The sequence below is a fragment of the Leguminivora glycinivorella genome, chromosome 1 (genome assembly GCF_023078275.1).
Source record: "Leguminivora glycinivorella isolate SPB_JAAS2020 chromosome 1, LegGlyc_1.1, whole genome shotgun sequence".
NCBI lineage: Eukaryota > Metazoa > Arthropoda > Insecta > Lepidoptera > Tortricidae > Leguminivora > Leguminivora glycinivorella.
Genome location: NC_062971.1, coordinates 30276879 through 30401778, shown reverse-complemented (window position 1 = coordinate 30401778; position 124900 = coordinate 30276879). Strand labels below are relative to the sequence as shown.

At 37.9% G+C, this 124900-nt stretch overlaps 1 protein-coding gene across 4 annotated transcripts; it reads left to right on the top strand.

Moving 5' to 3' along the window:
- Positions 1–68451: 68451 nt before the first annotated feature.
- Positions 68452–123330, top strand: LOC125241053 (ATP-binding cassette sub-family G member 4). 4 transcript variants are annotated; one of them, XM_048149455.1, is made up of 10 exons: positions 85687–85746; positions 97318–97502; positions 113905–114210; positions 115404–115978; positions 117355–117513; positions 119328–119726; positions 119957–120057; positions 120352–120444; positions 120606–120720; positions 121452–123330. In XM_048149455.1, the coding sequence occupies exons 1-10, from the start codon at positions 85702–85704 to the stop codon at positions 121742–121744; spliced, it is 2271 nt and encodes a 756-aa protein (XP_048005412.1). In that variant the 5' UTR covers positions 85687–85701; the 3' UTR covers positions 121745–123330. The 4 variants fall into 4 exon arrangements, with proteins under 4 accessions (XP_048005486.1, XP_048005412.1, XP_048005338.1 ...); XM_048149529.1 differs by lacking the exons at positions 85687–85746; positions 120606–120720 and adding an exon at positions 68452–68742 and having other exon boundaries at positions 120352–120559; XM_048149381.1 differs by lacking the exon at positions 120606–120720 and having other exon boundaries at positions 120352–120559.
- Positions 123331–124900: the final 1570 nt, after the last annotated feature.

The following is a 124900-nucleotide window of genomic DNA, read 5'->3' as shown; positions in this document are numbered from 1 at the left end:
TAAAACTATCCAAATAAACTGTTCCCTGTCGTTCCCGGTGCAAAAGTGCCCAGGACGCTCGCAGCATTTCCGCGTTGACATGGAAAAAATGGACCAGTTACATTTGCTCCCCAGTCGAGAATTACCCCGGTATACCTTATATAATTAAGTATGTATTTATCTATTTAAGTATCTATATCGTCGCTTAGCACCTAAGTACAAGCTTTGCTTAGTTTGGGGCTAAGTTGATCTGTGTAAGATAAGATGTCCCCAATATTTATTTATTTATTTCTTCGGAGTTGCTAATTGTCATATGCTACCTACCAGTCCCCAGTTTTCGCAGGCCGACCTCCTGCCTATTATTAGCACGTCGCCGTAGCCTATAGACGTTTGCAACCCCAGATGTGTTTATATCTGCAATCTGCGTGTTGCTGACCCATAAAAATCCTACAATCCTACAACACAATCAATGATTCAAAATACTAGTGCAATTTGCAATACCCACCAAGCCCGAACGGCTAGGCCATGAAATAGTCGTTGCTCCATATTAGAACCTAACGTGAAAAAAAAAACATTGCGCGCCGCGCTAATGCTAAATAACAATACGACCAATTAAAATCCGAAATAATTTTATATTCAATATTTATTTGGCTATGAAACGTGAACTTAGGAATACCTATTGTGACTGTTTGCAAATTGAGTAAAATATTGCAGGTAGTGTTGTTCTACGTATACGATTTTTTCGTGTTATGTTTAAGAGCTCGTTAGAGTCACGCGAATACCTTTTCTTGGTAGATTAATTAAAAACTAGATGTGTAGTTATAATGATATTTTTGTAGACGCGTCGATAATCATTATTGAAGATTTTATTATATTACGTTGCGTCCTTAAATTTCGTCCTGTCCTGAGTGTCTTTAAACAACGTTCAAAGGAGAGGTTATGTGTTTTAGGCACAGGTCTGTGGTTTTAGGGTACAGTACAGCGGATGTCATTGAAATCTAAAGCAGAGCTTAACGATTGTCGGTGTGTAAGGTTGCCAGAGCTCAATAAAGGTGTGAAGCGTTCTGGTCGTCAAAGCAAAGCGTATCTCACGTCGGAAGTTTGCGGGTGTCCATATTAGGGCTACGGAGACTGCATAGTATGCAGTACCGAAGTATGTAGTGCATATCTATGGTCGGGAGCTCGGGAGGGATGTGTGCTTGTTTTTCCACCGACGTAGTAAGTTCTGCTAAAACCAAAAAACTAAACTAGGTACGTTGAAAACTTAAATGACTTGAAAGGGTTATTTTCAAGGAAATCATCGAACGTGTACATCTAATACAGTTTCAAAAATCTTTTGGATATCAATTTAAAGAAATCAATAACTAAACTTATCTGAATTTTAAGGCATCTATGACTCAAGCCCAGGCCTAAAACCAATTACATAACACTCGTTTCGCTAGAAATCTAGGCACCTACACCTACTTTAAAGACTTCTTTATACTTTATGACCAACAGATTGCAGGCTATAGAGTTATTACTTATACTTAATATGATGAGTGAAATTAAAAAATGCTTATAATGCATACATACATAATACTTTATACAATAAAAAGAGACACAAACGAAATACATAACATTAAGTAGTAACTAGTACCTATACCCATTTGACTTCGCCCATACTATGATCACAACTTTCCGAAGGACAGGAAATTATAATTGTTACTTTCTGGTATATCCGCTGCAATCATATTAAAATCCTGGTACCTATTGGTACCCTTTGTAAATTGTAATACTGTCATGCTTATAGCATAATAGAACAGGCAACTCCATGTTTTGGCGTTTGGTCCGCTGTAAAAAACTTATTAGCATTGTAATATGAAATGAATTGAAAAACTTGTAGGTAACAAAATGTTTGAGTATTTTTCACCAAACAACCGGCTTTTTTAATTTTTTCAAAAATAGATGAGAAAGTTGCATTTTAAGAGTGCAAAGTAATTTAATATAATTTTTAACTTGATGCCCAAAGCTGAATACATAGTAGAATTGACGAAATTTGAAAGATGATTTAGAATTTGGTTTAGGTAGTTTTATGTTTACAGTCAATATTTATTTCCTTCGTGTTGGTGTGGTGAAAAATGTTGTGTTTCACTAGGTGGTAGCATTTGTTTAACCTTTGTGCCCTGAAACCCTCGCAGCGCTCAAGATTTCATTGTTTGGACCACTGTTTCAATGTTGGAATCTTTCGCTTGCTCGGCTCGGGTATCAATATTGGCTCGTGCGGTTAAACATCAACTTTGCCCTTGTAAAACAAGATAACTATTTCTATGTCTATAGGTAAGTACCTAAGTCTTCTAAAACCATTTCGTAAAGCTAGATTTTCTGTTTCCAGTTTTGAATGCGCCTAGCCTAGTATAAAGTAGGGTAATCATCAAATAAATATTTCATTTTCATTTTTTTTTCATTTTTTACTAGCCAAGTAGTAGGTACTTATTTACAATGTTTGTAGTAACTGGGTCGGTGTCACCTTATGAGTAATGGCCTAGTTCGAATCTTAATGTTCGTCAAAAATCAGCTCTAGGTACGAGATCGGTTATATCAGGGTCACAAAGTGTCGTTTTTGTTTTATGGTAAATCATTTTTGACGTAAGTATAGTATAGAGCTCATTTTTGACATAAACTACAGGTACAGTCAGCTGCAGAGAAAAGGAGACCCCCTGCCATACAAATTTGTATGCAAAGGGGTCTACTTTTCTCTGCAGCTGACTGTACATATTTACTCTGCACTTTTAGGTATTTAAAAAACGTAAACAAATAATTTGCATATTTTCGGGTAGTTATAATATTTATCGTGTAACCAATCTAATACAAAACCAAGCGTGTCTGTCACTAAGCGATCTGTCTTTAACCTGCTTATTCGGTCGTGTAGGTAATGTTTTCATTTAGGTACCCTCAACGGGCACCATTTGAGGGTAGACTTTGTTTAAATTTATTTAAATAGGTACCTAAAGATACATAGGCACTATAAGGCAGCGTTCCCACTTAGGCGTCGCGTGTCTCGCGGCGCGCAACGGACGTCTCCGCCACGCCGCCTGGGGTGCGTCTTACGTCCTTCCTATACAAAATGTATTGTACCTACTCTGCCGTCCTATCACTAGAACCCCTCTAAGCTGCATATTACCAGTTTTCATTTGGATAAATATTCTTAAATAGGAAAGAATTCCCCATCGATTGGTCTTGGAATCATATTTTTATCATTTTTAGTTACCGAGATAGAGAGTCGACATACCTCGCTAAGTGCACTATTTTATAACCCTTTTCAATAGTATAAAACCGCAAACCCACATTTGTCTTCTATAACTTATATTAAAGCGCTTAGCAGTTGTTTATCTTCATAGTTTTATTACACGATACATAACTATAACAACGTTACTTGACATAAGCTTCATAAATTCCCATTAAAGCCGTTTAATTGCGTTATTACATTTTATAACATTTACTTTTTTAAATAAAATACTACGCTTAAACACGGCTAAAATCCTTTAACCGTGTATTTAAAGACTTTCATTGTAATTTCGGTTACAAATACATCACTAAAACCTAGTTACTGCGCTTTACGGTGAATTTATTACTAAAAAATATTCATAATGCCACACTGAAACAGGACAAACCAGCAAAGCTACGCTAAAACCCCGCTAGTTGTAAAAGTATACCTTCCAAAGTTATTGCGCCAGTCCGACAGTCCGCCGAGCGGCTCGCGCGCAGAAGGTTGTGCGAAGGCTGTAGTGACCGGTGAATGAACATTTTCTCCTTAAAATGTTAAGAAACCGAAGACCAGGTAAGTGTTAAATATCTTTTTTTTAAGGTTTTTTTCAAGCACAACTTGCGTTTTGCTAACGTATTATCACACGTTTGCCGCGACAAGTAAATACCTAACTCATAAGTTATTCGATCAAGAGCCCAGTTAAAACTATTGTGTACAAATAAAGCGTAAACAAAAAAGTCAAGAAATTACATTGTACCATCCTATTGCTATGTAGGCATTGCCATAGCCACATACATTTTGTAAGCATTTATTTACCTTACAATGTTTTAGTACCTATGTAGGTATGGATTACTTGCGCAACATTGTATTACCGTCAAGCTGATTTAATAATGCAGTCAAAAATCAAATTAATTAATGTTATTTCTTTTAGGCTTGTTACGAACTTCAGGATACAAACGATAACAGAGATCTGCGAATAAAATGAATACCGAAAAACCGACCACAAGTCATCACACCAGCAGTAAGTTTAATAAATGTAGAACAGAAGGGGATTGCTCAACTCGATCTTTACCAAGGAACATTCTATCGTTGTGTATTGTTTCAAGAATTTTTGAGATTGATACCTCAGAATTCTTTGCCTAACTTAGCCACGTCGAACGTTTCTGCTTTAATTTTCAATGCTGACGAAAATACATCAATTTTAAAACTCCCTTTTACTGGTCCAAGCTAAAACCGTTGCTGACGATCATCGAATTTGGGTTTATCCTTCGTTGTAACAAAATCGAACAACGTTTACTTCTTTAATCATTCGTAAAATGCTTCTCATCTTGATATAAGGAAAGAAGGTTTTTGACTATTCCGTCGCAGACGCATTGAAACTACAAGTGATGACTCGAAAGAAGAAGAACTCTATACCTAGCATGTAAAAATTGTAAAATGACAACATATGTATCATCCAAAATGAAGCTTTATCTTGATTTATCCGCTCCAATTCATACAAACAACAGAGAAACAGACTTAAATTTAACCTAGTTAATACAATTTTAAGCAATGATGCACTTGATTTTACCAGAAATTGATCTCTATATTGATTCTAGTTTAAAGAAAAAAAAAACATGTATGATATATAAGTATTCTGCTGTACCAATTCATTCAGACCCTTCAAATCCAGAAGTTTTACATACAGAAAAGGAGGACTGACCTACACATAAGTATATATAACCATTTATCGATGTAGAACCACCGTCGATATAGAGCACTACACTCGTAATATTAATATTAATAATACAACTGTCGAAAACCAAACGCACAAAAAAAGAAAAATACATTTTAAGAAGAATGGAATCAAGCGGAAAGAGAGAAAATTATTATGTCAAACAATCCTAAATGTATTTTGAATTTTTGAAGTATAAAATAAATAAAGATTGCTATTTTCACTTGCTTGGCGAATAATAAATGAAATCCGTGTTTCTTTTTGTAAGAACTGCCAATGTCAACCGTTTTTAACCTTATATAACATTATTTTAATAGTGTATTATAGTAATAATACGAATAACTTTGGATATCCAAGAGCGACACCTTTCGCCGTGTCGGTATAGCAAATTGATTTGTTGCAATGTAAAAAGCGAATTTTATTGTTTCATATTAATGTTATGTTAGTTTTCACTAATGTTAGAATATTATATTAAGTTTAAATATGTTGATTTGTAATATAACTTATAACGTGGTTTTTTATGCATGCAAATAAATGGTTACAATATCATACAGTTGTCTTTTATTCATTTAACAAATTGAATTGCTCTTGAAACTTAGTGCAGGTACTGCAGGTAAACGGGACATTGCTAAAATGATAAACTCCTTTTAAAAAGAATGACAATGCTAAAACCTAGTAATCGTCGCTGGTTTGTCATATAGCGGGCTTTTAGATTAGGAATGCATACAAATTATTTCGATGTTAGTAGTCATTGCATAGCTTAAAAACGGTTACAGCATTTTTTTAGAGCATATACGATAGTATAAAATTGTTTAGTGTCTTTGCGGTTATTAAGCTATGTTTTTAGATTATTATGCAATGCTCAGTTACGATTACTATAAACACGTAAAGTTACTTTGCCGTTATTAAGCCATGTTTTATGTATTATTCAATCCTAAAACACGGCTAAAGTATACTTAACCGTGTTTTAACAGTAAAATCATACATATTTTAGGAATTATTTGCATAACTTAAACACAAAATGGCGAATTTCTAATAAATTAAGCAATATTTAATTAAATTGATTTTAAATAATGTTAGCGTGAATTTCGTTTTAATTTAAGAATAAAAGAAATCTGGACTAAATCGACACATTTCCTAGAGATATGGGTTTTTATGTTTTTTGCCCATATCTCAAAACTATCATTTGTGGGTTAGATGGGTTTTAGTGATAGGACGGCAGTACTGAGGAGACGTTTTTTGAATTACATTCAAGCGGCGTGGCGGAGATGTCCGTTGCGCGCCGCGCCGCAAGACATGCGTCTTATGAGTGTGGATGGTCCCTAAGAACTTCGAATCAGGCTGCGTTACCGTAATTAACATCTGCGAAGAGAACGAATATTGCTGTAATTAACTATCATAGAAATCTATAGGTAATGGGTGGTAATGGGTAATTACTGGCGTGTATAATTACGTTATATAATTACGTAGGCAAGAGTATACATAACTTAATAATATATAATAACAAAAGATATTACGCTATGGTTTAATAATTACAAGCGGATATTCCATTATCTAAGTCAGCCATTCTCAAAGTGTGCTCCGCGGACCCCTAGGGCTCCGCAAAGCCTCTCTGGGGACTCCGTGTGAATTTTGGGTACCTGATATGCAACTTCAATTCTCTTCCATAAAACCAAATATTCACCAATTGTTAAAAAATAAAAAACAGTTCCATGTTCTCTAGAGAATCTATGAGAATCTAGTGATTAGATTTTACTATCATGATTGCTTATTAAAATAAAGATTGCAATAATAAAAAAATTAAGGGTTCCGTCAGATGTTTTACTTTCTAAAAGGGTTCCATGGGAAAATAAGTTTGAGAACCGCTGATCTAAGTGATTTGTAAACGTTTTTGGTAACGGAAGGTTTGGTGCAACCGACCCTTGATATGTAAAAGTTATTCCGTTTACTATGTATAATATGCCCAGTTTTCGGGCAATACCTACTTTTATGGCTGGAACACTGTAGGCTTACTTAATTACTTACCTATTCGATCAGTTCGCTTCAACTATGTCAAATTGAGTACAAAATGATTACCGTTCATTGGAACGAGGTCCTGATGCAGTTGACTCCAATACTAGCCACTACTGATTAATCATTGGATCAATTTACAATAGTAAGGTGGATGTACCACTGCTCGACAGGTTAAGGGAAAATATTTATGTGTTTCGTGATATTACGATAATTTACCCATCTATACAAAACATATCCATCTTTTTTGGGAGATGTGACCTTTAACTTTGTTAAATGCAATTAGTTTCATACAGTGATAATATAAAAAAATCTCAAAATTAAATAAAACGTAAGTCAATACGCTTGTCCGAATAACTGACAGGTGCTTTTGCTGGCAGTCCTAATAGATGACATCTAAGTATGATTCAGGAAAAACAGTAAAAACAAGTGTTTTGGGTTAAAATTTACTACAAAATTAAATAATTTAATAAAAAAAAAACGTATTCTGTTGATAACATTTACTTTTTACGTGTTACATTTATGTAATAAAATAGAATAAGTCGGCTCCGCATTTTGAGCAAAATAAATTATGTAATGAACTAAAATAGGGATTCCCCCAAAATAAAAATTGTATTCCACAGGTTCTGCAATACTTTGCCGGCTCCACTTCTTCGTCGTTTAAATCCACCTCTGTATCTGGAAGCATCACGAAGAATAGATCCGAAAAATGTTTTGTGAAAAATGACATGTCAAGCACTACCCAAAGAAATTATACAGATTTCACTACATTTAACGAGAAAACATATCAATAAAACCGTAAAAGATATACAAAAAACTGTCTATGTGCATGTAATTTGTTTTTTTCAGTAAAGTTAATGTGACTTACAGAAAAATATGCTGATAATATGAAACTGTAAACGATTCGTTTTGGCTACTTTAATCGTGATATCCTGAAAAAACGGCTCGACAAACATTGGGACTTGGAAAATAACGTAACAGTCCCAATAAATGCCAGCCGTGTCGAGTTTTAGACTTGCGACGGTTTTCAGTCCTAATAAATGACACGATTGTTTATCACAGTAACAATGAACGAAATCGACATTTAATTACTTAAATATCTTCCCGCACATGCTAGCACCAACACAGTTATAGAATATGTTCACAACTCACCGTGAAAGTATTTTAAATAAGTCAGCAAATACGAGCAAAGCTTAACCAAATCGCTAACAAAATTGAGAGATTGATTGCTCATGACAATGTCATCACATATATTATTCATTAATTGAAAAAAGTTTCTATATTTTATAATATGGCGTATGAAATGTGAAGGCTACAAACATTTCTCATCTAATAAATCTAATTGCGATGAATGTAACGGTAATCTTATCTTATTAATCGCTATTTAAACCATGGGTGACGAGTACTAGTACCGCGTCGAGCACTAGTACATCCACCTTAATCGGTGTCAATAGATTTGATGAACTACATAATGTATTGAAGCCTTTGACAATTACGGTGTGCCAATGATTGAAGCTACGTTTGAAATTACGTATTTGTCACAGAAAATATAAATACATATAATACGTCAGTGGTTTTACCAATAAGATATACCTCTAACAATGGGTTGGATTAAGTTGCCGATGATAGGCCCATTCTATCGAAATTTAAAATAACATTTGCATCAGCGAGGCTTTCAAAATAGCTGTATATGTATTTATATACTGATAAAGGCTGCCCTAATTATAGTCGTAACCAAGCGGTTATGACTAGGTATATGGCTGACGATTTAGCTGCGCGGGACCACACCGCTTTCAAAGTTAACCATAGACTACAGAAGTAACTTACTTTACTTTTCACATCTATGAACGAAACGCGTAAAATTGATTCATTCAAAGGCCTGTTTGTTGAATCACTGACAAAGAATATCACTGACCAGCCGTCTTAGCCGAGTGAAAATCGTTGACGCTATGTGACGGTCGAAACGCAGTCTGTCTCTGTCATGCCACTTCAGGCCCCATAGCCGAATGGCATTTCTGAGGCGTATCTGCGATGCGAAACGCCGCAGGAATGTAATCTGGCTCTGTCGCGCCAATACGCAAGAGCGATAGATAGCTACGAAAGAGATATTATCGTGTGGCTATGCCACTTCAAAAGAGCGATAGAGCTAGCTCTTCCTTCGAAGCGTAAGCGTTTGTAATGCTGGCTAGGTAACCAGCTGCGCTGCACCCGCATTCGGTGCGTGCGGACTGGCCGCGTTGCATCACAGTCTAACCTTTGCAAAGGTACCGGTAACCGGCTGTATCGGTCTTAACAAAGCTGACCTAAAGAAAAGCTTACAGCAGTACGGACAGCAGAAAAAAATAATTAATTAAATTAATAACCTAACCACAAAATTCGTTGTATTGTGGTTATTATTTATGTTATTATAACCTGTAAATTATACATATTTGTTCCGTTTGTATGTAATGGAAGGGTTGCCACGGAAGACCAGCGTCAAAGTTATATCCAAAAGGTACCTTGACACCAAGCTGAGTGGAAACCTTTTCAGTGACGTTTTATTTCAATTTTTGTGACATGTTTGTAATTTATATTGTTTTTCTACTCACGAACTGTTATTCGTCATTTACAGGGTCGTGTATAGATCTTTAAAACCCTACATAAAAGTCTATTCCCCAAAGCCAGCGTCCGCCGGCTTTCCGCGCATGCGCGCAGTATCGAAAAAACTGAAAACGCATTGTTTGGCTTTGTAACCATGGCAACGCCTTATAACGATACAGCGCGCGTGCGCGGGAAGGCTTTGGGCAGCTGAGCTGACAGTGCAAACCTTTGCGTCAAAATACAGGAAACAGTGTGAATTTCACGAAAGTTATTCAAGAAAACTATTAAAAACTAAGCGCATGGTCGTAGAAAAAGTATTATATGCAACGGTGTTTAACTGAGTCCTAACGGCCCAGCCACGACATTGGTCTAAGCGCGACAGCGGTGAGCGGCAGGCATACGTGCGAATGAAAAGTCCCATCGCTGTGTCTCGCTCTAATGTATGGCCGCCGCTCACCGCTGCCGCGCTTAGACCAATGTCGTGGCTGGGCCGTAAGAAAACTCCCGACTAACTCAGTTTTCAAACAATACATACCTATCTAAATCGGTTCATCCGTTCGGGAGCTACGATGCCACAGACAGACAGACACGTCAAACTTATAACACCCCGTCGTTTTTGCGTCGGGAGTTAAAAAAAGTTTTCTATTGGACGGTTTTATTTCAATTCGAAAGTGTAAAAAAAAATCAGTCCCCACTTTACATGTAGGGGGTACCCTAAGAAAACATTTTTTTTCCACTTTTTATTTTACCACTTTGTCGGCGTGATTGATATACATATTGGTACCAAATTTCATCTTTCTAGTGCTAACGGTCACTGAGATTATCCGCGGACGGACGGACGGACGGACGGACGGACGGACGGACAGACAGACATGGCGAAACTATAAGGGTTCCTAGTTGACTACGGAACCCTAAAAAGGGCGATCCATGGAACTATCATGGAACCTTTTCATAGTGTTAGTAACATTGACTAGTTTAAGTAGTTAAGTAGGATTATTTAGTTAAGGTTGACTTAAAATTATTTAAGGGCCACTTGCACCACCCGCTAAACTAAAGGTTAGTGGGCTGTCAACTGTCCAGTGAATTCCATATAAAATGGTGGGACACCTCCCTTTTCGGTGGTGCAAGTGACCCTAAATACAATATTTATTCTTATTATTATTTATTTATTCGTGAACAATAACAAATTGTGTCTGATTGTTGTTTTGTAACTAGGTAGTAGGTATGTATCTTGCTAATACTTATACCGAATTAGACTATCCTATTCTATGTAAATTATCCGCACGCAACCTACTATAGCTTTTGCCCGCGGCTTCGCTCGCGTTAGAAAGAGACAAAAAGTAGCCATGTCGCTCTCCATCCCTTGAACTATCGCAGTAAAAAATCACGTCAATTCGTCGTTCCGTTTTGCCGTGAAAGACGGACAAACAAACAGACACACACACTTTTCCATTTATAATTTTAGTATGGATGGATAAACTATAGTTGCTGACTATACCGCGCGCGAGTGCAATCGGTGCACGCGCACCGGCCGAGTCGCAATCAGGCTTTCAACCTTTGCAGGCTCTCAACCTCTGGCACAGTTAACATTCCTTTGTTGGTTGTGACTAGACAATCTACCTTATTGATAACATTTAATTAAATTTATTATTAAGGGTCATCTTTGCCTTTGGCTAGTCTGTGGTCAAGAGTAAGCCCATTTATAATAAAAAAAAAAAAAAAAAAAAAGGGTTAACATAAGTATGTAGTTGCATAAGTATGCAGAGAATAAGTTTGGCGATTCAGAGGGGGAATGTAGCCAGCATATTGGGGGGTTTCAAGAAGCAGGTATTTAGGGTTCTCAAAGGTCGGCAACGCATAAGTGGCTCCCCTGATGTTGCTTATGTCCATGGGCGGCGATGACTGCTTACCATCAGGCGACTCGTCTGCTCGTTTGCTGCCTATTTCATAATAAAAAGGGAGATGAATTGGGAGAAGTTTTTTATATATAGTTTTTAGTTGTAGTTTGTTTTGTGTGGTTTAAAATGTTTAGTTGTAAGTTAGGTAATTTTAAGATTTCGTTAGTCCGTCTTTACATAGAATAAGTTTTATTATTAAGTAAATTCTTCTGTGCAGTTGTTAGCATAATCAAATACGTAATTTAATTTTCCCCTCGTGAATAAAGTATCTAATTTGACCTTGAATACAGTCAATATATATTTTCTGCTTTAAAATTGATAAAAGTGGGTGAATCTAGTGATGATTTACCACCTGTGGAACTACTGGAATCAGTGATAAACGCGTTTTTTGCGGTGTCCTTTCCTCGCTATAGTGAGGGGAAAAAAGTTTTAATTTTACCCAAAGATTCAATTAACATAAATAACATGTTTTGTGCCCTGAAAGCAAACAGAAAATGTCGTAATATTTGAGGTTATTTGCAAGAAAATAGTTATGTTCTACTACTAGCTCGGACAAACTCGAGCCTCGATTCAACATAAGGTGGATCAAGTAACTTGTGTTATTGTTTACGGGTTAAGATATTCTCGTAGCATAGTAACTAAATTACGTAGAAAAGTCACCCACGAATATCGATAATATGTGTAGCGAACTGAGCGTGCTCTACCTATTCATTATGTTGAGAAACATGGTGAATACAACAATAATCATGTCACTATTAGCAATGATTTATATTTAACTTTATTTTCATTAGCACACTTGGTAATAACCGGCTTTGTCAAAGAGTTCTTTCCTTTCATATTGTTGTCCGGTAGTAGCCTACTTTTCAGTTACGGCCTTGTAGTCAGTGTTACGTACCAAAGCTTATTTGTTATTAAACCATAATTGTAATATTCTTACACAATGGTTAATAATATCATTGATGAATGTTGGATGATTGTAATTACAGCCATACAATTTGTCAATGAATAAAACACAACAGGAATGTAAAATGCTCTAAATAATTCAAATGAAATTATATTGAGTAAATAAATCACAATATGAAGTCCTCTGAGTTGTAATAGATAATAAAAACTGTATCTGCATAGTAGCCTGCACAATGTGCCAAGCGTACATTATCTACTTAACTGTCATTACAAAAACTTTAGAGCTGCATATAGAGCTCATATTTATAGGGTTTTAGCATATATTTCGGTTAAATTGTTATGATTTCATAATAAAAATACAATAATGATAAATAAGTTCTTATGAAATCCGGTTATTCAACGGGCCAATTTGGGCTAATGAAATTTTGCTTGCAATTGCTACCTCAAGAAGTCAAGATGCTAGTGTACAATTTTTCAAATCCTAAATAGTATTTGAGATGAAGGAATATAGCAAGACGATCCATTACAAACAGTAGCATAGCGGGAAAGTGGCTTACTCGTTGGTTATTGATTTGGTTTTGTTAATGGTGGCTTCACACAGTTTCAATTAAGTGATTCTGCCAAAAGCTTATGACATTATCATGTAATATATACGGATCAGTTTGACAGTCCAGCGAGGTAATGTAGCCAGCGCCTGCGACACCTTACCGCAGGGACTTTTAGTTTTAGTTTTTATTTATTTACTTATTTCTATATATAGGAATTTTTACATTTAACGTTTATATAGAACTAAAATAAAAGTGACTAGTTATACTTACGAATTATTCATCAGAATATTTTAGTGGATTAAACTGATCAAGTACCTACTTATTATACTAACTACATTCAATAACTAGTGCTTATTGGGTTTTATCATCCTCAACTCAAAACAATAACAAAAAAATAATATATTTTACATTCTGACATTAAGATTCTAATGAAACAAAGACAGAACAATTTCACTTATACATAATGTTTTCGTCCATCTTTATTAAATTGGATGTCCACATTCCTACGGTCCACGGGTCGACCCATATTGTTGGTATTACACATTATTAAATTCTCAAAACTGCATTAAAATATCATCATCATCATCATCACATCAGCCGAAAGACGTCCACTGCTGGACATAGGCCTCCCCCAAAGATTGCCACAATGACCTGTCCTGCGCCACCCGCATCCAGCGGACTCCTGCGACCTTCACCAGGTCATCAGTCCACCTTGTTAGGGGCCTACCCGCGGTTCGCCTTCCGGTACGCGGTCGCCACTCGAGAACCTTGTATATACTGCGATCGCCAACCCGCCTGCCAAGCGTGGCGATTATGGCATATACCCCATTAAAATATATATATATATATATAAATGTATAATGATAAACGAACTATTGCATGCGGTACCTAAGGGTTAAATTGATTTAACATCAAGTAGTTTAAAATAAATCTATACCCGTCAAATAAAATTTTAGTACAACCAAACAATCTGATACAAATTGTTAATCACACATATACGGGGTGGGTCATAATGCGTTTATACATGGTGACCCATATAGTTCCCATGACTATAATAAATAAGGTTTTTTTTGATCACACAAACAGGGTGGGCCATAATTCATTTATAAATGGTGACCCATATAGTTCCCATGACTATAATAAATAAGGTTTTTCTTTAATCATGTATATACAGGGTGGGCCATGATGCGTTTGCACGTGGTGACCCACTTAGTGCCATGTTTATACCTGATACGAATATTTTTTTATCGCACGTATACAGGGTGGGCCATAATGCGTTAATACATGGTGACCTACACAGTGCAAATGGTTATACTGAATACAATTCTTTTTATCGCACGTATACAGGGTGGGCCATAATAATACGTGAAAACAAGTAGAGATCGTTCAAGTTCGTCTGAGCGCTATAGTCGAAGGAGAAGTAATTCTCGAAAGCATTTATCTAGTAGTAGTGAGAGTAGTAGTGACTTTCATGATAAACGTCATAAATATCGACACCGTCATATAGTTCACAATGTGTTTTAATTTGAGGAAATTGATTGTTCTTTTTTATATTGTTATATTGTTTTGAATATTGAACTGCTTAAGTTTATGTGAAACTGTGAAGTTGTTATGTTTGTGTCTACTTATAATTGTTGAAATTTATCTCAGATAACACCACTACAGTTGTACTGGATGAGGCCGAAGCCCTTTTGTGGCAAGCGGTAGCCAGTCATTTCATCATAACGCTGGACGAGGCCGGAGCCCTTGTGTGGCAAACGGTAGCCAGACATTTCATCATAATGCTGGACGAGGCCGGAGCCCTTGTGTGGCAAACGGTAGCCAGACATTTCATCATAATGCTGGACGAGGCCGGAGCCCTTGTGTGGCAAACGGTAGCCAGACATGTCATCATAATGCTGGACGGGGCCGGAGCCCTTGTGTGGCAAACGGTAGCCAGACATTTCATCATAATGCTGGACGGGGCCGGAGCCCTTGTGTGGCAAACGGTAGCCAGACATTTCATCATAATGCTGGACGAGGCCGGAGCCCTTGTGTGGCAAACGGTAGCCAGACATTTCATCATAATGCTGGACGAGGCCGGAGCCCTTATGTGGCAAACGGTAGTCAGTCATTTCATCATAATACTGGACGAGGCCGAAGCACCTGGTGTGTGCAAGCGGTAGCCAGATTATTTAGCTTATACTGGACGAGGCCGAAGCACCTGGTGTGTGCAAGCGGTAGCCAGATTATTTAGCTTATACAGGACGAGGCCAAAGCACCTGGTGTGTGCAAGCGTTAGCCAGATCATTTAGATCATACTGGATGAGACCTAAGCATGCGCAAACGGTAGCCAGTCATCTCACCGTAACACAGGACTGAGGCCACAGCACCACCGGTTGTGTAAGTGGTAGTCTGACATTCTATCGTTAACGTTGAACGACACCTAAAGGTTTATACATGTGAGGTGATGGTAAACGGTAAGCAGACTAATCAGTATTATATTCAAGAATGAAATTTCAGAGTTCATATCGTCTTGAAATTCTTGAAGAATTGGTACAGGTAACTTGATGATGTTTCTTTTAATAATATAAATGTTCATTTTAGAACTTGATCTGAACCAAGTGACGTGTTCTCGCTTAATTAGGTATTCATCTTGTTTGATTTTTGGTCATTTTGACATTATACACCACGAATATGTTATTATTTTATTTAGTAGGTAATTCTATTTTGCAACATTTGTTATTCTATCCTAAAATGGGCACACAAGAGTACCTTACTTCAGAGAAATTTAACTAACGAAGAGGTTCGATAAATTCCCTTACATTCGTGTTTTAACTGGACGGAGACTGAAGTAGCTGGTTACAAGCGGTAGCCAGATTGTTATTTTTCTAGAAATAAGTTGGAACACTGCTTGCGCAAGAGCACTCGTGGTGTCCAGCCCTGAAAGTTGTTACTTACTAATGTTGATCATATCATGACGAGACGTTCGTTGCACAGAACATAATGTCTCTGATTTGTTATATGATTATTTTGTGTCTTTCTTCTTTCTTACAAGCCGGCAAGATATTTCCTTAAACAAGCGGATACGATGGGCTATTGTGTTTCTACCATTATTCATTTTGGATGGATCCTTGAGGTGGACAAGAATTCAGCGTTCAGTTGTATAAGTTGCTGGCTGAAGGGGGGTGAAGAAAAAAAAACATTGGTCGTAAACGCTGAGACTGCATGTTGGCTTAGCGCAGGACGTTTTCGTACTATTTTATGTATGATAATCTACAATTTTAATTTTGCGTCCATAACAAGCTTAAATTCTATGATATTGAAATATCAACTAATAATACAATATTTAGGAATATCGACTGAGTCGCAGTTTTAAGTCTTTCCCTTATAATTCGAATGCTGCATACTGTATGGTCATTTTTCACTGTAAGTTAGCATATGAAACAAACTATTTTCAGAATTATTTGGAGGTACACCTCCTAAAGTAAATTTAATTTTATGTCAAATTTAGATACTCAATTTGCTGTTTTTTTTGTCTTTTTATTAGGTTAATTTTAAATTGCGGTATTCGTATTTGGGATTTCCTTTAAAAACCTCGTATTACTAGTAAATTTAAAGAACAAAGATAAAACACTTTTACATAGTCATGAAGTAGTGACGAAATGATAATATTTTATATGAGATGCGAAATGCAAAAAAAAAAAAAATTTTTCAACGGAAATAAAGTTTTGGGCATTATAACGAGGCGAGTTAGATCTATATACTATCGGAGATCTGACTTTTGGTACTTAAATATAACTTTCAATTTACAGGACATTTGTTATTCGCAAAATTTTTATTATTTACGTACATTACAAAACCATTACTTAGAATAGCTTCTGTCTCCTTGTAATTAAGTGATTGAAAAGTATAGGTGAGCTTTTTGGGCTCATTTTGGGGATTTGCCTTTCAGATGACAATGCTTTAGCATTGCATTGTAGGCGTAATTCACTATAAGTAAGCATAAAACTGCTCTAGTATCAGCTAGCTTAGCTCGTATTTTTATACAAATTACCTATGATTAAGCGATAATGTGGTACCTTTTGTTTGAGAGTGGCACATTTGAACCACACTTGAAGAACCACATCTACGGGACATACTGGTATGGCCGCATTAACCTTACATAAATATATTAATACTAGTATTACCTGTGACCATTTTAATTAACTCCATAGTTATTATAATATACAGTGATTTTGCGTATCTGCACGTAATTATGGCACTAATGTAGTTTTAGTTTATTTATAGTGTATTCATAAAATATAAGTGACTTGAGTCATATATGACATCTTAAACAATTACTATTTTATGTTGATTATTGATACGATTCGGGCTGCCACGTGACAGGTTTAGCCAAGTGTGGAGCCGTACGATATTGATATCATGGTTTTTCAAAATATTTCCTATTAATAAATTATTCTTATCTTTACAATAACATTTCAAAAAAAAAACTTCCTAATTTACCCATATATAAAGATCTTGATCTAGAATCTATTTTGTATAAAGGGCTCTAAACTGTTTGAGAACACTCTGAGGTTCCCAGAATCGTAGATATTATCTGGTGGACGGTGCAATAATTTAGTTGCTGTATGATTTATTACCTGGAACTAATCAAAATTTAGCAGTTGATTCAGATGAGCTGTATCCTGTTATAGAATTATAATGTATTTATTTACTTACAATTATGATTTTGTTTACACTAGTGCTTAGTGTTTACTTGCATAGAGGTTGATAAAACTTACTATTTATTAAAAAAAAAAAGTGTATAAGCTACGTAGATTTTAATGAACAAACGGGTCTTAGGGTCAATTTATGTTGGATTTGTGCTACGAATGACTGTACTAGGTACGGTTCTAACTCGTGACAACCTCGTTGAAACAAATGGAATCTGTTTTAGCTATAGGTAAAAGCGTCGAGACTTCATTCCCATTATAGTCATTAAAAATTAGGAACAACATCTTATAGACTGATTCCGTATGTTGTAATATTCTAATTTTCAATAATAATATCTGGTAATCTACACAATTTTACATCCTACTATGATCACTGAATCGGAATGAAGACTTAGGCTATGATACTTGAGCTATGGCAGATATTAACGACCCATGCCTGTAATTATTCACTATGGATGTGAATACACGCAGCTTGTTCTGTATAAATAATACTTTAGCACGTTGGAAGATGTCAAGAAAGATACCGATTTTGATATGCTTATTGCACATGTGAAAACCATTTATGGAGCGGTAATCTCTATCGGCATCGCGGTACATTTGACGTACAACGATCGTACTTTTTCATCATTTTTATTCAAAGCTGAAGACAGACGCCTATCCGTTAGACTACTTCTCTTATTGTATTTTTTTTTGTAGTCGAGGTGACGAATGTAAATTGGATGCATATTTCACGAAATTGTAGTACGTTTATAAGACTAAAAGCACATATCTTTAACTGCAAAGCGCAAGATTAATTAGAAATTATATTAAATAAGCTATAATCAAACAAAAATAAGATCACATAATTAAATAAGTATGTGATAGATTTAAATGCACGGTTTTTAAATTTATTACAACTTATTTGAGTTATAAAACTTATTTTAGCTGTCAAAGTAACGGTCCGTGCAATACAACTCGTTTGTTTATTATGATTATTATATATGTTGTTGTGTGTTCTTTGTAAATTGAGACTATTTAGTTTTAGTAATAATTATAGGAGAGATATTGTTTTTGGCACAAAATTATATAGGAATGTAACGTCTGGGAATGAACAGTTGCGACTGGAATCTATTTTAAAGTTATAGGTTTATATTATATGCACAATGAGGAATTCCAATGAGTGATTAATTTAATATTATGCAATAACCTACTTTTAGATTGGGATATGTAAATCTGATGTTATATATGCAATATAAATATCTGTGTTTGTAAAACATGATGTAGACTATAAGAAATTCAAAATAATTTAGCTGTTACCATAACGGGCGTAAGAAGCTATGAGATTCATTTAGCAAGAAATTCCATCTTGTGTTTTTCTCTTATTTGTGTATCGTCAGAATAATTTCATATTCAATTTAATGTTGTTCCATTGTTTCAATGTATGTTTTTAAATGTAGTTCCAGCGTTCCAACTCTATTTAGCAAGAGAGAAAACGGGAAATAGTCGTGTATTAATTATCTGCTAAATTAGATGGAATACTGAGTGCTCTTTCTCGTTTTAGAATAAATTTACCTAATATGTCCCAAATAAGTTTGTAAAATGTGGATTCAGTGCAGCTCAGCAAAAGAAGGTCGTTATACTGCTATCGCGCAGGTATAATACGCTATAGGCTACAAAATGTCCAACGAATGAGGACATTCTAACAAAACAGGATGGCCGAGAGGGCCAGAGGTACTTACAGTTGAGTTGCACTGGATGTACAGATATATACTTCTTCTTCCTCCTACCCTTATCCCACGTTATGTGGGGTCGGTACAACATGTCTTTCTCTTCCATTCTCCCCTATCTTTCGTCATCTCAACACTCACATCTTTCTTTCTCATGTCCTCTTTCACACAATCCATCCATCGTTGTTTGGGTTTACCTCCTCTCCATCCATCAACATTCATCTCCAACATTCTTTTGCCTATATGACACTCATCCCTCCTCATTACATGACCGTACCACGCCAACCTGCCACTCCTCATCTTTTCCGTTATAGGCGCAACTTTCAAACTTCCCCTAATATACTCATTCCTGATCCGATCCATTCTGGTCACTCCACACATCCATCTCAACATTCTCATTTCCGCTACGTGCAATCTCCTTTCATCCTCCACCTTTGTCGCCCAGCATTCAGATCCATACAATACAACAGGCCTCACAATCGTCTTATAGATTTTCCCCTTAAGTTTAAGGGGCATCCGTCGATCGCATGTTGTCCCTGAGACCTGTCGCCATTTCATCCATCCCGCATTTATTCTATTTTTCACGTCACGGTCGATGCTTCCGTCATTTTGGAATAATGACCCAAGGTACCGGAAGTCGGAGCAGACTGGTAGGTATACACCATCTAAGAAGTCATTTGTTGGGCAATGCATTCATTTTTATAATAAGTTACCTGACACTGCTTTGAGATTACCCCTCCCAGCTCTTAAGAACTACTTAAAAAAAACATTGATGTTAAAGGCTTATTACAGAGTCGAGGACTATTTGACAGACAAACATGCATGGCCCGAACCAGAAACTACAAAAAACGAATAGCAATTAAAATAATTGTATTATGTATAGAGGACACAGTTCAGATAAGAAAGCACATCAAATATTTTATATTTTATGTTGTGTAGGTAAATTACATATTTAATGATATTGAGATTCATATTATCTTTTTCTTCTGTGACAATTTGATATGTTTTCTCTGAAGAAGAACGACGTATTATTAAGCAATAATATAATTTATTGAAATTAATTTCCATAGAGTACCTAGTCTGTTCATATTCTTTGATGAATACTTTTGCATGTTAAATTGTATCTTGTTATTTAATGCATGTTAATTATAAGATGTAATGTTTTGAAAAGAAGTTGCCCGACGAGTTTCTTGCCGGTCCCATAGTGGATACCCCCCACCCAACTGAGGGGGGACTGAAATCTTCTCGAGGCTGAGGCGTAGGGTTAGAGCCGGCGTAGCTTTATTTGACGTTCATATGCGCATTGTAATATGCCTACTTGAAAAATAAATATTTCATTTTCATTTTTCATTTTCATAAGGCAATAGGGGAAAAACTGGATAGACCACCGAAATCGCAGAACATCTGTTCAGTTTTGGTTCTGCTGATTTTCAGTCCCACACTTTCCAGTCTTTCTTGCCATTTTCCCAGTCTGCTCTGGACCTCAAGTGCATTTTCCCCAACAAGAACAATGTCATCGGCAAACAGCATACACCAGGGTGCTTCCTCCTGTATGTCCGATGTCAGAGCATCCATAACCAGGAGGAACAAATACGGATTTAAAGCCGACCCCTGGTGTAGACCTACCGCCACATTGAACTTGTCGGTGACTCCAGCTTCAGACCTGACGTGAGTACTAGCTCTATCATACATCGCCTGAACAAGCCGCACATACTTCTCTGGCACTCCCTTCTCTCTCATACACCACCACAGAACCTTACGCGGAACTCTATCGTATGCCTTTTCCAGATCCACGAACACCATGTGCAAGTTCTTTTTGGCTTTTCTGTATTTCTCGCATAGTTGGCGAAGTGCAAATATGGCGTCCGTGGTTCCCCGGCCCGGCATAAACCCAAATTGGTTCTGTGTTACCTCACTCTCTTCTCTTATTCGTCTCGCTACCACTATTGCCCATATCTTCATACTATGTGACATGAGCTTTATTCCCCGGTAGTTGTTGCAATCCTGTACATCACCCTTATTCTTAAAAATGGGCACCAATGTACTGCTGCACCATTCATCAGGGATCGCCTCTTCTTGCAACAACTTATTAAGAGGGCTTTCGTGTTAAAAATAGTGAAATCGCAACCGAGCGCTCGATCATACCGTGTGTGGTATCAAATTAAAGGGCTTTGCGAGTAGTTTATAAATATATATCATATTATAGGACTTTTTCTACTTGGTCTAACAAAATATGAGAAAATGTCCAAAAGTGGTAATAATTGTACCGGTGAAGGCTCGTTTTCAAAAAATTGGCAAAAATCAATAATAGCAATGTATAATCACTAAGGCATAACAGCAATTTAAGTAAACGTTGCAGATTAATTTAGTACAAAACTTACTTCGATGTGATGTAGATTTTCAAAGAAATTGTCACTTAATTTTAGGTAATTTCTGAAAAAAATTGAATTCGCCTTAGGCTAGTTTACTCTTTTTGAAAAACTTAAAATAAAAATCTAGTCTGAAATGATTGTGGTACAGGATATACGAATTATAAATTTACCCGTTTTAATATTCAAAATTGTCCAAATTTTACAAATAAGATCGACTGATTCAGCTCTATACGTGCGTTTTTCTAAACGTGCATTAGAGAAAAATTCATAATTTATTTAGTGAGTTAGTTTTCAAAAATCCAGTCTTATAAAAATCAAGATAATAAGATGCTCTAACTGGAACTTGAATTAAATAAATCTATTGGATAACGGAAAGTGTAGTATTTCACCGACTAAAACTATCAATTTTACATTATTTTGACGTTTTTTTTGAAAGCAGCCTTAAAGAATAAAGTCAGCCACTTCCAACCATCCGCTTTCAGAACCTTCCATACTTCCACTGGTATATCATCTGGCCCTACCGCTTTCCCATTCTTCATACCTTGCACTGCCATTTTTACTTCTTCTACAGTAATCTCTTTCACCATACCTATGTTACTTTTAGCATCATCTAGCACACCTGTCCAGTCATTCTCTTCATTCATAAGTTTATTAAAATAGTTCTTCCAGCGTTCTCTTATGCTCTTATCATCCGTCAAAATCTTTCCTGCTTCATCTTTCATACATTTCATGTGATTGATATCTCTTGCATTCCTCTCCCGCTCTCTTGCTATTCTATAAAGGTCTTTTTGGCCTTGTGGGCTTTCCAAATGGTTGTAGAGCTTATCTTGGACCTTGGCCCTCGCGATTGCAACTGCTTTCTTGGCCTTCTTTTTACTTATTAGATAAGCTGACCTCTTGTTTTCCTTTTCTCTATCATTACCCTCTTCCACACTTTTCCATTCTTTAAAAGCATTCTTCTTTTCTTTCAAAATCATTTGCACATCATCATTCCACCACCATGTATCTTTATCAATCTTTCCTTTCCCCCTTGTTTCACCAAGTACATTCTTCGCCACACTTCTTAAACTTACAGCCATTTCATTCCAGCATTCATTCATCTCTGCCATATCATTCATTTTTATCATCTTATCGACCATTCTTTTCTTAAATTCATCAGCCAACTCCCTGTCACTCAATTTGTACCACTTCGTTTTAGGTGGGGGCTTTAGGTTATTATGCTTACGTGTACAGATATATACATATATATATAAATATTTTTTCTCTTTCTATTCACTGTATTGAGTCATTTATGTAGTGGTTCGTCGCTACCTACTAACTTATCCTGATTGAATTACTAACCTGACATAATGGCTTGATTTGTGAATAGCTGATACTAGACCGATTGTAGAACATTTTAATCCAGCTGGGTTCGAGTGATCTCAACTAGTTTTTTTTATAGTTTTGTTCAAGGGTACGTTCATCCCAAGTTTTCGGGTAGATTACAACGTACAAGTTAAAAGTTAATTTTAAAAATAATTGTTAAAGCTTGTTTGATTCCTTTTATCCATGTGTTGTGCCTGGGACAGGCACTGGGTCAGGATGGTCGACTGTTAAGAATCTCATAACTTCACAAATTATTTATATAATATTTTTAAGACAATGTTAAATATCTCATAATTTTACCCAAAGATTGATATATTTTTTGTATGTTGGCAACCCCGGCGGCGCCAGCGCGGGCTGTCAGTTAGTTTTCTCGGCGTAAAGAAGTGAACTTTGTTTTCTGTGACGATTCGTAAAATAATAATAAATAGCACGAAGGACCCCTTTTGGAATCTTAATTACTATGTTGGTAAAAATGTGTTACACACGGGTGCAAATGTATTTTACTACTCGTGTGTTGAAAATCTCGCCAAGTTCCGGATTCTATTCTCGAACCACTCACTTCGCTTCGCTTGTGGTTCAACTAGAGAATCCTGACCTTTCACTTGCTCGTTTTTCAATTCCACACTCGGCGTTAAAATACAACTTTGCCCCTTTGTATAACAAATAACCATTCCAAACCGATTCGTACAACGAACAGTTTGAGTGGCAATATGAATTTTCCGGAAATTAAGTTGTTTGATTTTCTTACATTGGATCCTTCTAATGCTGTAGCAATAGCAACCTTTAGTATGTATTGGACTCAGCTTTTACCTTGAGTTTTTGAAGTTTTCTAATACTTTATTTACTCGCACATGACAAAATTACATTCGTTGTCATTTGATCAAATACTACTTACTAAAACTAAAAATAACATATATACTTAAATACAGATATAGTGCGAAAAGGGTTTTCTTCGTATTTTTCCGGAAACGTTCGTATTTGTCATGCTAGTTCAGTCAGTGCTAGGTTCATCTTAGCTTGTACTCCACCACCATACCATACCACCATACTCTTAGTTATTTCGGTCACATTTCACGTCGCCCGCCAGATAGCCTGGAGAAAATAATTATGACGGGCAAAGTTGAAGGCACGAGACCTCAGGCACCTCCCCCTACTAGATGGTGTGCTCAAATTACTGCACCCATGCGATTAAAACTGCACGAGGCCATGCGAGGCGAGGCGATCTACAGACGCCTATGGAGAGACCTAGTCTTCAACAGAATGACATGATGTCACGACTCACGATCCTCAGCATTGAGGGAACGACTAAAGAAGAAGCTTGTACTGAGACTGACTGAAATATTTAGCATGACGCGTTCGTATTATGTTTCCGTAACAATACGAAGGCAAATATTTTCGCACTACATCTGAACCAACATTTTCCGTGATATTTACATACATACATACATACATACAATCACGCCTATATCCCATAAAGGGGTAGGCAGAACACATGAAACTACTAGAGCTTCAGTGCCACTCTTGGCAAATAAGGGGTTGAAAGAAAACGAAACTGTGACATTGCAGTGACAGGTTGCCAGCCTCTCGCCTACGCCACAATTTAACCCATATCCCATAGTCGCCTTCTACGACACCCACGGAAAGAAAGGGGGTGGTGAAATTCTTAACCCGTCACCACACAGACCGTGATATTTATGAATTTAAATCTTAACTGCGTCCGCGGACTGCGTCCATGTTAGTTAATGACTAGAAAATAGAAAGTAGTTACTTAGTACCACTCAGTTATGCTAAGCGCAGTGAGAAAATTGATAAATAGGTATGTTGCTAATGTCGTCTGCGGGCGTAATTCTGCACAATTTATTAGCAATTACTCGTTGCTAGTGTGTGTTGCGCAACTGAAAATATATAGGCTCCTAAGATATAAATCTCTCCCCTGCAATAAAATATAGGTACCTTTAACACTAATAGTAAGGCAGCGGAATTGAAAAAAGTCGTCTAGTTTTGAAGTTGATGTGACTGGAGAGTATACTGCTGACAAGTGGTATCGTTGTGATCGGTAGACTTTACTGAGTACGAAATAATGACTTGTCGCATTCTCAGACTGTGGGGGGGTTAACTATGACGTCACAAAGATCGCGGTCCCGGGTTTCAGTTTTTTGCCAATTTGTCTAGAACCCCTTATCCAATTTTGAAAAATGAGGTGTCGATTGAAAGCGTATAACATGCTGATTAAGATTTATTATATGTGAAAAGTATAGTTTTGTTAGTTATTTTTTAATTAACAATAATACAAAAAATACATTTTTTTTACTCTCTTTTTTGATTTTTGTGACTCAAAAAGGCAATGAAAACGGCCACTTAGCTAAAAAATATGTTATATAAATCATTTAACTACATTATTAAGCTATCTGTTGCTTTTTAAATTTCTACGATCGGATAATAAATAAGCAAACTACAACCACATACCTGTAGGCGGGGAGTACCGCTTGACACGCGTTCTCATACATTCGGCGTCTACCAAATTACACCTCGCGCAAAATTCGTTTCAAGCAGATATACCTCTAATCTTATTCATCGTAACCTATCAATATTGGTATCATTTGAAAGTACAATTAAAGTACTTTAAGAAACAATGTCAATCATTTTCTTAAAATCAATAATCGCCAGTCTGCGGTGGTTACAAAGGAAAAAGTGGGTATGCAATTTGACTGGTTTCCTAGGTTTGATACCCTAGACGAGTTTAAAAGGGGAGGTAAAGGTGACATATGGGTTGTTCTCTGGCCTAAAAGCTACACAGAGGGTAAGGGGAGAAAAAACTAGGGTTTAAGTTTAGTTTTAAGTTATTTTTTCTTTTATTTGTTGATTTTATTGTGTTTAATTTTTTTGTAATTTTATCAAGGATACACGTTGGTTTCTTTTGCTGAAAATTCCCTTTTTTATGAGAAATGTTATGAATTTCATGGCATTTTCCGATAGAGACTAAAATTAACTTTCAAATAAGGCCACATAGTCATACTGATACTTATATAATATTACTGACACATGACTGACTGACTCTGACTATGTGGCCTTATTTGAAAGTTAATTTTAGTCTCTATCGGAAAATGCCATAAAATTCATAACATTTCTCATAAAAAAGGAAATTTTTAGCAAAAGAAACCAACGTGTATCCTTGATAAAATTACAAAAAAATTAAACACAATAAAATCAACAAATAAAAGAAAAAATAACTTAAAACTAAACTTAAACCCTAGTTTTTTCTCCCCTTAGCCTCTGTGTAGCTTTTAGGCCAGAGAACAACCCATATGTCACCTTTACCTCCCCTTTTAAACTCGTCTAGGGTATCAAACCTAGGAAACCAGTCAAATTGCATACCCACTTTTTTCCTTTGTAACCACCGCAGACTGGCGATTATTGATTTTAAGAAAATGATTGACATTGTTTCTTAAAGTACTTTAATTGTACTTTCAAATGATACCAATATTGATAGGTTACGATGAATAAGATTAGAGGTATATCTGCTTGAAACGAATTTTGCGCGAGGTGTAATTTGGTAGACGCCGAATGTATGAGAACGCGTGTCAAGCGGTACTCCCCGCCTACAGGTATGTGGTTGTAGTTTGCTTATTTATTATCCGATCGTAGAAATTTAAAAAGCAACAGATAGCTTAATAATGTAGTTAAATGATTTATATAACATATTTTTTAGCTAAGTGGCCGTTTTCATTGCCTTTTTGAGTCACAAAAATCAAAAAAGAGAGTAAAAAAAATGTATTTTTTGTATTATTGTTAATTAAAAAATAACTAACAAAACTATACTTTTCACATATAACAAATCTTAATCAGCATGTTATACGCTTTCAATCGAAACCTCATTTTTCAAAATTGGATAAAGGGTTCTAGACAAATTGGCAAAAAACTGAAACCCGGGACCGCGATCTTTGTGACGTCATAGTTAACCCCCCCACAGTCTGAGAATGCGACAAGTCATTATTTCGTACTCAGTAAAGTCTACCGATCACAACGATACCACTTGTCAGCAGTATACTCTCCAGTCACATCAACTTAGAAGTATCAGGTAAAAAGTATCAGGTACCAGGTCTGTTTCATAAGAGTATATTTACCCATCATTACCACACTGCCAATATCACTTGCTTGAATAGGTCATATGTATAGCCACAAAGTTACAAGTTAGTTGCAAATTACAATCGGAATCCCATTTACTATTTGTCAAATAAAATGAAATTTCCACATGTAATTTGTAACTTTTAGCTTTGTGAAAATAGCAGGGGTCACCAATTAATTTGTGGTACGGGTTTTAAAAATAAATAGTTATTTGTTATACAAGAGTGCAAAGTTGTATTTTAACGCCGAGTTTAAAATTGAAAAACGAGCATGTGAAAGGATTCTATAGTTGAACCACGAGAAAAACGAGTGGTTCGAAAATAGAATCCTGAACTTGGCGAGTTTTTCAACACAGAGAAGTAATAGTTATTTGTTATACAAGGGGGCAAAGTTATATTTTAACGCCGAGTGTGGAATTGAAAAACGAGCAAGTGAAAGGATTCCATAGTTGAACCACGAGCGAAGCGAGTGGTTTGAAAATAGAATCCTGAACTTGCGAGTTTTTTAACACACGAGAAGTAAAATACATTTGCACCCGAGTGTAACACAAAACTTTTCCCCTCACTATAGCGAGGAAACTACAACGCAAAAAATGCGTTTATCACTGCTTCCAGTAGTTCCACAGGTGGTAAATCATCTTTATTACTAGATTCACCTACTTTTATCAATTTAAAAGCAGTTAATTTGACTCTATTCAATGTCAAATTACTTTACCCACTAGTGGATAAAATGCGTTTTTACCCGCTGGTATTAAAGGACAAAACACGTGTTTCCGAACTAGTGAGGGGAAAAATACATTTGCACCCGTGTGTAACACAACACTTTTCCCCTCACTATAGCGAGGAAAGTACAACGCAAAAAACGCGCTTATCACTGCTTCCAGTAGTTCCACAGGTGGTAAAACATCTTCATCACTAGATTAACCCACTTTTATCAATTTTAAAGCAGAAAATTTTGCTATATTCAAGGTCAAATTACTTTATCCACTAGTGGATAAAATGCGTTTTTACCCGCTGGTATTAAAGGACAAAACACGTGTTTTCGAGCTGGTGAGGGGAAAATGTACATTATCGGGGTCCGTTCAGGATGGCAGTCCAACAAAGCGTGGTCCACATTACGAGTAAATAAAAGCTTAGAAGTTGTGCAAAAAGTAAGCAAATCATGTTTTAGTGCAGTGAAGGATAATCGACATTTTATCTCAGCAATTCGGAAATGTTGAGGTAAAATTTCTGTTATGAAATCTGTCTAGTATAAATGGAATATAACCTAACCACAAAATTAAAATTTTGAAAAAACCCCCGACTGCGACATAGTAGACCAATTTTCATGAAACATGGCTAAGAATACTCCCGACTAACTCAGCTTTCAGACAAAAAAAACTAAATCTAAATCGGTTCATACGTTCGGGAGCTACGATGCCACAGACAGACACACATACAGACAGACACGTAATAACACCCCGTCGTTTTTGCGTCGGGGGTTACAAATACTATACAATTTCATTACGTCCATTGTGGCGCTGGATTTAATATTGGCTGGCTCCATGGCATATTCTGCATTTAGTCTTAGAATGCCTCGGATTTCTATACAAGCACGCTCGGCAAACAACAATTTTGCGCACTGGCAAACAAACGACTGTTTTCTTTGACGCCCGCTACAAATTGCTGAGTGCTTTCTTGTGTGTATAACAAAGAAATTTCCTATAGGTATTTCCATTTCCGTACCAGCATAATGTCTTATGTTAGGAATCTATTGCAACGGAAGTGCATATTTTAATTATTTTTTCCCCTCACTAGCTCGGAAACACGTGTTTTATCGTTTAATACCAGCGGGTAAAAACGCACTTTATCCACTAGTGGATAAAGTAATTCGACCTTAAATATAGTCAAATTTTCTGTTTTAAAATTGATAAAAGTGGGTGAATCTAGTTATTAAGATGATTTACCACCTGTAGAACTACTGAAAACAGTGATAAACGCGTTTTTTGTGTTGTATTTTCCTCGCTATAGTGAGGGGAAAAATAAAATATCATCATTCAAGTTAAAATGAATGTTAATGGCGTCGTTCACCGTTGTATCAACATCGAATTACTTGGCAACCAATTGTTTGTAATAACCGTCTGTGATTGATCGATAACGCGACAGATAAAAAAAACGTGTTTCAGATGCAGAACAATTTGCCAGGTATCGCAAATTAGTAAAGAACTTGTATGAAGTTCTATTTTTGAAATTATTATAATTAACTAAAAGTAAACTGTAATGAAATATTATAGTTGACTAAATGTCAAAGACTATCTAACACTGAAAAGACAGCACTTATAGTTTAGTCTGTGGTGTCCTAATTGACAGATTAAAGTCGACGAGTAGAAAAACCATATTTATGTCATTTGACCATACCTAACAAAACAATATCGCAACCTATGAATCATTAGCTTACAAATATGTTTATGTTAAACTGTTTTATTATTCATCATGTCTGCTGATATGAATGACAGAGGTTTAGGCAAAGTTACAGGATGAAAGTAGATTTCCCGTTAGGGTTATGTTGAATCGTAGATTTTTTAGTTAAGTACCTACCTACAGTAACAATTTAACAAGTGATTATAATAATGATTATGTCATATAACTAGTCCGATTGTCTCACCCCATAGACCATTATCCAGTCCATCCAACTTGCACAACAATAGCCTATGACCTTAGTTCCCATCGCAGCACAAAAGTGCTGCACTGAAATAGTCTTTACTCCTGGCGGGGACCATCTCCGGATGTATCATATTGTGCGCTCGGGGATGGTATCTGCCAGGTGTATCCCTTGCCTTTAGATTAAAGTGTCTAAAAGGGCCTCTGTGCTGTTGGCTTCGGCCACACACATGCCTCCCAAAAGTCCGGGACCCCATGGTCCCGAGATATGGTAAAAGATATACAAATTATAATAATGTTTAGGGTACTTAAACTAATACAAGAGCCTAAAATTCGACGGTGATTTTTTAATTTCGGAATTTTGTTTATAATTTTTATGTAGGTAAGCAGGTATTACATTTGTCATGTCCTTTAATTTTGTAAAACATTGCAGATCGAATAGTCAGATCATTTTCATTGTCTAAGCACTCAGTATTTATTGCCAAATCCAATAAATATAACATATCTGAAAATTATAAGTTTCTAGAAACATTCATGTAAGAATTGAATTTGTTTCACCTCGCTTTTGCTCTATGACTAGTTAGTCAGTCTCGATAGCAATCTTGAATATTCATTAAAAGACAATGATACAAACTAACTAGGAGGAGTCATGGCCTACGAGAGTTCCAAGAACAGTGCTAGCACTGACATAGCAACGGGCACTACAGTTGACATTTTCTTGACATCGATTCATCAAGATAGATTCTATCATGGAAATATTTGTGACGTTTATTAAAGAGTCATCTATTTTAACTAAATAGGATGCAGTAGATAAGTAAGTACCTATTTCTAATTTGACCGATCTCTGCCGACTCCCTCCAACCGAAGCTGACCTAACATTTTTTGGTAGTGGTTCTAAGGTCCAGAAAAATGTTATTTTCCCCTCACTAGCTCGGAAACACGTGTTTTGTCCTTTAATACCAGCGGGTAAAAACGCATTTTATCCACTAGTGGGTAAAGTAATTTGACCTTGAATAAAGTCAAATTAACTGCTTTAAAATTGATAAAAGTAGGTGAATCTAGTAATTAAGATGATTTACCACCTGTGGAACCACTGGAAGCAGTGATAAACGCATTTTTTTGCGTTGTAGTTTCCTCGTTATAGTGAGGGGAAAAGTTTTGTGTTACACTCGGGTTCAGGATTCTATTCTCGAACCACTCGCTTCGCTCGTGGTTCAACTATAGAATCCTTTCACTTGCTCGTTTTTCAATTCCACACTCGGCGTTAAAATACAACTTTGCCCCCTTGTATAACAAATAACTATTGTTTAAAGGTTAGCTCGTGCTTTGAAAGTAATTGAAGTCTCTAAGGTTCCACTGTATTTTTATGTAGCACTCCTACTAAATTGACCATTTGATTTCCAGAAATGACACACTATTTTAATGCACAGATCGCCAATATAAATCAAGCCTTACACTTAATCGTACTTTATCTTCACAAATCACGAGGCTTGTATTAAAACTTGAACCCAACACGACACCGTTTACAATCATTGTTCATTCAAACAATACCAACTAATTTAGCTGGGCCTTGGGCAGTTAGAGTAATAAGTTATAAGCAGGTCAATGCGTGCTGGTCGGCGGTTTCCGTCGGCGGGCAAGGTCCGGCTGCCAGTGCACTCGGTGCATGCGCACCGGCATGGTGTCGTGGTGCGTCATTGGGGTCGCCACTGTCGCCAGTACTGGCATTTGCTGAGATTTGGGACTTGCTGATTTTTCAGACAAGGTACTGTGGGTATATAAACACTCAACCGATATAATTTCATCCTCCGGTCCGTACGACAAGCCAATTTATTAGTCACTATTAAAGCATATATCTTTGTAAGGACTGCTTCTGATAGCTTTCGAGCTACGAGTAAGTTATGAAGCAATCTTCGTATTATATTCGATTTATGCAATAACACACAATGCGTAATTCTCCTAATCCATTTTATTTGTAGGCGTATCTTACGTATTTGCAGGAATAGATTTATTAGGCCGAAGCACGTAACAGATTCTTTGAAATTATCTGAACAAATTCCTGAATGAAAAAATCATGCGATATTGGCGCCATAGCGCATAGTTCAGCAACTTCCTCATACGCGAGGCGCTAATGTTAACTTATCTTATGTATAATTCTTGAGTACTACATTGCAATTCTACTTCACCATAAATGGAGATTATTTTCCAGATTACAGTTGCCGAGAACTGGTAATTTAGCTATTTGCCCCGCACCATGTTTGCGCCGGCAAAAACTGCTCATACCTATAATGATGGAATGAATATGGAAGGTTCAAGATCGCCTTGCGTCGTGATTATGGAATACCTGTCCATTAGACCCTGCATTGTGTTTCATGGTTAGGTACTGCATGGCATGACCGAACGATATTTATTTACGTCCTTCTAGTACACCCTTACCACACCTCGGACACTGGCGATCAAAAATATGAAAGAGGCGCGTTCCTAGCACACATTCTAAGTTCGTGTAGGTGAACGCGTACCATGCTTGTATGAGTGACATATGACAGGTCGACTGTTCGCGTTTTTGACAGGCGGTAACTGTGAGGTAACCGAGAGGGGGTGGGTGGCACTTTCAGCGGGGAGCGGGAGTGGTCATACTGTACGATAGTACTCTTTATTATACTGTGCCCTTATATTGACAGTGTCCACTCTGAGCACCAACATATGTGCGATAACGTCTACGGAACTTGTGTTGTCACTGACATTATTTATTGACACAGGTCAGTTTATAGTAAGGGTGCCGTAGGACGAAGTCACGTCAAGATTAATGTCACCTAACTTTGACACGTTCGTACCATAAATTCTGAATTGTACCAATTGACATAGCAACGAACATTGAGTTCAATTGAAATAAATTCATCAGAGACTGAGTTAATTTTGAAAACATTTATGTCGGTCATCAAACAATCTGATGAGAGTGATGAGTACCCAATACTTGATTATATTATGGCGTAATATGACGTTGTAGCGTTGGGCGGACAGAGTGTCTGGGACATAAGCCACATCGCATGATGGAGCATGCATCGGGCCCAGAATAGAGCAGTATGTAGAGCACTGTCAAATAAGCATCCTCATTCGGCAAAGAATTTCTTCGCCTTAGATAATGGGGCCTATGCTCAAGTAAAGTTCACTTCAACATTCTACAGAATACAGATTCAGTTATCTTCGTAGTAGTATTAACTACTATATCTAGTGTGTTTTCTAGCGATCTGTGGCGGTGTCGTAATAGTTGTAATGGGGTGATGAGCGCGAGTCATGCAATATAATGTCGGTGCGTGCTTTGTGCCAGGATGTAGGTATTCGTGAAAACATAGATTACGTGTTACTCTCTAATGGGAGGTAGGTATACATTTCTTACTAGTTATAATTCCTTGAAGTGTATTAGGTTCGCCATACAAAGTTACATTTGGTATTATTTTGATACATTTATAACGTCAAATAAACGTCGGGAATTGTTCAGATAACGTCAATACCGTTGCTATCTATGTCACTACATTGAGAGATTAAAACTTCTTGACTTTAGGCTTAATGGCGATTGGAATACTAGGGTTACAATGTTTCTTAGATTTCACACACATGTAAACAAAACCGGCCAAGAGCGTGTCGGGCCACGCTCAGTGTAGGGTTCCGTAGTTTTCCGTATTTTTCTCAAAAACTACTGAACCTATCAAGTTCAAAACAATTTTCCTAGAAAGTCTTTATAAAGTCCTACTTTTGTGATTTTTTTCATATTTTTTAAACATATGGTTTAAAAGTTAGGGGGGGGGACGCACTTTTTTTTCCTTTAGGAGCGATTATTTCCGAAAATATTAATAATATCAAAAAACGATCTTAGTAAACCCTTATTTATTTTTAAATACCTATCCAACAATATATTAGACGTTGGGGTTGGAGGAAAAAAAATATCAGCCCCCACTTTACATGTAGGGGGGGGTACCCTAATAAAACATTTTTTTCCATTTTTTATTTTTGCACTTTGTTGGCGTGATTGATATACATATTGGTACCAAATTTCAGCTTTCTAGTGCTTACGGTTACTGAGATTATCCGCGGACGGACGGACGGACGGACGGACGGACGGACGGACGGACGGACGGACGGACGGACGGACGGACGGACGGACGGACAGACAGACATGGCGAAACTATAAGGGTTCCTAGTTGACTACGGAACCCTAACAAAAATGATCGATAGTAATGAAAATTATTGGCGGCATCATGAAGCTAAACTAAAATGTTGGTCGAGATCCTCATAAAAATATTAGCTTCAAAAGCTAAAACTAAAACCCATTCACCTTATATGTAGGTAATATCTTCTAGTAGTAAGAAGGTACCTATCTACTTACAACCTAATCTTTGCGAGCCTAATTTCATGTGAATAACTATACTCTAAAAACGCCAAAACTAATGACAGTAATGACCACCAAATGTAATTTAATTTAAAAATGAATAAGCTGAGATTATAATAAAACGTTCACAGTCCACAGTTACCCAGGTTGAGATCGATCGCTGATACCAACTTGAAGGGAGGTCAAGCCTATACTACTCATGTTCGATGAGGAGGCTTCAAAAATGAAGAAAGATGAAAATATCCGTTCCACAGACTGATAATATACTGTATCGGAAATATTATTTTCCCCTCACTAGCTCGGAAACACGTGTTTTGTCCTTTAATACCAGCGGGTAAAAACGCATTTTATCCACTAGTGGGTAAAGTAATTTGACCTTGAATAAAGTCAAATTAACTGCTTTAAAATTGCTAAAAGTAGGTGAATCTAGTAATAAAGATGATTTACCACCTGTGGAACTACTGGAAGCAGTGATAAATGCACTTTTTGCGTTGTAGTTTCCTCGCTGTAGTGAGGGGAAAAGTTTTGTGTTACACTCGGGTGCAAATGTATTTTACTTCTCGTGTGTTAAAAAACTCGCAAGTTAAGGATTCTATTCTCGAACCACTCGCTTCGCTCGTGGTTCAACTATAGAATCCTTTCACTTGCTCGTTTTTCAATTCCACACTCGGCGTTAAAATACAACTTTGCCCCCTTGTATAACAAATAACTATTTTTGTAATAGTACCTACTCTATTATAACTATACATACATACACAACATAACTTTGGGATAATGATACACACAAATTTAATTATGTTGTGTGCAAGCCGCATACACTTGAATCTTATAGGTTTGTACTCGGATATTTTAAATATATATAGTAGGTATTTAGCTTCCTTCGTAAATAATAATAAAAAAAAAGAAATTCCAACTACCTAAATCATTTAGCCAGAAATGATGATGAAACTAAACTATGAAAACGGACTATTACGTGTGTTATGAAATTATCTAAGTATAATATAACATCTCGAGGGTTTGAACTCTTAATACCGTTCGGTTATTTCATGCGTATTTATCATTCATTTCATAAGTAGGTAACTACCGTGTTAACCGAAGAAAACATTAAATAAAAAGTTCCCTAATTTGTTTATTTACTTCAGACTGCCTTGTCAAAAACGAGTCAAGCATACCTACCAAACATCCAACGCACTGAACGTACTCAATGTTGTGTTTGTTGATATTTTTACCTATTTATAAATTCAAGGCAACGTATGAAGCGTCTTACTCGAATTTGTTTATAATTTAATAATAAATGTTTAGGTACAACGCTTTAAAAAACTGTAAATTAGGTTATACAAACACTTTAAAAAACCAAACAACTACGCGGAGGTAAAAAAAGGTGACGTGTTTTCTATGGAAAACAATGAATTCGATTAAGTATGTACCTACGCATTACGTGGAAGCTTGCTGGAAGTCAGGATGTGGAAATTCGCAGGGTTATTATAAATATTATAATATGGGTTGTGAGTCAATCATCACATGTTGGAAACTTGGAATTCACGTGGCGTAGTAGACTGGTTTAGGCCTGTGGGCCTAACCACTTGCACCAACCACTTAACTCAGGGTTAACCCTCCATTTTCGTTGGTGCAAGTGACCCTTAGATTCGGGATTTTTTTTCTCACACTGAGCGTAAGCGATGGCCCATTTAGACGCTACGAGAACTTGCATACGAGTTTTATTACGTTGCGGTATTTGATAGCTCTGCAAAATCGTATGTACCTAATCTCAACAGCCCGCAATGTAACTAAAATCGCATGAGAGTTCGCACGCCGTCTAAATCAGGCCTTAGGCCCCCCACAGACGGGAGACAAAACTGTTTTGTCTCCGTCGCTCGGTCTATGGGCTAGTATGAAGGTGCGCACACGAGGCGACGCAACTTTTCATACAAATACGACGGAGACAAAACAGTTTTGTCTCCCGTGTGCGCGGAGCCTTACCGAGATGGTTGGGCGTATAATATGTTATGTACCTTGAGCACTAATGTATTTCATTAGGTAAGTACGTATGGTGTTGGACATTTACAGTTTGTTTTTGACAATTTTGTGTAGATTAATAATTGGGGTAAGTAATACGAGATATAAGAACGTATCGTATATTACTTATAACATATACGCTCACTTTGTATAAGCTTGTTCAGCATAACGTTCACTGGACATAATGCTCAGAATCGATAATAGCAAATCATCTAATTTCGAAGTGAATAATGTTTATTCTCTATAATATCAGTGTATATAAAGATTAATGTATATAACGTTCGGGATACCTAATATTTATATCATATATTAATCAATTATTCTAACATCAAAAGGTGTAATGTTGTTAATATCTAAGATCTATGTTTATAACGTTTAGGATATCTAATATTAATAACATATATTTTTCAATTATTCTAACATCAAAAGGCGTAATGTTCATTCTGTGTCTAAGATTTGAAATGCATAATAACCTTTTTTTTTTTTTTTTTTTTGCGTTGGAAAAATACTTTATGTATGCCCACACACCTGGGGGAGGTTGTGCGGGTTATGTGGGACTCGGCAAGAGGCGCCGCTACCCACTAAAAAACCAACGGTATGCCTGCGCGCCGCCAATGGAGCGTGGCCACGGGAACTCTTGAGTACGCAACCGTGACCACGCCGGCGCCGCCCGCCCCTACCACTTGCAGCGGGCCCTTCTCTGTAAGGGCTAGAGAGGAACCTCTACCCCTGCCTCCTCAAACGGCATGTGGGCTACACGCGCGCCTCCTCTGTGCGGCCTTTGTAATGGACAGTGACGCCCCCGCGCCACTGCCCAGACTTCACTAGGTGGGGGGGAGGAGGTGGGCATAAGCTCTTCTCCGGGCCCCTGTGCGCTTACGGCGGATAGGGTGCGAAGCTGGGTCTGCCTCCCTTTCCCTTTCCGCCGCCTCCTTCTGCGACATTACATCCTCGCAGAAGAAGAGGACCGCTTTCCACGACCTCTCGTTGGCGACCATAGCCTTAACCACGGCCGGCAGGGAGAGGTCGTCTCCCACCACTGCCACGAGGTCCCGGCGCTGCCCCGCCCAGGCAGGGCATTCCTCCAGAGTATGCTGCGCTGTGTCCTCGTCGCATCTGCACTGATGGCACTCGGCTGTCACCTCCCGTCTTGCGAACCGGTGCAGGTAGCTACCGAAGCAGCCATGACCCGTAAGCACCTGCACCAGCCGGAAGGTTAATGAGCCCCATTCTCTCTCCAGCCAGTCTTGTAAGACCGGCCGGATTGCCTCGACAGTCCTGTGTCCTTCCTCTCGTTCAGCCAGTTGTTCCTCCCATTGGAGGACTATGGACTGCTGGACGAGGAGCTTCTGTGCCTCTACTTCTCTGGGCGCAGGATGGTACTCCTGGAGCCGGAGGTCCCTACGCCACTCATACAGAGACGCTTGGGCCTCCGCCTTCAGGTTCCAAGGAGGCGTTCCCGCTAGTAAGCACGCCGCATCGTATGAGGTGGTGCGATACCCGCGTACGACGCTGATCGCCATCGCCCTCTGAGCCCTCTTCAGCAGGGCGACATTTCGGGCCGCCAGGTTCTCCGCCCAGATCGGTGCCCCGTACAAGGCCATCGATCGCACCACCCCCATATAAAGACGGCGGCTCGCAACCTCCGGCCCACCAATGTTGGGCATCAGTCGCTTCAGTGCAGCCGATGCTGCCATGAGTCGGGGGTCAGGCGGACAAAGTGCTCGCGGAAGTTCCAGCGGGAGTCAAGGACAAGTCCAAGATATTTCATGTTGGACTTGACCTCGATTCGAGTGCCACCAACAACGATGCTGGCTTCAGCAGGCGGCGCCTTCCGGGCTGTGTGGAAGCAGAGTGCCTCAGACTTGTGCAACGCCACCTCCAGACCCAGCATCGCTATGCGCCTCACCACCTGTGCTACCGTCACGGTGGCAAGGCGTGCTGCTTCCCGGTACGAGGTTCCCCGGGATGTGACCAGCGTGTCGTCTGCGTAGCAAGTCACATTTGATCCCGGTAGAAGCTCCCCCGCAGGACCCAGTCGTACCCGATGTTCCACAGAAGCGGCCCTAAGACCGAGCCCTGTGGAACACCGCACGATGTCTCCCACCTTGTCAGCCCGCCGCCCCGGACTGGGTACTCCACACACCGCTCCGAAAGGTAGGACCCGACTATTTGGCACAAATAGGGGGGCACTTTGTGGTGTTTCAGTGCTTCCCTAATGCACGACCACGGTAGAGTGTTAAAGGCATTGGCGATATCCAAGGACACCGCCAAGAGAACCCCACCGTGGCCGACCGCCTCATCTGAGAGTGCTTTGATTCGCGCGACCGCATCTACTGTCGACCTGCCCTCTCGGAATCCAAACTGGTGTTCGGACAAATCGGGACCCACTCCCCGGAGGTGCTCGACGAGGCGACAGCAGATGATACGCTCGAAGAGCTTGTCAGCCTCGTCGAGCAACACGATCGGACGGTAGGCTGATGGAGAATCCGCGGGTCGCCCGTCTTTTTCAGGAGGACGAGCCGGCCGGTTTTCCAGATGGTCGGAAATCGGCCGGACTGTAGACAGGCGTCCAGTAGTCCTCGAAATCTCTCCCCCAGGGCCCGCAGCGCCAGAGCCAGGACACGTCCTGGGATCCCATCTGGACCCGGTGCCGTGTTTTTGGCTTTCAGCTTAAACACGGCTGCGTCTAGTTCTGCCTCCGTTACCGGAGGAACCTCGACTTCCGCAACCTCATATCCAGCGCGCTGACGGGGAGGTGCCATTGCTGGGGGCTGGTGCTCCGGTCTGTTCGGGAACAGGCTAGCAACAACAACCTCCAGCAACCGAGGCTCGAGACTCTCCGTCAAGGGAGGGGCCCAGGGGCGTAGTTTGCCCCTGACCGCCTTGTAGGGCCTCCCCCATGGATCTCGGTTTAGAGTCTCGAGAAGCTCCGCTTTGGCGCTCGCCTTCGCTTCGCAAATGGAAATCTGCAGCGTCTTGACCGCCTCTCTGTATGCGCTGTATAGCCGCGACTCCTCGTCGACGTCTCGGGTCCTCCTTCGTCGGCGGGACCGAGTGTACTGACGTCTCGCCTTGTTGGCACGGCATCGAAGTTCTGCGATTTCTCGAGACCACCAATACACTTGCCGTTTCGGAGGTCGAGGCTTGGCTCGAGCCATGCCTGCATCACAGACTTGTGACATGGCTTCTCTGAACCAGGCTACCTCTTCCTCGACCTCCACAGGCCCGGTAGATGTTGTCCAGGCCTGGACGATAGACGCTATCTCTACCGCTTCACGATCTAGGCTGTTTAGGGCCCACCGAGTGGAAGAGGTCGCGGTACGGCGATTCGGGTGACGATCTGTGACTGTCGTACCCCCGGAGAACGTGGAGACATCAAACCGAATGTACAAATGGTCCGATAGTGTTTCCACCGTCTCTAGTACTCTCCAATCACGGACACGGGTCGCGAGTGCCGGGGTCGCGAACGTTACGTCCACGATGGACTCACCCTGCCAGCGCACGCATGTGCTTGCCGACCCTCGGTTCAGAATCGACATGCCGGTCATTGTCGCCCACTCCTCCAGAAGGTCTCCTCGAATATTTGTCGCGGGACAGCCCCAAGCCATGGACTTGGCATTTAAGTCACCCGCGACGACTACCTGGCGCGGTTGGGTCTGCCCCACGAGAGCCGCTAGGTGGCCGAGGAGAGCCTCGAACTCGGAGACTCTTTTGTTGGGGGAGAAGTATACCCCGATCAGGGTGATGTCACCCCAGATAACCGCCACATAACCCTGACCCCTCGACAAGAGCGTTATGCCCTCTGCCCCTGCCTTTGTTATAATGGCCACCAAGCCGTCCACATCCGCAGCCCAGTTGTGGTTGGGAGGGATATAGTACGGCTCGGCGACCACAGCGACATCTATCGACCACTGCGCCATGGACTGCAGGAGGAGATCTTGAGCCCCGGCGCAGTGGTTTATGTTCGCCTGGAGGATTCGATTAACTGCCTGATTCATTTTGGCGCATTGTTAATCGTGCCCTCTTGTGCAGCCGGAGGCGTAGACGCTCTAGGGGTGACTAGTTTGCTGGCCACCTTCCGAGACGCGCGTTTCGGGGCTTTAGCCCCCATCGAGCAGGAACTGCTACCAGCACTGTGATCTGCAGGTTTGTCGCCTGCTGCGCACAGAGTGCAGTGGGGCGCGGCGGTGCAGTCCCTGGCCCGGTGCCCGATTTTACCGCAGCGATAACATTGGTCGCTGCGGTCGATTTCTGAGGTGCACCCGTTCCTAACATGGCCAGGCATCAGGCAGCGGTAGCACCTCAGGGGTCGAGGCTCCAGCAGCTTCACATTAGCCGAAGCCCAGCCGACGAGGAGTCGCCCCTCAGCCACTTTCTTGGCGGCTGCTACAGGGCAACGAACCCATGCTGTGCCCAGGCCTGCCAGCGTGCGGGAAATCCGGCCGACATTAACCGCCTCGAGGGCACACCCCCCGCCTTTCGCCACGGCAGCGGCGAGCTCTGCTTCTGAGACCGAGTCATCCAAGCTTGAAATGCGCATCTCCACACATTTTACCGGCCTAGCGATACGGACGTCGGCCTCATTTAGCGTCTCCCTCAGTTTAGCAGCAAGAGAGTCTGCTTTGTCGCCACTGGTGGAGACCGGGCCCGGGATCTCAAGAATTGCCGCCCCTGTCACTGCCCTACGGAACCTCAGACCAGTGATACCGAGCCCGCTCAGGGAGATTTTTGATTTGGCCTCGGTGATTACCGTTCCGTAGGTGACGCCCCTCTCTTCTGCTCCCATCTGAAGGGTGAGGACCACGGCTGCTGACTGCGGAGTGCGCAGTTTCGCCTTGTCTTTTTTACGACCCTTCTTCCCCTCTTGTGCTTTCCGCGGGGCCGCCGGCTGTTGTGCCTTCGCAGTCGTTGCTGCTCCAGCGGGGTCTTATTTTTTCTTCTTCTTACCCCGCTTGCCCACAACCGTCCAATCCTCTTCAGAGGCAGGCACTGGTGTCTGCGGCTGCGGCTGCCGGACTTGGGAAGCAGGGTCAGGGACACTCGTACGATGCTTTTTGGGCCTCTCCTTCTTCTTTTTTTGCTTCGCGGCCCGCTTCGCACTCCCTGAGTTAGTAGGAGCCGGGGTGCGACCGGGTGGAGAGCTCCCTGCTTTGGACGGTGTGGGAGTAGTCAACTCCTGGACAGGTTGTTGTGGGAGCAGTCTCTCCTCCAAGGCGCTTAACCTTGCACCCATCATGGCACTCACTTTGTCCACAATGTTGCTCTCTAGGTCGCCTTGCTCTCGAGCCGGTGTTGTCACTATCTCTTGGCGCGTGTCTTCGAGGCGCTGCCCAAGGCTAGCTCGCAGCTCGCCCATTTCCTTACGGAGCTCGACCATATCCGCCTTTAAACGAGCGTTTTCGGCGGCGAGTTTCCTCGTCTCATCGGAGATAGTCCGGCCCCTCAGCTCACCAACTGCTTCCTGGATCGCATCCACCGCCTCCTTCAGGATACGTACGTACGTGCCCTTTAGGTTTTTAGACCCAGCGGCCACACCCTTGATAAGTCCCAGACTATCATTTACCTGCTCGTTTAGGGACAGAGCTGTGCTGTTGTATTCATCATCTGACCCACTTGTCGTCCCAAACGTTTCCCGTTGGCGAGCAAGCCGTCTTAGGGTCACTTTTTTGGCCACAGCACTCAGAGCCTCTTCAGACTGCAGCTCGAGCTCCTGTTTAGCAGCCTTCCCCTTGGTCAGCCCTGCGTTGCGTGCTGTGGTTAGTCGGCGGCCTCTTCCTCGCTTAAAAGGTCCCGAGGTAGACTTTACTCGTACCCCGAGATCGGATACCTCACCGCTCGGCGATGCTCCCGTGTCACTACCGCTGCTTCGCTGCCTCTTTCGTCCTTCGGGCGTTTGGGCAGTCAGCGATGCATCGGAGTCCCCATCGGTTGGCACCGGCGAGAAGAATACTCCTTCTCCAGGGAGGTCGCTTGCGTCTATTCTCCTAGGGGAGAAAAACTCCTCCCTGCCAAGAGAGGGGAGGGTATCCCGAAGTGACCGGAATCCATCTTTGGGGGCCTGGTAGAGGCTTCTGCCTGTGCCGGGCCACAATCGTCCCCATCCCCCCTCCGTGCAGTCTCAAGACCAAATTACTCGGCAAATCGGTGTCCATATAGTGTTTGCTAGCGTCGTCGTTTCGGTATCGCGAGTGGTTTGCCCCCCCAGAATACGGAAGGCGACATGTCGCCACAGCTCGGGCGCTTGCCCGTTCTGTGGCGACACGGAGGATTGGAACCTCCTGGGGTAGTTCTCCATTCTCGTTTCCACTCATTTTTTTTTGTTTGCTATTTTTAAGGAGGTATGCCCCTCCCTGACGCTTGTGACTGGACTCCCTCCAGCCACGCATCCCGTCGGCACGTCAGACACACCTTGGGATTGGGGTGATTTTTTTTTGTGGTTTTCTTCCACGTGCTTTCCCTCTCAGTATGGGAAATACCCGGCCCACTCAGTGTTGATTACGGGTCGCTCGACTATGTCCGGCAGACGGATCCGCCGCGCTAAGTGTCCAGAGCCACTTTCACTTCTCCTCACGCCAGAGTGAGGCAATTCCTAATGGGTCCCGTCATCCTCCCCACAGGGCCCTTTGGCTTACACTGTGCCCTCTGCTCCTCAGAGGGACTCGCGGAGCCAACCACTGTGTACCGCAGGCGTCTGGCGCTTCATTCTAGGCTGGCCGATAGGAGAAGCCCTATACGGAATAGCCCCAGGAATCACCAGCACAGCAGACTGCTACGCTACCACTCCTTAGGATACCAGTCAGAGAACTGCATCCCGGGCGAAAGGTCCAGAATATGTCCCCCCACAACCGCTATCGGAGGCCGAAAGCTTTCCAGACGCGCAACAGATACGTGCGACACCCGTTGCGTGAGCCTCCCAATCCGCTAACACCGCCGACCCGCCCAGAAAAATGGATCTGCAATTGGGTTTCACAGAAGCCCAATGCACAATCCTTCAAGACGACTAGGCTATGTCAGAGAACAGAGGGGCCTCAAATCCAGAAACCACACACATCCATGACGCGTCCGGGGGTGGGCCCCTCCAGCGCCTGTGGGGGGAGGGTCCCCGGCCGCCCGCGCGCAAAACAGTTCCCCGACTGTCATCTCACAGAACTCCATCCCCTGCTCTTCCACTGCGCCATCTGCTATTCAGAGGGACGCGTGGAGGGCCATTCTCGGGCAGAAAGCCCCCCCAATCCCCCCCGGTGTTTGGTTCGCGGGACTGCGTCCTACCCCGTCTCGAAAGCGCGACGGGGCATTCCCCTATCCACCACCTGGGGACGCGCCACGTCGGGGTTCACCTCCCCGCCCACTCGGACAACCGAGCAGGTCCGTGGAAATGCATAATAACCTAACCTAACCCACTTTCTTAGCAACAGTTTTGTGTGGGGGTCACAGTTCTAACCTAACCTAAACCTACTTTCTTAGCAACAATTTTGTGTGGGGGTCACAGTTCTAACCCAACCTAAACCTACTTTCTTAGCAACAGTTTTGTGTGGGGGTCGCAGTTCTAACCTAACCTAAACCTACTTTCTTAGAAACAGTTTTGTGTGGGGGTCGCAGTTCTAACCTAACCTAAACCTACTTTCTTAGCAACAGCTTTGTGTGGGGGTCGCAGTTCTAACCTAACCTAAACTTAACTTAACAACAGTTAAATGTTATATATGGAGAACGGTATGGTATATAAACTGATATTATTTATGGTGGACGGTATACTTAGTGTATGGTATATAAACTGAAATTAGCAAATGTAAACGTTATATTAAGAAACGTTATGCCTGGTGAACGGTATACGTAGTGTATGGTATATAAACTGAAATTAAGTAATGTAAACGTTATATTAAAAAACCGGCCAAGTGCGAGTCGGGCTCGCGCACAAAGGGTTCCGTAGCAGCAAATATAATAAACTTATTATGTCAATTTATACACCTGCCAAAATTACAGTTAAATCAACCTATCTCAAAAACTATAAGAGATACTTTGATCAAACCAAAAATCGTTGAAAGAGTTAATTAGCATGCATCACCTCTATTTTTTTTAGAATTTTATACCCCGTAGTTATAAAAATAGAGGGGGGGGGACATACTTTTTACGACTTTGAGAGCTGATATCTCAAAAACCGTTCACTTTAAGAAAAATGTTTTTTAGAAAACTTTATATCATTTTAAAAGACCTTTCATCTAACGTTCATTATTGCTGCTGAACGTTAGTAACATGAAATTATATATATTACTGTTATATCTCGTGGGACGCACCCTAATAATTGTTTTATAACATAGTAATTGTAAATTTTTTGAATGTAACTAGCTTTATTAATAGTGTGTGAACTTGCCTTAAAAATCTATATTATTTATGGTCATGGTTCGTTTATATTTCTTGTATGTGGGTAGCTTTTGCACATTGTATTTTTTTCTCAGTCACCCGTTGACCACGAATGCTGTAAAGTGTTCGAAACGTCGGGATGAATTGTAAATTAATATTATCAGTCACGCATGATATTGCTAATTTTGGAAGCGACGTTTATATTTTTAGTTTTTCTGTAGCTACACATTTTGAAAGTTCATCTTAGGCCTACATTCGTGACTTTCTCAAAAGCAAAGCTCAAATTTTCGAAACCTCTAATCCTGATCCTACACGTCACCCTAACAGACCTTTGCATAACTAGACAGAACATTGGTGAATTAAGCCGAACTCACGTGGATTGCTGACTACACACGTGAGTCCTCATCTTTCGATTCGTTTATATTGATCTGTTCTCGTTAGTCATGCTTTCTGACTGTGAAAGTAAACGTGAACAGCGTCGTATATTCGCATTCTTTTCCAAATAATGAGCGTTCCGTATTTAAAAAACTGCTTTATGAACCGTGGACAAATAACATTAGACTCTAAGAACAAATTAAATTATTTTCATAGATGGCAGAGGGCGCCACGAGCCTTCGGGAATACATACTTGGAAATTTCGACCCTTGCCTTCGAGCACCGATGGCCGAGTGGTTCAGGCATTCGCCCGGTAAGCGGAGTACGCTGGTTCGATTCCAGCTCGGAACACTGGAGGCATTGGTCACTTTTTCTTTGTATATGACATTTATTTAATGTTTATAACATTAGACTCTATATCTATACTTGTGCAGGTACTGCCGGTTGATTATGCATGGGACAACCCTACATGACAGAGCTTAACGAGGGTGGTGGATGTGACACGTCCATAGTTTACGGAGACTGCTAACCAATAGGCGGGGCCATATGAACAAGATCCACCCAAAAATATGAATACTTTCGCCCTAATGATATCGCCCATTAGGACTGAAGGATTTTAACTTTTTTGTAAGGTACAGCCTATGGGACTAGGACAAATTTTAACTTTTTTGTCTAGGGTTTTTGTAAGGGGGCAATTGTAACTAATATTTTTTTCCATTACACTATGATGTTGAGTGAGACGCCTACCATACATAACCGGTGGACACTCTATGTAATAATGCAAACATTGTAAAACATGGAAAAAATGGATCAGTTACATTCCCAGTCGGGGTCTGCCCCACTGTACCTTAAACAACTTATTAAAATGAAGGTCAGAATCAGAATATGTCTAGTCTATTTGCTTTCACGTTCGGAGGTCTGAGCCAAAGCTCTCCAATTAGGTACCAGCCCGCGCTTGGCATTCGTCCCTCTCGTGTTAATTGCGGACCTTGTTTACGTATTGTGCATGACAAATAGGTACCTACTACCCATTCATATGGGATGCGACTTTCGTCCTGATAAATTGTGTTCATGACGGGAATTTATCATTAAACAAATGAAGCACATAGTTATGGCATTATTTTGAATTAAAGCTAATTCACGTGACGTATAATGAGACGTCGTCTGTTAAAGGCTCGAAAAAACCTAGTCATTAAAAAAAACATCCTTGTTCGGTATAACACATAATTATTTTTACCTATGACAAAGTTTAAGGGCCAGTTGCATCAACCACATTTGACAGACACATCATCGTCACGCACACGCAGCAGACTTCTATGATGGAACTTCCTATACAATGAAATTTAACGAACGCTTTAATGGTGACAGACGGTTTTATGCAACCGGCCCTAAGTATGTCCTAAATATTGGCTCTGTACTGTGGACTAGTCTGGTATGTAAGAAAAATTTGAACTCATAAATGAGTCCTAAATTATGATTATAATGTCCGATAATTTTGACAAGCTTTTTCCGAGCTTTGCTCCTCTTGGCCTACTACCACTGTTCTGAGGAATCTACTTAGATCGCGAATTCCTAGATTAACTATTTCAATAAAGTTCTGATCTGCGTTGATCTATGGTATACTGAAGCATTCGTGCCTTTATCAATCGGCATAGACGCATCAATTGAACCAATTTGCGGCTGTTAACATACTTAACACCAATTGCCTAATGTCGACTCAATCGAAACGCGCACAGATGTTTGGCTACTGCACTCTGCCTTACATTCTGTAACCAAGCTTAATACGTGATTATAAAGTACAAAGTTTGTGGATGAGTTATATATCGTTTCATTTCATCACAGATATTTGTTCCTGAGTCATGGATGTTTTCTATGTATATAAGTATTTATATATTATTATATATCGTTGTCTGAGTACCCACAACACAAGCCTTCTTGCGCTTACCGTGGGCCTCAGTCAATCTGTGTAAGAATGTCCTATAATATTTATTTATTATTATTTATTATTTATCAAACACGTGGTTTGAAAATATACAAACTGGGAACTGAACGAGCTGTCTTTTTACAGGGACTTATACGAGTAGTGAGATCAACTAAAATTATTTGGTACTAATTTGAAGCACCTACTCGTCGTACTTGAATGCAGAGCGGTTTTCCATCAAGTGCAGTATAATTTTATCATAACAATTAATTATGTCACTTGCCAATAATTGCCCTTTGTTCTATTTGATGTATTTATAAATACACACGCACTAATGCGTAATTGTTTTCACATAGAGCAAAAACCAAATAGGGAAATGACTATCGTCACCACACAACTCACACGCTCAGTTACTAAGTCGCAATCGTACTTGATAAAGGGTTATTCTCAAACGCCCTCTTATGATTCCTTTATTTTAAAGAGTGACATCACTATCGGATTTTAGTAGACGCTATCAGAACATAGACATCAAAAATGCAAGGTGACAGGTTGGCTTGTCTTAGACAATTTTCGCAGTCATTCGGCGAAGCAGGAAGTTCTTTTCCCAGATGCGGGATACATGTAAACTTGTAACCCCTACGGACCTTGTAATCCCTACGGACGCATCATAGAAATAGCAACAGTGTAAAAATGTTTATTTCTCTCAGAATCGCCCATCTTTGATTGCAATATGCCGCTGAGTGTACCGGGATGGTACTGGGAGGGAACAAAGGAGGGACTTTGTACAGCACGTGGCGATGCGCAAGCGACTGTGTTTGTTTATTTTTATGTTTGTAAGGATCGGCGATATAAAAAAAAAGTAAAAAAAAAAAAAGTTGGCAAACATAGCTTTTAGAGTGAGTGCTCGAACTTGTCTAACTTAGCTACATCGGTGTCGCACGTGGTCGTACGTGTCGCACATTAGTTGCAGGTATTATAATTTTTTTTGAGCAAAATAAATCAATTAAAAAAAAAATCAGCAAATAGGCCACAGGGGCACTTTTACACGTCACATACAAAACATAATTTTTATATTTGAATTAAAATTACAATTGATGCAATACTAATTTTACCTAATGTATAACGCTACTACAATTAATTAGAGATGTATAAGGTCTCTTCAAGTCGAATAACAACTAAAACTACATATAATATAAGAAAGTACAAAGAGACATAAAAATCAAAGTCTAAAATTACTTTAGAGGTACAAATGACTCTAAGGACCAAGTTGTATCAACCACATTTGACAGACACATGATCGTCACGCAACAGAGGTCTATGGAACTTCCCATACAATAAAATTTGACGAATGCTTTAACGGTGACAGACGGTTTCGTGCAACCGGACCTAAATGTCACAACTAAAGATAACATGTATTGTATAGTATACTTAATCTATTTATCCTCAGAGGTGTATAGGTCTCTAAGAGTCAAAATCATATATATTAAAAAAAAAAAAAAATAAACAAACGAGAACCGAAGTAATTGTGAGGATTGGATTAAAGTTTTTTTTTGAGAGAGATGGGTACCTTTACACTTACAGTACCGATAGTGATCGCTTGTTATCACTCGCTACCACAACTTATCCTTATTGCCGTGTCATAATCTCAGATGCCAAGTTTGTACTGTACCTTAATTTAGGACGAGGCCCTGTGTGTAATGTCTATGGAGGCCCTAATCTTCGGGTCGAGCCACCGGGTGTATACTGAGGGGATGTAATTATGTTAAATGCCTACGTGTTATAGGGACTTTGAAAGGGCTTCAGCGTTGACAAGTTAAGGGACAAACCTGTCAACACACTGAACGACCCTAATATTGAAATGGGTTGATAAGGCGCGTTTGGGACCTCTAAACAATAATGCCTTCACAAGACACAGGAACCAGAGGTCGACTAAAACCTTATAATATACATGTGTCATGATTTATTTATAATTACACTTATGGTAACAGTAAAATACATTTGAAGTGTGGCAACATTATTACGTTACCCTAAAAATACACGGGTTATTGGTAAAATAATATTATACTACTGGCAACACGGCGGTAGGTTCAATAAGTGGTGGGGATGATGGCAAGACGGGAGAGAGACACGACCGGCTCGTTCACTTGGGTCGAGGTGGTCGAAGAGAGCACATCGTAAAAGATCTATCAAATAAGTGTATCTGTGAGTACCCCTTGTTGTGTAGATAATATTCAGAGTAGGATAATGGTGAAGCTCCACATTTCAGAAGTGTTAACGTACCACTTACCCACAATAGAAAATTGAGATTTATTTTGACATTAACAATAACGTACTTCATTCAATGAGTTTATGGTGAATAACAAGATGTAAGTTTTCTGGAGATTGTACTTACAAGCCATATTTGTAAGTACCTATTTAAAAATTAAGTGCGTGATGAACTTGCAGGTAGTTTTAAAACTCCAAAGTGAATAAAGTAGTTATTTACTAGTACGTCGTATTATTTTGTGTTTAAGATTTAATTTTATTGTAATGTGCAGTCCCTGTTGGTTTTAGTACCTAAGCGAATAATTGATTACCGGTTGTAAAATTCATTACAAATTTTTTTTTTTTTTTTGGTGAATTGTAGATCATGTAAACACATTTTGGATTATGAAAAATTTAAACTCGGATGACAGTGTAGCAAGAAGATAAAGTTTTAAATGATTATTCCAGTTAACGTTCTAGTGAGAATTTAAATTATTTTTCAGTGAATTTTGAAAACTTAAAGGGTTTTTGCAGTATTCATGTTGTGATTTCATTAAAAGTCGCGAGCGCACACAGGCTGCAGTGGTTGCCTAACATGTGACTGACGACGCGCGACAAACTTCTTGTGGGAAATTCGCCTGCGTTAATATTTAATTACGGTTGTATATCATGGGTTATTGTTACCATGAGCTAAAGATAATGGCTATTTTGATGAGATACATAAGAAATTTAAAATATTTTTATATACGGTCAACCCAATCCTGTCACAAAAAAAAGGTAAATTAAAAAAAAAATGCCGGGCTAACAACACTGGGTTTTAAATTGTTCGCGTTTGAGTTGTATCTTATTCGTGAACATATTTGTTTAAATTTACTAAGGAACTATAATAAATAATTTATAAATTTGACATTAATATTTTTTAGAAGAATTAATAGTAATTGCGAGTTTGATAGAAAATCTTGAAATGGTTATTGAAAAATAGACAAACGGTTGTAATTCTTTGTTAGTCAAGTTTGACTAAAAATGAATACCGTGGCATGCATATTAAAGTTGCAGCAATGTGTAAATTTGGGGTATAATTATTGCGTCTGCGGCTGTTTGACGTAATTGTTGCTTTTTGGTCGTTTCATAGGGATACCATACTTTAGTCATAATCCGGTTGACAGACTATAAGTGTACATGTTAAGTAAAAAAGGGTTTATTCTGTGTATTAGTCATGGAGCAGAGATGTGAGTTTCGTTGACATTCTCGTATTAGAAAATTGCACAATTTTATTATTATTTTTGGTAGGTACCACATATTTATGTATTTAGATATTGTTGAAAAATGTGAGTGCTGTGAATGATGCGAAAAAAAAAGCGTTGTTCGTTAAACTGAGGTTTATTTAACTTCATATATACATATTCTTGGATTGAATACAAGGGAATATAATATGTTTTTTTATCTTGGTAATGAAATGATTTGATTGAATTGAAAAAGGTAGAAATTAAAGTGTGATTCATGAAATAATAGAAAATGTGGAAACTAGCATCGACTGGTTTTGGGGATGACGATGTTTTTGTAGTTACATTTTTGTACGTATCTCAATTTGTCATACCCTACCGGGGTGCCATGTGACCTCTTTAGTATTGTAACATCTGCAAATGTACCATGGTTTGCAATAAACGATTGATTAATTGATGTTAAGGAAGTTGAGAATCAAGTGACATGGGCGTGCGTCTTAAACTTGATTATTGTTGACGTGAGCGTACGTCGTGGATGTTGAATATCATGTGAAGTGAGCGTACGTCTTAAACTTGATTATTGTTGACGTGAGCGTACGTCGTCGATTTTGAATATCAAGTGACGTGAGCGTACGTCTTAAACTTGACTTTTGTTGACGTGAGCGTACGTCGTGGATGTTGAATATCGAGTGACGTGAGCGTACGTCTTAAACTTGATTTTTGTTGACGTGAGCGTACGTCGTGGATGTTGAGAATCAAGTGACGTGAGCGGACGTCTTAAACTTGATTATTGTTGACGTGAGCGTACGTCATGGATGTTGAGAATCAAGTGACGTGAGCGTACGTCCTAAATTTGTTGTTGACGTGAGCGTACGTCATGGATGTTGAGAATCAAGTGACGTGAGCGGACGTCTTAAACTTGATTATTGTTGACGTGAGCGTACGTCATGGATGTTGAGAATCAAGTGACGTGAGCGGACGTCTTAAACTTGATTATTGTTGACGTGAGCGTACGTCATGGATGTTGAAAATCAAGTGACGTGAGCGTACGTCCTAAATTTGTTGTTGACGTGAGCGTACGTCATGGATGTTGAGAATCAAGTGACGTGAGCGGACGTCTTAAACTTGATTATTGTTGACGTGAGCGTACGTCATGGATGTTGAGAATCAAGTGACGTGAGCGTACGTCCTAAACTTGTTGTTGACGTGAGCGTACGTCATACATACATACATATAATCACGCTTGTATCCCATAAAGGGGTAGGCAGAGCATATGAACTACTAAGTTTCAGTGCCACTCTTGGCAATAAGGGGTTGAAAGAAATCCAAATTGTGACATTGCAGTGACAGGTTGCCAGCCTCTCGCCTACGCCACAATTTAACCCATATCCCACAGTCGCCTTCTACGACACCCACGGGAAGGAAGGGGTGGTGAAATTCTTAACTCGTCACCACACGGGTGACGTACGTCATGGATGTTGAAAAGCAAGTTACGTAAGCGTACGTCATGGACGTTAAGAATTAAGTGACGTAAGCAAACGTCCAGGAAATTGAAAACTAAATGACGTGAGTGTACGTCTGATTTTCTGATTTTGTTGACGTGAGCGTACGTCTTATTTGATCCTGTGAGAACGTTTATAATGTTACGAAAATTAAGTGACGAGTGCTTACATTTTTTATTTGATGATTTAATCGAACGTAAAAGTATATATAATTAAATATCGAAATTACGAGGGAGTAAAACGTCTCAAGTGATATTTTTATTGACTTGCACATGCATAAGGACGTTTTTCAAAGTGAAGTTATACGCCATTGATTAAAAGAGATATTCAGTACGAATATGCGAGTGATAAATAAAGTGAAGAATTTAGTAGTTACCAGAACTGTCAGGTGATAACAGACACCGGGAGTATTTATATATATATACACGAGTCGAGTTAGTTGATATTGAAAGTAATAGTTCACAACAATTAGTACGATGGCCAAAAGTGTTTGGTTTTCTGTGAACAATAATAATATTGTGTAGCTTAGCTATCAAAACTGGATTTATTTTAGATTCCAACGATGAGGATTAACTGAAATCACAAAGTATGAGCTTTGTATGTAACTATGTAAAGAATGAGAAAAAAGTAATTTTGTAGCGAACATTTGTTCTCTTGAAAAGGTGTTTTGCTGAAAATTATTTGAAAACGACAAATAATTTTACGGTCAAAAGTTGGATTTGAACGTATGTACCAAACTAAGGTTGAGAAGCATACGGGTTTACCCAGTATAGCGATAATACTGTCATGTATCGTATACATAGATGTCAATGTATTAATGGACAATTAAACTACTTAGTCCACCTAGTTTTCGATTTTTTCGATGCAGTTATGAGTTAACGAGAAGTAAGTTTAGTTACTCAGATTTTTGATGCCGCCGGAGTTCACGATCGTAGTAAAATGATGTGTATTTGTTGTGTATCACTGTTAGATACACGATTCTTTTTATAATACTTCGTTGGTATTTATGTATCCTATAGCTGTGTTGTTCAAAAAAAAAGTACTAGTACGCAACACGTAAGAATACATTCAAGTCACAAGTTAAATAGAAATTAATTTTGATCACTTCCGAATTCTATGAAAGCAAAGTTGGACAACAATTCTGGGTCATAGGACTCGTAGGTGCCTTGTTGCCTTTAATAAATGTAAAATTCTAATGAATGGTCAACTCAAGTATCTCACTGAAAGTATAGTGAAGTGATTAACAATGTGAGGTGTGCAATAAAGTGTATTGTATTGTATTTTACCTTTGTAGATGTAAGATGTGTGACAATGCGCACAAAGGGATATAGAATATTAATCGAATGGGGCAGAGTACGCCTACATCCAATATTTCCTAATCCGTAGGAATTTGCGATTGACAGAGGAGTTAAAATGATTTTTTTTTTTTTTTTTTTTAAGCAATGCCTTGTTACAATTCAAAACCTAAATTTTGAACTATTTCGGAAAAGCATAACGAACTACTTAGATTTTTGTTGGACCGAATAGCGATAATGTAACTAATATAAATGCGTTTCACAGTGAAACATGGATTAAGTGTGATATAATCATCCTGAAACGTTACCTAATGATAGTAATGATCCTTTAATAGGCACTTGCACTTGTCCAAAAGCAAATACATTAGCAACAAGCACATGATAAATTGTACCTAAAGTAGTACTGTAGGTAAAGGTACGCAATGTGACCAAACTTTAAAGCTGCATGGTATGATTCTACTTCTATATCTTTTTTTTTGAGTTAGTTAGCTATGTTTACGCAGATAAGTTAAATTGGGTATAAGTTTCTGAATGGAGTCAAATGTTCAGAGAGAAAGATTGTTAAGTCTTTTAATATGAGATCGTCGACTATAACGGAATTTTAATGATTTATTGTTATTAATTGAAAAAAATTAAACGGTAATTAGTACCTACATCAGAGCAGCTTAAAGTTGACATAAGTAACAAGTTTTAATTAAAATGGAAATACATGGTAGAAATATTTATTTAATATGCCAAGTGACAATATTACGTAGTAAGGTATCAGAAGTTATCCAGTATGGATATGCGATTAAATACAAAGTACTATTATTGTCATGCAAGTCAAAATTATATTTCATGGACCCGAGATATGGAAAGAATAATAATTGCTAACGGTACGAAGTACTTTTTAACGTTTTGATGTAATTTGTTAGGACCAATTATGTATGTTTCCCGGTTAGATTTCAAAGAAATTACGTAATTTCCTGGGAGTCAAAATAAAATTAAAATTATTTTGACTGAATACTTTGTTTTTGAAACATAATAGTATAGGAATCAAAAATGTGATTGAATTGAGACTGAACGTAAAACCCTTATATATCAGAATCTAGATTTAATAAATCAAAAAAAAATGTTGAGTAATTGCTATTTGGATGCACATTCTACACAAATCTTAGTTACTGAAAGTTGAATATAATATTTGTCTTCGTACAATATAGTTAATTTAAGACTGAGTAAGTCTTGAAGATACATGATCGAGAAACGTAGCATTACATGAATATGTGGCTCTAGTACACAGAGTGTAAATCCTGAAGTAATTTAAATACACTAATGAAAATGATAACAGTTGATTGGACGTCATATTTTAACTACATATTTAATGCAGATCTTTTGTGTAGCTGATGAAGCCGTCTGTAAAAAAAAAATACCCAGCCAATTGTTAGCTATGGTTTTTTCTTCATTGGAGTATAAATAAATTAGTTTGGCATTATTGAGAAAACAAGCTAATTAGGTATATATTCTGTGAAAACGATTTCCATATAATGTCATGATTCGTGTTAAATATAAATAAAATTACAGACATAGTTTTTTTTATTATGAATTTGAAAAGGTATATTGTTGAGCCAAAAAAAGAAGACACGTAGTGCAAAAACATTCAGTACATAGGTAAATTGGTACATATATTCGTTTGTGTAGAAACCATGAAGCTTAATGATTGATTGTATGAAGCATAACGAGTTGATGCGGGTACGAATCCCGCCGGAAGCATAATTTTTGCCTTTTTTTTTTCTCTCTTCCTTCAAAATAAAAACTTGAAGAGTCGTTAGTAAACTTTTCTGGTTTAAAAAAAAAAAATTACTAAGCCAGATGACATTTCTAGAAATATTATTTTCCATACCTGCGAATAAAACAAGTAACTAGAATGATAAATGTCATAAAATAGTAAAAGATATATTGAAGTACTTGGTGTTTGCTTAATTAATGATGGAAATGATGGAAAATGAACGTAAAATTGAAAGTTTTTGAAAGTTACCTGACTTGTGTGGTACTTTCCATAACATTCGTGGTAAAAATATAACACAAAAAGTGATCACCTGAGTTTATACGATAATTATGATACTGATCGCAATAATATAGTAGTAATCTATATTAGCGCATAAAAAAAGAAATACATAGATTAATAATGATTGTTAATAGAACTTAATTGAAAATCGTATGATACTTATTTAAAATAAGTAAGAAGTTATGTATGTCCGTAACTAACTGATGTATATTCAACGTGGTGTTCAATTTTAGAGAAATCAGAAATTATTTTATTGGCCGAGTCGCGCTGCTGAAGATAGATAATAATAAAGACAATACGATAATTCAGTTAAGCGTAAAATAACTGTTGGATGTAAATAATTACTCGTATTATAAAAGTGCTCAAGTTTAAGTATAGTTTTGAAATATCAATGTATTATTTCTAAACTAATTGAAATGCAGAAAAATAAAAATAAATTGCAAAACGTAACTTTTAATGATGCGAATCTTTTAATAATTGATGATGAATAGTGTCAAAAAGAAATAAAAACATCTTACCTCTGAAAATCAAGTTACCGAATTTAGCTCGTGTAGACGGCGATTGAGTCTTGACTAATGAGTTAATGGCGATGAACACATTGCATATCAGTTAAATAAGAGGTATGGGTCAATTTGTCAACCGCGGTCTTAAAAGTTTGAACCCTGTGTCAAGAGATGGCATTAAATGCATAATCTTGTCTTTAGCAACAAGCTTCCAGAATACTTTATTTTTATTTGATAGTTATACTATATAGATAGTAAGAGTATAATTAACAGCCGGTTGAGACAAGAAAGTTAATTAATTTACAACTTACATGAGGATCAACATAAGTTTCGTTTGTACTAACTTTGTAAACATATTAGATATAGATTTGACAGAACATGGTGTGAAGCCAGAGATGAGTCTCATTTTTTTTTTCTGTAAAGATTCATGAACATTGGTCGAATCCAATAATAGTAGTTGTTTTGTAATTAGTAAACTGGATCAATGAAAAATATGAAAAAAAAACCGTAATGATGAACATAATGATCCATTGTTAGACATACACCGAAAAAAAAAAAGTTTCCAAAATAGTAAATGTTGTCCTTAGTACATGTTTTGCCAAGTTATGTGATCAATTTCTATGACATTTGATAATAAAAACTGAGGTATAACTCAGACACCAAATGAAGCGATCGTCAACCGTTGAGAATGCGCGTAAAACATCCTAAATCTTAATTTTAAAGGGAATGTTTCATTAACAACCTACATGAGAATTTTTTGATGAAAATATCTAGTAAGGAGTATTTTGAAATTTTGAAAAAGTTGCAACAAAATTGAATAATAAATGTTAAAATCAATTTGCTAATATGTAGTTAAGTCCCAGTAGTAGACCTGACTTAAGTATCATGTTTAATTAAAAGTCTTTAACAAGCGACTTTTCGAATTTTCCTAATGTGGATTATGTTACTATAGCTATGCATATTTGGTAAATGTATTAATATTGAGTGAAACGTCATAGGTTCTAGAACTGATCGTTCCGGGAATGTTGAGTATAAATGATTGGATTAGAATCATTCTACTCAACATAATATAATTGATGAAGCAGAAAATAATTAAATGTTTAATATAGGTGTAATGTGAGAAAGACACGTAATGGTCGAAGGCAAGCGATTTTTGGCTGTGACATTAGCATTTAGCAATGACATTAGGTAATATGTAACGTACATTTAAGTGATGCTAAAACGAGTTTAACAAAAAAACAAACAAAAATTTACAACTATAAATTACATAAGAATATTATTTCCGCTTGATTTTAAACAGAATAAGATTTTTTTATTGACTAATTACTATAGGTTTTACGTAAGCATGCAACAAAATAAACGAATGTTGACAAGTAGGTGAAATATCTGAACTGAATTCATAACTAGATGAGAATGATGAAAATCGAACACGAGATAGAATAAATACCAAGTCATTATTATGAACAGAAATATACATGCAACAGACCGAATGTCATGATAGTCTTTTGAAGTAGAGATTATATCATCATTTTATTTAAGACGTTTTCCGGAAAATTTATGTAACAGTTGTATATTTTCTGTTACAACTTCCACAAAACGGTATTACGAAAAACAAGACTGTCAAAATAAATAAAACGGATCTAGCTTTTCTTGTTTAGGTTCGTGCGCCGGAGTCATGCACGAAGCTGGATGGCCGAATGTCATGATTTATTTATAATTACACTTATGGTAACAGTAAAATACATTTGAAGTGTGGCAACATTATTACGTTACCCTAAAAATACACGGGTTATTGGTAAAATAATATTATACTACTGGCAACACGGCGGTAGGTTCAATAAGTGGTGGGGATGATGGCAAGACGGGAGAGAGACACGACCGGCTCGTTCACTTGGGTCGAGGTGGTCGAAGAGAGCACATCGTAAAAGATCTATCAAATAAGTGTATCTGTGAGTACCCCTTGTTGTGTAGATAATATATGTACCTATTATATATATCAGATTATAATAGATTAGAATAAGGTACAGCGGGGTAAAAGTAACTAGTCCATTTTTTCCATGTTTTACAATGTTTGCATTATTAAATAGTGTCCACCGGTTATATATGGTAGGCGTGTTCAGTGAATACATGTAGAACTCAACATCATAGTGTAATAGTGGAAAAAATGGATTAGTTACAATTGCCCCCCAGTCGAGATTTGCCCCGCTGTACCTTACAGTCATCTTTTGGGAGAGCTCACTTCATCGTAGGCCACGCCCTTGCCTTTTTCTAGTCTGTGGACAAGACCTTGTTTATAAATTGAATACCAAAACAACGGCACACTAATGTCAATTATGATTTGTTATGATTATATTTCAATTCCATACAGCATCAAAACAATCATTATCATTTACGTCCTATTTACTATTTTCTGTGTTATTCGAGATAAGAGATTTGCGCAGGCTCCTTATCATTTCAAATATGTGGTTTGGATAAATGTTACGGACGGTCATTACTGCCATGAATAACGTAAGTATATGCCCCTCTAGCAGAACTTGCCTTGTCGCGCGCGAGTCCATACTTGAAGTCGCGCTTGATGTATGGACTCGCGCGCGATAAGGCAAGTTGTGCTAAAGGGTCTGGTGTTAGGTGTTTTTACTTGAGGTAGGTAGAGTTCAGTATAGTGATTATTAGGTTGACAATGGATACCTAGTACTTATACCTACCAGGTACCTGTGACAAACTTATTCAATCTACATTGAATAAAATGTGGGTCTTGTCGACACCTAATTTTTATTTTATTTTATTATAAAAGTACATCCACATCATATATATTGTAAATTACATAACAAACATTCAAACAGGTATTAAGGACTGATATACATGGCAATTAGTACAATTAAGCCACCAGTTTTAATAAACCGTCCAAATTAATGCACTTTTGTAACCTAAATAAATAATGGATTACCAAAAAATATGCATATAGGTATATTACAAAATATAATAACACCAAATTTAGTAGCTCCTCACGATAAACCCCCTGCACACCGCACCTCATGCACAGCGCTTTTGACCAGTCTCATGAGACAGCGAAGCGATCCATAAACAGACGGACTGCTACCAAAAAGTCGGTTAGGTTAGGTTAGAACTGCGACCCCCCACAAAGACAAACTGCTACCAAAAAGTGGGTTAGGTTAGATTAGAACTGCGACCCCTACACAGACGAACTGCTACGAAAAAGTGGGTTAGGTTAGATTAGAACTGCGATCCATACACAGACGAACTGCTACCAAAAAGTGGGTTAGGTTAGGTTAGAACTGTGACCCCTACACAGACGAACTGCTACCAAAAACTGGGTTAGGTTAGGTTAGAACTGCGACCCCTATACAGACGAACTGCTACCAAGAAGTGAGTAAGGTTAGGTCAGAACTGCGACCCCTACACAGACGAACTGCAACAAAAAGTGGGTTAGGTTAGGTTAGAACTGCGACCCGCACACAGACGAACTGCTACCAAAAAGTGGGTTAGGTTAGGTTAGAACTGCGACCCCTACACAGACGAACTGCTACTAAAAAGTGGGTTGGGTTAGGTTAGAACTGCGACCCCTACACAGACGAACTGCTACCAAAAAGTGTGTTAGGTTAGGTAAGAACTGCGACCCCTACTCAGACGAACTGCTACCAAAAACTGGGTTAGGTTAGGTTAGAACTGGGACCCCTACACAGACGAACTGCTACCAGTGGGTTAGGTTAGAACTGCGACCCCCACACAGACGAACTGCTACCAAAGTAGGTTAGGTTAGGTTTGAACTGCGACCCATACACAGACGAACTGCTACCAAAAATTGGGTTAGGTTAGTTTAGAACTGCGACCCGTATACAGACAAACTGCTACAATAAGTGGGATTGGTTAGGTTAGAACTGCGACCCCCCCACACAGACTACTTTTAGGCCAATAAGGTAACTGTACCATATTACGGGAACTTAAGACGCTTCCTACTTTGAGTGAGGATTGTAAAAAAAATGCGAAGTTTCTAGTCGTGTTAACTATTTTATTTTAAGGATAAGTCTTCTACGATAGATTTAAGACACTATTTTACATCGTAACTTCTAATTTATAGAAATTACCGTTGTTTTACTAAACCCTTAGTTTGCCCATTATTCCGGGATACAATTTGGGTATGGCTTTAATTCCGGGAGTCGTTGTACGTAATTACGGGATACCTTTAAAGTTCGCGTTGTTGAAGCATAATATAAAAAAACGAATTAAAATATTGTTTATATAAATATATAATGCACATATCGTTTGATAGATGCTTATACAGAGTGTATTTTTTATAATTGGCAATGTTTTGATGGGTTGGGGTGGGATGGGAAATTTGATATTTTACGGTATAACGATTGTATGTTATAATGACAGGGTGTTATAAGTTTTACTGTATGTCTGTCTAAGGCATCGCTTTCGAATGGATAAACCGATTTAGGATTAGTTTTTTTCGTTTGAAAGCCGCATTAGTCGAGAGTGTTCTTAGCCATGTTTGATGAAAATCGGTTTACAATGTCGGGGGTTTTTTCAAAATTTAATTTTAATCCAGAAGCTATTGCCGGTTATAAAAATTGCATGGTACTCGTGAAAATTTCAATTTTTTGATACTGGTGATCACTGAGCTGCACCGTAAACATATATGGTGGTGATACGTTATTCAAGATATATATATATATATATATATATATATATATATATATATATATATATATATATATATATATATATATATATATATATATATATATATATATATAATATTTATCTATTTTATATACTATTATATATATATATATATATATAAATAAATAGTACTCAATAAATAAATATTACAGGCCGTTCTTACACAGATTGACTGTCCGACGAATTTGTACTATTTTATATTTATATATGTCTATCCTATTATGTATTATCCTCATGTAAATTTTAGCTTTCTAGTACCAATAATGATTGAGCTAAATCGTAGGCGTCCGACTGACTGACGGACAAATCAATATGCGGTATAAAGATTTTTAGGTAACTAAGGAAGTTTAAAAACATGCCCGGGTCTCTATACCTTATTTTATGTTTTTATTTTATTTTAATCTATATAATATAAAGCTACAACCCGACTGACATTTTTCAAAAAATAGGCAGAGGGGGTTTTTGCGGGTGGCAGTGTTTGGTGTGGTCGTATAGAGTTTGGTCCTGCGACCCCGGATAGATCAGACCGTCGGTCTACCGGTTCCGGGTAAAAAAATGTTGGACGGCCTGGCCAAACGGCTGGAGTTAGCCGGGGAGTGTTCGACCAAATGTCATAGAGGACCCTGGGCAGTTTTTGACGCCGCCATTTTTTTTTCAAAATGGCCGACTTTTTTTTTGTCAATTTTTCAAATTTATCATAGAGAGCTCAAATTTTGGTCGTAGAATCTCCAAGCGGCCTTGATTCGAATGAAATAAAAAAAAATTGAAAAATGCTACAAATGTGAGAAACCTGGCCACTTTTATTTTGTATGGCAACTTTTAAACCGTAAGAGATAGCCGGGGGGTGCTCGACCAAATGTCATACAGGTATCCGAGTAGAAAAAAGTTGCATTAAAAAAAATTCAAAATGGCCGACTTTTTTTTTTGAAAAATTTCAAAATGGGCCTAGCGCGCTAAGATTTGGCACACGGGTGGAAGGTCGCCCCAAGATTTATATTCAAAAAGAAAATTTTGAAAAATTCAAAATGGCGGCCTTTGAGGGCCAATTGAAATTTGAATGGAGGTTTTTCTTTTAATTGCCATAGCTCCGTAACGGTACCAAGAAGTGAAAAGTGCTCAAACAAATGTTATACAGTCACCCGAGGTCCATCGAATGGCATTAAAAAAAAATCAAAATGGCCGACTTTTTTTTTTTTAAAATTTCAAAATGGTCCGAGCGCGCTGAAATTTTGCACACGGGTAGACAGCCACCCCAAGATTAGTATACAAAAAGAAAATTTTGAAAAATTCAAAATGGCGCCCTTTGAAGGCCAATTGAAATTTGTATGGAGGTCCTTTTTTTAAATCCCCATAGCTCCGTAACGGTAGGGAAAAGGTTAATAGTGCTTGAACTAATGTTGTACAGTTATCTAAGGTCCATCGAATGGCATTTACAAAATTTCAAAATGGCCGACTTTGAAATTTTTTTTTTTATTTTCGGTCCGAGCGCGTTCAAATTTGGCACGTGGTAAGAACGGGGGCCAAAAATAGAAATGAGAAAAAAAAAATTTGGAAAAGTCAAAAACGGTGGCGAGAGGGGACAAATTCAAATTTCCCTACCAGTTTGTATGGAGGTTTTTTTTTAAATCCCCATAGCTCCGTAACGGTAGGAAAAAGGTTAATAGTGCTTAAACTAATGTTGTACAGTTATCTGAGGTCCATCGAATGGCATTTACAAAATTTCAAAATGGCCGACTTTGAAATTTTTTTTTTTATTTTCGGTCCGAGTGCGTTCAAATTTGGCACGTGGTAAGAGCGGGGGCCACAAATAGATATGAGAAAAAAAATTTTTTGGAAAAGTCAAAAACGGCGGCGAGAGGGGACAAAGTCAAATTTCCCTACCAGCCGGAGGGAGCGTTCTACAGCCCGACGGTCATTGCTCCGGTCCAAGTTCCGAGCTGCGTACAGACAGTGCTCCCAAGCAAGAATATATAAGTAAAAGTGTCTAAAAAGCGACGCGGCGGGCCGGAGGCCGCAGGCCGGAGGTCCAACTTCCCTACAAATCCTACAATCCCCACAGTAACTACGCGGAGGGCCGAAGGCCCGGAGCGTGTCTGACAGGCTCCCAAGTACGCGAAGGCCGCAGGCCGAGCTGCGGGCAGAGTGCTCCCAAGCACGCGAAGGCCGCAGGCCGAGCTGCGTGCAGACTGTGCTCCCAAGAAAACAATAACAAAAAGTATCTAAATAAGCGAAGCGGCGGGCCAAAGGCCCGACGCGGAGCTTCGAAACCCAGCGAAGGCCGAAGGCCGAGCTCCGCGTAGGGCCGAAGGCCCGGAGCGTCCCTGATCGGCTCGCCGGCGGACCGGGAAGTTGGAGCTTAAACACGACCCAATAGTAAACGTGTCTTAGAGAAGCGAAACGACGGGCCGGAGGCCGCAGGCCGTAGGCCCGTCGTGAGCTTCTCAAGACACTTTTACTATTGGGTCGTGTTTAAGCTCCAACTTCCCTACAACCCTCACAGTAACTACGCGGAGGGCCGAAGGCCCGGAGCGTGCCTGAGAGGCTTCCAAGCACGCGAAGGCCGCAGGCCGAGCTGCGGGCAGAATGCTTCCAAGCACGCGAAGGCCGCAGGCCGAGCTGCGTACAGACTGTGCTCCCAAGCAAAACAATAACAAAAAGTATCTTAACAAGCGAAGCGGCGGGCCGAAGGCCCGACGCGGAGCTTCGAAACCCAGCGAAGGCCGAAGGCCGAGCTCCGCGTAGGGCCGAAGGCCCGGAGCGTCCCTGATCGGCTCGCCGGCGGACCGGGAAGTTGGAGCTTAAACACGACCCAATAGTAAAAGTGTCTTAGAGAAGCGAAACGACGGGCCGGAGGCCGCAGGCCGCAGGCCCGTCGTGAGCTTCTCAAGACACTTTTACTATTGGGTCGTGTTTAAGCTCCAACTTCCCTACAACCCCCACAGTAACTACGCGGAGGGCCGAAGGCCCGGAGCGTGTCTGACAGGCTCCCAAGCACGCGAGGCCGCAGGCCGAGCTGCGGGCAGAGAGTGCTCCCAAGCAATTAATCAAACAAGCAAAGCAAAAAAACAAAAAAGCATAGCTCAAAAACAAAAAGCATAAGCATAGCTCTAAAACAAAAAGCATAAGCATAGCTCAAAAACAAAAAGCAAAACAAAAAAAGAACACCGCGGGGCCCTCGGGCCCCGCGCACCTTTAAAAAACTAGTATACTTTATATAGGCATACCGGAATAAGATACACTCATATAAAGTCGTGTACTTAATTACGGCAGTCAAAACAAAGGCTATATTAAAAGACAAACAAGATTTTTTTAAATAGTACATTGGAAGATTATATAACAATTACACTCAAAACATCAAAATAAATAACTTTTGTGCCTTAATTTTACGAAATAACACAAATTTAATATCGATGCCACACTCCAATACTTCGCACGTATTACTCAACGAGTATACATTTCGTACTCGATAATGAGATTAAAATCTAAAAAATATATATACCGTAATTATGTCACTATAATCTGTAATATTTACTCAATATATTTACATCAAGTATATAAATATACTTCACCACAAATAGTAATAAAACATAAAAACATTACGGACTGTGTTTCCGTTATTCCGTGATACTCCCGCAATTATGTACACCGCGTCAAAATGGTGTACATAATTCCGGGAGCGGGTATTTTAATTAAAATATGCTTTATATTAATTTGAAACGATGATATAAATGTCTTTTAATAACTATAAGACAATTCTGATACAAATTTAATATAAATAAACTTACCCGCATCTCAGTAAACTCTTAAGAAGTTCCGCTGCCGCGTTAAGCTCACCGTCAAACACGCCTATAGAAACCACTGCGTGGTTGCGACTGACGCGTTTGGAGGTGCCTCACGGCTTCAAAAGATATGATACATATCCGAAAATCGACTTTTTCGGTTCTATTTGATCTATAGTTAATGAAATACTGCATTAAATTAAGATTTTACTGAAAATTTCCTTATTTTGCGGCAAAAACCAAAGTATCCCGGAATAATGTACGACATTTTACTATCCCGGAATAGTGTACAGTTACCTTAGTATTTGAGTATCATGTTGTAATAAAATGCGGTAACAACATTGGTGCTCATTAATTATTTTTGGGTTGACAACGATTATTTTGGGTGTTATGTACTTTAATAGCACGGCAAAATCTTACAAATAATGGGCTTACTCTTGACCACAGACCAGCCAAAGGCAAAGACGTGGCCTACGATGGAGTCATATAATGCAGCGAGCTCCAACTAATTTTAGTTACAAATCTCAGTAACTTCTCGATTACAAATCTAATCGGCAGGGCTTAAACTTTTACGAAGAGAAATCGGCAGCTTTAGAACATTAATGAAGAATTAAGATTATCTTCAACAAGATACGAATTATAAACGAAGAAAATGAAAGAACTTCAAGGAAATATATTTTAAGGCTTGTCTGGTAAAATATTGTAGCGGGTGATTTAGTAAGTTAGCAGGCAAATTAGATTTCACCCGACTAAAGTACGAGCTTACGACCCGGTCGACGACCTACCTGGCCGTATAATAAATAGTTGCCATTGTTTACTAAGTCGGTGGCTCAAGGAAGAGGTTTATTTTTAACATACTAGTAAAAGGGCCAATTTGGGGAAGTTTTCTTTATAATGTAAGGGCTGAAAACAGAAACTACAGACTAGATAATTTTCAGAAATAAGTGATCTATGTTTTCGATGCTTCAAGTAATTTAGTAAGACCCTTTGTGGCTTGCCAGGATGATAATATCTAATCGTAAATACGCTAATATGAAAATCGTCACTACTTTGAAAAAATCTCGTATCTCACACTGCTCCTCAAAGTTAAAACGCAGTAAGTCTATATGCATTGCATACATACTTATTACATTTTTCTTTTCATTGACAGAAGAAGATACAAGTTTTTTTCAAAGTAATGACGAAATGGTCACGCAGACCTCATAGTGTATTTTTAATTAAAAATCTGGACATTTCAGTATCGAATTTGTTTAGATAAGATGCGTTACGCTACATTTTCAAATGTTTACACTGTAAGTAGCATAAAACCAATAAATGTAGGTATTTTTCCATTGCAGATTTTTTTTCGATTTTTCCCTTCCGTTTCGCTCTTGAAGAACTTACTATTTTAGGGATTTGGATTATGACGGATAACATGCCCGATTCAGATTCGAGAACATGATACGCGTATAATTTTGTTTTGATACGACTATTAGATTCGTTCACTTGATTGGAAGCACGTGCGATTAATAGGTATGTTTTGTTCGAAATGGTGGTATCTAAACCTATTTGAAACCTAAAAAAATAATTAAGACGAGAAGCGATCTCCAGAGGACATATCTCGAACACCTGTGTTCCTAAATTGAGGGCATCTCCCTTTTGACGTTATAAGTCAGATTGTAAGAAATCTCTTATTGCTTGTCATTTTGACATGGTTATAAAGAAAGCCTAGGTTCCAATTGGTTGACCTACTATCTCGAACACCTGTGTTCCTAAATTGAGTACTGCCAAAACGATTTGAGTATAAAAGAAAAAAAAAAACTGTTTATTTATAAAGAAAAAAATAGGCTAGTTTCCTACTAGTAAAATCAGCTCCTTTTTATTAAGTATCTACTGCCAAAACGACTTGCAATATGGAATTACTATGAAATACTGAGGAGTAACGTCACGGTCAATTCATTTACTTTATATCTTACTCTTTGACTTATTAAATAGAAATTATGTTTAAACTGTCCATATATTTCTTTGTGGTGCTTTATTTCGTGTACTGCATAAAATATTTTATTTTAAGTATAGGAAACTAGCCTATTACAATGGGTATTTTGTTTTATACTTAACTACTAATCTTTACTAACTAAAATTTTCGAATTAAGGAGTCCTGTCTTTTAGCACTAAGCATAATATGCAATATTTTATCATAATATGCAATATTTTATTTTATCCACGTGGATAAAGCATCCGTCAAATAGTGAAATGTCTTATCCCTTCAGTTTGCGTAATTTCGTGGCCACAGGGATCAGCTGAGCTTTCGACTCGTCTATGCTTTTTGAGCTATTACAATAACACCTACCGGCCTAACGGAAATCTAGCCAAGGCCCTTACAATCTTAGGCATTGGGTTCAAAGTGGAATAAACTCTTAGTAACGGCTGTAAGATGCCTTTCTGGGCTGTCGAGAACTGTTAATAAATCATGAGTGTAATTCATAATACATTTTGACAGCTCATGACATGGCAAATATTGTAACAAACAGTTCTTGCGGTCTCCAACTATTTTATTACTAGAATAGGTTGTTTAGTTTATTTCACTTTTATGTGTAGGGAACCAAGGGGTAGAAATTTGGATGGAAGTCGCTTTCGTCAAATGAGTACCAGTGCCATGGATGTTGTTCTTGACTTAGGAGATCTTTGATATAAATCGCCAGATGAACCTAAATTAATGTATACTTCAATTAACTTTCATCCTGATACATTTTCATTCCTAGGTTCTATTGTTTTCCATTTTACATATTACATGTTTGCCACGCCCCTTGGACCGTGTTATATGGTTTGAGCCTTTGAGATTAGTTGGGTGGGTCCCAGTACATTGAACCATTGACTATCTTTCTTGTGTTGTCACGGCCTCGGCTCTTATAACACAATACTTTTTAATTTAGGTATAGGTTGTATTGACGGCCCGAGACTTTAGAAAAAAAATGAAAATTTTTATTGGGAGATTCCATATTTTTTCTTTGCCATTAAAAGTAGATAGATAGGTAGGTTTGTGTTTGTACCTGTTATGCAAATTCAGAACTTAAAACATTTTATGATGCCACGTGGTTAAGATAATTTCGTGTTATCAAAACCTTACCACGTTCCAAATAAAATTACAGAACTGAATGTTTTTTAGATGCATTTCTATGCGAGACACTTTACTGTCTGAAGAGCTGCGGATGCTGAAAGTATACCTCAGCAATTCCCGTCAACTTTGTACAAAAATTAAGGGAAAAGTTAAATTTGTTTTTATTAATTCCTATTTTGTTACCAAGATTTTGTTGATGAATTGAGATTTTATTAAGTTTTATTTCGTCATTAAGGTTCTCTAGTATCTATATTTTCTTAATTATAACAATTATCCTGTATGTATCTTACGAAAGTCGAATTATATTACTAAATGTTGGTAACAAAATAGGATCAATTAAAATTTGCTGACGTGGCATTGTACAAAGTTGACGGGAATTGCTGACCTATAAAGCCGACATGTAGAGTAGGCAGGAACAGTAGAGCTGTATAAGTTGAAAATAATGAAAACCTCTTCCTAGCGCAGTCTTTTTTGTCTGGGAGGAATTTCCTAAAGTTGTTAAATATAAAGTAGAAAATAATTATGTAGAGTATTATTATAATAATAATTAACCATATTCTGGCAAAATGGTTTCGTTATAATACAGTGATTGATGATTATAAATATTATAATTGGTACAGAACAAATAATGCTTGCGTGTGTTTTATGACTTTTAGGGCATTAGAGCATCTTTGAATACTTATTCATGATCAGACTTTTCCGGCTCGCCTAAAATTATTTAAAGAATGAAAGGAAACCCACCGTGAACTATTTCTATTCTGAACAAGTTTATTTTTACAGTCGTAAAGTTGTCGTATGCAGAAGTTAACCCCAAAATAGGACAGTTAATTTTCAAGCCGAAAGCACGCCTCCAATGTCCGCAGTGCAATAGGTGCGAGCGAAACAACATTGCGCGTGAAAGAGACTTTCCACAATGACCGAAATCGATGTAAGACCGCGAGAGCAATATTTCGCCTCTCACCCAACCGTCGGTACGCGTGCACCGAGAATGCACTCGCCGGCAGAGACTTGCACAACGACCGAAATCGATGTGAGACAGCGACAGGAATATCTCGCCTCTCACGTACCCACCGGTACGCGCGCACCGAGAGTGCACCAATGTTTATATATTATAAACTTATCGTATTGATTGTTATACAACTGTTTTATAATTGGGACCTATTTTTAATTATGTCAAAGATCAGCTTGGTTGATATTTTCGTAGTGTGGCGGGTCGCGGAGCATATAGGGTAGGCACTAGGCATGTTACATCACTGGCAATGTATTCGTCAATCGATGACAGCGTCTAGGGTTCACAAACATTGAACAGCTGTGGTCTTTGTTCGCGGCTCGGCAGCGACTGGCGGCCAAGAGAGCGGCAGCGGCAACACCACCAGTCAGTAGCACACCAGCCTGCGCGTCGGCTCCACGCTCGACCTTTCCGGAACACTAACCTACTGATCCTATCGAATTAGGATACATTATCTGTGCAGTGTCTGTGAATTTTTATTTGTGCATCGTGTGTGTTTCAGGTAATTTAATGTAGTTTTCATCTGCAGGAATTTGAATGCAAATGGAAAACAAAGAGTAAATTGTTTTGTGTTTAAACGGTGTCAAAAATAACAATGTGTTCAAATCCTTTCAGATATTACTGCTTTCTTTTTTCCATTTCATTAAATAATGACAGTGCCACCCACCAAAAAAACTACCTATGCAATATTTATAAGTGGCATTCTAGTGAATTAAAATAAATGAGATAAGAAAGTGTACATTCAAGCGTGACAACGATTTGGGAGATTTAATAGAACTGATGGGACAGTTTATATACTCTTTAAACCGAATTAATTACCTCACCTTTTAATTTGGCAATAAATTCTGCAAATTAATGCGAAAATATTTAGACCAACTAGACCATACCTCTCTAATATAAATAAACACAACTTGTTCTACACCTGTTTCAAATATACCTACTATTATTTATTGCGAAAAAAATCTACAAAACATTATAGTATTTCTAGTAATTTGAATACATTTTAAAAACATTATGTAAGGTCAATGTGAAGGAGACCGTCTAGAAAAGAAGACCAAAGACAAGTTCTTTCGTAACTCTTGTGTTCTTACACAAACCCTTTCCACTGACAGAAGGTCGGTAGAGCAGGAAGACTGTAGCTCCTCTTGACTGTCAGCGCAAATTTGAATTCATACTTTATGATGCTTAAATAGATAAGAATACCACAAGGATCGCATATGTCATTGAAGTTTCTTTAAACAAAAATGTCACTTTGACACTGACATATCCGATCCATATCGTATCCAGAGCTAATATTTGACATATCATACGATTGTCTTACTCGTAAAGGTAGAATCGGGCCGTTAGCTAGGTTAGTTTTACATATTCGCAAATATAAAAGTACTCGTATCTTGATCTTTCTATTATCATGGACTTAAAACACTTTATAATTTTTGTGGCTTCTTGGTTAAAACAACTGTATTTATAAAGTTTCAGCTGCTGCTATACCTGTAAATTTAGGTACATATATCCATTTTGTTGTAAACATCTTTCGACATTTGCTTTCATGGCTTCAACGCTGCGGTTGAAATGGTTCGTTATGTAAACCTAGATTTAACCTTTATTTTCTAGCAAAGGCTGCATGACGCATTTGAAACTAAAAATCATATAGTTATTAGGTTATTTTTATATAAAAAGTATAACTCCCACATACACATAATCACAAATAACAACGTATCTCTTGATAAATTGCCACAAATGTCTTCTATTAAGCGAGTAGTAATGACAGCCTCAGTTGAATTGAAGTTTTTGCCCCGACAGGCAATTTGGAGCGTGATTATTGCGGACGACCAGCCTTCTGCCATTATTGGGCCAAGATGACAATCGGTGATAGAAAAAGCCAATTGAATTTGAATACACTCCACAATACACTAAGTAACATTTTTGATCGAAAACAAGTCATTTTTGACCCTAATCGTATCTGGTCGTTTTTTAAATTCTATACCTAATTGATCAGTAAGTTCTCTAAATTGGTGACCCCGATGTGATAAGTTCTAGGACCGTTATTCTCAATCTTTTAGAATTCTATTGGCCGTCAAACTAAAAACGATTCATACTCAAAAGCACAGATGTTGTGCGATTAAGAAAATTCGACGCATACTCATTGCTCCGATTACTCCATTACAAGACTTTATGAGGTTACTGAGCCATGCTTGTAATCAGTCAGGGGTTGCGAGCTATGCGCAGAAATATCCACGCCGTATAGGCGGCATGACATAATAGTACCACTTATACGAGTACCTTACTAAGTTTCACACGCTAGCATGGCTTAACTCGAACCGTGGTCCATTATCGTTAAACCTATTGCTACCATTAATAAGGTTAGTTGCTATATTCGGCCTCAAATTGGGGCAATGCAACTTTATTTTAGGTAGGCACAAAGCTGCAGCGAAAAGTAAGCCAGCATGCCATCTTGTTTTAAGACGATACGGTAGGGGTCAATTCTCCATACAAACGCTCTCGACTATTTCCTCCCTGGTTTTTGAAGATAGAGCAATGATTTTTTCAACACAGATTGTTATTATTTTTATCTGTGTCGGACCGTTTTGATTTTTTTGATATTCTGCTTTTTAAAGACTCTAGAGCCAATCAAAAAAATCCAAAAACGGCCTTTTTCATTGTGGCGCAAAAAAAGGTGTGATACTCAAGATTGGTAACAATTAACCAAAAAAGCTAAACGGTCCGACATAGATTATTTCATTGTTATTCAGATTCTCAAATTTCGTTCCGATTGATTAAGTTTTGAAGGAGGAAAGAGTCGAGAGCGGAACCTCAATTTTAAAGATTTTTTTGAAATATCTTTTGACTGAGTTGTTCTTAATATTAAGATTACCGTTACCAGTAAAAAGAAAACGGATTTTGAATGTGGGAAAGTACCTATGTACTTGTAGAAGTAGCCAAATATCACGTTAACGAGTTTACTTAAACCTTGCCATAAAATAGACATGGTAATACGATATCTCTCTGACACGTCATAAATGTAGGATATCTGAAGTTTTATTTATTCAATTGAGCATATTGAATCATGCATGCATGCAGTCCAGTTGCATACTGGTAAAAGCTTTCAGAAAACAAGCCTGTATCAAGATTTTTTTCACCAAGATAAGTAAAATTCCAGACAGAACGGAAGCAATCTTTCGTACCCTGTCCTACATTAGGTATACCTATCGTAGTACCGAACAATAAACAACTGTATTTGCATAATCCGAATGTTTGTACACATCCGTACCGTCTCCTAATGTAATCTGTGTGTTATTTATTTCATCAACTCAATGCTACTCATATATTTAGCTGCAGTCTCGTCTTTCAACTTGCAAAGTTTTGCATGTAATGTAACTGCTTTATCTTAATTTTGATATTCCGAAGCAACTAACTTAATCTTGTCAACGTCCTCTTTACGGAAGTCGTCAGGCGGAAGTTTATTGCTAATTACAAACTTGTCAGCGTCTGTCTGCATCCTTAAGTTTGTGAATCTACTTAAAAAAATTAGTTCACTATACATCGTTTATATCTGGTAATTTACTTCACATGTGGTTCTGTAACAGTGCAAGAGAAACGTTGTATTTTCATGAAAGGTTGACTAAGAAATACTTAGATTTAAGTAGTTCAACGACCCAGTACGATAAAAGTAATAGCTAATTTATTTCAAGGCTTTCTGAACGGAAATCCTCTTTAGTATTTGCGGTTGAACTTACGTGCAGAATGAATGGCATCGTAGGTTTTCTTTGGCAAAAAACTCTGTCAAAAGAAATTGTTTTCACGCAAAATTTCGGTGTTTAAAGAATTAGAGAAGACCGTTTTTTATCTCAAAATGTTTTAATTAATTATATTTTTTTTATTAACTCTTCCTGAGTGCCTATCCTACCGTTACTTTTTTTTTAACAGAAAATTTAGGATCGTTATTGTCATGTAAAATAATCAAAGTCAAAATATACCTTAAAGACGTTGAACATAACCTACTTACAAAATAAAACTTTTGTTTTATTTATTTTTAATAAACTACCTAAAAATAAAAATAAAATGTTAATGTAGGTATAGTAATTATCACCCAATTACAGTAAATTCTACTTAAGTATCGTAGGTTAAAAAGGTTAGCTTTTAAAACTCAGGCGATAATATATTATTAGCAGACGAAACATCTTTAAAAAAGTTTTAAAATAATTACCTACTTAATTGGAATTAAGGTTTGCGATTTTTTGCAATGTCATCTATCTTCCAGCCCTATGTCAAATATTTGTCATTATAGACTTAAATAATCGTATAAATATAAAATGTTGTCACTATATTATAAAACATATTATCATTTTTAGTTGTATCTATTATCAGTCTTATGAAAATTAATATGACCTTAACCTAAAATAAAACCGGTCAAGTGCGAGTCGGACTCGCTCACCGAGGGTTCCGTACAAACTTTTAATAGTTGAATCATCAAAATGTTATTCATAGAACTACAAACATGACTAAATCCCTCAAGACTCAATTTCCCACATAACGAGAAATATTTTAATATACAATTTTATTGTTAGACAATGTCCAAATAAAATCAAGACTATTCGACTTCAATAATTTACGACATGTCGCAAGGACGCTCGGGTTATTTTTTTACATTTTCCTTCAAAAAACATTTTTTTTCCTAAACCAAAAAAATATAAAAAATTGTTTTGATATGTACAGTTTGAGCTCTTTCTAAAGATACCTTACTTGACCTAGTTACTTGAAATTTACAGTTTGCCCCCCTTTCATCTTGGCCATTTTCTTTAATAATATTAATAAATTTAAAAAAATAATACTTTCAATTTGTAGAGGTTAACGATGTTCATAAGTATTCCAAATTTCAAAGCGATAGCATAAGTAGTTCTCGAGATATTTAATAATGTGACAGACAGACAGACGGACAGAGCGGCGCCATAAGGGTTCCAGGTTCCTTTTGTACCTTTTTGGTACGGAACCCTAAAAAGGTTAAATTAGACAAACGGTAGGCTTGCTTACCCACTTGAGAGTTGAGACTTCCGCCGACGTAAACAGCGTCGTTTGTTAATTTATGACAACGATAACGTTGTTTTGTTGAATGAAAACAACTTGTTTTCGCCTACACGTATTAAACAAATTTCCAAGTTTGACTTTGATTTGAAAACGGATTTGTATTGAAAATATCATTTTGGAATTTCGTTCTCATTTGTCACGATGAAAGTGTCGATACTGTCATCCAATGACTAATTCTGAGTTAGGTAATTGGGTAAAGACCATACAAAAAATGTTCAAGAACATTTACGAAAAGTTGTCCAGAAACTTTTTAATGACCAGCTGGCCTAGTCAAAGCGACCATCGTTGACGCTATGTGGCGATCGGAACGCATTCTTGCTTCCAGCTCTATCGCGGGATAGCTATGACACCCTACGGCTACGGCTACGTTCCATTTTATATTTGTTATCAAGGATTTGAAAATTCCCAAACGGCCCGAGGGTGTCGGCCGCTAGATTAGGCCATTCGTCTCTTGCCTCATTCCTAATGTACTACTTTTCGGACTGACCAACAAACCGGCAGGAAGTCATTTGTGACTTTTGCGACCCGGTTCTATTGGATTGAAATTATAGGCCTGCATGAAATGTGTGAAACATGTTAACAAGCTCAATTCGTGAAACGGATTAAGGTAAAACCATGTCAACGTATGCGTGCGTTTCATAAAAAGAGGAAGCGAAACAATTAATCCTGAAAACTGTGTCAGAGGGCCTGCCGCTAACACCGGAATTTGCAATTCGTCAATATCTCTCTAACAGAAAGATGCCCGCAGTTTGCAATCTTCGGCATTTACAATGCGCCTTAATCTGACCCATCGGTCTCCTAAAATAGGAAAGATATGTTCGTCATACCGCAACGAAAACAAGGCCGTGAACAGAGGATATCAATATCACTTGACTACGAAACTGGCGCGCTTGTTACCAATGATATTTTGGAGTTGACGTTTATGAGTTTCTGAACTGAAACAGCGAAATATAAAAGAGATAAAGAGAGGTTTACAAGTGACAGTCGGTATTTGATATTGGATATACATAAACATCTTTTTACGAGATTATAAATAACGAACTGGTTATATAAATCGATGCAGACAAAGAAACGTTAACCCTTTGTGAATCACTATTGTCATCAGTTGCTATTTGAGTCATTGTTTCATCTGCGGGTATTGTACTTGAGTGACGATTAATTTCATCGATTCGAATAATTCAACCATTCAATATATGCGTTCGCATAGTTAAGTATTCGAGTCGTGAATAGTTCTTTGAGAGACTTAATTATACCTAAAACGTAATGTTTAAGAAAACAACTTGAATAACATTTCCTTGGTAAACGTATTGTATGGAAGGCGGGAGGCACGAAGAATGACAGTAACCCTTACGAGACGAGTTTGTATCTAACTTACTTATACCTATTTTACTTCTTTTTCGTTATGTTTTCCTAGTTCGATGTTTTATGTTTTTAAATAAGGAACTTTCATTCCATAACTGTAATAGGTACCTAGGTATACTACATTTATAACTTAATCAGTGTAATGGTGTTTCTGAATGCCGACATTACAGTATTGCCACAAACCACAAAGCCATAGCATAGCCATAGGTTTCAGCGGCTTTATGGAATCTCTTTCGTTTAGTTGATGATACATCAAGATTCTGTAGAATAGAAAATTGAGAACGATGAATCACCGCATTCACTGCTTAAGTTAATGACTGATAAGAGCATGTACTTAGAACTGTGTGAGATGTGGTAAAAATGTTATCGTAGGTAAGTACAGATGTAGTGCGAAAAGGGTTTCCTTCGTATTTTTCGGTAACGTTTGTATTTATCATGCTAGTTCATTCAATGTCAGTACACTCAGTACATCTTGTGCTGAGACTGACTGAAATAGCATGATATGTTCCTACGTTTCCGTAACAATACGAAGGGAAATCTTTCAGCACTACATAATATATGTACTGTTGCAACTTGATTTCATTGAGAGCAATTCTTTCAAAAACTTTAATAATTTTAAATAGAGCACTTTCTTATTTTCAATAAAACAAATACCTAGACAAAACTAAAGTTTCGTTGTACATTAAAAATGTGTGCTCTGTTGTGGCAACCGAAACAAAAGCCTGCAACCACACAAAAGATATCGTCTGTCCGTTTTTGAGGCATGAATATCTTGAATTACAAAAACAAAAATTTTGCTACAACATTTTAAATGTTGCTTTTTTAAATGAAGTTGTATATTAAAATATTAGGGTTTTTATGTTATAATTAATTTGAGATGTCTCGTTTATTAAGGACAGGGCCCATTTAGTATTTTCTTTATGACACAATAAAATAACCACTGCCTGAGATACTCGTAAGATATGTTAAAATTCGTCTCCCGTAAAAGTTACATTGTATAGAATGTCTATAAATGATGTTTTCATTGCTCTAGTGTGTATGTAGGTAGTGTGATTGTTACGCAAATAGCCAGTGTAGAAACGGAAGCAATGTTATGTCCATTGGAAAGTCCATTCACTTTAGTGCTATTTTCGGCCACTTCCTTATCGTGACACGAGCCTAGACGCTGAAAAAAGTAAGCGCAAGAACGAAAATGCCTAGGTATATTAACAAAATAAATGACAATATTACTTACATATTTAGCTATCTCTTTGAATTAAATGGTCGCGTGCACGTCGCGTGCGATCAAGAGATGTCAAGAGATGTTTAAGTTTGCATTTTATTATCATAGGCTTCTGTATAGTACAAAACATGTATGTACAGACTTGCATAGTCAGTGACAGACTGTTTTAACAATAACTGCCATGCCCGTAGCCTTATCAAGTAACATTGACATAGATATATGCTTAATAGTGTGTGTAACTTACTTAATTGTTATAGAGGTACATTTCGCTGGCACTATTGTAGGAGCGACATAGCTTTGCCCACTTATCAATGTTAGTCAAGAAACAAATTAGGTTTAAGTAAATAAGTAGTAATAGGGCTTACTTAACCCTAATAAGTAGTAATAGGGTTAAGTAGGCTTATCAAAAAGTATGTATAATTTAGTTTAGTTTTGCTTGCCATTTTCCGTTAAGCTTCACTTCACCCATTGAGCCTAAATCCTTTCGTATAAAAACCACATTAGGTCGTGTCAAAACAATGGAAGTGATTTTTATCTCTTTATCTATTACTAGCTTTTGCCCGCGGCTTCGCTTGCGTTAGAAAGAGACAAAAAGTAGCCTATGTCACTCTCCATCCCTTCAACTATCTCCACCTAAAAAATCACGACAATTCGTCGCTCCGTTTTGCCGTGAAAGACGGACAAACAAACAGACACACACACTTTCCCATTTATAATATTAGTACGGATTTAGTGTCCGAATTCGTTCTATTTTTTTTGTTTGCAGTTAAAAGTAAAAATATATTGTACTAAATACCTATTCGGCTACCTTGTTCCCTAAATAGAAATTCCTGCATCTGTATCGGTATAGGTTGAAGCGTTTTAATTTTTAGACATAATATATAATAATTGTATAAGAAAATGCATAACCAGTATTACTTATCTACGTCAGTCTTGATTTAGAACTATGTCCACTACTAGATTATGTAAATGATATAACGTTTATTTAAATTATCAGTTCTATACATATTCATGAACACTGATGTAAATGTAAAAACACGTGCCGAAAGGATTCAGATTCATTCTCATTTATATATAAAATAGTCGGTACCAGGCCTGTTCGTCGCCTTGCTAAACATTCAGTCGAAAAATATTTATTAAATTAAAAGTGAATTCTTATATACCGTGTTTTTTTTTGTTTTCTGTTAAATTCGACATATCGTTAGGTTCGTTATCAGGAACCAGAACCACCCTGTATAACACTTTTAGTTAAATTCGAAAAAAAAAATATCGGTTTCATACATAATAAACGAATTAATTAGTGTGAGAGACCCTTAAGAATAATATTCAAGTTAGTGTCAATGTCAAGTGATTGACGGCACACGCCAAAACAAATAACAATGCGAAGTGGTAAAGGCTGTCACACACGTGTTCAGTAATTATTTTTATTGTTTTAATAACTCGGTAACCGTAAGAGTTAAGACGCTAGTTTATTAGAGAAATGAATTGCTTTTGATCTAAAGAACCATCCCTTAAAGTTAACGGAATTCAATAAAAACAGGGTGTATTTTTTTCCAAACATAAAAATGTCAATGTAAATAACAAGGACGAATATTAACTACTTCTTTGTTTACATTATTTTCCATTCCTATACGTATTAAAAAAGTGAAACATGAGTGACAAAGTGACAGCCGACGCATGTCATGTTCGATAAAAACAATTGAGAAACATTAAGACGATACGGTAGGGCGGGTCAATTCTCCATACAAACGCTCTCGACTATTTCCTCCCTGGTTTTTGAAGATAGAGCAATGATTTTTTTAACACAGATTGTTATTATTTTTATCTGTGTCGGACCGTTTTGATTTTTTTGATATTCTGCTTTTTAAAGACTCTAGAGCCAATGAAAAATTTCCAAAAACGGCCTTTTTCATTGTGGCGCAAAGAAAGGTGTGATACTCAAGATTGGTAACAATGAACCAAAAATGCTAAACGGTCCGACATAGATTATTTCATTGTTATTCAGATTCTCAAATTTCGTTCCGATTGATTAAGTTTTGAAGGAGGAAAGAGTCGAGAGTGGAACCTCGATTTTAAAGATTTTTTAGAAATATCTTTTGACTGAGTTGTTCTTAATGGACAATTTTTTTTCGATAAATCTAGTTAATAACACTTGTATATTTAACTAAAATTCCCAAGTTGAAAGGGGGGCTCCTTTCCATTTTAGCATTTTCGCTACCGTATCCTCTTAAGCTAATACTTTATTCAAAAGAAATTCGCCACTTGAGATAAGATTATACTTGAATTGAGCCACTTCAGATTTTTAACGACGCCTGACACTCATACACCATACACCACGAATGTCCAATAATCGCTGTAATGTAATCGCTGATAAGACGAGTGCTGGACTGGACTTGATTATTCGGATGTCGGCACTTATCAGATAACTTGCAATTACAATAGATACAGATACATACTCGTATCGTATCTAAGTATCCATACATATATTTGTATTTTATTATTCAATATCTGGGCGATCGGTTCTATTTTATCATATCACGTCTTTATATAAAAAAAACTCTTATAAATACAAAAAAAAATAAAAACTTTATTTCTGGCCGGGATTCGAAACCCTCTGACACCTGCGATGTGCCTGCGAACATTAGACCAAACTCTTACAACCTCTGAGCTTACGCGGAGCCGATGCGCGGTCGACGAAATTAACGACCATATTTTACGTTTACTAACGCGAAAGAAAAACGCATGAAAACTCGAAAATTCGCGTTTTCCCGGATCTAAGGCTAAGCTAGATCGATTTTTCACCCCCGAAAACCCCCACATAACAAATTTCAGGGAAATCGTTGGAGCGGTTTCTGAGATCGTCGGTATAATTATATATAAATAAATATACAAGAATTGCTCGTTTAAAGGTATAAGATTTATATAGTATGTTATTTCTTCGGCTGTGGACAAATATTATAATTATTACATTAGTCTCAATAAATTATACTCTTAGTTTCATTATTCTCTATGAGTTTATTATATTTTTTTAAATGGCATAATAACGTCAGAAATTGTCCAAATAGAACTCTATAACGTTCTCTCTTCAACAACCAAATATCTTATTGTCCTATTCATATGAAGAGATATCCTTGATTTTTTGATACGACACGACTCGAACATAATCTTTTTCTTGGTGAGTGTGTGTAAAATTATATTTAAATGCTTCTTTGAAAATTATATACCTATATTAGGTAGTTTTATCCGAACAGCCTATTGTACTGTAAATATCCTATTACTACACAATAGGTTGTTCAAAAGTCATTCTTACCTACCTGGTTTCTAATATTGAATATGGTGACACCTGCGAAATCTATTTATAATAATATCAAATAAGGTGAATCATAAATATATATTATATATTTACACCACAATTAACATCATATCTTTATTTATGATAAGGATTTGGATCCTTAGGTTTCTCTGTAGGTATATTTATTTAAGTTCTCGCGCTTTGTACACATATTTAAAGTCACATACAGGTCGAACGCGATTAATTAACATTATTTTTACCTTTTTTCCCAACGTTTCGGCCAGGTTGCACTGGCCGTGGTCGCGGAAGACTGACGTCCCAGCAAAATGTCACCGGAGATGTAAACAACACAAAACTACCCGATATTAATTTATATAAATGTTCGGGGTAGACAAATAAATATAATCTACCCGCTTTTAGTTAATGCTTATTTCCCACCATGTTTATTTTAAAGGTAAAAATAATGTTAATTAATCGCGTTCGACCTGTATGTGACTTTAAATATATGTTTAATGATTTCTTATCAAGTGCTAAAATATAAAGTTTCATGGTTTTATCTTTTAAAATTAAGAAATACCATACAAATTTTCAACCTCTTTTTCAACCCCTTCATCCCTTTTTAACCCCCGACGCAAAAACGGAGGGGTGTTATAAGTTTGACGTGTCTGTCTGTCTGTCTGTCTGTCTAGTATAGTATGGATTATCTTGATTCATGCGAAAAATGTGTATGGTATTTTGTGGAATCCTTTTATGCATTTATTTAATAAAAAGCCTGTTAAATAATAAAAACTCTTCTATTTACACTTTGTTATTTACTATATTTATTTTGTAAATAATAAATAATAATAAGATTTATTTAAAACAGGCTAGATTCCCAATGCAAAAATGCAAATTTGACATTTTTATTAGACAAAGTGTCCTACGTTTCTATGGGTACAAATAGGAACAGGTGGGACTGTGGTGGAGACACAGTTAAAAAGAAAATCACGCAAGAACTCTATTTCCCTATTTGTTTCGACTTCTAGACTAAAAGGGCCTTAGTCATCGAATCAGTTCCAAAATGTGATCACTAATACTGTACACCTTGTCTGAAAGGTGTACTGCTTGCCTTTTCAATAAATGGAGCATTCCATATTCCATCCATAGGCGGTCCCCATCAACGCATTGTAGGTATTTCGTGTTGTAGATAGCCTTCAATCTATAGATTACAGGAAAACCTATTAAAAATCTACAGTCAAGCGTAAGTTGGACTTAACAGAAAAAAACTCAAATTAGGTACGAATTTTACTCACTGCCGCTGCAAGGAGTTACCTCTTGAAATTGTGTGAGCGCGTTAGAATATTACATTGTAACGTAGTACATTTTCTTGGTCGTAATTAATATTTTTAAATCCTGTCTTAGTGCAAAAATACTTGCATCCACGCATGTATGCACTTTTCTGCATAATCTGTGCACGGGTTGCCAGATAGCTAAAAATAACGCGCTGTATGAGATTTTTTAATTGTTACTCCAGTACATTTTTATAAATTAAATTAATATAATTATATAGAAATAATGCAGAAATTTATCTTAAATACATAACAAAATACTGTAATATTAATACTCTAAATAAGAGGCCTGTCTGGAGTGACAATCTTGCTATGTACATCATAGTAAATCTTTCATGACTCTGATGGAGTCTCAAATAAATATAATATATTAATTCGATATATTATGTCTTCCTGGGTTTGTCACCCTATGTCCTTGATTGCTCGATATGCAAATAGGTTAATGATCTTGGGTGGTCCATTTCCTTTTTTGACCCTTTTGGGTGCACACGCACTTTCTCCACAAGACCATACCGCATGGTGGTCAAAACGGTGGAAGCAGAAGGCCTGCAATAATCCTCGGATTGAGTAAGTATCTGAATTGTTCTGATCAACTCCATAATGGCGTGAAACGTTGTGGGTTGTTCCTAACCATGTGCTTGGTTATTCACAGGGATGATCTGTCTTCTGCTGTGGGATTGGGAGCGCTCCGCTAGGAAATTTCTTTGACCTTCAGCGGTGAGCTAATTTATTAGATTGTCTTCTATTTTGTCATGCTGGTCTTGAGAGCATTAGACTAATGTATTTTTATGTCGCTTTCAGGAGCCGGGATAAATATTTATAGATATATATATTATTAACTCTGGAAATCCTTGTGACCGGCGCAAGTTCTGGGTCCTGTTTCGCTGGAGGAAGGCCTGCCTCTGCCGCATTTGTCTCGGTGTCCACGTGGCACGCGTTCCGGGTGAAAAAGTCTCCGCAGTGCAGCCAACATTCCCCGGGAGGTCCCGTGCCACCTTCCACAGCTTTCCCGAAGGTTCACCATCTTAGAGGTCGGTCCAATTTATCCTTCTAATGGTCAGGGCAACTGCGTCAGCTGACATATAAATTTATTTCTGTTTCGTTTTTTTAGAAATTGTTCAAAATATCGATTATTCGTAAAAATTACTTAAGTGCCTTTAAAAAAGGAGGCGCTTAAGCCCTTCTTGTGGTTTACGGAACCCTCGCAATGCGAGTACAATTCGCATAAATTACCAAACAACATACTAGAATGAATGAGCCTGAATGAGGTGACATGGTAGATTTAAAAAAAAAGTCTATTTAAATTTTTGGCAAGGAAAGCCTACTATTCTATTAAAGAATTTCTCTCCGATTCTGAATTGTAGAATATCATTAAGATTAGGTTTAGTCTCAGGTCTTATTTGTTTAATATTTGCTGCATGCTCAATCGCCACAAAAAAATATTTGTATGCCTACAGGCAAAGCATAGCGACACTGACACAACTCCATGTAAGATCTATATGTACCTATGTTTACAAATAAAATATTTATGATTTATGATTTATGCACTTGTTCTGTACACAATTCTAAACAATGCCTTAAGAATCCTGAAATACTTACATCACATCAGCCAATTTTCAAAAAAGTCGCGTTTGTACGGGAAAACGGTAAACTATTGCATTGGATGCTCCAAAAGCGGCACTAAATCGAGTTCAGTATTTCGGTCACACGGGTTGTCCGATAGAGCTAACCTGATTCGACAGCTCTGTCTGGTCTCGGAACGGGATTTAGGAGGATTTAACAAACAATGCAGCTGTAAAACCACACTAGAGAATTCCATTTTGCACAAAGCTTGTCTGATAATCATTAAACGATACTTGGCGTCAATAAAAATGGGATTCGAAAGTTACAACAGTATCTACATTTGATCTACATCGACAAAATTATCTACGTGTGATGTTATCGTTAATTTGATTAATTTACACATAGTACATTTACGTATCCGCATAAAAGAATTACTTGTTTGGTGATTTTCGATTATGTTTCCATAAATAAGCCCTTTACTTAATCAAATGTACCTAATTTGATACTTTTTATTTTCAAGTTTTAAATCGTTCTTGTACTGGAACGTAATTTTATTGATTACTAACGGAACGACGGCGACGCCTATAGTTTGTCACAACCATAATGAGGAAGTTTTAAGCTGTGCCTGCAAAATAGACATAACTGCCTACATTTGGAACTTATCCAAAGCGCTCCGAATATGAGGGTTATGTACAAGTTACTGGCAGACGCAGCCAAGGAGGCCTACAGCGACATATTAACATTTTGCAGTACCTATACTCGTATTATCATAATATACCAACGGCTGAAAAAAATTAAAATATGTAATAAAAAAATAAACTTTTTTTTATTCAAAACAGTTATACTTATCTACTTACTTACTTGGCTGACGCGATAACCCAAAATGAGTTTTGGCCTCCAACCACAGAATATATAATAGTACAAGTACAGAAGGCTCACTGCTTTGATGTTTACGAAATGCCGCCTTTTTAAATACCTACAAAATTCTTACAAAGAAACGAGCCGCACGTGCGCGGCGTCCGGCGATAGGATTAAAACGAATTAATACTCACATAAAATGTTATACTATTATACGAGTATTCAAGTCTTGGGTACTTTCTAAGTATATATACTGTATTTATATATTTTTGTTCAAGTTCCAACATTACAAGCCTTATTGAACTTTTTCGTGGGACTTAATTAGTAGTAGATCTGTGTAAGAATGTCCTATGGTATTTATTTTATTCATGATGTCTATTTAACTAAGTATTATTAGCCATTCGACACGCGGACATCACATATTATGAACCTTAAAAAAACTCGCGACGTAAAGTAACAATAGAAAGTGCGAACGTGCATTCCGTGAGAACGCGCGCCACCCCTGAGTAGGCCGCGAACTCGCGGCCGCCAGGATGTACTTGTAGCGCGGCGATAGAATCGCGGAGTGAGCCGCCCCTGCTCCAACACAAGAGCACGCCACTTTGCTTATGTTTATTGCTATTTTAAAACTACATATTCAACAGTTTATAATTATTAGCAATCCTAAACACACTAACCGTCACATATGAGCTATGTGGATTCTACATAGGTATGTACGTCGAATATCGATCAGGAAGTTAGTTGCGGTACTATACCTACGTACTGCTTCACTCGCTACTATATACTTGAGGTTGGCTGAAAGCCCAACGGGCATATATCGCGGTATTGCCTACACAAACCGCGGATCAAACGCGACCCTTTGTGTGTGTGCATAATGCTTCATGGGACCAACACAATGCCTGATTGATTCCAAAAGATGATCACGATAATGATTCATTCGAATCGATTACAATCAGGTAAATTATAAAGTCGGAATATGATCGAACACAGAATTACTCTTTGTGCTGTTTAGACTCTTATTGTGTCTATGCAAGAAATAGACAGAACGTGGTCGTGTGTTTAGAAAAAAGAATCACTTTCTGTTGCCTGATATCGTAAACTTTAGCCTATAGATATGCCCGCGGAAATAATATCTATGTACATAAGTATGTATTTATCTCGTCTATCGACCTATATCTAGTATGTATATCGACGCCTAGCACCCATAGTACAAGCTTTGCTTAGTTTGGGGCTAGGTTGATCTGTGTAAGGTGTCTCCCAATATTTATTTATTTATTTAATATTAGTATGAAACTCAATCGAGCGGACTGAGAATTAAATCTTTAGATATTGGGTCTGGCAATTTATATCATCTTAATAAATCGCTCCGAAATCACTACAAAATGTATGATGTTTTCTTATTACTTCTGGTTCTTGATAGATGATTTAGTTGTGCAAAAAACACCAGACTGGCTTGTCCACTTCTTAGATTAGAACCAAACCATCAACATTTATCGTAAAATAATACGTCAGCCTATTGCCTTCAACCCGTCACCTTGCCAAATGTGCTTCGTCATTCGCAAAAAATATTGATAGCTTGGGATAGGTTACCTTAAACTTGAACTGAGTTTTCTGAGCAATCTATATGAATGTCGTGACTTTAGATTTGGTTTTAATGGTATGTTCCGTCGACGTTGGACGGATTAACATAATACTTACTTTTTAATTAAAGTGAATGATATACTTATGTATTAGCAAACGAACTGATATGCATTATTATAGTATGTGACGACTCGTATTGATAAAACGTTCACATTTTAAGTTTTCAAGTTACAGTAAAGCTTAATTTATAATTTTATACTGGAAATAGCGAAACATGAGGAAGAGAAAGCTACTAAAATTTTCATTATGAAAGTATTGGATGAAACTTCAGGGCGTTTAACAAAGAAACCCATTAGTGTACATCATTTTCATTATGAAAGAATGACTGAAACAATGTAATTTGAAGATAAGCGTTACTAATTTGATAGACGATTGTTGTCAAGTAATTTATTGCGATAAAGGAGATTTATTATGATTAAATAGTGACATGATTCGAGCAGGTGCGGTGAGCGGATACGATCGTGTCTAGTGCCTGTTTAAGTGTCACATGGATGAGTGATGGTGCTCACGAGTAAACTCTACATATAATTCGACTCTACATATAATTGGCCATATAATTCGACTGACTCTACCGCATATAATTCGACTCTACATATAATTCGACTCTACATATAATTCGACTCTACATATAATTCGAACCGACTCTACATATAATTCGACTCTACATATAATTCGCGCCGCCGCAGGTACTGTACTAATTCGACTCTACATATAATTCGACTCTACATAAAAGAACATCAACGATGTTTATCTCCAAGGAGATCCCGGTGTGTAAATATACATTTAGTGATGTCTATTAACCTCGCACTGATATTATTGGATGAAAAATGGTTTATCACTACTGAAAGTCAACTTAACAATCTTTTAAATGTATTAAATATGTAATTTCATCTTATAATTAGAAATGTTACAATAAATTAATGGGAATATATGTCTACAAAAGAATGACTGAAACAATGTAATTTGAAGATAAGCGTTACTAATTTGATAGACGATTGTTGTCAAGTAATTTATTGCGATAAAGGAGATTTATTATGATTAAATAGTGACATGATTCGAGCAGGTGCGGTGAGCGGATACGATCGTGTCTAGTGCCTGTTTAAGTGTTAAGTGATGGTGCTTCTGGCCACTGCCGCTGGAAACCGGGCGCCGCCGCAGGTACTGTACTGTGTGACATTTAGTGATTTAACCTCGCACTAAAAATGGTTTATCACTACTGAAAGATCTATATGCTTCAAGTGCAATGTCTTCCGTTTGAAATTCGGAAAAAAAACTTTGTTGCAAATTAAGTTTAAGGACCCTTTTCTTTGGAAAGTCATTTACGCACTTTTCAAAGTCCCGAGTAAATTTTTCGATAAAGGTTATCCATCTCATTGTTGTCAATCCATTGAGTGTGAATTTTTCATAAATATATATTAATTAAGTGACATTGTCACAGGTGTTCTGTGATTATTTTTAAGGTTCCGTACCAAAAAGATACAAAAGGAATCCCTATGGTGCGATCTGGCTCTGTGGACAAAATATCTCGAAAAATGTTGAAACTATCGATTTAAAGTGTAGAGTCAAGATTAATAAGGTTTATGATCTGTGATAATGTTTACCCAGAGTCCCAGACGCACTGAAAGTATGATATTGCGTTAGGTACCCGTTGATCATACAAGCTGAAAAGTTTCGAAACATTAAGATGTGTTACTACCTATTATGAATACGTTTCCACGGTTTTATTACGCTTCCCATTTGTTTACCCTCACGCCACGTGTATATATATCAGGAAAATAAAACAATCAATCTATCAATATTCTCCGAAAATGAAAAAGCTTTGTCGCTACAGCGTTCATCACATGTCGAACTGTCTGTCAACGTCCCGGATCCTACTTTGATTGGACGTGTTTCACGTGCTTCACTTGTTTAGCTTTTTGCGAATCGATATTTTCCTGTTTTGTAGTGTTGGTGTTCACTAATGGCTCGATTCGAACTTTGGAAGAAAGAAGATGTAATTAGGTATTTATTGCCACAAAAATGAACGAATACAAAAATAAAAAAGTTTAATGTATGATTTAATGTCAGTATCAAAAATGTTATTTTTGTTCAAAAACAATCACGTTCGACTCTGACATGTTCGATGACTCGATCCCTATCGTTTCTAGAGCCAATTTATGATTTGTTATATGAACCCCAAAAGCATAAAATTGTCGTAGTAATTCACCTAAATCGTATTTCACCTCGATCTCATATTTAATTTTCGCATTGTGTCTCAATAGTTTTTTTTAGCGGTTATAAGTTTTTCGCATTTCACGTCGGTAACATACTACATGAAAAATTGAAGACCACAATTAATTATTCTAATGTCAAAACTACGGGAAAAAGTGCGTCAAGTAAAAAAATCTAGTGATGTCTTTTCCATTACAGGTGGAATGAGAAAATTATTACAACAATTTTATGCTTTTGGGGTACAATATGTCGAACAAAGTGACAAATTGAGAATTCCTTTTTAGAAATAGTATAAATATAGGTACGAATATTTAATTTGTAAAAACTGCGCCGTTCAAATACCTCCTCTTGTTGTTATTGCGTTCTCGTTACAAAATAAATCTGTGACTGTCAGCCATGCTCGTTGATTCCACTTTGGTTTGGACATCTTGACGTTTCAGGGAATCAAAAAGATTGATTTTCTTTTTTTTAGGTTTTATAATACTCGTCCTAACAAAGTTTATACAAAGCTTTGACGTAAATTATAAGTATAACAAAAATAAGTTAAAATATTTGTCTATAAATCTTAAACTCACAAAAACTGACTGCTAAGTTAGAAATATAAATCATAGTAACAAAATGTTTCCTTACGAGTTGATAACACATTATGTCTGTTATCAGTTACATGATATATCAGCAGCTGTTTCATTCATTCGTTATCAGTTATCAATCGTTAACATTCGTGATGTGAATGAAACTTGAGTACCTCATTGGTTTCTTATCTTTATGCACAGATCAATACAACAAGATGGCCCTTACAGGGCGACTCGCGGTCACCAAGCATACGACAAATCAGGTTTATAAAAGTTTGAACGCGTGCGACACCGATCAGTAGCGCCCAAGTATACGACCCGCTAACAGTGTCCGTGTCCGCTCGGGAAAAAATCTTAAATAATCAATTTTGGTTGCAAACAATGGTCTCTTACAGCATAAAGTGGTGTGGCAAGTCTTCTAACACTTCTACATGTAAAAAAGATGGAACAACATTCCACAGTTAAGTCAAATTAATTATTTTGTTGAATATTGTTTATTGTCCGCGGAGTTCATTTATACTGGTCAATATGGTTGTGCTGAGCGGCGCCGAGGCGCGTCCATCCTCTTTACCGAGTTAACAATGTGATATGCTATCCCTTTCACGTAAACGACTAGGCATGGGGCCATGTTAGTTTATGTCTGTTGCGGGAACTTCGTACTGCCGTTCGTACCATGTGCTACCATTTTATGAAATATAAAAGAAAGCAGATTTGTAATAGTGAATAATTATCTAGAATCTGTAGAGTCTGTAGTGGTATTTAGTTCATTGATTAGTTTAGAATATTTAGTTGGTTATTTAACTTAGTAAACGTAAGTAAAAATGCACAGTTTAGTTATTAGTTACTAGAATGATTTTTATTGAGATGCTATCACAATTATCATCCTCCTTGCGTTATCCCGGCATCGGCATTCACCACGGCTCATGGGAGCCTGGGGTCCGCTTTGGAAACTACTACCAAGATTTGGCGTAGGCACTAGTTTTATGAAAGCGACTGCCATCTGACCTTCCAACCCCAAGGGTAACTAGGCCTTATTATAATTTAATTATAATATTATAATTTGTTGCAAAACAAACTCACCACAGTACTGGTACTGGTACCATTGTCTATAATAGACATGTCCCATTCCCATCCCTACTGCTAATCATAAAGGCGCGCCATTATTTGAAACGACCAATGGCAGCACCGTGCGCGCCCGCCTCACCCCGCAAGGATTGGTGATTTGCGTCTCGAACAATATCGCTTGCATTTGGCTTCTAGTGGGGTGTTCTGTGTCTTTATGCTTACAATTAATTACGATAAATTGCAATATAATAGCATAACTTTATTTATTACTCTACTCATTACTATACTATCTTGTTTAATAGTTTTACTATTACATAATATAGTAGGGTTATAGGGTTATTTTAAATATGATTACATACTGTTTGTTATCTTGTATGAAAATTGTTGAGAAGTCTTTTATGAAAATAAATACTAATACCTAAGCCTTGGCATACATATAAATTGACCAATCATCATTCAGTCTCAGGTTTATTTAACAATGAAAGGCCAATTGTCAATAGACAATAACCCCATTATTAACTTTTTAAAAGGAATGTATCGCTGTTTCAGATTCTTGTTTGTTGTTGTCAGACATTACTGCTTGATGATATAAAAGGTAAAAATATAATAGCCCTATTATAACTTTTCATATCTAGCAAAGTTCCACAAATAAACCTATTTCAAAACACTGGTTTAAACTTTCACGATTATTACACATATTTTTTTATAATTAACCCTATTTCAAATGAAACTTGTCTAAAATGCGTAGGTAATATTTAAATGTTCTCCTTTTCAAACTCCTTTTCTTAGTTTCAAAAGCTAAAACTAAAATCCATTGACATAGGTAATACCTTCGTCGCATAGAAGACAGTCAGTTTTCGCAACAGTCAGTTTTTTTTTAATTTAATCTTTTTCTAGAAACCTATAAAACTGACTGTTCACAAGTTGTATTGACAACACGTGACAAAACAAGTGATCTATAATAAACAACGGGAACATTGGAACCAATAGACCAAATGAAATGGATCACAACCCAATCAAAACATCGATGGGACTCCTGTCGGCCTAGCCGAAGTGACAATTATTGACGCTACCTGGCGACCGAAACGCAGTCTGGATCTGTAGCATCACTAGGAGAGCGAGGGAGAGCAGGCTACGATACGCCTACGAAGAGTGTTTGATTGTAATGAAGTCTCTACTTTGCGTAATGCTCCAATTCGGTCGGCGGTTTCAAATATTATTAATAATGATATTCGGACTGACACTAGTGTTAAGTCGGTCAGTATGCGCGATGCTGACACGCTGAAAAGTCCAGCACGTGCCGCCGCTCCGCGCGCGCCCCCTGCGCGCGCGACTGCCCCCGTGACCTCGAAACCACGTCAGCGTGATTATGCTGGCGTCGCAGCCGGTCAGCTTGTCGCAGCCAGCCGGGTCAATGCACCTAATAAGGGTGTGAAGAACCAGTGGAAGAGAATTCCTCCCGCGCTAAAGTCGATAAGGAGGGATTCACACTGGTGGAACGGAAGAAGAAGGCGCGCAGATCACCTCGTAAGACTCTGTGTGGCACCGCAGAGCCGGTTAATTCTGGTCTACGGGTTGCAACACCGAGTAAGGCGCTCTACGTGTCCCGTCTCATTACTCCGCCGTGGCTGAAGATGTGGTGGAGTACGTTCGCCGGAAGACTGGCTACACGCTGAGGGTACACCAGCTACAGTCGCGTCACTACGTGCACTTCAGTTCGTTCGTGGTGCGCGTGCCGCGGCCGCTGCAGGACACCATCGCGAGCGCAGACTTCTGGCCGAAAGGTGTGGTTTTTCGGCGGTTCCGGGGCAACCTGCCGAATCCTACACCGGGGCAAACGACGCAACGGAGCCACGCTGTTTCGTCATCGCCCAAATCAATTGTTTAGTTATAATACTTTTATTCTTTGTAATGTTTTTTTTTTAATGTTCTTATTTACTGTTTTTTTTTATTATTTAATTTCATGACGCATTGGATTTATCTGTAATGTCATTGAAATATGTTTTCAAATAAATAAATAAATAAATAAATTGTGCCTTGGTTAGATTCTGTTCGTGGTGAATTGGCGACGTGAACTTGATTGACGTCACCGCTCGATAACAATTCCAACCGCGGTCGTGGGCGGTCAACCATCCCGCAACAAGCGACGGAACTTGGAATATCTAAGTTATTTATTCCACGGAAATTGAATTATAATCGAAGTTAGGTGACCTAATTTTGAAATGATATGAAACGCATGTTGGGATGATGGGCTATAAATATGGAAAAATAGTTTAGTAAGTAGTGGCAACGAACTTAGACATATTTTTGTCGTGCAAAATTCTCTGCCACTACGGTATTCCGTAAAATCTCGTATACATACGGGAAAAGATATGCCGTGTGACATACTGCGTCGACCCCAAGTGAATGAGATAAGGGCACGCGAATGATGACGATGTAAGTTGTCCTAATTTGAAGAAGAAGAACTCAGTATTGCTAACCATACACCGAATTGGAGTTATCGTGATTTTAGTTTTGTTGCTAAACAATAAAGGTTAGTAATACAAATACCATCATTTAAATATATATAAAAGAAGGAACTGACTGATTGACATATCAACACAGCCGAAACTGCTGGTCCTAGAGATTCCAAATTTGGCACGTAGGTTCCTTATGACGTGTAGAATAACAATAAGAAAGGATTTTTCAAACTTCACCTCCTAAGGGGGTGAAATAGGTGTCCAAAGTTTGTATGGAGAAATTCAATTAGATTAGTACGCGCGCGAAGCCGCGGGAAAAAGCTAGTGAATGATAAAATAATACCAATTTGCTGGCGGATTCGCGGTCATAATCTGTTGCGTGCTCATGATCAGCTCTTAGACTCGGAGGGAAGTGAAGGTCGTATCATAATAAGATAATACAATAACATAATTATCGACCCCCAGTTCGATTAGTTTGTATACTTACCAGCAAGCCGTAAATATCTGTGCTCATCACACAAATAAATTTAATGCTCTTACCGAGATGCGACTTCTCTATCGGTTTAGCAGACAGGGTCACTACCAGCCAGGGTCAGACCGGTCGTCATTAGGGTCCGAACCGAAAAAATCGTCTCGGATGTTCAATACTAATTGGCACCGTTCGTGAAAGTGGCGCTGATTGTCGCTAATACACGTCATCTTATGGACATGTCTAACATTCTTGCTTGCGGCGGCCGTAGGAACTGATTTCATGATTTGACACTTTAAAATTTAACATAGCAAAGCCCACAAAATGAGGGCAGCACAAGCCGTGTACGTAGCGAATAACTAACTACTTCTCCAAGTCACAGTGAAAAATACATTATCACAAACCAAAAACCGTTACACTCATTTCCAATTAGAGATGTAAATATTGAGTATTTACTCGGAATTTACTAAATGCATCGAGTAAAATACTCGCATTTACTCAGTTGGGTGAGCAGAAACTATAACCTATAAAATATGTATTTAAAAAAAAAAAGATTAAACTTCTTAGTTGTGTTTATTTTTAGATTGACTATTGTCAGGATGGCGCTGTTATTCTGATGTATGGGGTGACAGTTCAGTTTAGTATGAAGAAAATAGTACTAACGAAATTCCGCAACATGGCGCGTAGTCAAATATTTCTGACCCTTTAGAACAACTTGTCTAGTCGCGCGCAAGTCCATACATCAAGCGCGATTTCAAGTATGGGAGCATTTTCATAATTTGGGTCCCCCCAATTAGCGTAAGTCGTTAACAAAAATTAACTCTCTGTCAGTTTTGTGACGACAATTAAGCATAAAATATGCCTAAAAATTTACTTTTTTCACATTGTCAATGTACATTATCGCTTATGTAACTAACACAAAAACAATATTTTTATTGAAATTTCATGCTTAATTATCGTCACAAAACTGACAGTGAGTTAATTTTTGTTAACAACTTACGCTAATTGGGGGGTCCCAAATTCTGAAAATGCCCATGGACTCAATTTCAATATCAATTTCAATGATTTATTTGCAGAAAAAGATACCATTACTCGCGCGCGACAAGGCAAGTTGTGCTAGAGGGGCTTGTCAGGCTTTACTGTAAAAGTATGAGACTTAAATGAAATCGATGTTCTAGATAACGACGTCGACATTCTCATTCGCTAGAAAGTGTTTGTTAACGTGGCACTTACGACCTTTTATTAAGGGGTTTTTAAAGAAAAGTCAAAAATATGTTTTTTTTTCCAAAATTATATACATTATCCATAAACTTTTTAAGAAACATAAAAGACCTTTCAGATGATAACACGATTTCTAAATTATATTTTAAAGAAAAATAAGTTTAATGTGTGGAGTGCTAGTCTTTAAAATAAAATTCACTCAAGTTTGATTACTTTATCCAGTAGTGGATTACGAAGTTCAACATATTTCTAATTTGTATTTCCTTTTCAGCAGTCTAAATAGTTTATATTACATACTGTGTAAAAACCAGTAAATGCGTGTATTTTGAGTAAATACTCAGTATTTACGCGGTATCTACTCACTACCCATCTCTATTTCCAAACGACTTCTGCTTTGGGATTCTTGACGTCATTACCAGCATGACTTATTAATAGGTACTTTGGTATTCACGAATATGATTCTGCATAGAATTCTACCTGATATATTGAACAGTTTCTAACCTGGTGTCGTAGCTTGTGGGTCGTAGGCAGCAGGTGACGAAGCGCCCATGCTGCCCACGGGACTCGATTATCGATACTGAAACTCTAATACTCGTAATACAATAATTACATTTTGAAAGTGAACATTATTAGGTATACTTTTCATACAGTTACTGGCTTGTACGACTTGTAAAATGTTTGTCATATCATATATTTGCATGTGGAGGGTGGTTGCATAAAAAAGAATAAATCAGACTTAAAGCAGTGCTCGTCTTTGATTCACGCTCCCTGTGTCCTTGCATACTAAACAATGTTGAGGTATGTGATTAAGGATCCTATATTTTTAATTGTCTCAAAATTTTGCACTATCTTTTTCAAAGCGCGTGTTTGGTGTAAGAAATGAAAATGAAAATGAAATGAAAATGAAATATTTAATGAAAATGAAAATGAAATATTTATTTTTCAAGTAGGCATATTACAATGCGCATATGAACGTCAAATAAAGCTACGCCGGCTCTAACCCTACGCCTCAGCCTCGAGAAGATTTCAGTCCCCCCTCAGTTGGGAGGGGGGTATCCACTATGGGACCGGCAAGAAACTCGGCGGGCAACTTCTTTTCAAAACATTACATCTTATAATTAACATGCATTAAATAACAACATACAATTTAACATGCAAAAGTATTCATCAAAGAATATGAACAGACTAGGTACTCTATGGAAATCAATTTCAATAAATTATATTATTGCTTAATAATACGTCGTTCTTCTTCAGAGAAAACATATCAAATTGTCATAGAAGAAAAAGATAATATGAATCTCAATATCATTAAATATGTAATTTACCTACACAACATAAAATATAAAATATTTGATGTGCTTTCTTATCTGAACTGTGTCCTCTATACATAATACAATTATTTTAATTGCTATTCGTTTTTTGTAGTTTCTGGTTCGGGCCATGCATGTTTGTCTGTCAAATAGTCCTCGACTCTGTAATAAGCCTTTAACATCAATGATTTTTTTAAGTAGTTCTTAAGAGCTGGGAGGGGTAATCTCAAAGCAGTGTCAGGTAACTTATTATAAAAATGAATGCATTGCCCAACAAATGACTTCTGTACTTTACGGACACGAAACTTCTTTATGGCAAGCTTATTTTTGTTTCTAGTGTTATAATTATGGATATCAGAATTCTTAGTGAAACAGTCTAAATTCTTAACAACATAAATTATACTATCATAAATGTATTGGGAAGCTACAGTTAAGATATTAATTTCTTTGAAGAGTTCTCTTACTGATTCACGTGTTCCTAAGTTGTAAATAGAACGAATGGCTCTCTTTTGTAATACAAAGATAGTCTGTATGTCAGCTGCTTTGCCCCAAACCAGAATACCGTATGACATTACACTGTGAAAATAACTATGATACACTAGGCGAGCTGTCTCAACATTAGTCAGTTGCCTGATTCTCCTAACGGCGTATGCGGCTGAACTTAATTTGCTTGCTAGTTTCTTTATATGAGGACTCCATTGTAGATTTTTGTCCAATGTTAAACCAAGAAACAGTGTTGTATCTACCATCTCTAAGCATTCATCATTCAAAAGTATTTTTGTATCGATTGGTTTAACATTCGGCAGAGAAAATCGAATACATTTGGTTTTCTTAGAATTAAGAAGTAAATTGTTGACAGTAAACCACTGCAGTACATCAGCTAACGTGCTATTAATTACATTGTAATCCGTAGATTTTCGGTCAACATTAAAAAGCAGTGATGTATCATCAGCAAAAAGTACTATTTCACAAAAGTTTTTTACTATACATGGCAAATCATTTATATAAACCAAAAACAGGAATGGACCTAAAATTGAGCCTTGTGGCACTCCTAATTGGACTACAGTCCCGCTAGAGCGAGTTTTGTTAACAACTACTGTTTGTGTTCTATTGCTAAGGTAAGAAGACATAAAGTTTAGGGCATTTATAGACAAACCATAATGTTCTAATTTCAAAATGAGCGTTCCATGATCCACACAATCAAAGGCTTTTGAAAGATCACAAAATATGCCAATTGCATCACAAGAATTTTCCCAAAAATTATATATATGTTTAATGAGTACCGAAGCAGCATCGGTCGTGGAACGGCCCCTTGTGAAACCGAACTGTTTGCTTGTAAGTAATCTATGTCTGTTGAAGTGTCCCAGTAGATCATTTAACATTAGCTTCTCAAAGACTTTACTTAGTACAGGAAGTATTGATATGGGACGGAAATTGGTTATATCACTCGAATCACCCGATTTAAAAAGCGGTATGACTTTGCTACATTTCATAAGATCTGGAAAGGTGCCTTGTGAAATTGAAATATTATATATTACGGCCAAGTAAGGTGCTATTATATCTATGACATGACTAATTACTTTAACTGATGTTCCCCATAAGTCTTCCGTTTTCTTTAAATTGAGTGACTTGAATGTTTTAACAATATTTACAGAGTCTACTTGACTAAATTCAAATGAATTATTACATTTCTTAACATTAGCACAAAGTAATGAATGGGCTTGAGCCGCAGAAGAATGTAAACATTTTGTGGTGTTAACGGCTATATTTGAGAAATAATCTTCGAATGCCGAGGCAACATCGCTGTTCGACACTATTTGTTGATTATCTGATACAATGTTGACTTGACAATCGCGTGATTTACATTTACCAGCTTCTTTATTTATAATACTCCAAGTTGTTTTCACTTTGTTGTCCGACACTTTCAATTTAGAACTAATAAAGTTTTTCTTGGCAGTTAAACACACTTTCTTGAAGATTCTTGAGTAGTTTCTTACATAGTCCAGGAATTCTGAATTCTTGTTCAGCTCTCTCTCACCATAAAGTTCATAAAGTCTTTTTCTACTTTTGTGAATACCTACAGTAGCCCATTCACTAAACTTTGTTTTAACTTTTGACCCACTAATAGATTTCACTTTGAAATTGTTATTAAATTGATTAAGAATTACATTGAAAACATCTTGATACAAATGATTACAGTCATAATGCGAAAATGGTATTATAGACAAACTATGTAGAATTTCATTTTTGAATGATTCCAAGCGAGATCCAGTAATGGGTCTATATGTTATTGTTTGTGGAGTATCATGAATAACGTTTAAGAAAGCTGCCCTTTGGCCGCTGTGATCGGAATGAAAACAGTTAAATAATTTCTTATCTATACATTCACAGTTACAAAAAATATTATCTAGGCATGTTGCACTAGTCACACCTACCCGGGTAGGTTCAAGAAATAAATTAAATAAATTAAATGATTTAAACAAACAGAACATTTTAACAGTATTACTAGATGACTCGAGCAAGTTAACATTAAAATCTCCACATACAATAACATGTTTTTGGCCCTTGCATACTAAATTCAGAACATTTTCCATTGTAGATTCAAATATGCTGAAGTCAGCTGATGGTGGTCTATAAACACATACAATAATATATCTGTCTAATTCAACACATGAAATTTCTATAGTTCTTTCTATGGAATATTTTACAACATCTTTGCGCTCTTTACACTTCATACAATTTTTAACAATAATAAGGGAGCCACCATGAGCAGCAGATTTTCTGGCAAAAAAACTAGCTAATTTAAAATTAACATAATCAAATATCAACTGTTCTTGTTTCAACCAATGTTCAGTAATACACATAACTTCAACATTATTACTATCTAAAAATAATCCTACTTCTAATTCTTTGCTGGAAAAACCCTGAATATTCTGGTGAACAACGTTCATATTCAGGTGTTTTTCCGCTGTCTTACAATCTAGTTTAAATGAGGCATGGGGTCCTTGGCTTTGTCAGCTGACTGAGACTTATATATAACACTATTACATCTATTTGGCTCAATATTGAAGGCCAATAACTCCACTAAATATACAAATAATTTCTTTGGCAAAAATACCTTCCGTGGAGCTAGCATGAAGCGCTCAATAAATTTATTATATTAATATAAAGTTTGCGAAGTTCGCGAAAAAATGACCATTTAAGACCAATCGGGAGGACAGACAAAATTGCCTGCTTTTCCTATTCGCCGACAAGTTTGTCAGCATTTTACCGCCCCGTTTTAGTCTTAAAAATTCTGTTTCCTAATTTTTGACGTTGTAATCCATCGTTTGTGTTTAATAAATAAAAAAAAACTCATTTATGTATATCACGTTCTGCTCATATCACCGTAGTAGGTACTAACTGCAATTATTTTGTTTCAGGGTATAGTACTTCACAATGGTAATGGTGCGATGACGTCCGAACTGACGATGGAGTCGAAGGGCACCCAGATCCACCTGCCGCTGGTCGGGCGCGGCAGCCGCGGGGAGCTGGGTGACAAGGTGACCTTTAGCCAGGTCAAGAGCCCGCCTTTCGCGGAGCAGCTCAACAATGGACAAGTGCTTGGGTGAGTCTCCTTCAAAGGTAGTTCCATACAACCGATCCAGCTTCGTACTCGAAGGGGTCACGTGGTCAATGTTTGTGCCCAGCCCGGGCCCCAGGGGACGGGGGTCATGTCGTCAATTTGTATGGCTAACCTAGGCTCCCCTAGATCCGCGTATGGTTCCATAACGCTGATCTGGTGTGTCTCAGCCGTGTTTGTCTCTGAACCGGAATATTTATTCATATAAAATGCGAATGACGAGTTCGATTCACGTTCGTTGTGATGCTTTGCTTATTAATTCGCCATCCAATGGCCGTCACTCTCCAATCGTACGTTATTTGATTTTTCAACAAGAGCTGCTCTCGTGATTTGATAACTTCAACCGTTGTTTTTCTGCAGAAATGAAATGCGAACAATTTTGAACAGCTTCACGAGTATTATTATGTCATGTTTATATTACATACGTTTCATTTACCACGAGATAAAGAATTTCACAGATGGAAGACATAGAGATCACAGTTCAGTTGTGAAGTACGTCTGTAATTTAATAAAAATAATAAATATCTTGTTTTACATGATGTAACATAAGTATAAGTAAATTAAAAAAAAAAAAAAAAAAAAAAATTGTTTATTTTCAGACAATTACAGTCCATAGTTGTTAGTGTACACTTACATGCTATGTTACGTTCTTATAATCTACTTACATATTTTAATGACTACAAAGTGAATTGAGTGATTTACCGAATCACATGCTTGTACACATGTGTACAAATTAAATGTGTTTAAAAAGTACTTAATAATCCTATTAATTTACAATACAGCTTAAAACAATCTCGAAGCTTCAATCAAAGTAATTATTTCATGAATTTTAATGAAATATTCGGCCTAATTTCTGTAATATCAGAATATCACAAAACTTTGTAACTTAGTAAGTAGGTAAATACTTACGAGTATTTAGGTATTTCACTCATAGAATGGAACCTATTTTCTGTAATGTACATAATATATTCGTAATCCATACTAATATTATAAATGGAAAAGTGTGTGTGTCTGTTTGTTTGTCCGTCTTTCACGACAAAACGGAGCGACAAATTGACGTGATTTTTTAAGTAGCGTGAGTTGAGGGGATGGAGAGTGACATAGGCTACTTTTTGTCTCTTTCTAACCCCCCACTTCCCTAAAATGGGGGGGGGGGAGCGTTTTTATGGAGCATTGCGCAATGTTCGAATTTAACGCGAGCGAAGCCGCGGGCAAACGCTGGTATTATCTATAATTCCATTATTATCAAAACTTTGCAAAAGCGTGAGATTTGAAAAGTTTTTAATAACGTCGTCGTCGTTAAATAATATTTCTTAATAACGTCAAATGAAATTGTTTATTGCGTTGCGTTCGAAATTGTGTTGTTAATAAATTCTTCCCTCCTATTTCATTATTTTTCCAATAGCTCGGGAAAGTACTGCCGGCGTAGCTGAAATGACAATCGTTGACGCTAGACTCCGAAACGCAGTCTGGCTCTGTCGCGCTAATACGGAAGCTTTTGTGCATTTTGCTACGTACCCTGGTGACAATACCTACGCAGATAGGTTAGGTAACTTAGGTAGGGTAAACTCGCCTTATTACGTGATTCATCCCCTCATTCGTGACACACCTAATTCGGTGATACAAGCTTTGTAGCACTGTTCCGACAGACGATCTTTGGTTGTTTCACCGAATTAGGCGTGTCACCGAATGAGACGAGTTTACCCTACTACAGACGGATTCTAAGTATCCTACGATACGTATTGGCATCTTTTGGATGTCGTTTTAATAATATCAAAAATGTAAAAAGTATTTCCCATGGAGAAACTTGAACTCACTGTCTTTGGACCGATACTCCAGCTCTACCAACTGAGCCACCAAGACCTAGGGGCCGATTTTTGAGTCTCACGGCGTTCGAATTCAGAAAATTGTCACTGAAAATAATAGGTAATTCACCGTTTTTAACCGGTATTTTAGTGACAGTGAGACTCAAAAATCGGCCCCCTAGTCGTATATCATTCCGCCTTGTGGATCAGTCGGACTCTTAGTCGCAAGTCGCAAGAGTTACTCTTTTTAATGTTACTTTAGATCGTATTAGACAATTCACTAGTTTAATCATACTAAATTGAACTACACCTGTTGCAGACATTTCTCTTTATAAAAAAAAATATCTTTCTGATGTCAATATAAGCTAGAATTGGCCTATTTTTTTTCCATTACGTATGCGCCCTTGGGCCACATAAGGCACAGCTGTGCGTATAAACCTAATTTCCTAGGCCAGATGGAACGCGTAATCACGACATTGTTTCATTGAACAAAGGATGCCGGAAATATATTGTGAAATGGGCTTTTAAAGTTGAAACAGCATTTTTGAAACAGAATAAAGTTAAGTATTTACTGAAGATTGTTTAAGTTAATTAGTAGGTAAGGTACAGCGGGGCAAATCTCGACTGGGGGCTAAATTGTAACTAATCCATTTTTTCCCATACACTATGATGTTGAGTTCTACATGTATCCACTGAACACGCCTACAATATATAACCAGTGGTAGGCTTGTGCCGTTTCGTTCGTTGATTGGAGCGCTCTGATCTCGTTCAATCGCTCCCACGAACTAGTTCGCTCTTTTAGGTCTTTTGCTCATTTAGTTCAGCCAGACCAGCGACCACTGCGGTCAGAAAGATCAGAACGAATGGGATCGAATAGTGTCAAAATGATACGAATAGTCTTCAGATAGTAACATTCCGGGCCGAAAGGTTGTAAGTAACCGAAGTTTAATATGAAAACTTGACTTTTTTTGTTGCTCTGTTAAGTAGCTCTCGCTCTCGGTCGGCGCTGTCACACATTCGTTCTCGATCCAAACCGCTCGCGCTCGCCGATCCTATACTGAACTAAATGAGCAAAGACCGATTCACAGACCACGGAAAAATTCAGTTCATTTCGGTCATTGATGGGATTTTATTCCTAACAGTTCATAGTTCGTGAACGACACAAGCCTAACCAGTAGACACTCTATTTAATAATGCAAACATTGTAAAACATGGAAAAAATGGACCAGTTACATTTGCCCCCCAGTCGAGACTTGCTCCGCTGTACCTTAAACGCTTATTATACACCTACTATTGAGAAAAAATTAAGCTATAGATTTCGTTTTATTCGGTCTACGCAGTAACATTTTTCCTGGTAATCACAGTTTTTCTGTTTTTTTTTTCATTTGCTTCCAGTTTCGTAAACCAAGCTCACTTCATTATGTTACCGTTGATGTTTTTTTGAAAACATGTTGACAAAAAATACATGTATTTACTTTGATTTTAATAAAACAACGTTATTTTCTTGTTTTTGGTAAAAGAGATAAACCAAGTTAAATATATAAGTAGGTACATTTTTAATGAACACAGTATAGTACTGGCACTAGTATCGGCACAAATGAAACAACTACCTCGTAAGGGGGATGGGGCTGATGTTTCAGTATTTGTCGTAAATGTAGGTAGGTAATGGAAATTAAAACGGTAAACACCCGAGTTCAAGCATGTTCTCACAAACACCCAGTGCGGCATAGCCTTTGTCTCATTCTGATTTCTTGACTGTTAATTAACATCTCTTAAATTGTATTTGTATTGTTTGTTAATTCATTTTTGTTATTATTGTGACTAATAGGTATATAGTACGGATAGTTTTAGGTTTTATGGGATTACGCCTGCAATAAAAAAAATCATTCATTCATTTCCATTTAAAAATCATTTGCATAGCAGGTTTCGAGAAAAATACTGATCAAATGGAAATTTCTAAAGGTCACTGCGTAGGCACCTAAGGCAACGTGCTTACTTGTACAAGCCTCTTGTAGGTAATTTATTTATTTTTGGAACTCTTCTTGTAACTTTATTAGCCTAAACAAATTTACTTTATCGATCGAACTCAGAATACTTTCTAGTCGAAGAACACCTGTAATCTTTTAATCTCAGCTCTTAGGAGACAGGCCATTCATCCACTTACCACAGCATCTACTGATAATTGAAGTCAGTGACATACCCGACTTAAGATTAAATTTTCTGATTGTGATTAGGTACTTACTAAGAGTATACGATTGCTTTTCATGTTGGATTAAGAAATCGTAGACGGGTAATACGGGTTGCTTTATACATATTATACTATTGTATTATTTATGTATTTCAAATGGAATAACGTCTAGGTTTGCGAGTATGTATTACTACTTTATTACCATGTCTATTGAAATTCGAAATATCGAAAAGTTAATTCTGATGGTTATATTTTATATCACATATATTAATCAAACTTCATGCATTGCAACAATCATAACGTGTTTGGCCGATTTTTACGAAATAGGTAATAAATAAATAAATAAATATTATAGGACATTCTTACACAGATTGGCTGAGGCCCACGGCAAGCTCAAGAAGGCTTGTGTTGTGGGTACTCAGACAACGATATATATAATATATAAATACTTATATACATAGAAAACATGACATTTCATGACATGAGGTATGTCATTTTATAGAATTCCTTATCTTATAGGTACTGTAATCATTACTAAAGTAACGAAGCGCAATTTCATAATAAATAATCTGTACTATTTTTGTATCCTCCTATATTTTTTGTGCCGAACTGCCATTTCGTAGTTTTCCATTCAGAATGCTGAACTCTTTAAACAAGAGTAAGCTCAAACTTACCGTAAAAATATAACAAAATAAAATACATGTTAATAAAGTTACTCCTCAACCAGGGTACTTATCTACTTGCGGTAAGTATCCTCGATGAGCAGTAATTAAGATCCACTAATCACCCATCATTAAGCCGTGGAAGTGATTCCGGCCCGTAATGACCCCTAATGGCTTTGATCATGATCATCAGTATAAAATAAATGTTCCAATGTTCATCCTATCATCTGTACCTGACAATACCTGCCATATGAAGATGCCTAGGTCAGTACCAACAGCACGTAATAAGAGATCAGAGATATTCTGGGTTGGTTATTGCCTCAGAGAACAGACTAGATGTACTATTTACAGTTAAACTGTTCATGTTTTATAATAAATTGGGTTTTAATGAGTTGTTTTGCAAACATTTTTATATTCCTGATAGCGTTTTTATCACATCTGACATTAATATGTAACTGCAATATGGTTATGCAACGTTCCAGTATTATACCTGTACAAACAATATATGACTAAGACCTAAATTACCTCAAATTACTGTTTTATAGCCTTACATATAAGAAATATAACTACAGGTAAATATTGCTCTGCTGAGACTTTTACACACATTTTATGTCAGGAATTTGACAAGTTACACAGTCATTACGAAACTAATCTCATTTCTTCACAGCCCATAACTAGAATCTTCGGGGTGTAATCTTATTACAAAAACATTGTATGGCTGCGGAGTTCAGGCGCGGATTCATACTCCACAAAACATACACTTTATTTATTCAATTTAGGCGTTCAGTAACAGTTTTTTGGAGTATAATGGTTACCTGCCGAAACAGCTTTCAAATCCTTTTTAAAACGGTTATGACACATGTAACATTTTTAGTTGTTATTCCGGATTAGTCCATTACCGTCCATAAGAAGCTAAAACGGACCCCCGAATGAACTAGTTTTTATTTTTACTACTAGACCGTGTGGTCAAATATCTTTTGCCTTTTCGGAATAATGAAGCAAAGAGCCCAGAGCCTGAGGAAGGTCTGGCCTTCCTCGTTTTCTCAAGGATGAAACTTTTGGATAATTTAGTGTTCGTATCGACGTTTAATATCTGCATATTACCTAGTTCGGCCCGTCGGCCATTTTTTTGCTATATTTTTTTTGACTTTCATTAAATTCTTAAGGCTGATTTTTATATATGTGTTAGAAAAGTTTGCCAAGAACTGATTATCATCATTTCTTTACCATTTGCGCCGGCCGTAGCTTGAGAAATTAGGGTAAGTTAGAGTAGAGAGACTTACAAGCGTCTGGTAAATGGCCGGCAGAAATGGTCGGGAAATGATGATTATCAAATCCTTACAGTTTTTTCTAACACCTAAATAAAAATCAGCCTTGAGAATTTAAGGAAAGGTAGTGTTTAAAAAAAACTTATAGCAAAAAAATGGCTGACGGGCCGGACTAGGTAATATGCAGACATTAAACGTCGATACGAACTCTACATTATCCCAATGTTTCATCCTTGAGAAAATGAGGAAGGTCTGGCGGTTCTGGGCTCTTAGTCCAGTCCGATCACTGGCTATGATGAATTTGATTCTACTAACGACTAATCACAATTTTAAGAGGATAAATTTAATATTACTTATCAGGAGTCAGGAGATGAAAATAAGTGCAGTAGAACCTGTTTTAGATGATGTAAGTAGTATAGAAAACTTAGTGTATAATGGCGGTAAAGTTTGCACTAAGAGGCAAGGAAACTGAGTGCATCTGTACTGCACTGAGGTCGATGCAATCTGCGACACGCACATTTGATTATGCAAACTAACCCGCCATAGGAAACATCTGATATTTGGTACTTCCTGAGCGTTGTGCAATACCATCATTATGTTTTCTAAGGGCTAGTTGCATCAACCACATTTTGACAGACACATCATCGTCACGACGTCTATGGAACTTCCCATTCTATAAAATTTAACGAACGCTTTAACGGTGACAGACGGTTTGATGCAACCGGCCCTAATAAATTAAGCGTAAGAGAACACTTGCTTATGTAACCGGGCCTATCATGCTTGCAATTTTATCACTTATCAACGTGGATAAGACATATGTCACTCTCACACCGACATACTTGCCAAAACGTGACGGATGCTTTATCCACGTAGATAAGTGTTAAATTGGAAGCATAATAGCCGATATCAGAGTGGTTGTCATTATATTATGTTCGTTTCCTAAAAAATATAACAGGGATAAGATAAGAATAAATAACATTATTATTTTGGTTTTGGTAGCGCTGAATATGTTTATATTGTATGTAAATTTACACGCGTATATGTATAAAAACATGATTTTATACCTATTTTATGAGTACGGCCTTAATGCAAAATGTACTAGTAAACCTCGAATAAATCATAAAACTTATACGAGAACGATAGTGACGAATGACGTGACAGATGCTAACACGCCGACCATAATACAGCATGCGCGGATTCAGGAGGGGGGACGGGGTCATAGGGGGTCAAATTGTCCATGTGACACTCCCGGGGCCTGAGCTGGGTACATATGTTGACCACATGACCCCCCTCCCCCTCAGTACGAAGGTGGATCCTCTCTTGTACTACTACAGTCCCTGAACTCAAGAGCACATCAAGAGTCATCATCATCATCCTTGCGTTATCCCGGCATTTGCCACGGCTCATGGGAGCCTGGGATCCGCTTTGACAACTAATCCCAAGATTTGGCGTAGGCACTAGTTTTTACGAAAGCGACTGCCATCTGATTTTCCAACCCGAAGAGTGAACTAGACCTTATTGGAATTAGCTTGGTTTCCTCACGATGTTTTCCTTCACAGAAAAGCGACTGGCAAATGAAATTTCGCACATAAATTCCGAAAAACTCATTGGTGCGAGCCGGGGTTCGAACCCGCGACCTCCGGAACGAAAATCGCACGTACTTACCGCTACGCCACGAGCCAAGAGCACATGAAAAGTATGATTAAGTTATGCAGTTTATGCGCCTAGCACGTCAATAAGTAAATTACTACGTGCGAGTTAGCAAGTACTCGCAAACTAACAGTTTCAATTATCACTACCGGTTTGTATCCTCGGAGTTCGCAGCCAGCTGGTGAACAAACTTTATCTTTGTTAACTGGGTTATGATTCATGCTACTCGCGAAACTGTGAACATTTGTACCTACGTGTTTTTATTTGTGCTAATTGAATCCCACTTTGTCTTCGATTTTCGAGAAAGTAACAGTAGTTTGGTTATGATTAGAACTTTAATGTATGTCAAATATTAGATCTAGATATGATAGATATGTCAGTGTCAAAAATGACGATTTAGAGGTATATCATTTTTACAGTGGCTCGTGGTAAAGCTTTAGGCATAGACAATGAAAAAATATAGAATAGAATAGAGAATTTATTTGCATACCACATACATATGTATTACATACATAGATGGAAGTATTAGGCAGGATAAACAAATCGAAATTATATTCATGAAGCATACCATATGCGAAAAGAGACAGAGATAGCTATTAATACTATTTAGATCTTCAATCAGTGGTACAGTAGAGGTTTTCTTAGAAAGCTCAATATTTTTAAGAAAATTATATGTGTTTGTTGAAAACTAGTTGGTCATCTGCCAAATGTTGTCTGCCTTTAGAAATCCCTAAAGATGTCCTAGTAGGCAAGTATGATCGCGCGATAAATGATAAAAACATCTGGCCGTCCCTTATCGCACTTACAAATAAATAGTGCGATAGGGACGGCCTGATGTTTTATCATTTATCGCGCGACCATGCTTGCCTGCCTAGTATTAACCTTAGTTACAAGATATTGGCAAAATATTATTTAGTTTAGAACTTATGATCCCTACACACGATAAGAAGAAGAATCTTAGTTTATTCTGTATTTAGCTCATATTTGACATAAGTACGGGTTTAAGTAAGAAATACCTGTGCACACCTTGGGCACGCCTGTTCGTCAACTACGTCAGTTTGTTCCGTTGCCATGAGAAAGTTTCATTACTAACTTACAGTATTTTTCCTTGAACGTAACATTTACTGAAGTGCTTCTGACACAGAGCACCTACCTACTGCACTCCGCATGCCATTCTTATTGTTCGTTGTTTTCTTGTAAATACACTAACAATCACTAGGATTTGTTGTCACCTACCATTTTATTTACTTTATTTTAAAATTAATTGCCCGTTGCTTTATAAATTAACAACTCGTGCTTACTCTTGAAACTCATGGAATTTCGTTTAGTTTAGGATGTAGACGCAACCGGATCTTCTTACCTTTATCCCATGTTATGTGGGGTCGGTACTACTTGTCTTCCTCTTCCATTTTACCCTATCTTACCTCATCTCAGCACTCACTTCTTTCTTTCTCATATCTTCTTTCACACAATCCATCCATTGTTGTTTGGGTTTACCCCTTCCTCTCCATACATCAAAATCATAAAGCCCTCATAGGTACTTATTTTTATTAAGGTTATATATCCTAATAGGTAAGTGGTCCTTAATTGGTGCTGAGCTCAGTATATTGAGTGAACTTCGAACGAACCGCTTCCATTAATTAGCCATTAAGTAAATTAAAGTTACTACTAACCTAGTCAGGGTCAGCTGACCTATACCTACGATATATTCCTATAAGTTTTGTTATTACATAAACGAACCATACAAAATATTTCGTCGGTGTTAGATCATGCTGTCCAAGATAGATTATATAAATAAAATAAATAATTTTTGGCAGTTTACTTCGAACCTACTGAAATAGTTAATTGTAATGAAAGTCATACCTACTAGACAGATCTTTTATATTTATTTCCTCATTCCCTGATATTACTTACTAAGCTAGATAAAACATCAATAATAGAATATCCCCAATCTTCCCACCACAGGTATTTCTTATATACATTATTAATTAGTTCTTATAGATATGTTAGTGTCAAAGTGAGTTTCTTCAAACGGAATCATCATTTTTGACTCTGATAATTATATCCGACCGAAATCGAATCTAAATTAAATTTTTGACATATCGACGACAACAACGTACAAAGCGCAATCTGCAATTTTTTCTTGTAGCAGATAGCACCTTGTACGTTGGTGGGTAAGGTGCAATTTTCTGAAAAAAAAAAATTGCAGATTGTACCTTATACGTTGTTGTCGTCGAATATTGAAGTAACAATCGAAGCTTTATTCATTGTTCTTTAAAAACACTTTAATCTAGATAAAGCAATATAATAGAAGGTCCTTTGGCAATTTTCATAGACATTATGGATAACTCAAGCAAACGACCTGACAGACCAAGGTTAGACTGGTGTGTTCCCTGGTGTTCCCGGTCTTTATGTATGGTTCGGAAACATGGACCATCCGAGCAAATATGAATAAACGTATCGATGCGTTTGAGATGTGGTGCTGGCGCCGGCTTTTACGGATTCCATGGACGGCAATGCGTACTAACCAGTCCATTCTTGAGGAGCTACGCATAAAGCGCCGACTGTCAACAATATGCCAGGACCATACTCTTAGTTATTTCGGTCACATTTCACGTCGCCCGCCAGATAGCCTGGAGAGAATAATTATGACGGGCAAAGTTGAAGGCACGAGACCTCAGGCACCTCCCCCTACTAGATGGTGTGCTCAAATTACTGCACCCATGCGATTAAAACTGCACGAGGCCATGCGCTTGGCGAGGAACAGATGCCTATGGAGGGACCTAGTCTTCAACAGAATGACATGATGTCACGATCCTCAGCATTGAGGGAACGACTAAAGAAGAAGAAGCAAACGACCTAAGAAGCTTCTCGTTATATCATGCCAAGCTTACAAGCCCTGACTTTCCAAGATAAAGAGCTTTGGAACGTGGGTTAAGAACCCAGATCACTTCTTAACTCTAGATACTGCAATACTTTCAAAAGTCACTCACGAGTTGAACGTGATAAAAAACATTATTATTAACAACCCCCGGTAAGGGCATTTATTTGTGTGATGATCACAGATATTTGTTCCTGAGTCATGGATGTTTTCTATGTATATAAGTATTTATATATATATATCTATCGTTGTCTGGATACCCACAACACAAGCCTTCTTGAGCTTGCCGTGGGCCTCAGTCAACCTGTGTAAGAATGTCCTATAATATTTATTTATTTGTTATTTTACCTTTTTCCCGATGTTTCCTCCGTTTGTCTTTTATGACCACGTCCAGTGAAATCTAGCCTAAGCGTAGCAAAAAGGTAAATTATTGTTATTTTATTACGCGAGTGACTTCAAAAATGTGTACAAAATGCGAGATTTTTAATTGTTATAGTGCAAAACTTGCAAGCAAACGCCTTTGCTACTTTATCATATTTTTTTACGAGTTACTTAGGCGACAAAATTAGCAGGCGGATTGTATAATGGTAAAACGATCACGGCCGCTCATAACTCGAAACACCAGAATCAAGCTGGGAGAAAGCTGTTCTTTTGACATTTTATATATTGAGGAATCTAGCCGCATATAATCTACGAGTAGGGGTAATCAGGGCGTGTGTGCGTACGCAAATGGAATCGAGGCAAGCCGTATGCCAAGGTCGCATAATAAGCAATTTGGCTAACGAGTGTACGGAGTTGCAGCCCTATAACTACGAGTATGTGTAGGCTTAAACGGCTTCTTAAAATAACATTTAATTAACGAAGATGCCTAGTTCATAAATCATAATTTACTGAGTTTGAGTTCATTTAGACATTGGCAGATCGATCAGAATGAAAAAAAAAGTGTCGTAAACATCGATCTACAAAATAAATGCGTGTTCTCGCATCGTCTAAAAATCCTTAAGGATGTATCGGAACCTCTGATCCAGCCTCGGCTCGTTCTATTGCAAATCATCCTTTAAGATATGCAGAGTCTGTCCTTTAGGAAACCAATCAGAATGAAAAAACCGGCCAAGTGCGAGTCGGGCTCGCGCACAAAGGGTTCCGTAGCAGCAAATATAATAAACCAATAACTTAACCAAAATTACAGTTAAATCAACCTATCTCAAAAACTATAAGAGATACTTTGATCAAACCAAAAATCGTTGAAAGAGTTAATTAGCATGCATCACCTCTATTTTTTTTAGAATTTTATACCCCGTAGTTATAAAAATAGAGGGGGGGGGGACATACTTTTTACGGCTTTGAGAGCTGATATCTCAAAAACCGTTCACTTTAAGAAAAATGTTTTTTAGAAAACTTTATATCATTTTAAAAGACCTTTCCATTGATACCCCACACGGGTATGTACATCGAAAAAAAAAATTTTCATCCCTCAGTTACATGTATGGGGGCCCCACCCCCAATTCTTTTTTTTTACTATTTAGTGTCATAATTTTGTAGCGGTTCACATATTCCCATCAAATTTCATCACTGTAGTACTTATAGTTTCCGAGTAAATCGGCTGTGACAGACGGACAGACGGACAGACGGACAGACGGACAGACGGACATGACGAAACTATAAGGGTTCCGTTTTTGCCATTTTGGCTACGGAACCCTAAAAAACCGGCCAAGAGCGTGTCGGGCCACGCTCAGTGTAGGGTTCCGTAGTTTTCCGTATTTTTCTCAAAACTACTAAACCTATCAAGCTCAAAATAATTTTCCTAGAAAGTCTTTATCAAGTTCTACTTTTGTGATTTTTTTCATATTTTTTAAACATATGGTTCAAAAGTTAGAGGGGGGGGACGCACTTTTTTTTCCTTTCGGAGCGATTATTTCCGAAAATATGAATATTATCAAAAAACGATTTTAGTAAACCCTTATTCATTTTTAAATACCTATCGAACAATATATCACACGTTGGGGTTGGAATGAAAAAAATATTAGCCCCCACTTTACATGTAGGGGGGGTAGGGGTACCCTAATAAAACATTTTTTTCCATTTTTTATTTTTGCACTTTGTTGGCGTGATTAATATACATATTGGCACCAAATTTCAGCTTTCTAGACGGACGGACGGACAGACAGACATGGCGAAACTATAAGGGTTCCTAGTTGACTACGGAACCCTAAAAAAGTGTCATAAAAAGTGTCGATCTATAAATAAATGCGTGTTCTCGCACTGTCAAAAAATCCCTAGGAATCTTAGGATGTGACGGAACCTCTGATCCAGCCTCGGCTCTTTCTATTGCAAATCATCCTTTATATGCAGAGTTCTATCCTTTAGAAAACTTAAAGCCTATTAGATTCGACTTGGAACTAACAGTTGCACCAACGTCGCGTTGATAAAAGTTTAATAATATTCAGTTGAACCATTGAATGGATGGAGCCTCCTAGTCTGGATTCTCGCTATGAATTATTTATCGAATAGCGTCGATCTGGATCTTCCGTCCTTATCTAACGACCATTATGTAAGTAAGAGAGACTATATCTATTTTGCATGTCTCTTGTGTCGGGGAACTTTTATTAAATTAAAGGCGGGGAAAGGTTCTTGAATGTGTTTGTACATATTTAGTATTAAATGTTCTATATATGTTGTATAGTACAGTACCTAGTAAGATTTTATGGTAAGTAATTGTACGCAAGGGCTAGTGGAACGGAAAGATCACGCTTTCACACATAAAATGCACTATCCTTGAGAGCTCTTAAGAACCTTTTTGATTTTTGTCGAGCTCCCGATATTTCGACGCAGTTGCATGCATCATGATCACGGAAAACTGACGAAGGCGGGTGGATGTTAAAGTTGTATAGACAGCGCGCGATCTACCCTCCTTCGCGCGCGTCGGCTGCGTTCACTTTCAGCGTTACCACTGGTCGCGTTCACACTCTATCACGGTCTATATCCCGGTCAATATAAGTCTAATGAAAATAACCGTGAATCATTCAAAACTCTTATTAGCTCTTAAGAACACTTTAGTTGAGTTTTGCTGTGTCTTTTATACGTTTTACCTAGAGTGTATTTATAAATACAATACATAATTTGTAAATTAATCTAGCATTGAAACCTAAAATTAAATGAACAGAGGAATAGCCGGTCTGGCTCAGTCGGTAGTGACCCTGCCTGCTAAGCCGCGGTCCTGGGTTCGAATCCCGGTAAGGGCATTTATTTGTGTGATGAACACAGATATTTGTTCCTGAGTTATGGATGTTTTCTATGTATTTAAGTATGTATTTATCTATTTAAGTATGTATATCGTCGCTTAGCAGTCTTAGCACCCATAGTACAAGCTTTGCTTAGTTTGGGGCTAATTTGATCCGTGTAAGGTGTCCCCAATATTTATTTATTTATTTATTTATTATATATAGTCACAAATAACCCAGATTTTTTAAAACCTAAATCCTAACTAACCAATGATTTGGTCAGAGCATTTGTTTCCATAAACCTATGATAAACCTAAACATTTACTATATTCGAATGTTTGGTAAGGCGAGAGAGTTGTGACGTACAAATATGATATAATTCTAAACGTATGCATTAGATATTCCCCATAAGTCTATATCAGGGGCCCATTTTTCAACACTGAAAGTTACAAGTTACAAGCGGAAGTCTCTTTCCAACTTGTCATATTAGACATTTGACTACCACTGAGAGACAGTCTTAAATGTTAAGCTTTAAATACCGGTCAAAATCATAACCCTCCTTTTGCGTTGCCGTAGTCGGGTAAAAATTCAGTGACATCCAGTCTCATCATTGAAATGTTGTCTTTGACAAACCTTGCTATTGGCGACTGGCTGGAGCGCTACCTCGTTATTTAACATTATGTCATTGATGTCACTTTTTTTTTTGTAAATTACTAACCACTTGTAAATTGTAACTTGTAGCTTCGAAAAATGGGCCCCTGGGGCCCGTTTCTCGAAAGGTATAAGCCTTGTATTACAAGTGTGTTTCCATGACAACCCATACGATTTGACAGTTCGCGCACTTGTAATACAAGGCTTGTACCTTTCGAGAAACGGGCCCCTGATCTAAACATACAGCATAGAATGATAAGTAAGTATACTAGCCAGACTCAGGTGTGGTCTACATCGTGGCTGAGTATTTTGGCGAGTTGCCAGAAGCGACACAACACCGTCGGTAGTGACCCTGCCTGCTGCGCCGCGGTCCCGGGTTCGAATCCCGGTAAGGGCATTTATTTGTGTGATGAGCACAGATATTTGTTCCTGAGTCATTGATGTTTTCTATGTATATAAGTATTTATATATTATATATATCGTTGTCTGAGTACCCAGAACACAAGCCTTCTTGAGCTTACCGTGGGCCTCAGTCAATCTGTGTAAGAATTTATTTATTTATTTATTCTAGAGACAAACTTGTTTGACCGGCTATAGGTGGTATTTAATCATGACATTCATGACTCAATGACTCATAATATATGACTATAACAACGTTTTGGGCTTATTATTTCCATCCATAACCAATTGAGCGGGCACGTGTTTAAAAATGTATACCTAAATCTTAGTAGGTACTTACTACTAAACTAATTCTAATGTTGTTAAGGCTTAGGACCGCGTGACTCTAGGTTTAGGACCGCGTCTACGGTAGTGTACATTCTCATGAAGTATACCGGATACTGATTCATTTATCTTACTTTTTAAAGCTGATGAACAAATCAGAAAATCCTACTTGTTTTGCTAATAGCTTACTTAGATTTTACTATGTCATATAGTTTACGTACTTTTTTTATTTCATCACCATTATCCCAAATAACGCGCATCTCTAAACCACAACAGCCGGCGCTCAGTGACCGCGGACGCACACGGTCGGACATACGTGTATACGATTAGGCAGCAAAATATGTTTATCAAATTATCAGTGTGCGGAATACTTCTGTCTGTTTAACGTTCCGTCCAGCTGTGGATCTCATAACACTCGTTGTACCTGTGATTGTTGACGTTAAGTAGTTAAATAGTTCTGCTGTGATAACCGTGATAACGCAATAACCGACGACTATTTTTATTTTGCTGAAACCGTACCTTCGAAATGACGATGGCGTCACCACCAATTTGTTTACGGTTTCGGTAGTCTGTTGCTCCATAGATATTTAACTTTAACAGATTGTGAGAGTTTAAGATTATTCAGATATGAGAAAAATTAGGCACTGTTAACTAGTGACGAGACACAAAAGTAACGGGTGTATAAAGACATGATTATGTCGTTTCAATAAGGTAGGTGTACTAGTTAAAGTATTGTTTATTTATGATTGAAAGAAGTGAAGCAGGCGCCTGTAAGTTGGGTCAAGGACACAATTAATAGCGCGCGTAAATATTTCCACTATTACCATCACACACGCGTTACGCTGCTACTGTGGCATGCCCTTATTGCCCTTTTAATAGGTTCGCATGAACAAGAATCCCTACGGATACAGAATAACAAAGACATAAAATCTTAATACTTTTGGCTATACGGCTTGCGTTGGGTGTAATGTAATGACGTCAATCTAGAGGTATATTTTACTCCGACATGGTTGAAATACTGCATCCATTCTTTTCTTTCATTACCACCATTATAATAATATCAGCTATGTGTAACGAAAAACGAACATCTCTTATATTTAAGAATATTTATTTAATGTTAAGTAGTCAGTCAGTTATAACACTGAAGTTGTTGAGGTACAGTTATCTTCAAAAAAAATGTAATCGTGTTCAATTCAGTGTCAAAAACTCTTAACTCCAGTGGAGTCCTATAGATTCTGTAACTCTTTTCTTTCCGAAATTCGAATAGCTTATAATTGACTTCTGAAAAAAAAAGACATTGAACACGTCACAAACCATTAAAATAATTGTCTATTTCAGAGGCTCACAAATTAACCTCTGCAATGGAGGGGCTGGCACGGCCGCCATGACCGGCCTCGTCCGCAAGATCCCCAACGGTTACGACCAGAAGAAACCAATGGCGTCCCTCACACACTTACCCAAACGTCCGCCGGTCGACATCGAGTTCTCTGACCTCTCTTACTCGGTCAGCGAGGGTCGGAAGCGGGGCTACAAGGCTCTGCTGAAGTGCATCAATGGCACCTTCAGGTCTGGAGAGCTGACTGCGATCATGGGGCCTTCTGGTGCGGGGAAGAGCACGCTTATGAACATTTTAGCGGGTTACAAGTAAGTAGCGGGTGTGTAATGATTGGTATAACATTTTTTGGTAGAATAACATTTGGTATAACAACATTTCGTATATATTTAAAGAATATAATCACTCATTTGACATAATTAACATTTGGTATAACCACAAAATATCTACTTTTATTTTGTATAATCATTATTTCGTATAACACTTATTTATAATAACCGTTATATGGTATAACTATCTATTGATATACGACTAGTATAATATAACTAGCAAACAGTATAAAACATTTCATGAATTAATTTTATTCTTTTTTCAAGGGATCACAGTTCTAACCTAACCTAACCTATTTTTCTGGTAGCAGCGCGTTGAGTGTAGGGGTCACAGTTCTAACGTAATCTACTTACCAGAGTAAATGATGGATCTAATTTATTGTACAATTGTATTTTTTTAACTGTGCTTTAGAAATAATTTGTGTTATACAATTTATTTATTATCGGAAATAAGCATTATACGCAAAGTATGTTATAATAGATGTTATTCGAAAAAATTATCATTATATTAAATAAAAATTATACAATTTGTTAGTATATTATTTGTTGTTATATGATTCAATAATTATATCAAATGATCGTTATAATGACTAAAAATATATCAAAAAAAATTATATCGATCGATACGCACCCGTAAGTAGCATCTAGGTACATTAATTCTAAATAAAAAATAAAACTGTTTGAATTGAATTGCAAACTTTGAAATGATTTTGATGTTACCTATATGATTACCTACATTGATGACAGTTCAGTTATTGCTTGAAACAAATGAATTCCATGTTGGACGTTTTGAATCAAATTGGTAGGTCAACAATTTGCTTCTGCCTTGGTCTGCCAAATTGGGCGGAAACGGAAGACAATACAGCCTCGATGCCGGTTTTAGAAACATCTTTTCCTTATCATCCGATCCAGTATCAAAGGTCAATGAAGTCTTATTTAAAAACAAAACATTCCGAATAGATTAAAAAAAAATAGGTAGTGAATGTTTAAATAGTATCAGAGTTCAGTGCATCTATTGAAGAAAGTATTTTACTATGCTAGCCAAAGTATTTATAAATTGGTTGTCCCAGCTAATGTGGCACGCTGCCCTAAATCGTCTTGGAATGTGGCCAGCGCAATCAAGAACTTCTAAAATGTGACTATTGAATGTAAATCATAAATTTCTCACATTTCAGAACTTCAAACGTCAGCGGTTCGGTGCTCATCAATGGCAAGGAGCGAAACCTGAGGCGGTTTAGAAAGCTGTCGTGCTATATTATGCAGGACGACTGCCTTTTACCTCATTTGACAGTGAAAGAGGCCATGCATGTGTCAGCGAATCTGAAGCTAGGGAAGGACATGTCAGTGCAAGCAAAGAAAATAGTGATCAATGAGATTATAGAAACGTTAGGGCTAGTCGACGCGAGTGATACACGGACGATTAATCTATCGGGCGGACAGCGCAAACGTCTGTCCATAGCTTTAGAGTTAGTGAACAATCCCCCTGTGATGTTCTTCGACGAGCCGACCTCCGGGTTGGACAGCTCCTCGTGTTTCCAATGCATATCGCTTCTGAAGAGCCTGGCGCGGGGCGGGCGCACGATCATCTGCACGATCCACCAGCCGTCGGCGCGGCTGTTCGAGATGTTCGACTACCTGTACACGCTGGCGGAGGGCCAGTGCATCTACCAGGGCAAGGTCAAGGACTTGGTGCCGTTCCTGTCCAACATGGGCCTCAACTGCCCGAGCTACCACAATCCTGCTGACTACGGTTAGTATTTTACCTTTACTATTGGCATGTGCTTATCTTACACGATTGTTAAAGTAGCCGGTTTACCTGGAAAAATATTTTTCTGCATCTACTCATAATAAACTTAAAAATTGATTGTTCTATTGTTCGGCATTGTTTTATTTATAAGTTGGTACAGCTTATGATATCATTGGTATTATCGTAGGTGTTTTGAATATAATTTACTTATTGTTTTTATGATCTGAGAAACTCTGATATACTCTGTAAATATTGTAAAATTTATTTTACGCTTCTTCCAAGCAAGATTGATTAGCATTGGAATGTGACTTCTATAAACCAAAGGTTTTATTAAAGTGAACTTTGAACAACATTTACATAGTACCTAAACGATTGAGTCCATGCGAGCACAGTCGAACAAGGTCGGGCCTTGTCACCATTATAATGATATGTTAAGTATCTATAATAGTTTTCCTTCGCTGACAATTTTATTGTACATTTTGGTGGATTTTCCTTAACATTTGTGTCAGATGAGGATTTAAATATATAAGGTGTCTTCAGGTGTCTTTGATATTTCATAATTAACTATAAACTCACTAGTAAACTCTTCGTTAGTTTTTATGGACTCGTAAAGTGTATATACGTACTATCAAGAGCTCGTTACGCCAACTTAGTTGGTTTAACGACATAATAAAAGGGGCTAAAAATGTACCCCGTAGAAAGTTACAACCTTAAAGCGTGCAGTGAGCGCGTTATGCTTTAATGTGTCAATTGTTTCAAGGGTGGATTTAATTATTATTTTATTAACATATGGTCTTGACCTTAGCGACCTAAACTGAACGACGTATACGTGCGTTAAATAAACAAGTTTACCAACTGATTCTAACAGCTTGCATTTAGGATAATATGAAATTATTTGTTTTTCAAATTAATAATTTACGTTGTTCTTTGTTTTTAATAAAAAACACTTTTTGTTACACAATGAAACGAAGTCATGGGTCATACCTATAGGATTATGTTTTATTTTCATTTCTTTATATTTCTGTTGTTTATGTACATATTTCTGTTATACCTGTATTATAAGAAGGCCATTGACAATTGACGACCATTATGATGCTAATGATGATATATTTTATTAATTTTAGTAAATAAATTAATTTCAAAGTCTTATGCTACTCGAGGTCATTTTAGGTAGTTCAGGTTTTAATCATTAATCCTCACATTTGAAGTAACGGAGTAAAAAAAAAAATGAAAATCATAGTAGTTTCGGTGTTCCCCAAGGAAGTACGTTGGGACCGCTACTTTTGTATTTAAATAATATGTACTAAACCTATATTTATGCATAATTTATATACCTACTTATATAATACCACTTAAAAACGATAACTTGTATATTCCAGTGATGGAGGTAGCGACGGGAGAGCACGGCGACTGGGTCCACAAGTTGGTAATGGCGGTGAACAAGGGCAACTGCGGGCGCGTGCAGCCATCGGCCGCGCCGCAGAACTCAAACTACAACAACCAGGCCAAGAACAACGTCAAACTGGAAGTGGTCATGGGTAAGTTGATGAGACCAGTAGTTTAGGCTGGTGATGGAGTAGACTTGGTGCGCAAGTTGGTGATGGCGGTGAACAAGGGCAACTACGGACGCGTGCAGCCGTCGACCGCGCCGCAGAACTCCAACTACAACAACCAGGCCAAGAACGACGTCAAACTGGAAGTGGTCATGGGTAAGTTGACTAGACTAGTAGTTTAGGCTGGTGATGGAGTAGACTTGGTGCACGAGTTGGTAATGGCGGTGAACAAGGGCAACTACGGGCGCGTGCAGCCGTCGGCCGCGCCGCAGAACTCCAACTACAACAACCAGGCCAAGAACAACGTCAAACTGGAAGTGGTCATGGGTAAGTTGACTAGACTAGTAGTTTAGGCTGGTGATGGAGTAGACTTGGTGCACGAGTTGGTAATGGCGGTGAACAAGGGCAACTACGGGCGCGTGCAGCCGTCGGCCGCGCCGCAGAACTCCAACTACAACAACCAGGCCAAGAACAACGTCAAACTGGAAGTGGTCATGGGTAAGTTGACTAGACTAGTAGTTTAGGCTGGTGATGGAGTAGACTCGGTGCACGAGTTGGTAATGGCGGTGAACAAGGGCAACTGCGGGCACGTGCAGCCGTCGGCCGCGCCGCAGAACTCCAACTACAACAACCAGGCCAAGAACAACGTCAAACTGGAAGTGGTCATGGGTAAGTTGATGAGACCAGTAGTTTAGGCTGGTGATGGAGTAGACTCGGTGCACAAGTTGGTGATAGCGGTGAACAAGGGCAACTGCGGGCACGTGCAGCCGTTGGCCGCGCCGCAGAACTCCAACTACAACAACCAGGCCAAAAACAACGTCAAACTGGAAGTGGTCATGGGTAAGTTGATGAGACCAGTAGTTAAGGCTGGTGATGGAGTAGACTTGGTGCACAAGTTGGTGATAGCGGTGAACAAGGGCAACTACGGGCGCGTGCAGCCGTCGGCCGCGCCGCAGAACTCCAACTACAACAACCAGGCCAAGAACAACGTCAAACTGGAAGTGGTCATGGGTAAGTTGATGAGACAAAGAGTTTAACGCTAGTGATGGATCTAGCAATAGACGACTAAGCGCACAAGCGGATAAGTTTATGGGACAAAGAATTGAGCCTTGCATCTTGTAATGTTATTGGTTAGTTAAAAACTTACATTTGCTATCGAAGTTGATTAATCTTTTATACCTAAGATAAATTAATTACACACTGTAACAAAATATTACTTCGAGAAAGCTGACCTTGTGATAACTAGTGCATATTTTTAGCTATACTCGTACATGGCAACGCTCTCTAATCTAATAATACCTACACGTCTTATTATTGACCAAACAAATAGAACAAACGGCAAAGGTTACCTAAGGGATTGGCCTTGGCCTTTGAGACAGTCTAAGTATTGCTGGTACCGATTTAGACTGACAGCCTACTCGTAGTCTAGAAATAGGAAAAGGTTTTACAAAACACATTCAGTCGGAAGTGGCTGATATTATTGAACAATTTATTGGGCTTTGTTTAGTCACCATGTAATTGCAGACAATCCGTGGGATTTGAAACATGCTGTGGCGATGTATGTTTGTAACAGAGAAAACTTTTAGCATGCTTTTAGTATTGAAACGAAAAAAAAAACTTTAGAGAAATGATGATGTGATGAAACATGAATTGTAAATCACACTTCACTTGCCCTTTTCCCATTATTTCGGGACGGCGCAGTAAATCTTTTTCTTTCATTCCTCTCTATCAGTCATCATTTCCACACTAATTGATAATTCTGATACCAACACTAACATCTTACTGTTGTCTTGTTCCAGACAAGCCAACCTGCACAGTAATAGACATGTCGGGCCCAACTCCGAACCCAGAGAAGCAGAATGCTCTTCCCAATTCCACCAACCTCGCCCCGGTGACGTGCACCACCTCTCTCCTGGACTCCAGCGAGAGCTTCTCCAAGAAACCCATCAAAACTGGCTTCCCTACATCAGGCTTCAAGCAATTCTGGATATTATTAAAGAGGACCTTTAAAAGCATTCTTAGAGATCAGATGTTGACGCATTTAAGGCTGTGTTCGCATACGGTGGTCGGGCTGCTGATTGGATTCTTGTACTACGATATTGGTTCGGACGCCGCGAAGGTCATGAGCAACGCTGGATGTATATTCTTCACTGTTATGTTCACGATGTTTACGGCTATGATGCCTACAATCCTTACATGTAAGTTTCTTTTACTCTATCAAACTTGTGCTAATATTTAAGCGGCTAATTTAAACTTGAACAACCTATGTATTAAAGTCGATAGACTGTGTGAACTCGCATGACAAATAAGTACGTTTTCGAGGATATGAGGTCGGTTTATTGAAAACACCTTTTTATAATGTAATTTGTAAATACGTAAATTTAAGAAATTTGTAGGTTACTAAAATGTTTTTTTTTGTTTGTTTCAGTCCCAACGGAAATGAGTGTGTTTGTGAGAGAGCATTTAAATTACTGGTACTCTTTGAAAGCATTCTACTTCGCGAAAACGCTAGCGGACTTACCCTTCCAGGTAAATTGATATAAAATTACATATTTATTAAAATTTATTTGAGAGAGTCTATATAAAACTGACATGGTAAAACAAACTTAATGCATTTAACCAAACGCAATATTTCAAGGAGTTGATAAATAGTACACCTGTCTAAACTGTTTCAAATGCGTCAAGATAAGTCCTGTGCACACGCTCATATTGGGTAAGCTCATACAATTTAAGTGTCCTGAGTCGACGCTGCATATCGTGCACGCCGGCACTTAATATAAGTGTTAAATACATATACTAATATATCCTGTATATGTTTTACAGATAGTGTTCAGCGGCGTATACGTAATAATAGTATACTTCATGACGGGTCAGCCGATGCAGACGGACCGGGTGTTGATGTTCACCACCATCAACATCCTGACGGCGCTGGTGGCGCAGTCGCTGGGGCTGCTCATCGGCGCCGCCATGAAGATCGAGACCGGCGTCTACCTCGGCCCCGTCACCACCATCCCGGTCGTGCTGTTCTCAGGTTAGTGTAGTTTGCAGAGGACCGGGTGTTGTTCACCACCATCAACATCCTGACGGCGCTGGTGGCGCAGTCGCTGGGGCTGCTCATCGGCGCCGCCATGAAGATCGAGACCGGCGTCTACCTCGGCCCCGTCACCACCATCCCGGTCGTGCTGTTCTCAGGTTAGTGTAGTATGCAGAGGACCGGGTGTTGCTCACCACCATCAACATCCTGACGGCGCTGGTGGCGCAGTCGCTGGGGCTGCTCATCGGCGCCGCCATGAAGATCGAGACTGGCGTCTACCTCGGCCCCGTCACCACCATCCCGGTCGTGCTGTTCTCAGGTTAGTGTAGTATGCAGAGGACCGAGTGTTGTTCACCAACATCAACATCCTTACGGCGCTGGTGGCGCAGTCGCTGGGGCTGCTCATCGGCGCCGCCATGAAGATCGAGACTGGCGTCTACCTCGGCCCCGTCACCACCATCCCGGTCGTGCTGTTCTCAGGTTAGTGTAGTATGCAGAGGACCGGGTGTTCGACACAGTGATCGACAATTTTACTAACTAACGGGATAGAATTGATGCCCTAACTCATTGGGACTTGGACGACACGGCAACGGCAGTGCAACGACTGTCAACACATTTACCTATTTTGATAGCGAAACCAAACGAACACCAGATGAAACACTTTCAATCATGAATTAATTTCATGATATACATAGTTAGGCCAGGTTTGACTTTATCACGATGTTATCAACCGATCATTTTATATTGCTTCTAGCCGGCGACTGGTTGTGCCGCCGTCGTATCCCATTAAGATATGGCCAGCATATTTGTATAAAGTTTGTGTCTTGCGTAGCAATATCTGGCAACACTTGCAGTAATTTTTATCTTAAACATTTTCTTTTCTTTCCAGGGTTCTTCGTGAACTTCAAAGCCATCCCCAGCTATCTGCAGTGGCTAACGTACTTAAGCTACGTCAGATATGGCTTCGAAGGTGCCATGCTCTCCGTGTACGGCTACGGGCGCGAGAAACTCCACTGCTCAGAGGTGTACTGCCACTTCAGGAAGCCGGACACCTTCCTTAAGGAGATGACCATGGACAAAGCCAACTTCTGGATAGACGTAGGAGCGCTTATCGCGTTTTTCGTATTCATCAGACTCGTTTCGTACTTAGTGCTAAGGTTCAAACTGAAGATGATGCAGTAGGCACAAATTTAGGCTTTGTTAAGGACCTTTTCCATGAGTAGAATTTTGGAATCGTAAGATGTACATTTGCATTAGGCTACGCTGTATTTAGACGCTATAGTCGATTATGGGCGCCCTGCGGATGTACTAATCGATTCAGCAAAGCTGATATGTGCTAATCGAAATCGGTGAAAAGAAATATATATTAACGCGTCAGGATGTGTCAAAGTCGTCTGAAATTACAAGCAAGTATATCCTGATAATAATCAGGATAGGATTGCCTGATGGATATTGCTTGGTCGAGGTTGACCAAGCATTTACTGTAATGGGAGCCTTAAATTTAACGTTTGAAAGAATTGAGTAATTCTATTAAATATTATGAGCGAATTGCACATTTGCGGCCTATTTGACTTAATCCAATCATAATACATATATATCAAAGTATTTAATAGAGACACGGAAAATAGTGCCAAGAGTTCAAACGAAACACTTTAATGCATAGACAATATGGTCGAGTTTGCATATTTTTGGCACTTTATTCGTGTCAATATTGAATACGTTAATACAACTGGAGAACGGTTCCAAACTCAAATTATCAAACCTAATAATTTAAATAGGTTGACATCAATCGTATCGAAATAGGAGAACGTTATAATTAGAGTATATTTAATGAAAGGTTTAGTAATAGTTATCTAGTTGTCGACTCAGCCTTTAAAAGTAATATTAAGGCACGCATGTTCCAATAGTTTTAAGTATGCGGAACTACCATGAGATTGTATGAAACTTGTTAATTACTGAAATCAGACTGGAAACTGTATTTCATTTATCTAATTTCTGCTCAAGTCGTCATTTCATAGTCATGCTCAAGCAGTCTTGGGTTTTTGGATTATAGGTATTTGGCTTTGTGAATATCGATGTGATAATTCTATAAGCATCTAACCCCCTTATTCATAAACGTTCACTAAAGTTATCAAGCCGATAAAGTTCGTTTGTCCCTTTCAATCACACCAATACGTCGGAAAGGGATAAACGAACTTCATCGGCTTGATAACTTAAGTGAACGTTTATGATAATATGAAGAAGGGGATTAATATCTAAGAGTTAGTTAAGTCAGTACTTACTGCTAAAAACGTCCAGGCCCTGTTCCTTAGTATGATATATGAAAGGAACTGCTACGCATACTACTTTACAATGTTTACATATATGAATATGATGCGATCATTGAGTGTAAAATTATTCGTGACGGACAGTTAACAATGAGAATATTATTGTGAAATGCGATTAGATTATAACCTGTGTAATACAGCTCATGGCAAGTTCAGATTGACTGTAGTTAGTTAGTTAGGTACAGTTAGAAGGAAAGTTAATGTTTCCGTCAACGATTTACTATCGGTCACTAAAAGTAGAAGATATAGGTAAAACGTTGGTATGGATTGTACATCACAATGACGGTGTGGCAAATCTAATGTATGGTCGGACAATACCAACCAAGCTATATCACACATTTGTTCCCTATATATTATATTCCTGCATGACTTGATGAGTCAGTCAATCTATTCACAGAATTTCACAGAGAAAATCGATTATCTTTGTCTTGCATTAGCATCCAAAAAAAGGAATGTGTACTTTTCTTTTTGTAACTGGCTGTTTTCTTATATTTGCCAATGCCACATAAAAGATAAGTATCTACTAGTTATTGTTATATTTTGTGACTGTTAGTGACCGAGATTAAAAATTTTTTGATATTCGGCAGCAGCCGCCATCTTGGCATAGGCTAGGTTAGGTTAACGTTCGGTAGATCGAAATATTTAGCTTAAACTTAGTTTGTTATCTAGGGGTTAAGTAAGGTTTTCTAGACCATCGGGCCCATGAGTTAAACTTAAGTTCACAACGCAATCTTGCACCAAAGTTTTGTAAATTATATGTAGAAATTGATCTAATCATCTCACATTATTTTGACTGTAAACGGATTGTAGGTATGTGATACCTACTCAATTATTGTGATCTATCCACGAACCTACGTTCAACACCGAAATTTCAAGTTGCGAGCGTTTCTGCTTATTGGGCACGTAGCCAAATGCACAAACGCTTACAATAATATCGTTATCATAGCTAGCTCTACTTACAGCTCTTCTGTATACTTATTGGCGCGATAGAGCTAGACTATGTTTCGATCGGCGTCTAGCGTCAGCGATTGTCATTTCGGCTAGGCCGGTCGGATTAGAGAAAGATGCCTAAAATTTGCGAACTTCGGTGTTAGCGGTAGGCACGCTGGAAGTGCTGGAACCGGTCCGAATCTGTTAACTTTATGAAGATTGAGCTGATGGGCGAATGACAATTTAATTTTGTCACATTATTAGTTAAATTTTAGTTCAATTATCTACTTCATTATATTTATTAGCTGTAGCCGTTTATATTTACCTACCAGATGAACATTAGGTTATACGAATTTATAATGTACTTATTAACAGTACATCGTTTATCTGATGATCTCAATGATAATGATGTTGATATTTTCACTCTATCTGATTCTGTATTCATAAATGCGTTTAAAAACTTAAAGACAACAGCGATATGGAAATTTATTTATAAGTTATAATTACATTTTATTTGTGTTAGTAAAAGTTTTTACACTCCAGGCTAAATTTACTCTCGCCTAACCTGAAGGCCCAGAGAAAAATCCAAGGGTGTCAGCCAATCATTGTGACTTTCCATAGATAAGGGTCCTCATAGAAATTTCATATGGGAAGGACCTTTTTCCACTTGAAGTATCCTTCTGTAACGGACGGCCATAATTATGCTGTACATTGCCAAGCCCAGGTAAGGTAATGAGTAATTTAGCTGTTAGTGTAACGACAAACTCACTTGTTAAATATTAAGTTTTTCATCACATTAAGGAGGTTCTTTGAAATTGATAAATGTATAGAATATATGTGTAATTTAAGTTGAGTTTAAAAATGAAAAGGTGCGGTCAGAGCTGGAGAATAACCCGCTAGTTTAAGCGCTTCACAGACCTTACGCAACAGTAGTAAAGTTGCTAGGCAGAGTTGACTAAAATGTTAACGGAATGGTGGCCGCTAACAAATGTAAGAAGTGTCTGGCATCCTGGGTCGGCAGAGGTTGGCTCGTTGGGTCGATGACATCCGAAAAACTGCGGGTCACAACGATAGGGACAGA

What these genes read in the sequence shown, in the direction of transcription:
- LOC125241053 (XM_048149455.1), top strand. Translation starts at nt 85,702, where the DNA reads ATGGTGCTTCTGGCCACTGCCGCTGGAAACCGGGCGCCGCCGCAG. An exon ending in AACAATGGACAAGTGCTTGG is followed by an intron (nt 97,503 to 113,904) that starts GTGAGTCTCCTT and finishes TGTCTATTTCAG; the next exon opens with AGGCTCACAAATTAACCTCT. An exon ending in GATGCCTACAATCCTTACAT is followed by an intron (nt 119,727 to 119,956) that starts GTAAGTTTCTTT and finishes TGTTTGTTTCAG; the next exon opens with TCCCAACGGAAATGAGTGTG.